Here is a 144,179-nt window from a genome sequence, read left to right as displayed (position 1 = left end):
GTTTAACATGAAATGCAATTTTATGAACTATTATGCATGCATTGATAATTCAATATTTTTGTGTATAACACCATCATAGCATATTCATAAATGTGATACATTCAATTTAAGCATATTTTCATGATACAATTTCACATGGAATGCACAATCAAATCTAAAATAACTTCATGCAAGCATGCATACAGTCACATCAAACATTACAATACATTCAATCATTCATATCATAACAATGTCAAACATGTACCTACAACAAACACACTTTAATATTCTGCTAACTACTACAACGACTAGCATGAAATTCAAACTCCAGCAAAACGGTCCCAGATATCCACAACTAAGTGAGTCTGTGAGCAGGAAAGTGTTGAATCCGAAAAAGTAAATAACTTGTGATGTGCTTGCATTACTTACTCACCACGGATATTTACCCGGTTTGCATGCTTTTGCATTTGCATTTTTCTTCTTTCTTTTCGAATGGTATTTTAAGTTGCATGCGATGATTAGCATTAAGCATCACGCATTTTGTTCTGCTATGCACCTGCATTGACAAAGACTGCCAGCCAAAAACAAAGACATAGGCAATGAGCTTTGCCACACCCTGCCTAATGAAAGGGAAACACGATAGGGGGTAGAGCCCCCTCCCCTTATCGGTAGAAGAACCACTCAGGTAGGGGATTCACCCTCCCTGCCTGACGAGAAAAGACAACAACCGACCAGAGAGACAAAGTGGACAAGGGGCGGAGGGGCTTTACACCATGCCGACTGAAAGAACCAAGGACAAGGGGCTCCGTCCCCTACCGATCGAATGAAAACAAAGAAGGTACGGGAAGGGGCCAAACCCCTCCCTCGTAACTCAAGCAACAGGGAGGGGGTCTCAGCCCCTCCCTTACCAAGAAGGAGAAACAGGAAGGGGCTGAGCCCCTCCCTCAAAACTAAGAAAAATGAGGCAGGGGCCCAAAGCCCCTGTTGAAAATTTTTTCACAGGCGGCAGGGGGTGTCTACCTTGCCGACCTGTTAGAAAAACTGGCCGGGCCTTAAGCCCCTTCAGGCCGGCCATGGTTTGCCGACAAGGAAGAACGACAGGCCCCTACCGATCGACAGAAAAGATACAGATGGAGAAGGAGAAAAAGAAGTAGAAGAAGAAGAAGACAAGAGAAAGAGAGAGAGGGTGAGAGGTTACTTAGAGAGGTGAATGAGAGTTCAACTATGAGAGTTGAGGGAGGGAGAGGGTTCGACAATGTAAGTGAGGGAAGAAATAACACGGTGGTCGGCGGTGGCACACGACGATCAGTGGAAGGAGAGGGGGTTCGGGAAAGGTGAGTGAGGGTTCAGGGTTAGTGGTCGGCGGCGGCGACAGAGATGGACTGAGGGAAGAAGTAACACGGCTGTCGGCAGCAGCACACGACGGTCGGCAGTGGCACACGGCGATCGGCGGAAGGAGAGAGGTTTCTGGGAAGGTGAGTGAGGGTTCACGGTCGAGGTCGGTGGTCGACGGCGACACACGGCGGCAAGAGAGACAGAGTGAGGGAATAAGTTGCTCAGGCGACAGGCAGCGGAAGGAAAGAACTCGGTCGGCGGTCGGCGAAAGGCGACTGCGTACGAAGAATGAAAAAGAAAGGGAAAGAAATGAGCTCACATTAGGGATTTATAGGAAAATTAACGACGAAAAAATTTTGTTGCCAATTAGCAACGAAAATATTCTGGCGCTCATCTGTTGCAAAGTTGTGATGGAGTTTGAGACGGATTTTTTTTGTCGCTAATTAACGACGGATTTGTTGACAATTTTTCTATAGCTAATTCTGCAGCTAATTCTAATTTTAGGAAGGACTAATTTTCTCTAGCTAATCTGTCGCAAATTTGCGACGAAAAAATTGTCGCAAATTTTCGTCGCTAATTAATATTTTTCTTGTAGTGCAAGGTGATCGTAGGGCCCCACCCGTGGTTTTCCCTCGCTTCAGCAAGGGTTCCAGGTCATGAAAAAAAAACTTGGTAGTATTTATGAATAAGCCCTGTCAAATGAACAGAACCCTCATGATTTGTCCACCCTAAGTTTGGTGGTATTGATTCAACAGAGTAAGTGAAGGTCGTCACAAGTACTTGATCATGAAGTCCATGAGACCTCTGCTCTTTCGGTACAGGCTACTCGTGAGCATCACCATCTTAAGGGATGTCGCAAGTTCAAAACCCATAAATGTGCATCCCTTGCCGTAAAGTCAAAACTAAGTGTGTTCTCTGGTGGCCAAGGAGGATCTAAGGTTGTTGCACCAATGAACTCCCGAGTGACTGAGATGGTTTTTTAGGTTATCCAAAAAATAAGTATTTGGTGAATCGATGATGGTACAGTAGAAGATTTTGTCTAGGATAGTATTGGAATGGTTGGGGTCTCTTTGTTTCATTCTTGTGCAAGGAAAATATCTTTTATGAGAAATGACACAGAATTTTAAAAAGTTCTATCAGTCCATCTTTCCCATGAAAGATCTTTTACATGGGGGGGTATGAAGGGATTTACACATGAAAAATGGTGGTGGAAGAAATTGGTGCTCACTTGTGCCAAGATGACATTTTCCCACCATGATGTTTGGATGTTTGTTTTATCCATGGTGAAAAGGGAAGGAAAGAGATGTTTGCTCAACAATTTTCCACCAAAGATGATTAATTCCATAGGTACTTTAGAAAGTGTTTGATTTTAAATATACGGTGTTAAATTCAAATAAGTGTAGGCAGGCAAACATATTGCTCAAGCGTAGAAGGAAATTGGGTAAAACGATGCACATAAGTGGGGTTGAAGAGAAAGTAAAGAAAGTAAAGAAGGATTTTCTTTGTGCAACTATACCTTACAGGCCAAGTTACCTCAACTGACCTATTAAATCTAGTTTTTTCTCTTTGTTTTTATCTCTATATAAAGGTAGAGTTTTCGTGACGAGAAGGTGATCCAGCAGAATTGATATCATGAAGTGAAAAATATTTCTTCTTCCACTGCACTCCAAACCACGTGAACATAGAGATAGTTTCTATTGACTTGGTTACAGATGCAATGTAGTGGCATTACCGGCATGAACCTGTTAGCGGATCATCTCAGTCTGGTCCAAATCCAAGACCCCAATTGTGATCCAAGACAACCAATCTTTACAAATGATGAAAGTTGGGACAATTGTTTCCAAAGATAAGGATTATGAAAATTCTCCTGTCAAGGCTAATGATTGTGGAAAGGCTATCTATGGAGATCAACACCTTATCATCCTAATCTCCAAGAAACATATAGAAATCGATATACACTTTGTTTGAGAAAAGTTAGCAAAAAAAGTTCTGACAATAAAGTATATTTCAAGTAAATATCAAGTGACAAATGTGCTAACTAAACCTTTATGGAGTCAAAGGTTTTAATTTCTTAAGGGTACGTTTGGTTGTGTTTTTGAAAAGTAAAAATATCATTAAAAAGATATTCATTTTCAAAATCTAAGAAAATTTCAAAATCTCATGAGACCTCATAATAAAGTAAATCTCACACAAATAACATTTCCTTTCTAAATCTTATTTTTGGGGTTTTGTGCCAACTCATTTTGAGACTTGTTTTTGAGGTTTTGTACATTTGGTTGTTTTTGGGGTACTGTTGAAATGATATTCACTTTCTAAATCTCAATAGATTTCAAATTACATGAGATGCAACTATACCCTTAGAGATAAGCTCAATGTTCTGCTTGAGGGAGATTGTTAGTGAATCATCTTAATCTGGTCCTGATCCAAGATCTGTTCAAGATCCTAACAGTGATCTAAGACTCAACCAATCTTTCCAAATGATAAAAGCTGCTACAATTGTTACCAAAGTTAAGGATTATAAAAACTCTCCTACTGCCATCAAATGGAGATCGACACCTTGTCATTCTAATAGAAGCTTTAGATTCTTAAAAATTTTAAACCTTTTTTTTTATCAGACCCTGTAGATATCAAGTTTTGGATCCCGTGATTATCGCATATATGTATGTTTTTTAAGACCTTTAAAAAATCAATAACTTATAATGTATCAAACTTTCATGACAAAAGATCTTATTTTTATGTCAAAAAGCATGATCCAAAACATGATTCTGAACAAATAAACTATGTTGAGTAAATTCATAAAGTTTAAGAGAAGATACAACCTATAACCATTGATTTCTAGTATTTGAGAGTAGGTACTCCCGGAGCACTTTAGCATTACTCTTTAAGGAGAGACAAATTCAGCTAATAACTCTATCATAGTGACAAATGTTTTTATCGACAATTTCTCATTTTTCAAAAACTTGAGTGAAATTGAAAATTTTTCATAAATCTCATATTTTTTGGCAAAATCTTGACAATAAAAAATTAATTAAAAAATATAAATTTTATTTTTTATAAGAAAATATTAATAAAAATTATTTAAAAATAAAAATACATGATTTTCAAGATAAATAGGTGTTTAAAACGTAAATATCGTGTTTAAATCATGGTATTTATGGTTTTTTCATAAATCTCATGATATTTTAAAAATCTCTCCAGAAATTGTCGTTTTAAACTTTCAAGCAATTTCTCACGATATTATCGCGGGATTTTCATAAATCTCGCGATATTTGTCACTATGGACTCTACCTTCCATTGTAAAAACATCCTTGATTTAGCACTCATATGTCTTGAGTGACTGTTCTCTCGCGTAATTCTATTTATCATTATTTTGTGTGTGTTTTTATTGGAACCTAGCTATGTCACAATGATATTTGTGTACGTATATGTGACTCGTGTACGACAAAAATTCAAGAATTTCTTTTTTTTTAAGAAATCCACTTAAATAAAAGTAAAAGCATGTTTCTTTTTTATAAAATGTGTTTGAATTTATAATTTTGTAAGCAATAAATAAAATAGATTCAAACAAGGCCTAAAAGGTGATTTTCCTAATAGACTTCCGAGAATTCATGAAATGACATGCTCACTCAAGCAATATACTTGGTCAAATTAATCATTTAGAAAATTGAGTATTGAGATCAGTTTTGTTATGTCTAGCAAAGGAGACGAGCAGCTTGTGAGGCTGTGAGCTTGGCACCTTCAGCTCACCCATAACCCTTTGACTTGTAAAGTGAGCTCAGTGAGCGTGGTGGTAATGGCAGTTGTGATGGTGATGGTGATGTCCCTGCAAGGATGCAAGTCAATAACGATGACATATCTTGCCACTAATGCCCTATTTCTTGTTGTTATAGGCCAATAACAATGATAATTTTGCTGATAAGTCATAAAAAAATTACCCTTTATTGAGTAATAACAATGACATTTATAGTTCACCATTAAAAGATGAACCAACACGAGCGAAGAATGTGGCAAGCACTGAGAACACCAATAATGGTGTGACAATCTTTAATGGTGAGGTTATTTTAATGGCAAGATAAAATATAACAACAAGATTCGTTATAAGCTACCTATAAGCTATAACAAGGAGTTACTTTTACCGTTATAGGGTATAACGATGAGATCCCTATCTTGCCATTGTAGGCTACAACAGCATGGATACCTCATTATTATAGGCTATAATAGGGAGACATGGATCTTGCCTATAATGGCGAGACAAGAATCTCGTCGTTATAGGCTATAAACCTGCAAATGAAAAGCCAAAAATCAGTTTTTAGTTTTTTTTTTACATTCTAATATTCATATAAACAAGTAAACAAAGAGAGTTTAAAAATTGTATACACCCATCACAGGATAATCAAAACAATTAAATCATAAACAAGCAAACAACGAGAGTTTCAATATGGATACACATGCATGCACAAGAAAGACCAAGAAAACAAAAAAGAAATACAAATAGAAGAAATGATTTGAAAATACAACAAATTTAGATGATAACTTATATTAGTTTATTATCTTTTAGAACTCATATCAATTTACTATTCCCAACTACCTCTCCTCGGGGTTTCTATTTTTTTTAGTTTTAACTTAAAAGCTTGGATCACAATGCAAATAAAAGGCAAATAGGCAACTGAATAATTTAAACACAATTAAAGCCTTAACAATATTCAATTCACATCCAAGTCATACTAAAATATCATAAGTCATAAATAACCTACTAAGAGTTCATGATAACTAAAAAATTATATTTAACCATCTCTAAACTTTAAAGACCCTAAAACTAAACTTTCTTCTAAAGTCTATTGGCCAAATATTAGGAGCATATTTTCTCAGTGTTACATTCAATCGTTGCACGCTAATCTCTTCATCTTGGGTCATTTTTTTGCCAAGTGAGTAATCATTATCATCTTCAAAATCTTAAACAATGATTGAAAGTTTTTCTTTTTGCAATATTCATCCTCTTTCAAGTGCTTTTAATTCAACAATACCAACATTACGAAAAGTGGTAGGAATGGATGGAAAAAGACATGAACATATATCTTGACAAAGACCTGCAATATATTCTTTAAATTTGTGAAGTTCACCTCGAAGAATATGACCACATAACACACATCTTAATTATCAACCCTTGTGTAGTATTGTCATGCATGATCATCTCATGAAGGTGACATCAAAAAATAAAAAATAAAACATAACATAAAATGTCATTTGAAAATATATCAGAGTCATCTATCACAACATAAACATCATCTACATCATTGGTATGTTGAACACATTAAAACCCTAAACCCTAATTACATACTTATGTCATTTGAAAAAACAAAACAAAATAAATAACCTAAATCTGGAAAAATTATAGATTTATGCATATAAAATAAAATAAAATATGCATATGCAAATGGACCATGACAAATACATTTGCAAGGTTGAATTTTGAAAAAAAGGTAGCGGAATGTTCCAGTTAACATATTCTAGTGGCTATATATATATATATATATATATATATATATATATATATATATATATATATATATATATATATATATATATATAGAGAGAGAGAGAGAGAGAGAGAGAGTCCAAGCCAAAGGAGATCCACACTCTCCAACCTTAGTTATCAAATAAGTTGCTTATCCTCATTTTCAGTTTCAGCAACAACTTTTACTATTTAGCTAGAGTTTCTTAATTTATATGTCCTTTCTCAATTACATATGGTAAATGAGCATATATCTGAATACTTTGAAAAAAAATATAAAACTTCTAAAATTTTAACCAACATCAAACATGCATTCATGGAATCATGTTTAATATTGATTTAAAAAAATATAAAAATACCTAATTATAAATTCATGGCATTTAAGAAACCAAACAAAAAACTTAAATTCTAGCAAAAATCAATGATTTAGGGGTTTGATAATAACCAAAATCATGCATCTATTAATAGAATAATGCATTCATTAACAAAAATCAAAGATTTAGGAAAAAAACATTAATATTCTAGCTAAAATCAAGCACGCATTACATGCCTAATGATAATTAAAAAACATACAAAAAAATAAAAACTCTATTTAAACATTTATGCTATTAAAAATAAACAAAAACAAAAGCCCTATCATACATTATGCTAGAAAAAGCAAATAAAATGCGATTTAGTTTGGGTTTTGAATAACCATGTTGAAGGGCAAGGGCATCTAGGTACCATTGATGAAACACTCCTCCTGTCTTTGTATCGGTTTAGATATTTGAAAATCTCTATTCCCCAAACAATACAACTCTTTGCATTCCGAGACTTTTATGGCGGGTGGTTGTTATTTAACATGATTGATATTGGAAAGACAAACCTCCTAATTGGTCTTCCTCCTTTCATGACTTTTAATATTTTCTCTTATCATCAATGAATGGGTAGTGGTCTACCTAACCCCAACTTTACTATAAAAAAATAGCTTCAAAATGAAATTGGTTGATTCACCTGAATAGTTTTAAAAAATGATTGAAAGCCGGATAAGACATTGACAACATTGGGCTGATTCACGTGAATATTAATATTCTAAGTAAAATCAAGCATGGATTATTCATGAATTCATGTTTAATAGTAATTAAAAACACAAAAAAAATTATAGCTCAACATTTATGTCATTAAAAAAAAAACAAAGCAAAGTTTTAAATCCTAACACACATCACTCATAGATATAATAATTAAAAAACAATAAAACCCTAAAATTATAACTAAAATCAAGCATGAAATCATGTTTAATGTCTATTGAGAAAGAAACACAAAAATACTTATAAGGTGGTTCAGAGGGTGGAGGGTTAGAGAGAGAGGAAATCGGGTGAGGAAGGGAGGAGACCAGAGGGAGGGGATGGTCCTACCGGTGAAGGGTTAGAGAGAGAGATATATATTAGAGATAAAAGAGAGAGAAAAAATATGAAAAGAGCCCATCAAGCCCCTTTTATAAACTCTATAATAATGCCATAATTGTTGCCATGATATATTAAAAGCCTATAACGATGACATGATTGTTGTCATTATTGATCTATAATAACAAGATCTTTTGTCCGTTAAATATAGTCGTAAAGTGTTTTAATGGAAAAGTAAGCACGCCGTTATTTATAAACTATATAATGATGACATATTTATCATTGAAACCCTATAACGACGATATAACTATCGCGTTATAGTATATAATGATGACATATTTATCATTGAAACCCTATAACGATGATATAACTATCACGTTATAGAGTAAAATCTATAATGGCGAGACATGTGCAGGGGCAAAGCATTACAGGAGATATTAGCTCATTGTTATTGATAAACTAATAGCGACAAAATTCATGATCGTAGTAAAGCAATAACGATGAGATGTTTATGTTCTTACTATTACTTATTAATTAGCGAGGACAAAAATCTTGCCGTTATTGCTTTATCAATAGCAGCGAGATTTTGTCTCATTGAAAAAGAATCACTGCTATTGACCCTCATCCTTGTAGTGTGGTGGTGGTAGAGTTGATGATGCTGATAGTAATGGTGGTAACGACGAAGGTGGTGATGGTGGTGGTGGTAATTGTGGTGAAGTGATGGTAGTGATGGTGTGGTGATGGTGGAGAAATGATGGAAGTGGTGATGGGGATGATGAAAATGAGATGAAAGAAAATAAGAAATTCTAATTTACATATACCTAAGCTCTAAAAGCAAAATCTAACTATTGGATCATATTCATCAATAGGTTGAAGTTCTAATTACTATCTTCTTGCCTTAAAGTTGACTCAAATGTGTTGATATATATATATATATATATATATATATATATATATATATATATATAATGTTTGCTACAGTCGTGCATAAGGAACCCCTTAATGAAAAAAAATGTAATATTTTTGTTTTTTCCATTTTTTTTACACATCTGACACTCCAACATATTAAGTTTATTATAAACTTACCTTCGGATCATGTTTTTTCTGACTTATATATTAGATTTTATGATGGTTGAAAAAATCAATGGCCTATAATATACCAAATTTTCAAAACATTGAAAAACCATGACCACTGTGAACATATGCATGAGGTGAGATTTTGTCAAAACAACCTCTCCTTATAAGCTCTAACTTGTAGCTTTGAACAAGAAGAATGCACAACTCTTCATGGATTCGACGAGGGTTGGCGGATGGTTGGGGATCACGTGAACCAGTTCTGTGGTCGAGAATATTAGAAGGCCTAATGTAGCCTGTGGAACCCGAAGGGTATCCATATCTTTATCACGGTTGGGGCACGTAAGGCTATGTGGTTGTGTCCTAGACCCAGAGCCGGACCTGTAAAGAGGCCAATGAGGCTTGGGCCTCAGGGCCCCTGGGCCCAAAAAAAATTTAGGGGCCCATTGTTTAGGTAGTTTATATAAATATTTTATACATTTTTATTTAATATAATATAAATATTTGGAATATTATATTTGTTTAATGTGAATGCAAATTTTATTGTTATTTTGATTCTTTAAAAAAAAAATTGGAGGCGCTGCCCCCGAACTCCTATTAATAGGGGGCCCATTTTTTCCTCCGCCTCAGGCCCCATAAAACACAGGTACGGCTCTGCCTAGACCCAAAGTTTTATCTCGTAGGGAGGCGGGTTAAGTGACCCGGTTCTTGGTAAAGATTTCCTCGTTATTAAAAAAAAATTAATGACGATCATTTCACTTCATGGAGATGTGGAAAGGGTCCACTCTTACCGTTAGGAGTGTCTACAGGTCGGGTTTGGTTCGGACTCAGGTTGGACCAAGCCCATATCTGACTTAAGATGCAGATATTAGGTCTGGATCAGAGTCTAATCGGACCCAACCACCATAAGAATAACCATACCCAGATCCTATATGGATTACATGAACAAGACCCATACCATACCCAGTAAAATAATACCTTTTTAGCTTTTTTACATTGAAAATTTGCAGATATTAGTTAAAACTCCGGTCAGGCCCAGGTCTAGTACGAAATTTCTCAAACCATACCCAGCTCCATATGATAATGGGACCCTTTGAGTGGGATTGAAGCAACTTAACTTGACCAAGCACATCATAACATTACCGCGTATTTTTCAAACTTGATTGAGAGTTCAAGGCATTAATTGACAATTTTCAATGTCAGATATATTTTTTTATACAGTCAACTATACACACTATAAAGCTGTAAACACCATTTAGCACCATTTCGAATCTTTACATGGATTTAATCTTTCTAACATGATCTACATCCTTCTATAAAGTCAGAAGTGATCAAAACAGCTTGCATCATAAGATTTAAAGGTATATAAAGATGGAGGATGACATAGTGAAACCGAAACTCCCGTTTTCCTCGTATCTTAGGACAGTGGAAAAGTAAAAGAAGGAAGAAAAACGAAAATTGATGAAATACTTGAAAAAAACTATGCAATATAACAGGTGGCCACAAAAAAATGCAATAAACTTTTGCTAAGATGGGCAGGGAAATAGTCATCTGATTCTTTCTAGAGTTGGCTTCTGTCTTTGACCAGATAATTGGTGGGATTGAGTGAGTCCCTGCCACAAAATCACCGGTATTCAAGCTTGAGTTTGAAGGAGTCCTTGGGCATCATCCCCTTTGACCAAGAAACCCAGCTTTCTTCCCATCGCATAGTCTCCCATCTGTGGATATAAACCAACCAGACATTATATTCCACACCATTACAAGATTCAAGCTAGAAATCCCGCTCTATTTTTCTTCTTCTTCATCACCAACATCATTCACCAGCACCATTAAGTGACCCAGTTCTCGGCGAGGATTTCTTGTCATAAAAAAAAAAATTTCTGGGGCGCCCATTTGCATCCATGCCGATACGCAACATCTTTTCTTGCTTTCACAAGGCTTCCATAGCTTCATTTTCCAGCCGGCCTTTCGGTCTTGAGGGAGAGAAATGCAAGGAAACTCAAAGCAAGCTCAAACACGACGCAGCAAACACGATAATCTTCGCAAGTCCAGCGGCGAAAACTAGAGTTTCTTGGATGGGAAAGATCAAGATCAACATAAAAGCGGAGAAGAAGTTGGTGGAGGCCAATAGTGCCAAGGACCAGGCAACGAGGCCTTTTCGGGAGAGAAAGATGGCTTTTCAGATGCCGGACATCTTCGGCAGCAGCCGGAAAGTGCAGGCTTCACCTGAAACTGAATTCAAGGCGGCCGCAAGGTCGCAGATCGATGATGATGGAACCAAGATTACACAAGTGCAGCAAAAGAAGGAGGTGAACCTGTGGATGAGGAGGACCATGGTCCAACCTCCGCAGTTGCAGATCAAGAGACGCTGAACATTGATGACTAGGGACCTCAGGATAATGCAAGAAAGATTTCAGACTATCAATTCTTTCATTCCTTTTCTTTTGTTGGTTTTAACAAGGATTTGTTAAATGTGGTTTAATTTGAAAATCTAAAATGTGTTTTGTTATATTGTTATTGAAACAAAGGTAGAAGTTTTTCCAAGCTTGGATTGTTGGTGTGGATTTGCTTAAAGAGAAGGGATTGAAAACAAGATGAGCAGCTCATGGTTCAGCTTGTGTTCAGTGCTTGTAAAGAGCTCGTTCAAACTCATTAAATAGGCTTAGCAAGCCCAAACAACAGGTCTTATCTTGATTAGTATATGCACATTAACTGATAATGAATATATTTGACATATACTTTGCATTATGGAATGCAAATGCCTAAAGAAGCAAATAAATGAAGCATCATGAAACTTTTGATAAAAGACACAATTGTCATTTGCTGCTTCATTGGCAATAGCTAAAACTAAAAATAAATGAGTCAAACTTCTTATATTACTGTCTGGGTGACTGCTTTAAGTAAACATGATCTTCTTTATCCTCAACCTCATCATCAATTTTAAAATCATGTTTTTTAATTTAATAATAATATAAATAAACTCAGAAATTATGTTTTAAAAAACAATGCCTTCTTCAAATCTGTCTAAATCAAAACATCAAGCATCTTGGCTTACCATAAGATAATTAAGCTCATGACGCCATCAAACTTCACAATACTATACCTTGTTATCAACATTGTGAAATCCACAATCGGTGAAACCACTCTGGGACCAATTTGTTATGCAAACCAAAATAAAAACAAAACAAACCAGAAGATAAAGGAAAGAAAATAACAAGAGAAGACGCAAGATTTATCTTAATTCAACACTCAAGCTTACGTCCACGTGCAAAGGAGGAGCAATAAATCATACAGAACTCTCAAACCATAATCCTTAATTGATAACAGCCCAGCTAATGACTTATGTGTAACAGTCTGGAGATTGTGATCAAATGGGCTACATCGTGTAATGTTGCCGAAGAATCGACCTGACATCTAGATGAGTTCTGATGTCAGAACATCGGCGCAACAGTACATGGCACATCACTGAACGACGTCAAAAAAATGTTGTGTCGCAACGTTTCTCCGATGGTCGAAATCCTCAGCGAAAACCAAAAATTTAGATCTGCAGCAAAGTGCAGCAGATCCTTGTTCAATAGTGCCAAATCGCACTCAGATCATCGGTAAATAGATAGGGATCAATCAAATCTAGAGATCTATATTAGATCTGAGATATAAAGGGGCAAAACACACGAGAAATCAACTAATAGACTCACTGGTCAATGTGTTTGAACCTCCACGGATTGATACAGTCATGTAACTGCCGTGAAATACCATCGTACCATGATCACACCCGAACTTGTACCAATTTTCTCCCAATCCAATGAAGGAAAGGGCCTCCAAATCCCTATCACTAAAACCAATTCCCAAAAGGAACAAGAAAAGAGAATTTATTATTAGATGGATACCAAATTACAACAGACTCGGCTTATATAGCCTTATAAGAGAAGTTGGTCATTGGACTTAAAATAAAAGTTTCCATAATCAAACTCACTATGAACCCAAGTCCCACTATGAACCCATGTTATTTACATATATGATTCACTCGTTCCCATAGCTATATGTATTCTTCTTTCGATGTCAACCCTAGGTGAGGTTGGTATCACCAATACACGAGAGGGTGTTGTGTGTTCTCCCCATAACACAAATTGACGTGTTCTGGTGTGTACGGAGGAATATCTTGGGACCCGTGATATTCATATGTCAATGTTGTCCAGGATGGCTTTCTAATAAAATAATATATAAAAAAGGTAGGTATGCTTTTGATTGAAATGTCCTCTCGTAAGATAGATATGCGTTGGACGAAAATATCTGCCCGCTTCTCGTAAATAGATTTGCACGTTTCACCTTTATTTTTAGCTTGTGTTACAACACATGACCGCCTTGTCGTTCCTGCCTTGTGTTGGATAGAAAACATTTTCGGGTTCGTTCCTACCCCATCGAGATAACTATAAATCAAACGACTGGTTCGATCATTGGTGGAAGTCATAGAAGGATTTGTCGGCCATCTCTTTTTACAGTCATCTATTCTTCTTCATTTTCGTTAGGCAATATGGAAAAAAGCAATGACACACAAACATTTCAACAAGTGTCATTAAAGCGTGGTGAGTACCTTTTCATGTCATCATGCTATTGTTGAAGAACATATGTCGTCGTGAGTGTCATTAAGGCGTTGTTTTGTTATTGCAGGTAGATTTTATCATTTCGACGGTTGGAAACTTGAAGATATTTGTAAGACAATGAGACCTGTTGACAAGAATGCTTGGTTACAGATGCGAGCAAGAGCCTCTACCCCATCCGATATCGTCTATTCACTCAATATATGCAATGTAACACAAATCGTGATTGTAGTAACACGTATAGCGATTTGTGAGATTTTTTTCTTAGTTAATATCGATTTGTAATATATTATGTTGAATTGACGTATATCGATTTGTAAGATATTATGTATTTTCTAGATTCGATTTATGAGATTGTTTCTGTTGAAAATCTTGACTTGTAATATATTATGTTAAATTTTCGTATATTGATTTGTAAGATGTTATGTGTTTTCCAGTGTCGATTTGTGAGATATTGTTTTGTTTTTTAATATCGATTTGTAATATATTATGCTGAATTGTCGTATATCGATTTTTAAGATGTTATGTGTTTTCCAGTGTCGATTTGGGAGATATTGTTTTATTTTTTAATATCGATTTGTAATATATTATGCTGAATTGTCGTATATCGATTTGTAAGATGTTATGTGTTTTCCAGTGTCGATTTTGTGAGATATTGTTTTGTTTGTTAATATCGATTTGTAATATATTATGCTGAATTGTCATATATCGATTTGTAAGATATTTTGTGTTTTCCAGTGTCGATTTGTGAGATATTGTTTTGTTTGTTAATATCGATTTGTAATATATTATATTGAATTGTCGTATATCGATTTGTAAGATATTATGTGTTTTCCAGTGTCGATTTCTGAGATATTATTTTGTTTGTCAATATCGATTTGTAATATATTATATTGAATTGTTGTATATCGATTTGTAAGATATTATGTGTTTTCTAGTATTGATTTGAGAGATATTGCTTTGTTTGTTAGTATCGATTTGTATGTCGTATATCGATCTGCAAGATCTTATGTATTTTCTGGTGTTGATTTGTGAAATATTGTTTTGTTTGTTAATCTCGATTTACAATATATTATGTTGAATTTTCGTATATCAATTTGTAAGATGTTATTTATTTTTCAGTGTTGATTTGTGAGATATTGTTTTGTTTGTTAATATTGATTTGTAATATATTATACTGAATTGTTGTAAACGTATGCACTGGCTAATGCAAATTGATATTTTGTTCATGACAGTGTTGAGCATATCAATTAGTTGCAGTGAAGATGATGTGTCTCAATCACTGGAAAGTCATGAAGCAACGATCATCCCTACTATCGACACACCTCAAGAAGTGAATATGTGCTCTAATGATGCACATGATAAGAAGAGTGCAGTGATTGGGTTCACTCTAGACTTGAATATTTCAACAGATGAAATGCAATTCGCTAAGGAGGTAGACGATCATGACAGTGCACTTGACAAAGGTCCAGACACCTCAAATCTACATGATATTACACTTGACTATGTTCCCGTAGAGAGGATGCAATTTAATAATGAGAAAGTTGCATACAAATTTTATTATGCTTATGCCTTAAAACTTGGCTTCAGTGTTAAAAGGTATTCAAGAATGATGTAAACTAATGTTTAAATTCATGTTTCATGTTAGATTTGATGTTTGCAACATGTTAGATATGTCCATGTCTATATTTAATATGGTTTTGATAGATGAAAAATTTAATTGGAGGTTTTCATAAACCTGAAATCTTTTTTGAAAATCATTGGATCTTGTGTTTAATTAATGATAGTATGTTGTTTGTATTTACAACATGTTTAAATGTTTATATGCATGTATTTGATCTGCTTATGATTAATTCAAACTGTTGGATGCATATTCTTGGTGTTTCCTTATGAAAATCATGATTTTTTTGATGTGTTTCTTGAAAACTATGTTTTGTCCTATCTTTTTATTCAATTGTTAAATATGCTTTAATATTTTCTAAACTATATGGTTGGTTGACTTATGCTTTATCTTTTATTGTTGGATAATGTGAGATTTTGTACAAAAAAAAAAACTGAGTTCTTATCCGCATATATATTTTCAAATGGTGGGGCTGAGACTTAGCTCTTGCGTGATGGCGAGGACTAACTGGCTAGGGTGGGGGTTTTATGGGCCGAGATGTATAACCGTGTGGATGGCGTTAGACTTTATATACTTAACATTTAAAGTTTGTAAAGTTTGATTATTTGGATTTGTGATTCAAACTATTTATTTTACATTAGGGTTTAAAATAGTTGGTTTGAATTATGAAATTAATTTTGTGATGGACCCCAGATCCTCAGGTTATATTCTGTATTTGAAAAAATAAAATAATAATTTAATTTTTGACAAAAGGCCTTATTTTTTGTAGTTTCATATTGAAACTGGTACTAAGACGCTAAGACACGCTCGCAATTGCGCTTAGGCAGACCGTCTAGTGCTTGGTGCGGTTGGAACATGTTCACGGATTAGTCCTATAGTCAATTCACTTCCTTTAAAAAAAATCTATGTATTTTCGCGGAGGTGAATTTGAGGTCGTTATATTGAGTCTAAAAGAGCTTGGGTATGAATCAATTGTGGCTGGTTTGGAGATTGGGTAATGGTTTCTAAAGTAGTTTTGGATGGATCCAATCAATCATATTTGGACTCATCAAGAGATTTTGGATCCAAATCTAAAATAATTGGACATGGGCATTTTGAAGGGTTTGGAGTGGGTTTTGGAGATGGTTCATTTGGGTTAAGTTCTAATGGGGTCTTATGTAACTATGTTTTGTAGTTTTTTTGGTCAATGGTATAAAGTGGATCCTCTAAAAATATGCATGTATCATATTCTTTAACTAAATCTAGGTTGGCATTCCTTCTAGTCCTTTGCATTAATGATTGCATTTCACACCCATCCATTGCAGCATGTTGCATCCTGAAATACAGTAGTTGTTAAGCAAACTTTCTGGTATTGTTTTTTAAACTAAAATTGTCAAAAGGTACCGCTCAATTGCATAAATGCAATAAAAAATATACTTGGACAATCTTGGACACTGAACTTAGGAGCATCAAACTCATCACCATACTCACCATGAAACTGATATTCAACCCATTGTTCTACAATTCTTGGTAGATGTTTGCTTATTAGACTTGTGCATTTTTTTTGCTTGGCATGGATTGGATAGGGTGAAAGTCTGGGTAAAGTTTGGCTTCATAGTCAAGTTTGGGTTTAAAATTTGTTGGGATGGATATGGGTGTATAATCTATAATATCATGTGTTTTTATACTTTGTTAAATTTAGAGAGTTATGAAATTTGGCTAAGTATTATAAAAATATAGGTAGAACCTTCGAAGTTAGGGTGTGATATTTGAGTTTGGGCTTGGCCCAGGTTTCATCGGCAAGACTTAAATGAGCCAAACAAGGCATAATAAAAGGTTTTAATTTCAACCTTTAAAATCAAGCAAAATTTAGGTTAAATTTAGGCAAATTTTGGACGCAAAATTTGAAGTATATACCATTACATGTGCCTTGAACTTCTGAGTTCAACGATATTTTACTTTTCTGAATTTGAGCTACGGTTGGCCCAAAGATTGCATTTTTTCAAAAATGACTTGTCTAGATGAGACTGGGTCTAGATTGAACCGAACTAAATCTGATCCATATGATTCAAATTAATATGGATCTGGACTCACTCCAAGGCCATATTAATTAGGATATAGTCCAATTTAGGATTCAAAGGGATTTTGGATATGAATTTGGATCTGAAATCTAAATTCTAGATCCAACAAAAACAAAGCTTCAAATTTAAAATATAGGATTAAATAAAGGAAATATAAGGTTTAAAAGACTTCCAGAGGGATAAGGTACCCTCTAGATTTTTTTGAAAATTTAATAAATAATAAAACATTATTATTTAATTATTTTAATATTTAAATAAGTAAATTCAAAAAAAAATAGATGAGATAGTGAGGTGATTAGGGTTTCTAGAAAGACCCTATACCTATTTAGAAATAAGCAAAATAAATAAATGAAGAAGTATAGAAAAAAAAAGAAGAAAGTGTTTGTAAAAGTAAAAAAAAAAATCAAACGGGATTAGGAAATGAGGTTGCAGATAGAGTCCAATATGAGAAAGCTCTATCTCCAGCTCACATGGGGATTTCAAAAGGGGGCATCACCCTCTAGAGGGCCTCCCTATTATATAAACTAAAAAAAAGAGAAGAGAACGGTAGAAAGAAAGAAAGAAAGAGTGGAAGAGAAAGATGATTAGAAAAGGAGGAGATCCACCTTCTTCTCTGGGCATTCGATAACTTTTTTGGTCTCTCTTGATTTCTAAACAAGATAAAAAAAATTTTTTGAATTCAAATGGGGAAAAAGAACCTAAATCGAGTTTAGGTAACATTTTCATAAGAAACCATGAATCTGGCTCGTTTTACCATGTTCAAATTAAAGAAAATCAATATATTCATAGTTGTGGAAATATATTTCAGATTTAGGATTTTATTTCTTAATGAATGCATATTTTATTAAAGATTTATACATATATGTATGAGACGTATACCAGGTCAGATCTAGACAGAGCTGTCCCACAAAGTCTACGGTCAGATCTGGATGGACCCTTCCATGTGGTGTATGGTCAAATTTGGCCCATGAGATGTGTGGTCCTATCTGAACAGATTTGGATAGATCTATCCCATCATATATGCTACAAGATATGGATAGATTTGTCAAATGCAAAGGTGGACAGATCTCATGAGGCAATTGATGCAAGGGATATGAATATATGTATATACCTATATACATACATATATACATATATATATATATAGTGTTGTAAATATGCATTTTTGGTTAGTTTAGATCCTTTGAAAATTCTGTTTTTGAATATGTGGTTTTTATTTATTATTCACACATTTTATAGATTTGGTTTGCACTAAACAAATATATATATGACCAGTCGACTGTGAGTTGGCATTCTCCTTGACTGTAAAAAAAAAAACAATATATGGACAGTCCCCTTGTCCGTCAAGAAAAATTTAATATATGGGCAAATTCAAATTTTTTGAGTAAGAAGTTTTCTTGCCAGATATACAGTCTATCAAGCCCAACCGAACTCAGTTCGGTTGAGCAGACTTTAGAAAAAAAATAATATCAATAGAAAAAAAGAATAAAAAAAATAAATTGCATATATTTTAGAGCCAGTGCGACCGACTGTCGGTTGGGCAGCCACTTGGCTAGCAAGCCCAGTCGATTGTCGGCTGGGCAACCATTGGCCTTACAAAGTCGAGTCGACTGTCGGCTGGGTAGTGTATTAAAATAAAACAACAACAGAAAAAAAAAAGGGACTACTGGGCCCAGCCGACTGTCAGTTGGGCAGCCACTTGTCTGGCAAGCCCAATCGACTATTGATTGGGCATAACAGTAAAAAAAAATCTACTTTTTCATGGGTATGAGTTGAGGTCGTTACAACTTTGGTATCAGAGCACACCAGGAAATCTTACATTTTCACCATTTTTGTTTACCAAAATTTCCTTTTTGGTAGTTGAGCCCTGTTCAAAAATGTCAGTAAGTCATGACTCATGCTCTAGAGCAGTATTCATCACGGGTAAGGCTATTAGATACTTTTTATGAAAGTGTTTAAATTTCTTATAATGAAATGCTTGAGTAGTTTAATTTAATTCATTTCTGTTGTAAATTAGGAAATTTGATGTGATTATATTATTGTAATTATAGTGGGATCAATCCTACAGGGTTAGGTTGATCAGGATGTAGAAATCTAATAACTTTTCTTGTTTTAGATATATATCAACACTTATTTGGTATATTATAATTTTGTGAACAAAATTATTTTAACGGGGTAGGGATGTAATACCATGTGTTTTAATACTTAGTTAAATTTAGACACTTATGAAATTTGGCTAAGTGTTGTAGGAATATAGGTAGAACCCTTGAAGTTAGGTTGTGATATTTGAGTCTGGGCATGGCCGAGTTTCATCGACAATACTTAAAAGAGCCAAACAGGATATGATTAAAAGTTTTAATTTCAACCTTTAAAATCAAGCATAATTTGGGTTAAATTCAGGCAAATTTTGAATTATATATCGTTAGATGTGCTTTGAAGTTTTGAGTTCAACGATATTTTACTTTTTTGAATTCGAGCAATGGTTGGCCCGAAAGTGCATTTTTTCAAAAAGGTCTGTCTTTATGGGACATGGTCTGTATTGGACCATACTGGATCTGATCCATATGATCTAAATTAATATGGATCTGGACTCAGTCCAAGACCTATATTAGTTAGGATCTGGTCTAGTTGAGGGTCCAAATGGATTTGAATCTTTGATCTGAGTCCAGATACAAAATTTAGATCCAACGAAAACAAAGCTTTAAATTTAAAATCTAGGTTTAAATAAAGAAAACATAAGGTTTAAAAGACTCCGAGAGGGAGCTGATTAAGGTTTTTAGAAGGACCCTATATCTAATTAGAAAAAAGCAAAAAAAATAAAGGAAGAAGTAAGTATTGAAAAAAAGAGGAAAGAGTTTGAAGAAGTCAAAAGAAAATCTAATGGGAAAGCTATATCTCTAGCCCATATGGGGAATCAAAATGAGGGTGTAAGACTACAGAGGGCCTCCCCATTATATAAACTCAAAAAAGAAAAAGAGAAGGGGAGAAAGAAAGAAAAAGGAGAGAGAGAGGAAACCGTGGGAGAGGAGGAGAAAAGAAGAAGAATGAGGAGATCTACCTTCTTTTTTCAGGCATCCGACAACTTTTTTCGGTCTCTCCCAATTTTTGAACAAGGTACGAAATTTTGTTTTGGATTCGGATGGGAAAAAAGAACCTAAATTGGGTTTAGGTGATATTTTTATAGAAAACCATGAATCTGGTTCATTTTTTCATGTTAAAATTCAGAAAAATCGAGATATTCTTGGTTGTGGATGTTTATTTCAGATTTAGGTTTTTATTTCTTAATAAATGTATATTTTTTAAAATATTTATACATACACACACACACACATATATATATATATATATATATATATATATATATATATATATATATGAGACGCATACCAAATCAAATCTGGACAAATCTATAGCACAAAGTGTGTGGTCAGATCTAGACAGATTCATCCCATATGGCGTACGGTCAGATCTGATCATTGTAATGATAGACAGATCTGGATAGATCTGTCCCATCATATATGTTGCCAGAGCTGGACAAATTTGTCCACTGCAAAGATGAACAGATCTGATGAGGCAATCAATGCAAGGGATATAAATATATGTATATATATAGTGTTTTAAATACGTGTTTTTGGTTAGTTTAGATCCTTGGAAAATTATGTTTTTTGATCTATTGTTCTAGTTACTATTCACTCATATTTTATAGTTTTGGTTTATATTAAACTATATATATGGGCCCAACCGACTGTCGGTTGGGCAACTATTGGACTGAGCAAGCTCAACCGACTATCGGCTGGGCAGACACCAAATTTGGAACCTGGTCGACTGTCGGTTGAGAGTCTCCTTGTCTGTCAAAAAAAACTTATGGACAGACTCCTTGACTATAAAAAAAAAATATTATGTAGACAGATTCAAAATGTATGAATTAGAAGTTTTATGGGAAATATGTAGTCTATCAAGCCTAGCCGAACTCGGTTCAACTGAGCAGACTTTAGAAAAAAAATATTAGTAGAAAAAAAAGAGTAAAAAAATAAATTATATATATTTTAGGGCTAGCCCTGCTGACTGCCAGAAAAAAAAGAGGAACTAGTGGGCTTAGCCGACTGTCGGTTGGGCAGCCACCTGTCCGACATGCCCAGTCGACTGTCGGTTGGGTAGAATAGTAAAAAAAAATGGACACTAGACGGATTTCTACAAAAATATTTATATATATAGTGAACATGATGGGTATGTTCAGATTTACATGTAATGAATGTTCAATTTACATGTAACATATGTGCATATGTATATCTTTATGCCCAGATTTATACATAGGTTTAGACTTACATGAATATTCAAAATTTGATGTATCAGTGCTTATAATGATTATGCACAAATTTAATATGAAAATTTCATATGGTTCTGTTCAGATTCTTCTATGTAAAGTGCTCATGTTATTTTTAGATTTACATAGGTTAAAGGTTTAGCTTTTATAATGTAAATGTATATATATATGCATGTAATGAAAATGTGAATCATGAAATTTATATTATTGTTGCACTCGCATGATCACATGAATGTTTGCATATTGTGCATGGAATTAATAATGAAAAGAATGATGCATTTGCAAGCATATGATATTATGCATACGTGAAATAACTATATATGTACATTCTCATTATGGTTGCATGATTATGCATTTCCGAGCATAATGAATGATTTTATATGTGCATACTCATTGTGGTTTTGGCATAAGATGCAACACTGGTCTAATGTAAACCACTGTAGGCCATGTGGGCCACGAGTAGGTGTTGCTCTAAGTTTTATTTTATACATTGCAAAATTTATTTAAAACTATTAAATTTTGTAATGAGTAAAGGTCCCGTGTTGTGTTTTGTATGTTGATTTGCAAAACAAAACTCCTTTAAACAACGTGTCTTTTGATAAAAAGATAAAAGAGATAAAACTGTATAATTAATGTTATTTTTGGATGTTTTTTCCATAATGTGAGAGTCATGGATTACGGTTTTGGAGAACTGTGAGGATACTAAAACTCCATGTGTAATTGTGCCCCTGAACCCAACTAAGTGATTCACCTCTCGGCCACGGTTTTAAGGAGATTCTACCACTTTGCCTGAGGGTGGTGTGTAGATACATATGTTGTTATTAGTATACCAAGAAAGTGACATTAGTGAATGCTGATTTTCTTAGTGTCCCAACAATAGATGTTGAATTCTAATATTCCGATAGATGGTGTTGATTCATGATATTGATCGATGACTAAGTGTGAAACCCAGTAATAAAATACAATTGTGTGTTAAGCTACAATTGAGGATCTTACTTGAACTCAAGAATTATTGTATCAGTTTTGGGTATTCACGGATTTTAATAAAAAATAAAATTAAAATTATGTGCATTTAATAGGGATATGCTTACAAAAGAAAACTTTGATAAAAGATAATAAGTTACTCATGCATGTGCATTGATATCATGCATATTTTTGCTTTACATTAGACCATGCATCTTTACCTATTTTTTTTATTATGATATATTGTTATTGTATAATAATTGTTTTCCAATGTATAAATGGTTGCTGAAATTCTGAATTTATTATAGGCGTATTTCTCTAAAAATGATATATGAATTTGATTTGTATTCTTTTTACTTATTTGATTCATTATAGAAATACGTACACAAAATCTATGAAATCTGACGCCGTATATTTTATGTTTTTTACAATCTTTGATGCCCAGTTTGCTATAGAGAGTTACGAGAACGGCGTGACTACTTGACATTTTAATATAAGACACAATGACTCTATATTTTACTTTACTTATAATTTATTTACTTATTATTCTTAAACTTTATTGATTGATGAATGAAGTTATTTTGGCTTCAATAATGGTGGTGTAAGATCTCTTGTGGTCATAGATGTGTTATAACTGTAAGAACTTGAGTCTTTTGGGTTTATTTATGAAATTATTAAAAAAAATCTACTTTTTCACATGTATGAGTTGGGGTCGTTACATAATCAATGTAATTGGGTTGTGTTTGGATGGTCTAGATTCAGACTTGGGTATATTTTTTGGTTGAGAACAAATTTTTATTGGCAAAAATATTTGTTGTAATACAAACAAAGTGTTGATTGAGGTTTAGTTTGGTTTGGTAGGATATGAGCGAATGGGTGATGGGTTGAATGAGATAAACTAGTTCTCTCAACCGTGCCACCACCCAAGATGGATTGGGGTTGAGAAAGGTAGTTAGGAATAGGGTAGTGAAACCATAATCATAGTCTTTAGCATGGCTCAAGCGGGTTCGCTGGACGACGACCTGGGTTGCCATCAATAATAAGTGCTTCTGACCAGCCGAATTCCTACCGGTATGATCATAGCTGGAGATGGTCGTGGGTAGGGGTGGCAATTTCTGACACGACCCGCCAACCCGCCTCTTAGGCGGGTTCGGGTTGGGCTTAAGCCAACCCGTTTAATAAACGGGTCGACCCGTGTAACCCGTTTATTAAACAGGTCGGGTTCGGGTTGGGGGTATGCCAACCCGGCTGACCCGTTTAATAAACGGGTTAGGCGGGTGGGTCAACCCGCCAACCCGTCTGCCCGACCCGCCAACCTGCCTACCTGCCAACCCGATCCGTCAACCCGCCAACCCGACCCGCGAATCTGAAAACCCGTTTACCCGACCCAACCCATTTATTAAATGGGTTGGCGGGTCGTGTCGGGTTACCCGTTTATTAAACGGGTCGGGTTCGTGTTTGCCACAGCTGACCCGTTTAATAAATGGGTCGGGTTCGGGTTGAGGTATGCTGACCCGCCAACCCGCCAACCCGACCCGATTGCCACCCCTAGTCGTGGGAGATGGGAAAGAGACGAAGGATGGTGAAAAGAACCAAGAAGAAGAAGAGGGAAAATGAGGGGGATTGGCAAAAATCTTGACCAATCGATGTAAATCCGGCTTCGATTTTACAAGATTATCCAACCAACTACAAAAATATCTAAGGAACAAAACAAGAAATTGAAGAAAGGAAATGAAGAAAGCTGAAAATTAAAAGAAAGAAATAACATATTTCATATTCCATTCAATTGCATGTAATCCAAAATCTCCCTATTACTTATAGATTAAGGTTTACTAAAATAAAACAAATATACTACCAATCGGGATAACTTCCTAAATAGATAAAACCTATCTTAATGATAAATATCAAATATATAGAAACAAATAAAAAATCACAAAAGATCAAAATGAAAATCCAAAATATAAACGAGTCCAAATGAATATATACCTGTTTTTTAGCTATCCCAAAATCAATGGTAAAGGCTATGAATACATTGACTTTCCCCGACTCATAAAAACAATTTTTTTGGGTCTAAAAACATGATCCAAGGGTCAATTCCCACTAAATCGAGCTTGCTGAACACATCTGTGATGTTGGATTGAGTCAAAACAATTCAAATCATGAGATTCTAACTAGATCATAGCACATATATATATATTTAACATATATATAAAATACTTTGTTAGTTTTTTAGTGAACAAAAGTTTGTAATTTACCCCAAATTTTTCTGGAAGAAAAGATTTATGACATGGTATGGACCATAGTCACAAAGCTCGTTCATGGGAAAATATGAGCGAGGAAAAAATCTTGCGATAATTCAAAAAACATGTTTTTGTTGAGAAAACCTTGGCAAAATATCGTCATATATAAATATAAAATTTTATAAATAAACAAATAAAATAAAAAACAATATAAACACTAGGCAACAAGTGATTTCATCTTGTTAATATTGGTTTAAAAGCATGTTACCCATATTCGATCCAAACCAAACCCTATAGGGTCCGGGTATGGTGATAAATAAAAAGACCCGATTAAGAACCGGGTTTAGATCCAAAGGTCCGATTAATACATGGACCCGAGTATAGTTTGTGAAATTTTATACCCACAAATTTTCAATGTAAAAAGAAAATGGTTTTAGCCGGTATGGTTCGCGTTTGGTTCATGTAGTTTTCATTCGGTCTGGGTATGTTTTTCTTATAGTGAACCCGATTAGACTCCAATCTCAACTGATACTGTACTCAAAAAAGCTGATCCAAGACTGGTTCCACCTAGATCCGAACCAAACCCAACCCGTTGACACCCCTACCCACAACCAAGCTCCCTATTCAAATTTGTTTTTTTTCTTTTCCCCGTACGTTCTTAGAGTTGGAAAAGCGTGTTATCATTTGGCATATGATGCCGTGCATCATATTACCGATACGAAATCTACATTGCGGGAACTTCATATCCAGCCATTAATTGGACGGCTGGGATCGAGATATGATAGATTCCATCATATGTCGTATGTTTGAAACGAGGCATTCCAAAAGAGATGAAAAAAAGGAAAACCCCAGCGACATTTCAAGCTGTGAAGCTCCCTCCATCCTCCTTTCTTCCTCTCTCCTCTCTCCTTTTTTCCCTCCATATCAGAAAGGAAGAAGAAGAAGAAGAAGAAGAAGAAGAAGAAGAAGAAGAAGAAGAGGAGAAAAGTAGGGTTCCTTCTTGTTTCTGGTTGTTCGATGGGTGAAATCATAGGTATGCATCTCTACTACTCTCTCATAATCAAAGGGTCTTTTTCCCTTATTCCCTCGTTGAACTTTTCTTGGAATTTTAGGGGTTTTCTGTGGATCATTCGATTTTCGGATGTAATCAGTGTGTAATCTGTGCGGTTCGTGGTCACGATGATCTGATACGCTCGGATTTTCGTTGATTGTAGGTACGGATTCCGCCTTTGTGGGTTTTCTTTCTTTTCGATTTTGGATGCTGAGTGAAACAGGAGTGTATACAATTTCGTCGATTTTCCGAAAAAATTCCTTTGTTTTCTTGTTGTTTAGTGCTTCCTGTCTTGAGAATTTTGAGTTGTATTGTTGGTTTCCGTCTCTTTAGAGTTGTAATTCGTTACTGTTGATTTTTCGTTGACGAGAAACCTTCTAATTGATTGGTGTGTGGATCAATGCCTGAACTTCTTGTTTTTTTTTAGTTTTAAGGGTGGATTTCAGGGCTTTGCTTACGCTTTTGGGGAGAAAGGGTGGATTTGTTTCTTGAATTCATGGATTGGGCTCCTGTCGCGGGTTGGTTTCGATGTACTTGGTTGGCTTCTGTTTGTTCTTCTTCTTTCAGGGTCCTGACTCGAAATATCCGAAGAAATTTATTTCTTATATTTCTTATATTTGGGTTATTGCCCATTTCAGAACTCTCCTCAATTTGATGAAATTTTAATACTCTTGACGCCTACTTGGTTTTCCTATTTTTGTTGAGGCTGCAAATGTGTTTGGTTGGACTTATTTGGGTAGAAGGAAACCTGGAATTCTTTGCCCATCAGTTGAATTGGCTGTGGATGAGGATCCATTTAGGTAGAGTAACTAGAATTGAAGATGCCTAAAGTATAATATGGTTGGTTTTGGCCTTACATAACAAGAAGGAATTGGTCATAGCCTAGTTGCTATTCCTGTTTTCCAGCTATGAGTTGATATTTTTCCCTAATTTTTGTTTATGATATATAAACACGAGCTTTAAAGCATAGTTGATCATTCACCACCATCAGGTGATGTTAGATAGTAGATACCAGGTTAAACACATATTTTTCTGATGGGAGTTATTATTTTCTTTTCATTCACCATCTAGCCATTTTGAATTCTTAATAGATGGTTTATGATGTGCATAAGAAAATAAGCATGAAAAATAAACTCAATGTTGGTTTTTTAGTGAGCATATCCTTCCAAAAATTAACTTCTTGATCAAGAATGATGTAGAAGAATACAATTGCACGTGATTATGTGATCTTACTGTATTCCTGATTGATTCATTATCGATCAGATGAATTGTACTGAAGATGAAGTGCTTATATCTAAAAGTTGAAAGTTGTGGGAGGCCATTTTTTCTATGGATGGTCTGGATTATAATAAGAATGATGAGGATGTGGAATAAGATGGGTAGTTAAAGATGAGCTAAACCAAACCAATCTGAGGGTAGGATGCATATGCTCGGCATGATACTTGTGACTGCAGCTGCTGGGTTTCCTTTGGCTTTTTATGAACATTAGTTTCCTTGTAATGCCTTTTCCACTTATTTAAATGGTTTCTTTTCAACATATTGTTGGATGCTGTTGACTAACTGTAATATGTTTGTTAGATCAACTTCCAATTGCTAGTCATTCATTGCCAGCTATAGTTTTCATTGTGATGTGATTGTTAGTCAATCAAAAGTGGTTCATCTAACTTGTTAATATCATGCAATAAACCAATGCAAATGGTGGCAGATATGTTGTGAGGAAGCATGGAGAAAAGAAAGACCCATAAAGATCTTAAGTGAGGTGGCAGAAGTGGCATTGGTTGGCTGTTGAATGAATATGGAATACCACCTGTGCGGTAGACCCCATGGACATGGGCAGGCCTCAATGAGGGCATTGAATAAAAAATGCAGTAGTAGCTAGTTGTGGAAGTGTGAATGTTAGCGCATGTTGAAAGGATTGCTTATCAAATCATGATTGTGTCCACCTATAGCCTGATGACCTTGGTCCAATACCTGCTGTTTACTAAAAAAGCCTGAAAAATAGCCGTGACGACACCCATTATTCCTAAATATATGCTCAACTAAGCTGTATTAGTCTGTTTGTGACCTTACTTAGGAACTACGAAAAATTATTATGAAGGCAAGATAATAGTGGTAGCCCTCCATATGTTGTACTTCGCCCAAACCTGGATGAGTCTATTTCAGGTCCGATATAAATGGTAAGACCAAGAGCATGTCTAGGGATGGATCTGTACGTGTATGAATCAAACCCAATTTCCCCCATGTTTTCCAGAGTTACAATTGTGAAGGGCTAGGCCTTATTCAGTGCTTGGGTTAGATATGAGAGCTTGCTTACATTTGAAACACCCAACCCTGCTGTGTGTCCAAGTGCAACCAAGACTGCTACCAAACTTGATAAGCCCTGGTCCACTTAGAATGCTCTATGAACATGTTTCATATTTGGGTTGGAATTGGTAAAACTTGGCCCATAAGCAGCATAGACTTACGGTTTAGCCGGTCATATCTGATTGAAATTCTGATTTTTGTGTGGATAGGCTACCTTACAATGTAATATTTAAAGGCCGTACAATTATATTTTTCTCAAGTAAACAGTGGTGGGGAACAATATAAAAAGAAAGTGATTTCTTCCTACTAGAGAACAAGATAAAGAAGAAAAGGATGGAAGATAAAGTAAACCATAATCCTTCTCATTGATTCTCCATATTTCTGGTTTACAATGAGGCCCGAGGGAAATCAAAGATATGTGATGTGTACCATGTGATTTTTTGTTTTGATGCCAAATTGGTGTGGTTCTTGGCTCTGCTATCAAGTTGGCAGCAAAAACTAAAACTGAATCAATAAAAATACTAAGGAGGTCCTTGAGTCTTTCGGAGATTAGTCTCTAGGTATCCAAGCTTAAATCTTAGGAATAAACAGAAAAGCACTTTCAAATTCTCATAAACAAAAAGACAGCAAAGGAAAAACCCTCCACTTACCTCATGTTTGCCCTTTTATCATCCCTATTTGTTGAAATAAAGAAAGAGACTAAAACTAAAATATATCTTAAGAACTTTTTCTATCTTTTCTAGTCCCAAAATAAGCTTGTGTCACATAAGTAGGGGTATGGGTACAGGGATACAGATATATATGTTATGTATGTATGTGTGTATATGTTGAAAATTAACTACAACAAGAATTATGTCAAACAAACCATAAATATGTCAAACAATTCAAATGCAAAACAAGAAACCTAACTGGCCAACCCAAAATGAGTCCTAACCTCAGCCAATATAAAGAAAAAAAAGGTTATGGATGTTGGTTCTGATCCGGGTCCGACTCGATCCATTCAGATCCGTAGATCCGTACCCATGTGTATCTGTACCTGTATCCATGTCGACACTCCTATGTACCCATATTACATAGTTTCTAGCATTCTCTAACATAATACACAAAATAATTATCAAAATTACTTGAATCCATGCTGCACTAAATATGCATCTCTCTTCTTTGATCATCATTTTTTTCTCTTCCATTGTGATTTCTTTCCTTCTCTTTTTGATGATCAGTTTAAACATTCAGTTTGTGGAGGTAATCAATGATTTCTGTGTGATTTTTACATGTTCATGATGAATGGCATCAAGATTTTCTTTTTCTAAAAGAGCAGATTCCTTGAATATTGAGACATCGGCATCTATCATTTACTCCTTGATGGTTCAGTGGAAAACATTTTTGTTGTTTAGCCTCTTGATTAGAAATTTGTTTGGAGCTTGTTTTTTGTTGTTGTTGAGCTTTCTTGTGATTCATGAACTAAAAGCTGTTGCAAATGCAATTTATGGTTTTTTGAAGTTTTGGCATGAAATACTCGATGATTTGTTTTCTGTTGGTGATCTAATGATATTCTTATCATTTGGTGTTGCAATTTGGGATTTTGTTATTTTCTTTTATATATATATATATATAGGGTTATATGTGGTTGTGTTACTACCATGAGATGAGGTGCAATTTGTTTTTCATGAATCAAACCTCATAGATGTGATATACATGTTTTATTTAGTGGGAATCGGCTCTTTGATCGTCCGATTATGACATGTAGGCAGGATTTTAGAAGGCTTCGAAAGGCAATGGCCCATGATGTGCAATACTTTCACCCCTTATAAAAAAATGTGTTTTTTGGTCGAAAAAACACTATCCAAGCTGATCCCTAGCATTTGGACCATGCCGAACGCATCTATGAAGTCTGTTTGAGCCAAAACAACACAACCTGCGCCTATGATTTTAAGAAGCATTTGTGCCTTATGGTGCCATGAACAAATATTAACCCATATTATATATATATATTACTATAAAATGTTGGATCCTTTTTTTCCCTGTTGGATATATTTCAAAACTTTTGTTGTTTGTGTCAGATTGATCAGAAGATTTACAACTATGGCTTCAACCAAAAGGTCTAGGTTCGTGAACAAGCGCTTTTCAAAAGTCAATGAGGAACCTCATGATAGGGATGATGTTGGAATGAATAAGAACAAGCTACGGGTGAGACTGTGGATGAGTTTTACATATAAGTGTTTCTTATGAATGTTTATTTTGTAGTGGAGAAATTAGTTTAATGGAGTCAGCCCTTGCTATGAATGAGCATGTACAATATTAGCTTCACGTGGATGTATGATATAGCAAATATATATTTGACAATGAGAATGAATGGCTTTTTACCTAATCATTGCATGTGTAAATGCTTTCTAACTCAAAATGTAAAAAATGAAAAGAAAAAGAATTTTGAAATATGACTGCTCTTGTCAATCTCAGTTATTTATTTAGATGGATTTATGTAGTAAATAAAGCAACCATCAGTAGTCAGCTAGATGATTTTTTTTTCATGGATAACGTAAATTCTTTCCCTTGATTTTCATAATTCTTACTTTTTTTTGTTCTCTACGGATTTATGCAACCTTGTCTTTATCATTAATTATTGTGTTGAATCTGTATAAGTGTTTCTAAATAGATGCTTTGATATTTTTATTTCATAGTTCGTGGTTTTTCTTCTTCTATTACCTGGTTTGAAGAAAGGAAGTTTTAAACTTGGTTTTGAGCAAAAAAGCCAGGTTTGGTGTATAAAAGTCAAAAAGTCAAAAAAAAGGATCCGGGCCGGATCCAGACCCGGATCCGACCCGGGTAAGTAGGTCGGCTGCGTGCTTTTTAAAAGCACGCAGCGATGAAGGGGGGGAGGTTCTGGAAACCTCCTTCCCCCTCTCCTCTCTCAGTCTCTCTTTCCCCCGACCGACCCTCTCGACTCTCAGTATCTGCGAAACCCCCCCTCACCATCTCTCTTCCCTTCTCCCCCCGACTCGTCTCTGCACCCTCTCTCTCGCTGGAGACCCCGGTCAACCTGCCGCCACCTGCGACCTCCTTTCGCCGCCGCCGCTGCCGTCGATGACCACTGGGTACGCCCCTTCTCTTTCTTTCTCCTGTTTTCTCTCCTCTCCCCCTTTCTTCTCCTTTTCAGTCGACAGACCGGCAAGGGGCGACACCCCCCTACCGCCTGTGTCCGACTGGTTGGCAGGGGCTTTTGCCCCTGCCTCTCGCCTTTCGGAGAACTGGCAGGGGGCGACGCCCCCCTTGCCGCCTGTTTTTGCTCGGTCAGCAGGGGTTCCCAATATTAGAATATGTATTGGATATGGATCCGATAAAGGATCCATATCCATTCACGAGTTTTGTTTTGTACTCTAATGTAACATGTGCAACTAATGCAGGGCACTTTAGTCTTTGTAAAATGATTGTAACCCTATTTAGACTAATGAAGTATTACTGCAGCCATTAAGGAGAATAGTGGTTGCCGATTCCAAACAGAGTAAAGAAAATCCGTGCTTTCTCTCTCCCTCTCCTTTTCCTTTCCCGAGTTATGCAGGGGTTTTAACATGGTATCAGAGCAGCGACGACAACCCTGGGCATAAAGGTGTCTTCTTCGAGAACGCGAAAGGATTTGCACCTTTTGGCCACGCCCGCTCCTCTGCAAGTCGACCCTGTGCCTCTCTGTCACGCCTGCTACTCCAGTGACTCTCTGTCACACCTGCTATCTTCTGTAAGTGCAGACAAGTTCACAAAAGCCGAGCCCAAGAGCCGAGTTTCTTCAATCATCTTCAGTCGAGCCCAAAAAGGTGAGTTCAACCCTGTGAATCTCTGTCACGCCTGCTACTATCTGCGCCTCTCTGTCACGCCTGCTGTTTTCTGCTATTTCAGACGAGTTCACAAAAGCCGAACCCAAGAGTCGAGTTCCTTCAGCCGAAACAACTTGTTTTTGCTGAGAAAAGTCTATTTTCAGTCTTCTAAACAGGTCTTTTTCTCTTATCTTATCTCACAACTTGTTTTTGCTGTCTTCCATTTTTGCCCCATCTGTCGAGTTCCTTCAGTCGAAACAACTTGTTTTTGCTGAGAAAAGTCTATTTTCTGTCTTCTAAATAGGTCTTTTTCTCTTCTTATCTTATCTCACAACTTGTTTTTGCTGTCTTCCATTTTTGCCCCATCATCTCCCAACTGTGTCATTGTCGTGACATTGTTTTTCTCTGTGCCGATTTCTGCCAACTGTGTCAGTCCAGTTTAAGCCACTAGTGTCATTTTGTAGGGTCATTCTGTTTAAAAAAAAAGGGACTGTCAACAAGTCTACAAATGGATACTTCATTCAATTCAGGCCTTTCTTCCAGTTTTCTGGGGCAGCTAGTTTCGGAAAAGCTAACTACAAACAACTATCTGACTTGGAAAAGGCAAATTGCTCATTTTATTCGTAGTCAAGATCTTTCAGGTCACTTGGATGGCTCCACCCCAATGCCTCCAGAATTTTTCACAACCGAAGCCAAAGAGGATGGAGGATCACATAATATTATTCGCAACCCTGCATTTGTTACTTGGATGAAGCGTGATCAGGCCCTCGTCGCGTACATCAGTTCCACATTGTCACAAGAAGTATTGATTTCCATTCTTGATGATTGCACATCCAAAGTTTTGTGGGAGGCTTTAGCTCAGACCTACTCTCAGATATCAGAGGCTAAAGTGCTGTTTCTTAAACGTGAATTTCAGATGTTAAAAAAAGGGGCAATGAGCATTATTGAATTCTTAAATCAAGTCAAAAGCATCACAGATCAATTAGCCATGGTTGGGTATCCAGTGTCAGATAAAGAAAAGGTACATCAGACACTGAATGCACTGGGTTCAAAATATCATGTTCTTGTTACATCCTTATTATGCTTGCCTACGTTGCTCAACTTTGAGGAATTACGCGCCAAACTCTTTCAGTATGAGATGATGCTGAAAAATACGTCTGAAGCTCCAACAGGACAATCATCTACGTATGAGGTTCTTGCCACAGGGGTGATAGCTGATCGACCACGAGGAGGACGTGGCAGAGGCAAGGGAAATCCAATCCAGGGTGGACGTGGGTTACTACCTACACCAAATTCCACTGTTAGTTTTTCAAAGAATGTTCCCACATGCTATTAGTGTAACAAACGAGGTCACATCAAAGCTAACTGCTGGTTCAACCCACAAAATCGAAATAGAATGCAAAACACTAGAAATGTTGGTACATCAGGAACTGCAGGTACATTTCGAGTCAGTGATGATGCTAAGGATCTTCTACTATCTGCAATGGCCAGCTTGAATCTGAAGCAAAATGATGATGGAATATGGTATGTTGACTCTGGGGCAGCAACCCATGTGACTGGCAATGCAGGTAAGTTCTCTACTTTGACTCCTTATTTTGGAAAATCTAATATTGTAACCGGAGATGGGATTCACCACTTTATTTCAAACATAGGCAACATTCTCATTGCTTTGTCTAAGTCATCTATTCCTTTATCTGATGTTGTTCATGCACCAAATATAAAGAAAAATATTGTCTCTGTTTCTAAGCTTGTTGATTCTACCAATTCATTTGTGGAATTTACTCCTACTTCTGTCTTTGTCAAGGATCTTCAAACGAAGTAGATGTTCGCTAAAGGAGAGCGACGTGGAGACATGTATGTCTTTAATGAAGATCCTGCCTCCAGTATCATGAAGCCCAAGTCTGATCCCGTCTCTAAAAGCGTCCTAAGTACATCCAAATGCAATAAGTCAGACCTCTGACATTCTCCTCTTGGTCATTGTAGTCAAGTCTTTATTGAAAAGTTAGTGTCAAATGGTTTTCTTTCAGAGTCTGTTTCACCTTCATTAAAGGATAAAATATGTCCCAGTTGTCAGGTTTGCAAAAGTCATGTACTTCCTTTTCATCAAATAAATAAAAGAGCCTCCATGCCCTTTGAGATAATATGTTCAGATGTTTGGGGCCCAGCTCCCAATCCTTCTTCTTCTGGAAGTAAATATTATGTATCTTTTATTGACAGTTTCTCTCGTTTTACCTGGATATTCTTTATGAAACACAAATCAGAGTTTTTTCTCATTTTTCGTCACTTTCATGCCTATGTTAAAAATCAATTCTCCCAAAATATTCAAATTCTCCAATGTGATGGAGGTGGTGAGTATTCCTCCAAAGAATTTTTAGATTTTCTCCAAAATAATAGGATGCATCGTAGAGTTTCTTGCCCGTACACACCACAACAAAATGGAATTGCTGAACGTAAACACAGACATATTGTGGAAAGTGCAATGAGTATGATACATGGGAGTAACTTACCCATTAGTCTTTGGACTGAAGCTTTTCATACTGCCACTCATGTGATAAATCGTCTTTCTATGCCTATTCTTGAAAATCAATCTCCCTATTATGTTCTCTTTGGTGCACATCCCGATTATAATGAGTTACGAGTTTTTGGATGCACATGTTATGTACATATTGACAAATCCATGAGGACTAAGTTCCAGGACAAAGCCTCTATTTGCCAATTTGTAGGTTATGCAGATGAACACAAGGGTTACAGGTGCTATGATCCCGTCAATAAGAAGATTAGAAGTTCCAGAAATGTTGTTTTTGATGAAAATAGTTTTCTGGGAAAAGAAGCAGACGTCAATCGTGAACGTATTGGTGCAGTTGCTGATTGGTATGACCCATGGCTTAGTGCTGAACTTATTTCACAAACTGCCGAACATACTACTTTGACCCCTAAAAGCACATATGGTGAGACGGTTTCGGATGATGCATCACAAACAAAATGTCTGAGATACAAAGGTAATGTGTATACCAGGAGACCCAGAGAGCGAACAAATGTACCTGCTGAAGAACACGTTGCATTGTCTGATAACAGAGAAGCACTAAGAAGATCAAGCAGGATAAGACATCCTATTGAAAAATGGGTTAGTTATGACAACTTTTCTATGGACTTTCAAATTTTCCTATCCAAGATTGAAAAACACGATGGTGGCAACTAGGATTGATGTGGCCGCTTGTCTTATAAGCTGCTTACATATTGTGATATAACTGTTGCCGTATGATTGCTTATGAATAGCTTGTGATGTAATGGTTTATGCCTTACGATTAATTTAATTACTTGTTGATGGACTGAGCCATTTTATGGTAATTATATGTTTTACGAGCATTGTTATGAGTGCTTGTCATATTCAGTTGTTTGTTTGACTGACGGGTAAAGTTAGTTATTCTTCGCCCATAGAATCAACTGAATTGCCATATCTGCGCGTTCTCATGTGTCGTTTACACATGCTTTGAGGGCCTATTTGAGGATTGCAATATTCCTTGTGGCAATAACAGGATGCATATGATTATATGCTTCTATGTGAAGTGATACGATGCATATTGCTGATATGCATGTTTGTGCCCATATTGTGGCTACCGATCCCGAGGCGGTCAATGGTTCAGAGCAGTCAATTATTGATGCATGTATCACTGAGTGGGGTGTCTGTCGAGCACCTGATCTCCAAAGGATTATCTGCGAGGGCGTGTATGATCAAGACCAGGTACCCGGCTAGAGTGGTAGATTCTCTGTGAGGATGTACACTGTCCACGAACGGGTAGCCACAAAGGCGGTGAACTCTTGTGAGGAAGTGTATGGTCCAAGACCAGGTGTACCATCTAGGGCGGAATTCCTTGTGAGGTTATACATTTCCTAGACCAGGTGATCCAGCGTTGATCTTGTTGTTTGTATTAGTGGCTATCGACCCTGAAAGCGGTCATTAGTGTTGATGCGTGTATCACAATGATTTTCATTGGATATGACATTTGTTGGGGATCGACTTTCCAAAGGTTTCGCTGTGGGGGTATGTATGATCAAGATCAGGTACCCGACTAGAGTGGTAGATTCTTTGTGAGGATGTACAGTGTCCACGAACGAGTAGCCGCAAAGGCGGTGAACTCCTGTGAGGAAGTGTATGGTCCAAGACCAAGTATACCCTCTAGGGCGGTAATTTCTTGTCCGGTCGTATATCTCTCGGACCGAACGATCCGACGTGGATCTTGCGTTTTCGCTTACCATAAAAAGTTATGGTGAGCTGTGACGATCTTCTGAGATTGTTTGTGATAGCCAACTATGAATTCATAGTTTCGGCTTTCTGTTTTAGCATGATTTACATGCAGGTTTCAGATGTGAGAATCAGATCGTTAGCGATTTGAGTTAGTGATTACGTTTTGGACCTTCTATGGAAGGGCGAGCTTTTCTGAGGAAGTATGACGCCTTAGTGAGTCATAACCGGTGACAGTTAGCCGCGTAAGACTTTGAGAGATGAGAATAGATTAAGGTTGTACATGACAAAGCGTTTGTTAGAAGTAGTGAGCGATAAACGATGTCCTGATGGTGATTAGATGCAGAGACCTCGTTCTAGGAACGAGAACAAGCTAGTTGCGTGGTGGTTCACAACCTACGATCAATTGAATCGTATGCTGTGTTTGTCAGTTGCATTGCTTACTTGCTTTGAACTGCTTACTGTTTGCACTACTTATTCGCTTGTACTACTTACGCGTTTGCACTATTCACCTGCTTGCATTGCTTACCTGTTTAACTGCATAACTGCTTTAAACTGCGTAGCCTACTGAATTAAATGTACTTAATTTAGTTTCTTGTAGTCTCTCTTGTGCACCTACTAGTTTTTCGCGAAACTAACCAATTCTATGAGTACAGGTGATGATTAGGTATTCTACGAGCGATGGCGCGATTACAAGATGTCTTCAAGACTTCTTCTTCCTGCTCTTAGCTCGCGTCCTAGACGCTATGAGTTTGTATCGGATTTTCCTTGGGATATCCGAATCTTGCGAGTTTTGGTTCTTTTAGCTAACGTGCCCAAAGTTGTCAACTTGCCTTATGATTTATCAAAAGAAAAATCTTCCGCTGATTTCATAAACAAACTCTGAAGGAAAGAAATATTTCTAGTCTCTTGCCTGTTTTTCTGAAAAGGTTCGCAAGTTCGAAATTTGGGGCGTTACATGGTGTGTTTGGGTGACACCAAAACCTGGTTCACTTGGTTTTTTGCCGAACCCAGTTAAGTGAAAAAAGAACCCCCCCTTCCCCTAGTTGAAAGCTTGGTTTATCCTAGGAGGGCTTTTCGACCGCACCCCCTCTCCCCACCTCCCTCCCCACATCACTGTTGTCCAGCCATTTCCATCTGGTGGCAGGCTGGAAATGGCTTTAAAAAATGCCTTTTTTTTCAATATCAAGGCATGGCCAACCATTTGCCGGCCACCCACCAGCTGGGAAATGGCCAGCTGTTTTTTTCCTGTTTTTGTTAGATAAATGGCTGGCCGGCCATTAATTTTTTCCCCTAGATAATGAGGCCAGGCCATTTCTTGGTCGGTGGCTGGCTAGAAAATGGCCTGCAGTGTTTTTGGTAGATTTTTTTTAGAATTTTGGGTGACCAAAAACCTGAAAAACAGTTTTTTGTCACCCAAACAGCTTTTTATGGCTGGTTTTCAGGCAAAACCTGGTTTGCCAAAAACCAGGTTTTTCTCTTGTCATCCAAAGAGGGCCTTAGAGAATTCCAATGACCTTGTAAATGCTGGTTGACCAGTGGTGGCTAAATTGGCTGTTCCATACATTTTCTCTTTGTTCCTTTTGCAAATAGTGATAATTTAGGTTCTGCAACATGGATCTCTCTCTCTCTCTCTCTCTACTGTGCCACTGTAACTTATAGGTTTTGGTTATCCTCTTCATTAATTGGTTTATAGGATCTTTTTATAGTTGCAAATGCAAATTAAAAAATGAACAAAGTTTAACAATTAAAAAATCTAGATAATAAAGTACTGCCAGTAGATGCTTGATAGAAGCTGAGGCTCAAAGTAAACAGATGCAATGGTACGGTGTGGACTCGATACACACGGATCCACGATCCAGGATCCAAACAGATCCAATGCACGTAGAAGCTTATACGTTGCAGAGTCAGAACAGAACTCTGGAAAACATATTTTCGGGATCTGTGCGTTGTGTTTCGACAGATGCGGTCCAAATGAAAGTTGTGCGTGATTTGCACAGTTTTTCAACGAATCCGGAAACGCCAGATTCAGAACAGGAACGTCTGTTCCACAGACTCGACACCGGGACTGCTAAACAAGTCCAACACTGATTATCGAATTTCATTGACAGACTGTTCATAGTAATAGAATACCTGCAGAAATCAAAGACGAGAGAGAGAGAGAGAGAGAGAGAGAGAGAGAGAGAGAGAGAGAGAGAGAGAGAGAGCTCTGATATTGTTGTTGAGAATCGGCAACCTATTTCATTAACCCGTCTGCGCTAATACATCATTAGTTTAATAGGGTTACAATAATTCACACGTGGACAAAAATGCCCTTGTATTAGTAACTCATTACATTAAAATACAAAGCCTGAGAATGGATATGGATCCTTTATTAAATGGATCCATATCCAGCCCATATTCTAATACCTTCCCTCAAGTTGTGCATGGGAGTGAACCATGTGCAACTTGGTCTTCAGATACCAGAAACGTTGACTTGTAAGACCTTTGGTAAACATATCAGCAATTTGGTCTTCTGAAGGCACATAAACTGGTTCAATCTCTTTGTCTGCTATCTTTTGTCTAATGAAATGTTGATCAATCTCAATATGCTTAGTTCGACTGTGATGAATGGGATTGAATGCAATTTGTATAACACTTTTATTATCACACATAAGTGTCGAATTTGAAATATCCTCCCCCATTTCTGTAAGTAGATGCCTAATCCAGGTCACTTCTGCAGTGGTGGCTGTCATAGATCTATACTCTGCCTCTGTGCTAGACCTTGCCACAGCTTTCTGTTTTCTGCTACTCTATGAGACAAGATTTCTTCCAATGAAAACACAGTATCCTGAAACAGACCTCCTCTCATCTGGATCCCCTGCCCAGTCTGCATCTGTATAGGACAATATGTTATGTTTTGGGGACTTCCATGAAGATTGAATATACGTAAGTCCATCGCCTACTGTTCCTTTTAGATAGCGAAGGATGCGTTTGACAACATCCATGTGACCAGTCTTTGGTTCATGCATGAACTGAGATACTTGATTAACAGAATATACAATGTCTGGTCTAGTAAAGGTAAGATATTGCAACATACCCACTAAACTGCGATACTTGACTGCATCAGGATATAACTCACCATCACAAATACTGAGCTTTTGGTTGACAACACTGGGTGTAGGTAGAGGTTTACAATCTGTCATTCCTGCTTTAGCCAGAAGATCAAGAGTGTATTTGTGTTGAGTTAATGACATTTTGTTATCTTGTCTGTCCACCTCTACACCAAGAAAGTATCTCAGTTCCCCAAGGTCTTTCATTTTGAACTGCATACTCAATAAAACTTTAATTCGTTGAATGTGGTCTGGAGCATTACCAGTGATCACAATGTCATCAACATATATGAGTAAGAAAACCAGGGTGGTATCATTTCTGTATATGAACAGAGAATGATCTAGTTGAGAACGAAAGAAACCATGTTTCTGAATTTCTAAGGAGAAGCTTTCGAACCATGACCTAAAAGCTTGCTTCAAACCATACAAGGTTCTGGTTAACTTGCATACATACTCTTTTGGGTCTCCCTCTGTATAACCTTGAGGCTGCTCCATGTAGACCTCTTCCTTTAAATTTCCATGAAGAAATGCATTTTTAACATCAAGTTGACTAAGGGTCCAGCCATGTTCAATGGCCAAGCCAAGTATGATGCGAATAGTTCCCATTTTCACCACTGGGCTGAATGTCTCATCGTAATCCTGACCATATTCTTGAGTGAAACCCTTGGCTACGAGATGTGCCTTGTACCGTTCAATGCTACCATCCGGTTTATATTTAATTTTATATACCCATTTGGAACCAACAACATTCTTATCTGGAGGACGCCCAACTATCTCCCATGTTTGACACTCATGAAGTGCCTCGATCTCCTCATTCATCGCTTCAATCCATTTGTTGGATTGGACAGCTTCATGAAAACCAAGTGGTTCATCATGTTTCTCAATCTTGGATAGAAAAATTTGAAAGTCCATAGAAAAGTTGTCATAACTGACCCATTTTTCAATAAGATGTCTTATCCTACCTGATCTTCTTGGTGCTTCTTTGTTATCAGGCAAAGCAACATGTTCTTCAGCAGGTACATTTGTTTGCTCTTTGGGTCTCCTGGTATACACATTACCTTTGTATCTCAGACATGCTGTTTGTGATGCATCATATGAAACTGTCTCACCATGTATGTCTTCAGGGATCAAAATAGTATCTTCGGCAGTATGTGAAATAAGTTCAACACTAAGCCATGGATCATACCAATTACCAGCTGCGTCACCGTGTTCTCGATTGTGATTTGCTTTGTCCTAGAACTTAGTCCTCATGGATTTGTCAATATGTACATAACATGTGCATCCAAAAACTCGTAACTCATTATAATCGGGATGTGCACCAAAGAGAACATAATAGGGAGATTGATTTTCAAGAATAGGCATAGGAAGACGATTTATCACATGAGTGGCAGTGTGAAAAGCTTCTGTCCAAAGACTAATGGTCAAGTTACAATCATGCATCATACTCATTGCACTTTCCACAATATGTCTATGTTTACGTTCAACAATTCCATTTTGTTGTAGAGTGTACGGGCAAGAAACTCTACGATGTATCCCATTATCTTGGAGAAAATCTAAAAATTCTTTGGAGGAATACTCATCACCTCCATCACATTGGAGAATTTGAATGTTTTGGGAGAATTGAGTTTTAACATAGGCATGAAAATGACGGAAGATGGAAAAAACCTCTGATTTGTGTTTCATAAAGAATATCCAGGTAAAACGAGAGAAACTGTCAATAAAAGATACATAATATTTGCTTCCAGAAGAAGAAGGATTAGGGGCTGGGCCCCAAACATCAGAACATATTATTTCAAAAGGCATGGCGGCTCTTTTATTTATTTGATGAAAAGGAAGTACATGACTTTTGCAGACCTGACAACTGAGACACATTTTATCCTTCAATGAAGATGAAACATACTCTGAAAGAAAACCCTTGGACACTAACTTTTCAATAAAGACTTGACTACAATGACCAAGACGAGAATGCCAGAGATCTGGCTTATTACATTTGGATATACTTAAGACGCTTTTGGAGACATGATCAGACTTGGGCTTCAGGACACTGGAGGTTAAATCTTCATTGAAGACATACATGTTTCCACGTCGCTCTCCTTTAGCGAACATCTTTTTCGTTTGAAGATCCTTGACAAAGACAGAAGTAGGAGTAAATTCCACAGATGAATTGGTAGAGTCAACAAGCTTAGAAACAGAGATAATATTTTTCTTTATATTTGGCGCATGAACAACATCAGATAAAGAAATAGATGACTCAGATAAAGGAATGAGGACATTGCCAATGTTTGAAATAGGGTGGTGAGTCCCATCTCCAGTTACAATATTAGATTTACCAAGATAAGGAGTCAAGGTAGAGAACTTACCTGCATTGCCAGTGACAGATAAGGAGTCAAGGTAGAGAACTTACCTGCATTGCCAGTGACATACCATATTCCATCATCACTCTGTTTTAGATTCAAGTTGGCCATCACAGATAAGAGAAGATCCTTGGCATCATCACTGACTCGAAATGTACCTGCAGTTCCTGATGTAGCAACATTTCTATTATTTTGTGTTCTGTTCCGATTTTGTGGATTGAACCAGCAGTTGGCTTTGATGTGACCACGTTTGTTACACTGGTAGCATGTGGGAACATTCTTTGAAATACTGACATTAGGATTTGGTGTAGGTAGTAACCCACGTCCACCCTGGATTGGAGTTCCCTTGCTTCTGCCACGTCCTCCTCGTGAACGATCAACTATTATCCCTGTGGCAAGAACTTCATGCGTAGATGATTGTCCTGTTGAAGCATCGGACATGTTTTCAGAGTCATCTCGTACTGAAGGAGTTTAGCACATAATTCTTTAAAACTGAGTAGCGTAGGTAGACACCATAAAGACGTTACAAGAACATGATATTCTGGTCCCAGGGCATTCAGTGTCTGTTGCACTTTTTCTTTATCTGACACTGGATATCCAACCATGGCTAACTGATCTGTGATGCTTTTGACTTGATTTAAGAATTCAATGATGCTCATTGCTTCCTTTTTTAGCATTTGAAATTCGCGTTTGAGAGACAACACTTTGGCCTCCGATATCTGAGAGTAGGTTTGAGCTAAAGCCTCCCACAAAACTTTGGATGTGCAATCATCAGGAATGGAAATCAGTACTTCTTGTGATAACGTGGAAGTGATGTATGCGACAAGTGCCTGATCGCGCTTCATCCAAGAAACAAAGGCAGGATTGCGAACAATATTCGGCAATCTTCTATCCTCTTTGGCTTCGGTTATGATGGATTCTGGGGGCATTGGAATGGAGCCATCCAAGTGACCTGAAAGGTCTTGACTTCGAATAGAAGGAGCAATTTGCCTTTTCCAAGTCAGATAGTTGTTTGTAGTTAGCTTTTTCGAAACGAGCTGCCCCAAGAAATTGGAAGAAAGACCCGAATTGGCTGAAGTATCCATTTGTAGGCTTGTTGACAACCTTTTTTTTTTTAGAGAAATAATACTAGTGACTGAAGCTGAGCTGTTTTATTACAGTTGGCAGAAATCGGCACAATGTCACGACAAGGGAAATGAGAGCTCTAGGATATGGAAAGTTTGATAGAGAAGGAATGAGGATATCAAAAACAGATTCCTGGATGGAAAACGAGGGAACTCGATTTTACTGAAATCAGAATACAAGATGTTAAATATGATGAATCAATCAGGAAACTAAAGAATAAATTTTCACAACTAGAGAATAAAAAGAAGAAATATTAGAGGCTGATGGTGTAAAACAAATGGAAAACTAAAAAACAAACAAACTTCGACCAATAGATTTTCACAGCAAAAGCTAGAAAGATAGGTAATCTTTTTCTGTCAAACTAGAAACTAGAAAGATAGGACTCGGCACAGGGAATAAAACAAATGGAAAACTAAAAAAAAACAAACTTCGACCAATAGATTTTCACAACAGAAGCTAGAAAGATAGGTAATTTTTTTCTGTCAAACTAGAAACTTGAAAGATAGGACCCGACATAGGGAACTCGACCTGAAGAATCGTGCTTTTCACGCACAGGGAACTCGACTTGAAGAAGGTGATCTGCTGCAGAGGATGAAGGGGACTCGGCACAAAGAACTCGACCTGAAGAATCGTGCTTTTCACGCACAGGGAACTCGACTGAAGGATCGTGCTTTTCACGTTACGCTCAATGTCAGGACTCGGCTGAAGGATCGTGCTTTTCACGTTACGCTGGATAAGATGAAGGATCTACTGTTGGGTGTGGCTGAAGAAGATGAAGGAGACTCGGCTGAATGATTTCAGCCTCTGAATGGGAAAGACTCGGCTAACTGGAAGGAGAGATGGAGCCGATGCTGAATGAGAAGGATTCGGCTGACAGAAGAAGCTGAAGAGATTCCTTATGCCCAGACCTGCCGCTGCTCTGATACCATAATAGAATACCTGCAGAAATCAAAGACGAGAGAGAGAGAGAGAGAGAGAGAGAGAGAGAGAGAGAGAGAGAGAGAGAGAGAGAGAGAGAGAGAGAGCGCTCTGATATTGTTGTTGAGAATCGGCAGCCTATTTCATTCACCCGTCTGCGCTAATACATCATTAGTTTAATAGGGTTACAATAATTCACACGTGGACAAAAATGCCCTTGTATTAGTAACTCATTACATTAAAATACAAAGCCTGAGAATGGATATGGATCCTTTATTAAATGGATCCATATCCAGCCCATATTCTAATACATAGGGATTTTTGATCCTTCAAACGTTGGAGTTTGAGAAAACTCACAACTGACGAAATAAAGATCAGATCCAGATCTTTTCAGAACACTAAAGATCGCAATTTTTGGAATTTTCTTTAGTCCTCTACAAATTTTTGAATTTCGAAATGGTATGAGTTATTGTTGTATGGATTAAAAGTCAAAAATTTGATAGTAACAAAGAAGAACAATATTTTCGTAGAACAAAGAAATTGATTTCACGAAATTTCAAAACATGAAATATGTAGATTTAGGTCTCAGCTTTTCACAGAATAAAAAAAATCTAAATTTCATTCAGGGAATCTTCAGATAACATGAAAATACCGAACACATCTATGATGTTTCTTTAGCAGAAATGAGACAATGGACTTCTATCAGTCCGACGTCTTGACAGCAAAAAACAGAGGTCTAAACAAACGATTTTCAGAAAACTTTCAACTACGAAGTTGTAGAAAATCGTTCTAGCTTTTCAGGAAGCTAAAGAACGCGAAAATCCGTTCAGAAATGAGTCGACACGGATGTTTTATCAGGGATATCTCTGTTATCACTTAACAACGTTTTGGTTTTTCTGAAAGAATTTGTGTTCATTCATGCACATCAATAACCTGAAATAACTTAAGATCAAATGCAACAACTTTTAACATAAAACACTTCAAAGCATGTATTCACAACTCTCTAATGATTCAACACAGTTTAACAATGATAAATCAAGAACAATCGCAACACAAATGCGAATAAGAGTAACAAGGGACTAGAACGAAAAACCGATGAAGATATCCAGGCTGAAATCGATAATGGCCGTCGTTGGGAAGCAACCAACGCCACAAGATGAACCACGAACAGTAAGGATGGATTACTAACCACCACGAACAAGTTTGGTACAACCACCACGATTGTAACCTCTCACAAGGTGATACACGGTTTCACCTTCTTCTCCAAGTAACCTTCCACCAAACATCCACACTCAAAAGCTTTTCTCAAGCACCAACCAAACAAAAAACTTGATTTTTTCTCTCTCTAGAACCAGCCATACAACAAAAACGAAAAATGAAGAAGCCCTCCAACCCCTTGGATGACCTCCCCTAATTAAGAGCTTTGCTTGCTTGGGAAGGGCCACATTAAAGAGGCCATGGGCCTTCCCAAGCTTTGCTCCAAAAACGAGTGTGCGAGCCTCGTTCTTGCCAAGAGCCATTAACTCCATCAACAATCCAAATTGACTTTGGACTGGTCAACATAAATTTAAATGGGGTTCAAGATGGACCACACCAAAGTGGAGGCACCTAGGACCCTCCTCATGAAGACGAATCAAGATCCGAATCCAAATAGGGCCAAATAGGCTGAGAACTGGATCCTGCATCAACACAAAAGAGAAGCGAATTTGCGAAAAAATAAAAACTACCCTTGGACCCCATACACCCTCTAGTACTACAAAAAGATTCTACAGAGCACCAGAACTATCCGGATCTGTAGAATCTGGTTCCTAAAAAAATAAAAACAAAAACAAAAACATGTTTAATGCGATTCCTCACATGTCAAAATGGAATCGACATACTAAAAATTCAATCTCTGAGAAAGATGCAAAATATCTCAAAAATTGAAACATAATCAATATGGGTCTGGGTTGACAGAGATCCAATTGGACCCTGATAGTCCTGCACGATTGGATCTGCCTTGGATCAGATTTTTGGAATTGGATTTGGATCCAATTCGTCTTCAAAGCTCGGATCTTCAGGATGCCCACTTTGAGAACATAGATACTTGATAAAATAGTATGTGAGGTGCTCAAAAATTCAGTTTACAACATTGTGGGATACATAAACTTGAGGTGTAACTAAGAAAGGAGAGTTCATTTTTTATTGTCAAACTAAATTTTACAGGCAATACGCAAATATGGAGAATTGGGGACCATTAAATTTAAAATATTCATCTTCCCTAAGTCACATGGGTATGGGTACAGGTGCAGGTAGAGAGGGTACTGTTACAAACCAATGTGATTCTTTAGTGAGCCACTTATGGGCTAAAGCACAACTTGAGAAATGACCACTTATGTGTCTCCAACGCAAAGAAAATATAAAATAAGCCACTTAAGGGCTGATAACACACTTAAAAGAATGCACTTTATTAGGGAACAACCCTTAGAAAATATAATACAAGGAGAGAGGGATTGACCCCTTTATATACATGAGAGGGCTCATAGAGAGCCATTGGGACCTACCCAACATCTAGAATTGGTAGGGTCCAAGGGCTCTTAGATCATTCCCATAATGCCCTTTGTGGCTGGGAATAAATACAAAAATAATATGAAAAAATAAAAAGAAAAAAAAAACATAAAAATACCCTTATTTCTTATGTACATGTGAAGAGACAAAAATGCCCTTAAAATACAAGTGTAATATATATATATATGTTTACATTAACACTCTCCCTCAAACTTATGGTATGATAAGCGAAAGTTTGTCCAACAAGAGATAAAACCTTGGGGAAGACAACTTTTGTGAAGAAGTCTGCAAAATGATAGTCTAAAGTCACATGTGGAGGTGAAATGGTCTTCTTAAAAAAATATTCTCTAACATAATAACAGTCCATCTCAATGGTGCACTCATAAAAAGTATGATTTTCAGTAATGTAGATGACACTCTTATTGTCACAATATAGTCGTGATGGCTCTCTCACGATCACTCTCATATCCTTGAGAAGACACCTCAACCATGCAATTTCTGTCGTAGTAGTTGTCATGGCTTGATACTCGACTTCTATAGAGGATAGAGATACATTTTATTGTTTTTACACTTCCATGATACCAAAGAATCTCCTAAAAAAACACATAAACCAATAGTTGAGTGCTTGTCATTAGGGTCTTCCCCCAATCAGAATCAGAGTATGCAATTAAATTAAGAGGAAAAAAAGAAGATAAAAATAATCCTTTAGAAGTATAATGTTTTAAATATTTGATAATACGCATCACAATACTCATGGCTGTGTGAATTGTATGTGATACGTCTTGTAACGACCCAAACGATTTCAAACCAAAAGTACCAGAAATCTTTTTATAAGGTTGAATCTATTCTTTTTTTTTTTTTTTTTTTTTTCTTCTAAAATGTAATAATGCAACGGTCTCATTAATGGACTCGTTCCAATTGTACCAAGTACTGGACGACCCGCCTGAGCGTAAGTGCGAGCACAAACGTGTCTTAGCCTCCTAGTATCAGATCCAGTACGAAACCATCCATTAATGACTTCGATTGAACTATTACATAAAAAAATTATTAATATTACCAAGTTTTTCATCATTGGCTTCGCCTTAATCAAATCAAGCTCTATGGAGTCAGCCTGCGCATGCACCGACGTTTAGTAGCTCCGTAGAATAAGGTTCGAAGTTAAAGCATCCTAATGATAAAATCCTTATGTTATTATTAGGTGAGTAAATACAAAAAAAAATATTGATTTTTGAAATCAATTTTATAAACTGGTTTCTTGGTTAAATCTCCAGACACGTTACATTAAAAGAATTGTTTCCATAGCATAACCGAATAGACATTGATTATGCTCCTAGTAATTGAAATTCAGAATTTAACTAAGGATCAAATGTTCAATTAAATATTACTTTAGCAATTCAGAAAATATTAAAATTTAAATAAAATAAGAAGCTCTTAGGATCATCGAAAATATCAGTGTGCACACCCCCCTCCAACTTCCTGCACTCGCCTTGGCCATCACATGTTTCCTGAAAAATATTTTATTTTGAAAAAATGAGACTTTGAAAAATCCCAGTAAAATCCACACAGTTAATGAATGTACATCATATAAAGCTTGTGTGATCTAAGTATCTCAGAATTTGCATCAACTATCAATAAGAGAAATATAAAGTTTTTACGAGTTATTGATGAATTCAAAATTTATCGGCAAGTATGAAATGAAAATCTTAAATATGCTGATATCAAACTCCATATGAGAACAAGGCATATATCAATTAACATCTATGTCACATGGGTGCGGGTGTGGGTGTGCGGCACTTTCAAAAACCTTGGGTGCGGGGGTGTGGCAAAAAAAAAGTAAAAAAGAAAAAGAAAAAGAAAAGAAAAGAAAAGAAAAGAAAAGAAAAAAAAAAAATATATATATATATATATATATGGGGAGTCCAAACCAAAATTGGGATCTTTGGACATGGGATGCCCATAATACAACAGGCCAGTCCCAAACCCAACAAAACTGGAGTACGGGTTTGGTGTCAGCGTGCTCAGAAAAATGGATCGGGGCAAGCACTTATGGATAAAATCCAACCCAAACTTGTCACTGCACCATGTCCATTATATTCCCGCGTTTCAAAAAGGCAGCGTTAGATTGCGCCAACACACGTAACAAGATGAGCGATGAAGAATGCACAGATGATGGCCCCACCACCGTCCCTCGTCGAACGCGAGACTGTCACGATCCCCACCACATCGAAAAGATGGATGGTTCTCGTTACACAAGAAAAAGGTGCGGCTCACCCCATCACGAGAAAGCACAACGCTCGAGCAATTATGATCTTACACTGTCCATCTAGGAATCATGTGTTGCAGATCTACTCGTACACGTCGTTTCACAAGCATTCACTATATAGGAACAATGCTCTCCGTGAAAAATTAGCCAATATAAAAGCGCCATGAGAGAGAAACTTTCTCTGTCTCTCTCTGGCTCTATCGCTCGTTCGTTCTGGCGAGAGAGTACATATATTATATTTGTGAAGTTGTTTGGGACTTCACAAATATGGAAGCAAGAAAATGCTCAATATTTCTCTCTTTGTATATCTTGGTTCGTGCATTTCTAGTGATTTTCTTGTATATTACTTCGTTCAACAAATTTATTTGTTTTATTTTTTGAGGTACTTGGTCTGTGTTATCTTTTTTAAATTCCGCAACCCATTTCATAGGGCAATTTAAAAAAAAATACAAAAAATAAACCAAAATGACCTTGGGTGCGTTGACCGCACCCAGGGTCGGGTTGACCGCACCGGGTGCCGCACCCGCAACCACGTCGCATCGACGCAGGTGCGGCACCTGTCTGGCCGAATCCCTGTGACATAGATTAACATGGATTTACCAACTTTCAGGAACAAGAATAATTTGCAGTAATATAAAATAAAGTAAAGCAAAGTGCAGTAAAATAATGTGAGCAAGTAATTTATATTTCATCTTGATTCCCCGATCTACCTGCGTATTACGTAGACTACCCCGAAACAGGCTGACTAGCTCGGGTGTTTATTATGCCCGAATAACCCCCTGAGTCGTATCCCCCAAGGACGATGCCCAAATTTGTGAGAGGAAACAACCGCTTTAAGAGAACTCTACTCTGGCGTGACACCATCGTTACAATGATGATCATGATCACTCACTTCTGCACTTATACATTCAAATCATTGTATCATTTTTATATGCATTCATAATTCTTATAAACAATAGGTCAAATCATATTTGGTCATTCAAGTGTGAAACACATGCATATACTTTTTAAGTAAATCGGTTATATATTCATGATACACATTAATCATGATACATAGGTGTGATATATTCGAATCAAACAATCATAATGCAATCATTTGCAACAAAACTATGTAGGCGTAATGCATCATTCACCTAATAAGTTAACCTAGTCATTTATAGGCGTGATGTGTTATTTACCTAATAAGTCAACCTAGTCATTTATATGCGTGATTTGTCATTCATCTATACGCTAACATAAGCGTCACAATCATAACCTCATATCAAGATCTAAAATCAATAAAGATTTGATTATCACATCTGAGTTCAACATATAATCATGCTACAACAGAAAAGTCAAATCTATAGATTCATAACTAGCCATCTCAATCAACTCAGAATATCATCACCATTTATCACAACATTTCATTTATTCATAACAAAGATTTACAAGATCCACGCCGGATCACCTGGTTTGGGAAATATACTTCACAAGGAGTTACTGTCCTAGACGGATGATCTGTCTGATCTTAGACAATGCACTTCCTCACAAGAATATACCGTCTTCCCGGGCTACCCGCTCTTGGACAATGCACTCTCTTACAAGGACTTACTGCTCTAGTGTATTACCTCATATGGTTACCCAAACCCTTACAATGAATCCTTTGAGAACAGTTCTTCAACGAGTACTATATCAAGTGAAAACTATTGTTATACATGTATCAATACAATTGACCACTCTCTGGGTCTAGAGCCACCAACATGGGCACAATCATGTATACAATCAATAAGCATCACTTCATACATCACTTCATATGGTATTAAAATAATAAAATCACACATTTAACTAAATAGGGTTCCATAAACCATAGTTCAATATTGAACTTAAACATTTATCGCATGTATTCATAATTTCACTTTACGTGGCATTTAAATCATATCATACAAAAGAATATTACCTTACACATCAATTATGGCCATAAGTAACAACAAAAAACGAGTTCTATGCATGCGTACATGAACATACACATTTTATAATACGAAGCAACTAAACCTCAACATACGTAACTCTTACGTAGTTTGAGTTATGTACACAAGATAAAAGTCATATATACATTATTTCACCATATAAATCAATATAGCACCTTAGATATAATTGCATAAGAAAGGTACATCAAAATATTATTGACCATCTTAGCGTACATTATACACACATGTTTCTTAAGCAAACAACACATACAAGTCCAAACAATTTATATCTCATTTAAGTATGCCTTTAGAATCAATTAAGATAATTTATTTGCATGACAATGCAAATCGATTTATATCTTACGCATATAATTTACATAAACCTTTATTCAGATCTTCTCACATGTTAAATACATTATTTTTGATGCAATACGATTAATAAAAATAACAATATGCAATACAATTCAGAAACATATTAAACTCCTAAATTCCTAACATGTTACAAGCACAGGCTTTCAAGAAAAATTCGGATATCTGTTGACCTATTTTTATAAATTCAGTCAAGAATAACTGAGCTCATATAAATTCATGGTATTTTTGTTGTGGTTACCTGTATCTCTCAAGAATACAACCCAATAAACCGTTAACAAAAATAATAAATACATAAATAATTAAAAATCTTTTACGAAACCATGTTCTGACAGAGTTTCGATCCAGAATCTGTAATCTGCAGGATTTTAATCAGATTAAGGTATTTTTTAAAATTTTTGCAGAATGTTTTTGACAAAACCCTTTTTACACAGTCTGATATTAGGTATTAAAATTCACCCAAAATTTTTATAAAATATTTGGAGTCATTTTTTATAGGCATTTATAATGTTTATCAAAGATGGATCAAAATCATCCTCTAAATAGAGCTAGAAATTGGAGCTCTGTTAAATCGGCATATCTGCATCAATACAGATCCAAAACGAGTGAAACAAGATTCTAAATTCAAGATCAAGATGTGCAGATGATCGTAGTGATTTTATTTAAATTTTTCGGATAGATATTCATAGAGTTATCGATTTTGTTCTGAAACTGGTCAGAAAAAATTTATCAGACATTATAGCTTTAGGTTTCTCAGAAAACGGTTTTGTAAAAACCCTTTTTAAGATTATAAAACCTTTAGAATCTGATTATTTTTTATTTGATCTAACTTAATACAGATTCATACATGAATAACATGATAAAGAATCATAATATGATTAGATCTAATACACAATAATAACAAAGCCCTAATTTTGCATGTTTCTCAAAATCGTTTTTGGGAAAAAACACAATATTTATATTTTTCGATTTAAGAAACAATTTCTTCCACTAAGAAAGCATGTAGAACAGATCAAGAACATATTAAAAGTTGCTGAAAATCAAAATACTTCAATCATACGTTCTCGAAGGGTGTAAAAACATCGACTATTTAAATCTTACCTGTCTATGATCAATTTTCACGGTTAGAACAAAGAAAACAGATGATCTAACTCCTATTTCACCACCACTCAACGATTAAGTGCAGGTCTAATGGTTGCACAATGGTTCTTTAAACCTCCTGGACGTTTTGGAGGAGCGAAGAAACAAAAAACAAAAGGAAAAAAAAGAAGATAGAAAGAGAGAGAAAACTAACCTTATTAATCCTTCTGATGAGGGCCTCTATTTATAGATGGGCTTAGAAAAGAGTCCCATCTCTAATATAAGAAGTTAATATTTATTAAAATTTTTTATTAATAAAATAAAAAAACAAATTATGAGACCTAATTCATTAAATTTTGAAATTACTTAAGCTACAAAACAAAAATAGGGACTTCTCACCCTGTCTTGGGCTCTCGTGATATGGTAACCTTTTAGGAGGCCTATAGACCCAAAGATTCATAAGAATTGGACGGTTAAATAGTCGATTTGATAGCCTTCGAAACGTAGATCGTTGTAGTGATCTTAGATTTAATCGTAAGTACATGGATTGGTAAAAAAATCTAGTCGATGTCAAAAAACGTTAATTTTTGACCTATAATTAGGCATGAACTTCGATTGATGATAAAACACTCGAATTAATACCAATTTGGGCGCGTAGATAGTTGATTTTGATACCCTCAAAATGAGAAACGTCAAAGTCAACTCCGATTTAATAGATGAGCCACTGATTGGCCAAAATTTTCATTGAAACAATAATGATGTTCTTAAGAGCATCTTACGCTATGGGTCCAATCCAATGAGACTAGATCCAAATCCAAAATTCATAATTTAAAAATATATAAATAATTTACTTTCTTATTTAGTCAACATATTTTAGCTTTTTCAATTATTCTTGAAATATTCTTCATAACTTAAGACAAAAATTCATAATTAATTGAAATCAAGAAAATCATGAAAATAAAAAATATCAAGAAAATAAAGAATATCAAGAACTCACGATTATAGTCATGAATACACAAACAATTCATCATTTATTCATTTTAATTATCAAGAAAAAATCCCAGGTTTTACACGTTCGGTCTGGTAATAGTCAAATATGTCAAAGCCCTAATCATCTGTCAATATGGAGTGGCATCATCCAGTGGTGCTCCATCATCTATTTTCATCTTTCAGTTTATCACTTTAGATGTATTTTGTCTTTTATCATCAGTGATTCCAGACCTGCCAATAATTTCAGTTGCAAATTTGGATTGAGACAAGTACCCTCTAGGAGAATATGCACCTCAATCCCTAATAAAAATATGAGAAAACCAAGGTTAGTCATTTCAAAATTTTGTTTAAAAATAAATTTAACTCGATCTACTCCCTGTATATCTCTTCCAGTTATGATCATATCATTAACATAAAGTGTTAGAATAACAATACCAGCAATGAAATTCTTAATAAACAAAGCAGTGTGAGTATAACAGGAAATATATTCAAGTTTAATCATAACAGAACTGAAACAATCATACCAAGCCTTTGGAGCTTGCATAAGATCATACAAAGTTTTTCTGAGACGTAGGACTTTTTCTTAGGAATATTATATCCAGGGGGTGGGTCCATATATACTTCTTTTAAGTTTTCATTTTAAAATGCATTTTTAATGTCCATCTGGTAAATTAACCATTTCCTAACGGTTACAGTTATGAGAATTCGAACAATGGTCATCTTTGCTACAAGAGCAAAAGTTTCATCATAATCAATTCCATATTCTTGAGCGTATCATTTGGTGACTAACCTAGATTTATGCCTTTCTAGAGATCTGTCACTTTTACTTTTGACTTTAAAAACTCACCTACAATCTATTGTTTTCTTTTTGGTTGGTATATTGGATAATTCTCATGTTTGAGATTTTTATAAGGCTCTAATTCCTTCGTTCATGGCATCTTTCCATTTAGGATAGTCCTTCACTTGATTATATGTAGAGGGTTCAAAATATGATTCTTTTTTGATAAACAAGCTCTATAATGAGACTCAAATGATTCATATGGTACAAACCTATCTGGAGCTTTATGTGGTATCTCTGAGTACCTAATGGTTGAGGTTTCTTGTTCTTTTATGTTTGAATATTTTTCTAAGGCACTTAGTGATTCATTATTCTTTCTTCTTTAATATTGAATAATTGTTGGGTGATTCGGGGATTCATTATACTCTGTCACATAGGTGCGGGTGCGGGTATAGGTACGTGTACGTGTACGTGTACGTGTACGTGTACGTGTACAGGTACGGGTACGGGTGTGGCACTTTAAAAAAACTTGGGTGCGGGGGTGCGGGGAGGATATATATATATATATATATATATATATATATAATTTTTAACAGTTTTAAGTTAACACTAGGTGTATTTGTGTGCATTTATGTATATATATAATATAGATAAAAATAGACTTGATTAGGGTTAACTGAATCTACTTTTGGATAGAAATGGGCCTCAATGTGGTTGACTTCACCTAACACAAAGGAAGTTGTGTCCAAGTGTCGCACCTGCCTAGGTGCAGGTGCGACACAGGTGCGGTGCCTTGTTAGAAGAGTCCGTGTGACATAGATTATACTGAATGTCAGATTGAGATTCATTGCAAGTTATCTTTTCATTTTCTTTATTTTGTGTGTCATTATTTTCATGCCAAATTTCTAAAAAAATGTATTCATTCTCATTTTTTAATGTGTTAGTATCAAACCCATTTTCCTGTTCTAAAAAGGTGATGTTTCTAGAAATATATAATTTATTGGTTCTAACATTTGAACCGGGCCTAGATACGGCTAACACAGTTTATTTTGACTCTTTAGGCTCTATAGAGGATTTGAACCTTGTTTCTTCCATGCAAACTCCCGCCAATATCTCATATATTGAGAGAGTCTCTCTTCTATGTATGATACCAATACAAACTTGTTCATATTCGGGTCTCAACCCTTTCATGAATTGGAAGAATTGTTCTTCTTCAACACACTTATTCCATTTTTTGGCATCATTGGGTGTGTCCCATGTGGGATCATGCTTAGCCATTTCATCCATAGTCTTTTCAACTTGCTATAATATTCTCTCACGGATTGGTCACTCTACTTGCAAGAATGGATCTTATTTCTAAGTTCCCACAAGTAGGTGACATCCTTCTGATTATACATTTCTTTTAGAAATGTTCATCCCTCATCGACCCTTTCATAGTTCAAGATATTATCACATAGATCTTGGTCCATGCTATTCATGAACCATGAGAGGACCTTGGCATGTCCCACTTCCCAATCTCTCAAGGTTTTCCAATAATCGGACATAGCTTTTTCTTTCTCACTATCTTTTAATACTTCCTCCAGTCCATTTACATTTTTTTGTAAGTACAAGTTGGGGTTCCGGAGTTGACCATCCACAAGTTCCCATAATTCCTTTACTACAAGAACCTCTTCATTGCAGTGATCTATCTATTGCAGTTCCCATTAAACTTGATGAGAATGATGTTTATAACCTCTTTGTAGGCCATAAAGATGATAAGAAAAGAGAGGAGAGAGAAGAAAAAAGATGAGGCACACACGAACAAGGATGACGCCATAATCACATGAGCATCACAAACACTTGATCACGAGCACCACAAACACTTGAAGAGAGAGTAGTGCACATTCAAGGGTGGCACCTACAATCACATGAGCACTGCTAACACTTGATCACAAACACTACAATCCCAATAGCAAAATCCAAAGAGCGAAAGGCTGTGGTACCATGTAATGAATCCTCAAAGATTCAAATATAGAATGCCTACTATGGACAATAGCATAAGAACAACCCACAAAGGGGCACTCACAAGGCCAAGACAAGATAAGCACACACTTAAAAGTATAAGCTTTATTAAGCAAATATGCATTAGTGAATGCATAGTTTACAAAGGGACAAGATGTCCCTTATTTATACACCAAAAGAGGGCTAAAAGAGGGCCCATTATAGCCGTTGGGGAGGCCCCAATGGCTAGACATATAGCCACTGGGACCCCAACGATTATATGGTCCTTTGACCATAATGCCCTCAACAAAATACAAAAATCTAAAAATAATCAAAATAAAGAAAATAAAAAATATCAATTCTAGGTACAACCTATTTCATGTGCAGAATTATCAAAATACCCTAGAGGAGGGTATTTCCTATTACAAGATAGAAAAATACACACACACACACACACACACACATATATATATATATATATATATCAATCACAGATATCGATGATATTTTGAAAATATTGCGATATTATCACGATATGATGGAAAAACAATATTACAGGTAAAATATTATGATATTTTCAAAATATCAGAAATTTATATATATCGTGATATTATTGCACTAATATCACGATATTATCGTGATATTATCAATTAGTTTAACTTTTTTATTTATTTATTTTACATATTTTACTTATTTCTTTTATTATTTATATACTTTTTTGTCTAAACATGATTTTTCTTACTTATTTTTTTTTATTTTTTTATCTTTTAAGTCCCGATATTTTCCCAAGATTTATCACCAAACCGATAATATCGCGAGAAATAGCCTCGTCGAGATATAGCCGATACCGATATTTGTGATTATGATATATATATGTGTACAACAACAACAACAACAACTACGCCTTCATCCCAAAACAATTGGGGTCGGCGATATGAACCAAAAAAGAAAATCATTCTGGGTCTTCCACATGAATCCTTCTCTTCTAATCATTTCTATCCAATGCCATGTCCTCGGTGAGGTTCAAAGCATTCATATCCTTTCCTATCATCTCTATCCAAGTCTTCTTAGGCCTACCCCGACCTCTTTTAACTAATATATTTTCTCATTTCTCCATCCTTCTAACTGGAGCATCATTAGGCCTTCGCCGAATATGTCGAAACCACCGTAAACGATTCTCTCTCATCTTATTTTCAATGGATGCAACACCTACCTTCTTACGTATCTCCTCGTTTCGAATCTTATCTTTTATTGTATTTCCACACGTCCATCTAAGCATACGCATCTCAACTACACTCATTTTTTGAATATGATGTCTCTTGACAACCCAACATTCTCTACCATATAGTAAAGCGGGCCTATTTGTCGTCCTATAAAACTTTCCCTTCAACCACAATGGCATTCTACGATCGCACAACAGTTCAGTTGCACTTTTCCATTTCATCCACTCAACCTTTATCCTATGATTTACATCTCCATCAATTTCTCCATACTTTTGAATGATAGATCCCAAATATTTGAAACAGTCATCCACCAATATTTCTTGCTCACCAAGCTTCATTACACTCCCATCACTACTTCGTTGCTTACTAAACCGACATTCCATATATTCTATCTTACTCTTACTCAACTTAAAACCTCTTGCTTCCAATGTCTGTCTCCATAATTCTAACTTAGCATTAACTCCAGCTCTAGACTCATCAATCAAAACAATATCATCAACAAACAACACGACACTCAGTCTTGAATTGATCTCGTAAGCTTATCCATCACTATAGCAAATAGGGAAGGGCTTAATGCAGATCCTTGATGTAACCCAACCGTTATAGGAAAATTGGATGTCACCCCTCCACAAGTGCGGACATTGGTTACTACTTCTTCTTTCATATCTTTAATTATACTAATGTACTTGAGAGAAACACCTTTCTTCATCATTGTCCACCAGAGAACATCCCTAGGTACTCTATCGTATACTTTCTCCAAATTAATAAAAACCATATGCAAATCTTTGTTCCTCTCTCTATGTCTCTCAATAAGTTGTCTAAGAAGATGTATAGCTTCCATAGTTGATCTTCCAGGCATAAAACCAAATTGATTCCCCGATATCATGACAATCTTCCTCAACCTAGACTCAATCATCCTCTCCCAAAGTTTCATAGTATGACTCATGAGTTTTATACCACGATAGTTTGTGCAATCTTGTATATCACCCTTATTCTTATATAGAGGCACCAAAGTACTCTTCCTCCACTCATTAGGCATCTTATTTGTCCGCTAAATCTTTTTCAAAAGATTTGTCAACCATTCTAAACCTTTCTCACCCAAGCATTTTCAAGCCTCGATAGGTATACCATCTGGGCCAACTGCCCTTCTTGATTTCATTTTCTTCAAAGCCTCTGTAATTTCTTTCTTTTGAATCTTGCGCATGAAGTCACGATTCATCTCATGAAAAGGAATGGAGAAGTCTCTAAGATCCTGAGCATGACTTCCATTAAATAGCTTATCAAAATAATCTTTCCATCTCTCCTTAATGTCCTCATCTTTGACTAAAACCCTTTGCGTTTCAGCTTTGATACATCTAACCATACCCAGATCTTTCGATTTCCTATATCTCATCTTTGTAAGCCTATAAATATCATTCTCGCCCTCTTTGGTATCCAACTTGTCATAAACTTCCTTATATATCTTATCCCTCACATTTCGAACTATTTTTTTAGCTTTCTTTTTTGCTATCATGTACTTCTCTAAATTCTCATTATCACGACTCTTAGATTTTTTAACACTCTCTTTTAACCTTAATAGCTAATTTGACATCCTCGTTTCACCATGATGTATCTTTACCTAGCGGTGCATCGCCTTTAGACTCACCCAATACCTCCTTAGCCACTTTTCTCATGCCACCCGGTATCTTATTCCACATTGATTCTGAATCCTCTTCGAGACACCAATCAACTTCCTTAACTACCTGCTCTACAAACATTCATTGTTTAGCTCCTTTCAGTGCCCACCACTTAATTCTAGGATCTATCCTATGTCTATCCTTTTTGTGGCATTTTCTAATTCTAAGATCTAAAATTAAGACTCTATGTTGTGTAGCTACACTTTCTCCTGGTATAACCTTACAATCGATGCAACAACCCCTATCTCTCTTTTTAAGTAGGAAAAAATCTATCTGACTCGTATTAACCCCACTTTTAAATGTTACTAAGTGGGACTCCCTCTTCTTAAACGAAGTGTTTGCTAAGATCATATCATAGGACTGAAAAGAAGTGTGTTATTACGGGTCACGGGTCTGGAGATAGAAGGTCTTGAACAGTGAAAATCTAACAAGGACAAACCAAAATCTAAAATTCTTTCTCCACTTTCGTTTCTTTCTCCTATACCATAGCCTCCATGGATACTCTCAAATTCATCCCTACTAATGCCTACATATTCATTAAGGTCACCGCCGATGGAAAGCTTTTCTCCATGAGATATCCCTTGTACTACTCCATCTAAATCTTCCCAAAATTAACGCTTAATGGAATCATCTAAACCTACTTGATGTGCATAAACACTAATAATATTAATAATATCCGTACATAATACTAATTTAGTAAGTAAAATCCTATCACCCTTCCTACGGACCTCAACTACATTATCTATAAACTCACGACTAATAACAATCCCTACTCCATTCCTATTCCTATTTATTCCTGTATACCAAATCTTATATCCCCAAGGTTCTTTCACTTTTGCTTTCTCACCTACCCATTTGGTCTCTTGTAAACATAAAATATCCATCTTTCTCCTACACATAACATCTACTAACTCTACCAACTTACCAGTTAAAGACCCTATGTTCCAAGTGGCTAACCTAATTTTATGGTCTTGAATTATCTTCTTTACCCCCACCCGTCCAACAAAGTGAGGGAACCCTTGCCTATTTGACACCACACCCGGGCGCCGGTGTGACGCGTCGCTTCTGAGCGACGACCTACCAACCCTTTTCCATTTATCACTACCTCCAGGCCTATAGAGTACAACGCGTCGCTCAGTAGGGAACGCCCCAACGAAATTCTCATATTGGTTCATATTCATAGGGTATGACTAAGTTTTTATGCTGGCTGTCACTGGCCTACCACAACCCTCCTCCTTTATCCGGGCTTGGGACCGACAGTGTATAACTAAACATTTATACAGAGGCAGAGTTGATATATGTGTGTGTGTGAGTGAAATTATATACAACATACTTTAACAATACCCAATGCCAAAGTCGTTTTCGATGGATGCAGTTGTAGGAAATGATGGAACTGTTAGATAGGGCAGATATTGTGCATTTGTTTTTGTATTTAAGTTTGGATCCAGATCCAAACTACTTTTGTGTAACATGTCCAGCCAATATTGGGGCATACTTGTAAATACTTGTAACCAATTAGGGTTACTTGTAAAGTACCATGTATTAGGTTTTGTTTTATAAATTAAAGGAAGAGATCACGATTTTTCTATAAGGAAAAACGTGATTAGTTGCAGCCCCATTCTCTTTCCTCTACAGTTTCCTGATCATTGATTCTGGAGAAAACTTACATGGTATCAGAGCTTTTCTGATCCAAGGGTTGAGCGTTTTTCCAACAGGTACGTCCCTAAGAGATCTTATTCCCCTCCTTATCTCATTTCTATCTTTTCACTGTTCTGCGTCTTTTCCTTTTCAAATATCCCCTTTTATTCTTCATTTGCTATTTCTTTCTCTCCAGATTACTCCCCTCTGATTTGCGTTAAATTTATCTCCTAATCATCATTTCTCTGAAACTGGATTGGGTCTGTATCAAACCAGTTTCACAGTAACCATTATCTTCCTGAAACTGAGTTGGGCTTGGGTCAAGCCAGTTTCACGATCCCTTTGTTTCCTGAAACTGATTTGGGTTTGCGTCAAATCAGTTTCACTAAAATCTCATTTCTTAAAACTGACCTAAACTGATTTGGGTGTCTTCCAGAAAGAACACGTTAATTATTCCATATCGAGTTTTTTCACCGGATAGGGTTTTGTTTTTGCCAGATCTGTGTATCTGATCTGATGACGAGCTAAAATCAGATCTGCAGTCTAATTTTTTTTAGATTTGCTTTTCTTCCCTAACCCTCGATTTAGCCTGCTGCTTATTTGTATTCGTTACTGTTGTGTGGAATCATAAGTATGAAAATTTTGAAATCAGATTAGATCTGAAACAGACTAAATCTGTACACCAGACCTGTGATCTCTCATTCACGTTAAGCACTCGAGCTTTCTCCTTTAAAAAAAAAGGATACTAGTCTTATTTTATTGCATCGTGACTTGCATTTCTTACCCCAGAGAGTCTCTTTTGTACTGATTGCACACACCAAAAAATTGTATTCATGGATTCTCCTCAGTCATTTCTCTCATCTAATTTTCTTGGTCAACTCATTTATGAAAAACTTACCAATTCGAATTTCCTGATCTGTAAAAGACAAATTCTTCGCTTTATTAAAAGTCAAGGTCTCTTTGGACATCTCCCTGAATCAATCCCAGTCCCTCTAGAATTTATCATACAAGAAACTAAGGATGGAAATGAGGCTGATTTCATACAACAAATTCCAAATCCCCCGTACGAGATTTGGATGAAGCGTGATCAAGCTGCAATTGCATTCATTATCTCTACTATCTCTCAAGAAGTATTGGTGGGAATTCCAGACGAATGCTCAGCAAAAGAATCGTGGGACAGACTAGTGAAGACGTAATCTCAGATATCAGAGGCTAGAATTTCCTTCCTTCAGCGTGAAATTCAACTTCTGACTAAGGGCTCCATGTCTGTCATGGAGTACTTGAACAAGGTTAAGACTATCAGTGACCAACTTGTCGTTGTAGGGTATGAAGTGGCAGATAAAGACAAGGTCAGGCAAACCTTGAATGGATTGGGACCAGAATTTCATGTTCTCTCGATTTCACTGCTGTGCCTACCTGATCTACCATCATTTGAGGACTTGCAAGCAAAATTACTTTAATATGAGATGACTTTGAAGGGAATGTCACATGAAACTGGTGGACAGGTTCTTGCTACTGGTGTTTCCTTTGGTCAGGGACGTGGTGATAATAATTTTGGTGGCGGTAGAGGACAAGGACGAGGTACTTCAGGGGGGCGTGGGCTATTGCTTACCCCAAATGCTTCACCTCTTTATAATGTGAAAAACGTACCCACATGTTATCTTTACAACAAGCGAGGCCACATAAAAGCCAATTGTTGGCATAATCCGCAGAACAAAGGAAAGTTCTAAAAGGGTGCGAGCTCGTCAGGACGAAAGGAGAACTCTTCAAGGTTTGGTGGAGATGTGAAAGAGCTTCTCTTGGCAACGTTGTTTGAACTTGATCTGAAACGCGATGATAAAGGAGTATGATATATTGATTCTAGGGCAGCTACTCATGTCACAGGTAATGCGGGTAAATTCTCTACTTTAACTCCCTATTTTGGAAAAAGTAACATCGTCACTGGAGAAGGGTCACACCATCCCATCACACACATTAGAAATGTTTCTATTCCCTTGTCTAAATCCCCACTTCATCTTTCCAATGTTCTTCATGCTCCCGATATTACGAAAAATATTGTTTCCGTTTCTAAGCTTGTTGATCATACCAATTCTTTCGTTGAATTTACTCTGTCTTCTGTTTATGTCAAGGATCTACAAACGAAGGAGACATTTGCTAAATGGAACGTCGGGGAAATATGTATGTCTTCCAGGAGGATCCTTCTACTTGTGTTCGACCTACCTTGAAGTCCTCTCAGTCTATGTCATCAAAGAATGTTCATGTGTTCAGTTTGTAATCTTCAAATAAATGTAATAAGCCTGATTTTTGGCATTCGTGTCTCATTGTGGTCGAGTCTTTGTTGAGCGACTAGTATCTGATGGTCTTATTCCTGAATCTAGCTTGATTCCTAGTTCAGTTAATAAAATGTGTTTAAGTTGTCAAATGTGTAAGAGTCATGTTCTTCCTTTTAATTCAATAAATGAGAGAGCTTCAAGGCCTTTTGAAATCGTCTGTTCTGATGTGTGGGGACCAACCCCTAATTCCTCTAATTCTGGCAGCAAATATTATGTTATCTTCATCGATAATTTCTCCCGTTTCACTTGGATATATTTCATGAAGAATAAAGCAGAACTTTTCTCTATTTTTCGTTGCTTCCATGCATTTGTCAAAACTCATTTTTCTTGTAATATTTTACATTTCCAATATGATGGGGGGGGCATACTCCAGGGATTTTATCAATTATCTTCAAGATAGTGGGATAAATCGTAGAGTATCTTACCCGCATACGCTCCAACAGAATGAAGTTGTAGAACGAAAACACCGTCACATTGTGGAGAGCACTATGAGCATGATGCACGAAAGTCGTACTCCGATAGGACTCTGGACAGAGGCCTTTCACTCTGCTGTTCACATTATTAATCGCCTGCCCATGAAGTTTTTAGAAAATAAATCTCCTTATTTCGTCCTGTTTGGGAAACATCCTGATTATGATGAACTAAATTTTTTTGGCTGCACGTGTTATGTTCATATTGACTCTTCTCTGCGAAACAAGTTTCAAGCTAAGGCATCAAAGTGTAAATTTGTCGGATATGTAGATCATCACAAAGGGTACATGTGTTATGACCCTGACAGTAGACAAATCAAGATATCTAGGAATATAGTTTTTGATGAAAATGATTTTGGAGATGAAGAATATGTTTCTGCCCAAACCAATATGAGTGCACTCTTTTATTATCCATGGCTCAGTGCAAAGCTTTTTCCTGAAACAAACAATGAGTGCTCTTCCTCCAGTGCTCAAGGAATATCATGTCAAGATGGAAACAATGGTATACATGAACTTGAAATAGAACATCCTCCAGAGATTAACAAGTTTGCTCGGCAAGTTTATAGGAGAAGAGAAAGGGACTCACTCTTGACTCCGGATGATATTGAACAAGAAGCTCCTACGCTTCATTCATCCAATGACGTTACTTCTCCAGTATCTAATACAGTAGCACTTCCGATCAGACGATCTGAAAGAGCTCGGCATCCTATTGAAAGGTGGGTCAGTTATGAGAATTTTACCATGGACTTTCAATTATTTTTATCATAGATTGAGCAAGAGACCGAGCCTAGACATTTTTATCAAGCCATTAACTCCAAAAAATGGATTCAAGCCATGAATGAAGAGATGAAAGCCTTGTACCAGTGTCAAACATGGATAGTTGTTCCTCAACCCTCAGATAAAAATGTTGTTGGGTCATGATGGGTTTACAAAATCAAATACAAACCGGATGGGAGTGTTGAACGATACAAAGCTCGTCTCGTAGCAAAGGGATTCACCCAAGAGTTTGGATAGGACTATGATGAAACTTTTAGTCCAGTTGTGAAAATGGGCACAATCCGCATAGTTCTTTAATTTGCTGTAGATTATTGTTGGAGAATAAGTCAACTAGATGTGAAAAATGTTTTTCTTTATGGGGATTTGAAGGAAGAAGTATACATGGAACAACCGTTAGGATATACTGAAGGACATTCAAAGGAGTATGTATGCAAATTAAATTGAGCACTCTATGGACTGAAACAAGCCTCTCGATCTTAGTTTGAGAGCTTCTCCCTAGAAATTAAAAAACATGGTTATTTTTTATCACAATTAGACCATTCTCTCTTTATTATTCAAGGTAAGGAGTTTACTACCTTGTTGATATATGTTGATGATATAATTATTACAGGAAGCAGTGAGAACCATGTTCAAGAAACTAAAGATCTTCTGAGTCAAAGGTTTAAAATGAAAGACCTTGAAAATCTTCGGTAGTTTCTTGGAGTAGAGGTGGATAATCAAGGAAATAAACTTACTTTGACTCAACATAAATACACCCTGGATCTGTTAGAAAAGTGTGGGATGAAAGATTGCAAGCCTCTTGCTACTCCTAGTGTGATTAACCAGAAACTAAGTGTGCGAGACAGAGACTTGTATCATGATCCCACCAAATATCGGAGCCTAGTGGGAATGCTTCAATATCTCACCTTTACCGGGCTCGATATCACATATTCAGTCAATCAAGTTTCTCAATTCTTGCATGAGCCAAGGACGAGGCACATGGATGCAGTAAAAATGATACTGAGGTACTTGAAGAGTACTGTTGGAGATGGACTTTTGTATACCAAAAGCAAATCCATGAATACTGCTCATGATATCATCGCCTATTCAGATGCAGACTGGGCTGGGGATCCTGATGATCGAAATTTTGTTTAAGGATATGCTGTTTTCATTGGTGCTAATCTTGTTTCCTGGAGTAGCAGAAAACAGAAGGCAGTGGCTAGATCTAGCACGGAAGCCGAATACAGAGTGATGACTGCTGCTACGACAAAAGTAACATGGACTAGACATTTGTTAACAAAATTAAAGGAACTGATTGCTAGTTGCTTTCTCCTTTGTGACAACCAAAGTGCTATTCAAATATCTCTTAATCCTATTTATCACAGCAATACCAAACACATTGAGATTGATCAACATTTTATCAGGCGGAAGTTTGAGGAAAAAATGATTGTGCCTCATTATGTTAGAACAGAAGACCAAGTGGCTGATTTGTTCACTAAGGGACTCACAAAGTATCATTTTTGGTTCCTAAAGAGCAAGTTGTCCATGATTCAAAGTCATGCACAACTTGAGGGGGGACTGTTAGACAGGGCAGATATCGTGCATTTGTTTTTGTATTTAAGTTTGGATCCGGATTCAAACTACTTTTGTGTAACGTGTCCAGCCAACATTGGGGCATAATTGTAAATACTTGTAACCTATCAGGGTTACTTGTAAAGTACCATGTATTAGGTTTTGTTTTATAAATTAAAGGAAGAGATCACAATTTTTCTATAAGGAAAAACGTGATTAGTTGCAGCCCCATTCTCTTTCCTCTCTACAGTTTCCTAATCATTGATTCTGGAGAAAACTTACAGGAACTGGGGTGGTATTTGATGTTAAAATGTAAAACTGTACATATATATAATGATATTATATTATTATATATATAAATATATTTTTCATTTCTTTCTTTTCTGTAATTTTTTCCCTTTATTTTTATTTTTTGTCTTTATGTCATCTAGTTCAGTTTGAACTAGAATGACTGTTGTTAGTCAAGTCCTGTCCAGACTTGACTAACAATAGAGCTGTTGGACTGACACAGTCTAACAACTCTTAATAGAGCTGTTGGACCTATTAAGTCCTCTTTCAGCTGTGTATATAAAGGGGTGCAGCCCCTCTTGTATTTCATTCCAATGCTTAAGCAATTGGTTTTTCATATCAATAAAGAATACATTTTTATTTTTATTTTGTTTTCAGTTATATCCTTTTTAAGGGTTATGTTTTAGTGTCATTCTTTACACTTGCCCCTGTGAATCTAAGCTCGTGTTTCGAAGATCCCCATTTTATTTCATGGTATCAAAGCTGCGAAAGTACTAAATCTTGAGGAAAAGCTGCCTCGATTTTTGTGCCCGCTTGCAAAAGTGTTCGCCACTTGAAGAAAAGTGTTTTATCACTTCATTGGGGAAGATTTCATATCTTGTTGTATTGTTTTTTCTTCTTTCTTTTTCATTTTCCTTCTTGTTTCTCTTCTATCCCTATTCTTTCTCCCCTTGTAATCGATAGATAACAATGATAAAGTCACCATCATGCCTATGAAACTAAGCGATACGAACTACGTAACATGGTCTTCAATCATGAAGCACCATATATGGGGAAAAGGCCTATGGGGGATTGTGGATGGTTCCGATTCGGAACCTAAGCTATCTCTTACTAAAAAAAGAGGGAGATAAAGAGGTCCCTCTATCGGAAGAAGAGAAAATCAAGGCTATTGCCTCATACGAGAAGAAATGGAAAGAATGAAGAATATCTCATGCAAAGATAATGTCATGGCTTATCAATAGCGTTGACATTAAAAAATGCTCAAGTATTGCCAAATTTGATTATGCCGATAAGGCATGGGAATACCTTAAGAATATGTATTCTCTTAAAGATATTGCACACGTGTGCAACCTCCAAGAAAAAGTTTGAATGATGACACAAGGAGACAAAACTATTCGTGAATATTACATTGGGTTGTTCGAACTTTGGGAAGAACTTTCCCTTTTAGAATCAAAGTGACATTGTGCCGAAGACATCGAGCTTTGTCAGAAACAACTCGATGCTGAACATTTTTACCAGTTTATCACTGGATTAAGGCCGAAATTTGAAACCACTAAATCGACCCTACTTCACCGGGGAAAAAATTCTTTTATTGTTGAAACTATTAAACAGTTAACAATGGAAGAAAATAGTCTCCGGAAAAGGTTCTTTAAAAATTGAAGATGATTCCGTTTTAGCCCTGTCTAGACCAGGGAATCATGTTCGATCATATAGGCCTCCTCATTTTAACCGACAAAATGGTGACTGTGATAAGAAGAAAGTTATTTGTCATCACTGTCATGAACCGGGACACTACAGGCCACAATGTCCCAAACTTAAGAAGCTGAGAGAAAAAAGAGCTGCAATTGCTTGATCGGAGACTAAAGATCAGGATGCACCAGTTTTCCTGGCCCAACTAATGGAGATTCTTCAGCCTCTCATCAAAGGTGCCTCTTCCTCATCTGAAGCTTTAACCGGCGTAACAACCTCGTCTTTTTCTGATCCAGGTAAAATTTCTTGGTTCCTTGACTCTGGTGCATCTTTTCATATGACCCCAAATAATCAAAGTCTATCCAAATGTGTTAAAAATAAAACAGGTGTGTCAAAGGTCTTTACTGCTGATGGGACTTCTCTTGAAATAGAAGAAATAGAAAATTTTGAAAAAATTTATAAAACAAAGAAATTTTCTATTCCAGAAATTAGACATGTTCCCAAATTAAATTTAAATCTTTCATCTGTATCTTAAATTTCTGATTATGGGTGTAATATTTCCTTTTCTTCTCATGGTTGTTGGGTACAATATCGCCAGTCAGGCAAGCTGATTGGGGAAGGCCATAAAGAAGGAGGACTCTATTACATGGATTTTTTGGAAATGCCAAAGAAAGTTTTTTGTTATAATATTCAAAAAATAGAGTTGAAACTGTGGCATAAGAGACTTGGTCACCCACATATAGCCAAAATCCAACATTTTCCAAAGCTAGGGAAATTTTGTAACTCTGAATCATTTGATTGTAAAGATTGTATTCTCGGCAAAATGAAAAGATTACCATTTCAGAATAGAACCTTTTTCTCTTCAAGACCACTTGAATTAATGCACTCGGATGTTTGGGGTTCTGCACCAGTAATTTCTAAAGGAGGATTTGTTTACTATGTTATTTTTGTCGATGATTTCTCCCGACATACGTGAATTTACTTTCTTAAACATAAGTCTGAAGTATTTTCATACTTTCAAACTTTTCATAACATGGTTAAAAACAAGTTTCAAAATGATATTACTATTTTTCACACAGATTCAGGAGGAGAGTTTTTATCCACAGATTTTCAAAATTATCTTAAATTGCATGGCATCACACATCAAAGATCTTGTCCTTATACACCTCAACAAAATGGACCGGCAGAACGAAAACATCGTCATATTATAGAAACCACTAGGACTTTATTAATAGCAAATCAAGTCCCGAAAGACTTTTGGGCAGAAACTGCCTTAACTGCGACCTATCTCATTAATAGGATGCCATCTTCGTTACAAAATATCACTCTCATTGAAAAACTTATGAACATTTCTCCAGACTATTCTAGACTAAGAATATTTGGGTGCAAATATTTCATATTTACTGACAAAAATGATAAACTTTTCCCTCGTGTGATTCCTTGTGGCTTTTTAGGATATGCTGAAAAACAGAAAGGTTATAAATGTTTTGACTTCAAAAATAATAAACTATATGTGTCTAGAAATAATTCCTTTCTTGAAAAGGAGAGCTTCTTTGATTTTAGAAAATTAAAAGACGTCACTGAGTACTCCTTTTTGCTAGATCTAACATCAACATCTGATGAATATGACCTTGACTGTAACTTTGATGATGATCAAAAAATTATTGATCTTAATGTTGAAAATGAAGAAGTTCATAGAGATACTAGTATTCAATATTCCAGGCGACAAGAGTCTAATCCTCCATGTGCACTTGAGAAATATTCTAACATTCCAACTAGACAATCATCCCGAATCTCGAGGCCTCCAGGAAAGTTTGTATCATACGAGTCTTTCTCACCCACATATAGGGCAATTATTGCATTAATTCACTCATATGAAGAACCATCCACATATTTTCAAGCAAAAAATGATATCAAATGGATAGAAGCCATGAAAGCTGAATTAGATGCACTTGAAAAGGCTTCTACATGGAATATTCAAGATCTTCCTCCAGGGAAGAAAACTATAGGATGTCGATAGGTTTATAAAATTAAAACCAAGAGTGATGGTACTCTTGAAAGATATAAAGCTCGTTTAGTAGCCAAAGGTTATGGCCAAGAATATGGGATTGATTATGAAGAAACCTTTGATCCGGTGACTCGTATGACAACTGTTCGAACCTTAATTGCCTTAGCTTCTATCAAAAAATGGTCTATTTTTCAAATGAATGTCAAAAATATTTTTTTAAATGGAAAGCTAGTTGAAGAAGTATACATGGAACCCCCTCCTGGTCTAAGTATTCCTAAGGGTAAAGTCCTTCGCTTAGAAAACGCTCTTTATGGACTTAAACAAACACCAAAAGCTTGTTATGACAGGTTTAGTCGTGTTATGATTGATATTGGTTTTCAATTCTGTTTAACTGACACTGCTTTGTTTATTAAGAATTCTGATGCAGGGATCATTGTGCTTCTTCTCTATGTGGATGATATGATCATCACCGGAAGTGATAAACAGGGAGTTGAAACAATCAAAACACTTCTTAAAATCTCATTTTGAAATGATTGATTTGGGCTTGTTGAGATATTTTTTAGGCATTAAAGTTGCTTATTCTCCTAGAGAATATTTATTATCTCCGACTAAATTTGCTTTTGATATTGTTTTCAGGTCTGGTATTACTGATGATAAGAAAGTTGTCACTCGAGAAGTTGTTAATGTTAAAATTAAGATTGATGATGAAGAACTTCTTGCAGACACTACTCCTTAGAGACAACTTGTCGGGGCACTTTCCTATCTATTCATTACCATACCAGATATAACACATGTTGTTCACACAGCAAGTCAATTTTAATATGCTCCTACTTCTGTTCATATGGGAGCAGTCATGCATATTATCAGATACATCAATCACAATGACTTTTTTTATCTTCCTCTTCTCTTGATTTAATTGCATATACTGATGCTGATTGGGGAGGTGATCCCAATAACAGACACTCAACCACTGGCTTTTGTGTCTTTTTAGGAGAATCATTAATCTCGTAGAGGTGTAAAAAGCGGTAGAAGGTATCTCTCTCATCCACCGAAGCTGAATACAGAGCCATGACAACCACGACCATGGAAGTAGTTTGGCTCTGACGACTGTTTGATGACATGGGAGCTGAAGCAACAAAGGCTTCACAAATGTGTTGTGACAACAAAAGTGCGATCTACATTGCCAGTAACAGAACATTCCATGAACGCACCAAACACATCGAAATGGATTGTCACTATGTCAGAGAGGAATATCTACACGGGATAATTGATCTGCCATATGTCACTTCAGAATATCAGTTAACAGACTTCTTTACAAAGCCTCTCGCTGCTCCCCGATTTCACTTTCTCTTAGACAAACTTTCGCTTATTGTACCATAAGTTTGAGGGGGAGTGTTAAAATGTAAAACTGTACATATATATAATAATATTATATTATTATATATATAAATATATTTTTCATTTCTGTATTTTTTTCCCTTTATTTTTATTTTTTGTCTTTATGTCATCTAGTTCAGTTTGAACTAGAATGACTGTTGCTAGTCAAGTCGTGTCCAGACTTGACTAGCAATAGAGCTGTTGGACTGTGTCCAACAGCTCTATTGAGTCCTTTTTCAGCTGTGTATATAAAGGGGTGCAACCTCTCTTGTATTTCATTCCAATGCTTCTTAAGCAATTGGTTTTTCATATCAATAAAGAATACATTTTTATTTTTATTTTGTTTTCAGTTATACCCTTTTTAAGGGATATGCTTTAGTGTCATTCTTGACACTTGCCCCTGTGAATCTGCTCGTGTGCCTACTTTGACGACCTTCCCAATGCTCTTCCTGTATTAATTTCAGCTTTTCAGCTGCATTCCAAACAGCTGCACAAGTGGAAGTGATAAATCCCCAGTTGAACCATTCCACTTATCCCAAACAGCCATGTGGATTTTCTAAAACCACAAATTCTGGGGATTCCGTAACTGCATCTTTAGCTACCACGACCGGAAGTTTCCAAGCAGGGCCTAATATATGTTGCCATTAGTTGAGAGGTGAATCCCATGGTATAATAAGGCAATACAAGTGTGTATTCTACGATACATGACACCGCAATGTTGGATATGCGGAAATTAGGGATTTATATCAAAACAAAAATCAGGCTTCACACTCCAACAAAGATGGCATCGGATGATCCGGCATGGCAATGAACACTCAAGTAATTTGTGAGAATCGAGTGCAACTATTATCATACTATTTTTGTTTATGTAATATAAAAGTATGAGTCTTATAGCATGTTCTTAATTACAAAATATTTAATATTTTGCATTGTTCTTTTGAGAGTTGATGTTTGATGATGTCTTATGCAGCTTATAGAGAAATACATTCTTCATATGTGATTTTATGGTTGTATTTTGTGCAATTTATCATTGTTTCATGTGTTATTATTTTTTTTTTACATTTTTTGCTAAATTTTCTGTTTTTTCATAATTTTTTAGAATTTTTGAAAATTTATGTAGATTAAGACATGAAGCAATACATATCTTATTAAAAGATTAATACTTTTTACGATACAATACATATCTTATTTTGGGCCCGACCGACATGGGTAACGATACAATACTTACAACCTTGGCTGAAAGAGTTGACGTTTACTGAGAACAGTCTGCTGGTTTCCCTTGGTTCTGAAACTAAATATTGTATAATCTTTTTTGAGACATGAATATTTTAGAAGCCTTGTTAGCATCATTAGTATCCATCTTAGTGTCATTTTTCTTGTGTTAATCACTTCGAAGTGCTAACTGCTCTTAAAATATCCATGTAGAAGCGGAAGTTGTCTGACATGTTGGGCCCTCAGTGGAGCAAGGAGGAGCTTGAAGACTTTTATGAATCTTATCGCAAGCATGGGAAAGATTGGAAAAAGGTATGTTGTCTTGTTTTATTCCTTTTTGAAGGTTTCTGGTGAAAATGTCTATTTTTTGCTGCTGTTTTTCATTATGTTGATCAGTTGATATTGTCTCTCTTAAACCCTTAGTTACTGGAAGCTTCTAAAAACCTCAGAAGATTGCTTCCCAGGAAGCTCCCTCCGAAAGTGCAAAACCACACATCTTTCACACTTCCAAAGCTTTATGGGAAGTTTATTTTCCCCAAATGAAATCGAACTAACTGCTGTTGGAATTGCACATTTCATGTTAGGAAAGTAATCTTTTTCTTTTTAAAATGATATTTTATTGTAGAACATATGTATGATGGGCATTTTTAGTGAAAGAAAGCTTATTAGTGCATATAAGTAAAAAAAAGGTTTTATCTATTTTTTATGTTACTTCCTCCTCTCTCTCTTATGCTTCTCAAATTCTTCACGTTTCATGCACTTTTGTTAAACATTCACATCTTGCTTCATGCTTGTCGCATTTCTTCTTTCACCCAGTTCTTGAAACAACTAAACAATTGAGAATGCCAAAATAATCATGTTGGTTTTGTCTTATTGAGAAATGTTCTTTTTGGTTTTCTTTCAACCTCAACGTTTGGGGTGCAAAAAAAAAGTTATGGTCTTGATAATGGTTGACCAAATCTGCATTTGAATTTAAAACTTTAAGCAGTAAGCTTGTGTGAATACTAATCCAAATTAGATCCAATGAAGTAGAGCTGAATCCTAATCTGAATTTTATATGGTGATACTAGATTCAGGAAATAGAAAGGCTAAAAACATACGTTTACTTATAAAAGGCACACATGAATCGGATATGATCTGAGAACAAACACAGATCTGAAAAAGAATGTCCATTGAAATCATCCTGTCCAAAAAAAGTCCAATCAGAGTCCAAATCCTTTCCAGATAAGCGTTGGATTCTCCTTTAAGTTTCATATCAAAAGAGGTGTGTTGGATTCAGATTGGTGTTGCAACTGTGACCCATCCATTTGCTCCCCTCTCGGGTTTTCCTATCATGATTGGCTTGTAGGAATGTTACTGCAGAGCTACTGACCAGTTGAACATTGATGCTTGCTTCCAGGTTGCTAGTGTAATCTGTAACAGATCAGCAGAGATGGTGCATGCTCTTTACAACATGAATAAGGTTGGAAATAGCTCCCCCCTCTCCCCCTTCTTTAGTATGAGCTGTCAGAATCAAGTTTTGTGAACAATAACATGTGGTTATTCATATAGATTTATTTGATGACTGGGAGGTGATAAATGTTTGTTTGTGATCATGTTCAGGGACTTTTTGTGCTTTTGTCTATTCTTCCACATCTATAAGGGATTCTAATTGTGTGTATGCTCGTGTGTACGTGTGTGTTCATTTGCGCGTGCATGTGAGTGTATGTGTTGGGGGGGGGATACCATTATCCATAGATTAGTCAGCTATTGTGTATTCACCATGTGGCATTTATGCATGACATTGAATCTTATCTTCTTGGGTTATGCATTATTTTTTACAAACCCTTGTTCTAAGTTTCCAATCCTGGGCAATATATGTTTCTTTTTCAGGGAATCTCCTAGTAATCTGCTTGAAATATGCAATTTGCTTTTATGCATCTTTTAATGAGGGAGTTGTGGGCCCTTGGTTTTGGAGGACTTTTGGTCGATAGTAATTTTTGCCTGCAATCTTGGTCTATTTCAGGCCTACTTGTCTCTTCCAGAAGGAACTGCATCAGTGGCTGGGCTCATTGCAATGATGACTGATCATTATCATATTCTGGTAAGGTTGAATTAAAATTATTTATTGTATCATTCTTAATTTCTTGTATGTATACCAGGTATGCTGAATACATCCATTTCTTGACCTTGTGACTTGCCATGATTCTCCTACTTGCTTAAATGAACTGGGAGTGTTGTTTCTGGCATTATGTATTTTAGACAAGGGTCCTTTGTGCATTTATGATATCCTCTATGTATTGGCAAGATGGTGGCCATCATAATAATTATCACATAATTATACTTGACAGATTAAAAAAGAATTGCAGGATAGAAGTTGCCATCAGTCAAGGGAACCGATGAATACAAGTCTTTCTTACTAAGATTTTGGTTAGTGGGCCATATCTTTAGAATATAAGTTTTATTTTTTCCAAAAAAAATAATGAATATGGAGACACTGCAACCAAGAAAAATATAACATTTATGAGTTTCTTAGTTGAACAATGAATATATTTTTTTGGCTTCAAATCAGATTTTAAAATGAAACATAAGCCAGACTATCCTAGAGAAGTTCATGGACAGGTTAGTTGATCATGGTGGATCGTGATGAAATTTTTATGCTGGGATTGAAAACAATATATATCATATTTTCTCTTGCCTTGATTGGGTGGATGAAGCCCATCACAGATTAATGCCAAAACTACCTATAGATTGGAGGTTACAGACATATATGTGGAATGGAAACAAGAATGTACTCTTTATCTTTTTCAGTAGTAGTCACCTTGCATATTATTAAGGATTTTGCTAGGCAATTAGAATATGAATTTCTTGCTCTTCATAAATCTTCATTGCCTACCAATTGGAGTTCCTAATATCAATGAATACGAGTAAGCCTTCCGCTGGTCTGTATTAATGATGTCTTTGGAATGCATGACCTTGATGTTACAGAAGGTGCTGGATGCTTAAAGAAATTAGGCAAATACATAGTATCAGAAGAGTTTCTTGATGCCTTCTCAAAATTACAGGGATGGATTTTTGTCAAAAGTTTATTGGACCATGGTGCAATCATCCTACAATGGGCAACAAGCATGAAAATGACTAGCAAATTCTAATTCGAACCATGATGTTTGAGATTGCCGGGATTCAGCGAGATGATTTCGAGCATTCATACACAGGTGCAAGGCAACTGGATGTGTTACAAGATGTGCATGAAACTGCAGTTATTGAGGTGAAGGATTCATGAATGGGTAAAAGTGGGTGACTAAAGATCAATTCAAAGATATTTCTGTTTGGGAACAAGAACTGTTGTAGCTACAGTGCACCCTGCAAACTGATAAATAATTGAAGAATGAAGGCACCCTAAGGAAAATGAAGGACCTGGCAGATTGAAACCAAAATGGAGTGTAAGAGAGGAAACCAAATTGAGGCAGTGGTCATGTCTGGGTTGGCTAAGAAGTGATATCAAAATACGACAATTCTTCCATCAAACGGCATCCAGGAGGAGAATGAATCGTATTGTTTCCTTGAAAAACAGGGACAGGATCACTGAAAAGAATGATCTTATTAGGGAGGTTTCTATGCATGCTGCAAAGAGCCCTAAGGGGAACACGTGCTTATGAAAAAATATCCATGCCTATAAAATTTTGTCACAAATGCAAGTCAGGGTGAAAAGTGAAAACCTGCACCTATATACCATGCATATATACAGTATTTCATGTACACAAATTCTCTTTCCGCATGACTCATCTTTTTGGAGTTGTTTTTGCATGTATGGTTTACTCAACATATTATGGCTTGCAGGAAGGAAGTGATAGCGATCATGAAAGCAATGAGGAATATGGAACTCCAAAGAAGAATCAAAAGCGTGCTCGAAGGAAATTTCAGCTAACTGCCCCCAAAGATGTGGATAGGCACCCTCCTGATTTGTTACAGTGCCAGTCCATTGTCTCGAGCTACGGATGTGCTGCTTTGTTGAAGAAGAGGCGCTCTGGAGGTACCGTCTGTTTTTTATGATAAATTTAATAGTGTCCCATTTTCTGTTTTTGTTTTACAAGATGTGATTGTGAAGTACTTTGTTCCTTAATATAGGTATCTTTGACTTATTGGATGTGATTGTTATGCGTAGATTTGTTTGCTGACTGGTCAAAATATTCAACCTCACCCTACTATTATGTAAATCCAAGTGGGGAAAGGGGATATATCTAACGGTCAGATAAAGTGGTTGGACTTGTTAAAAGTCTCAAGGTGTCCTAACCAAGGACCGTGTCTTGAAATCTCATCAAGGGCTGTCAGGGACAATGGTTATGTATGTATACATTTTAAACATAAAAATAATAATTCATATTTGGTGCTGGAAGTAAGCGATGTTTGTACGATTCTAATGACAACAATCAATGAGATTTGTCATTGAGGGCACCTCTCTCTCTCTCTCAAAAACATGCATGGATTGTTGACTTCATAAACTAAATGTAACGACCCCAAACTGACTCTCGAAAAATGCGGACTTTTTTTTAAACAATTATGAAAAATCTCCCAAAGACCGGGGGCACATTACATATTTAATATTCTCAACCCATCAACCATTTCAGACATAGAATAAATTTAAACCATTAAACTTAATCGAATAGTCTCAATAAAGTTTCGCATTGTTCCTCAAAATAATAAGACAAAACATTCATATTCGTCAGAACCCAAGCCACCAGATCCATAACCTTCACGTCCTCCGGCCAGCCAGTCCCATCATCACGAAGCCTCAGTGCCTGAAAAATATTTTTAGAAAATGGGTAAGAACCGAAGTTCTCGTACGAAACCCTCTAAATTTTCAATAGTAAGGAAATAACATAAAGTAAATCAAACATATATTTAAGAGGATTCACAAATAACATATTATCATAACAGACTTACGATCTATGCAGTTCAAGCAAACATTCAATAATTTCATGTTAAATTAAATATTTAGGGATGCATGAATCAATGCAACTTGCTTGAATAACTTTTTAAGTTAATTTATCAGAATTGGTTTTGTGTGCATATCCTTATTTAATGCACACAAATTTAATTTTCACATTATTACAAACCTGCATATACTTAAAACGGTCAAAGTTTTCGAGGTTCAAGGCAGTTCACAGTCATAGCTTAACACACAATTTGTATTTTAAATATTGGGTTCCACACTTGTTCCCCGATCGATATCAGGAATCTATACCATCTATCAAAACATTATGAATCTACACCTAATGCCGGGACATCAATGAAAATTCACAACCATTTACGCCACTTTATTGGTATACCAATAACTAGAGCTGAGTTAAAAACATCTCTCAGACAAAGTGGCTGAAAGTTCTCTACAACGGTGGTCGAGAATATGAACCATACATCGGGTTCTTGGCGACAATAAATGCACACGGTCTTTAGTATCCTCACGGTGTCCTGTGTCTCCAAGGTTCTTATCTTTTTAGATAGATATCAGAGAAAAAAATTATTACACTGATTGGTCTTTCACCATCTTAATTAGTTAAGAGTTCTTTATACAATAACAATTATGCAAATCCACGTGCAATAACAAATTTAGACCCTTTTCCTATCAATTTCAACAGTGTAATTAATTAAGAAAAATTCAATTTTTGACAAAATCATTTTGCTATGTAAAAATCACAAGTTAATATTTCGCAAGTAACACATGCTCACGACCCGTTAGTTGATCAAACATTACCGCAATAAATTAGCATTACAAGATTTTTCAGTGAACATGAAACACAAATAATAACCATTTTTTTTTGTTCAAATGCAGACAACATATTTTCATATAAACACATATATTGCTGCGAAGCTGTTCCAAAAAGCAAACAACATTTATATATATTTTATGTTGTGTATCCGTTCAAAAGGAATCCACACACACACACACACACACACATATATATAATGCTGCGAATCTGCTCAAGAACACAAACAACACACACACATAAAGCAAACAACATAGCGTAACAACGCAATGCAAACAACATATATAAACAACATAAGATAGACAGCATGTGCAAACAGCACATGTGTGGATCTGTCCACAACACAAACATCATATATGTATATATCTACTGTTGCGAACCTATCCAAAACACAGGCAACACATATATATATATATATATATATATATATATATATATATATATATATGTATATATTTGCTGCTGCGAACCTGTCCAAAACGCAAACACACACACACACACATTTATATATATATATATATATATATATATATATATATATATATATATATATATATATATATATATATGCTGCGAATTTCTTCAATAACACAGCCATCACATGTGTGTACACTACATGTGCTGTAAATCTAATCAAGATCGTAGCAATACATGAAATATACATGCAGAAATTTGTAGACACGTTCAGGGATACAGAAAATTGAATTTAAGTATCAAGAACGATAAAAATATATATGATATGCATGCAGAAATTCTCAGACATGATTATGTATGCATAAACTTGAATTTAAGCATCAAGAACGATAAAGATATTCATGTTATGCATGCAGAAATTTCCAGACATGATTAGGGATGCATAAACTGGATTTAAGCATCAAGAACGATAAAAATATTCATGGTCATGCAAACATTTTCAGACATGATTAGAGATGCAAAAAATCAATGTTAAGCATAAAGAACACCAAAAACACATGGTATATGTATTAAAAAATTTACTGACATGTTTAGAGATGCAAAAAATCAATTTTAAGCATCAAGAACATAAAAAATACATAGTATATACATGTGAAAATTTGATGCAGAAAATCAATTTTAAGCATCAAGAAGATAAAAAATACATAGTATATACATGCCAAAATTTGCAGACATGTTCAGGGATGATGAAAATCAATTTTAAGCATTAAGAATATAAAAAATACATAGTATATACATGCAGAAATTTGTAGACATGTTCAAGGATGCAGAAAATTAATTTTAAACATCAAAAATATAAAAAAATACATAGTATATACATGCAAAAATTTTCAGATATGTTCAGCCCTTAAACCCATATGATTTAAGACATGTTATACCCTCATTCTATTGGAAAATAGAGGAACCCGTTGTTAAAATGTATCTCCAAAAACATGTTGCGATATCTCCAAAAACATGTTGTAAGTATAAATATATATACTTATATACTTAGAGATACATATACATATAACATATTATATATATATATGTATCTCTACATATATAAATATATATATTTATTCATATTTTTATTTTCTTACCCTGAAAGGGTATTCTTGTAATCTTGCGCATATTCCATTTTGGAATATGTTGTAATTTATTTTTGTATTTTACATTTCTTTATTTTTTGTTTTTAAGATTTTTTTCATAAAGTGCATTGGGGGTCCCCCAATAGAGTCGTTGGGGGCCCCCAACGACTCCTTTGGGAGCCCCCCTTTGCACTCCTTTCATTTTGTATAAATAGGGGTGTTCCCCCTTATAAATCCTAAAGCTTGAGAGTCTCAAGCATTTGCTCCTTCTATAAAATACATGCATTATTGCATGTTCATTATTTTTACGCTTTTTGCGTATTTTGTTCAAGTGTTGTGAGAGTGCTTTCGTGCACTTCTTTTATAAAGTATTTATGCTTGTATGCGTATTGTCTCTTCATAGACAATTTCACATGGTATCAGAGCTCGGTTGGTGATTGAGGATCGTGGGATTCTCCTTTTTTTGAGTGCCTCGAAAACCATGCCTTCGGATTCTTAGAAGTTGAAGTAGTGGATCTTGCTTCTCAAATATTTTAGAAAGATCTTGTGCAAGCTAGAAGTTGAAGCATTGTGTTGGTACGCCCTTCTTTCCTTTTCTTAACTCCTTAATGGGTGAAAAGGAGTCTCACTTCGCTCTTGGCTTCAAGTTGAATGCGTCCAACTATCAGATTTGGGTCGGGAACATGGAGGCTCACATAAAAGGTAAAAGATTATGGGGTTATGTGCAAGACACAATTCCGGAACCGAAACCCAAAATAACCATAATGGATGGAAGTGAAATCAAGATTCTTGTGGGAGAAGAAAGGATCAAAGCTCTTGAAGAATACTCCAAAAAGCACGACGAATGGGAAATGAAGAACTTCAAGATTCTTTCATGGTTCTTCGCATCCGTTGAAACAAAGATTAATGCCAATATTGTCAAATTCAAAAGAGCATCGGAAGCTTGGCGTTATCTCGAGAAAATGTATACATCAAGAGATTTATCCCACAAGTATTACCTTCAAAAGAAGGCTCTCTCCCTTCCTTACTCAAGGTGAAATGTCTATTAGGGAATATTTTGTCGACCTCTCCTCCATTTGGGATGAGCTTTCCATGCTTGAACCAAAATGGAGTGACGAGGCAATTGAACTTTGCCACAAGCAACTTGAAGAAGATCGGTTCTTCAATTTTTTGAATGGGTTAAGGCCGGAATTTGAGCAAATAAGGTCATCACTTCTATTCTCATTTACTTTTCCTTCTCTTGAAGATGTTCTCACCAAATTAAGTGGTGAGGAGACTCGTATGAGTCTATGTAAACAAGGCTAAAATGTTCTTGCAGTTCCTTGTAATTATGAAGAAAATAATGAGGTCAATGTCGTATCAAGACCCGGAAATAATGTAAAGACCTATCGTCCTCCTCATTTCAAATCACAAAATCAAGGAAATGATGGTGGACAAAGAGGAAAGATAGACTATAGCAAGATCATTTGTCATTTTTGTAAAGAACCGGGGCATATCAAGCCCATCTGCCCCAAATGGAAGAAACTTCTCGCCATGACTACCACCGGTGTACCACAAAAGGAAGAGGCATCATCAAGTGGGTGCCTTTCTTTAAATCAAATAATGGAAGCCCTTCAACCTCTCCTCAAGGGAGCTACCTCCGGTGCCGCCGTGTCCACTTCTTCCTTTCCAGGTAAAGTCTCTTGGCTTTTGGACTCAGGTGCATCTTTTCATATGTCCCCAAACATGTTTTCACTTTTCGACTATTCAAAAAATGTTTCTCCATCCTTTGTTTCCACTGCGGATGGAACCTCTTTTGAAATTAAAGGAATAGGTAATTTTGAAACTCAAGATTTTTTCATTCCAAAAATTAGATTCATACCTAAACTAAACTTAAACCTTCTCTCTGTTTCTCAACTCTCGGACCATGGTTGCGATATTAAATTTTCGTGTGATAAATGTCTAATACAGGATCACCGGTCCGGGAAATTGATTAGGGAAGGCTTTAGAAAGGAGACTTATACTATATGAAATCTCTTCAAGTTCCAAAATCTTTTTGTAATGTTGCCCGAAACAAAGATATAAATATGTGGCACAAAAGACTTGGTCATCCTAATATCACCAAGTTATCTTATTTACATTTTGCGAAGGACCTATGTAAAAGTTCATTTTCTTGTAATGATTGTATTCTCGGAAAAATGCAAAGTTTACCTTTTGAGCAAAGAACTATGTTCTTATCTAAAACCTTTGAAATTGTTCATTCCGATGTTTGGGGACCCGCACCTGTTGTCTCAAAAGGAGGCTTTTCTTATTATGTCATTTTTGTGGATGATTTCTCTAGATATTTATGGATCTTTTTTCTTAAGTTCAAACATGAAGTTTTTTCATGCTTTAAAACCTTCCATTCAATGATCAAGAATCAATTCAGCAGTAATATAAAGATTTTTAGAAGTGATTTTGGAGGAGAATATCTCTCCAACCAATTTAAAATATATCTTGAAGATCACAGAATCATCCACCAAAGATCTTGTCCTAAAACCCCTCAACAGAATGGGTTGGCCGAAAGAAAACACAGGCATATCATTGAGACCACTAGAACCCTTCTTATTTCCCAAAACATTCCTAAATTTTTTTGGGCTGAAGCAGCTCTTGCTTCTGTTTATCTGATAAATCGCTTACCTTCTAGGATATTAGGGAAAATATCCCCTTTTGAGATTTTATATAAGCTCGAACCTGATTATAATAGGTTACGAGTCTTCGGGTGTAAGTGTTTCATACTTACGGATAAAAATGACAAGCTGTCTCCCAAAGCTATCCCCTGCGCTTTTCTTGGATATTCTGAAACTCAAAAAGGATTTCATTGTTATGATCTTCGAGATGATAAGTTATATGTCTCTAGAAATGTAACTTTTTTGGAAAATGAAAGTGGATTTGAAAAAAATGTTTCTCAACAAGAAAATTTTGATTACTCATTCCTTTTTGACTTATTGTCTAGTAATGATGATATATCTAGTGATGATGAGGTATCATTAAACCATGATGAGGAAATTGATGGTGATATTGAAGAACATAACCCACTCAATGAACAAGAAAACAGAATTTCAAGTGATCCAATAACCTACTCACGCAGAAACCAAGACACCTTTAGAAGTGCTATTGATCAATATAGTGAACTTGTTCCTGCTCTTGATCACCGAAGATTTGAGAGGAATAGGAGACCTCCAACTCGTTTTGTCTCTTTTGACTCATTTTCACCCCGATATAGGGCTTGTCTTAGTGCCATTCATTCTTATTTTGAACTAAGAAATTTTGAAGAAGCTAAAAAATGTATAGAATAGCAAGAAGCTATGCAAAATGAACTTAATGCTCTTAAAAGGGCTGAAACTTGGGATTTCCAAACTCTACCCATAGGAAAGAAAACTATAGGTTGTCGATGGATTTTTAAGGTTAAAACTAAGAGCGACGGATCCCTTGAAAGGTATAAAGCTCGCTTAGTTGCAAAAGGGTATGGGAAAGAGTATGAAATTGATTATGAAGAAACTTTTGCTCCTGTAGCTCGAATGGTTACAGTTAGATGTCTTATCACTATTACATCTATTAAAAATTGGAATATTTTTCAAATGGATTTGAAAAATGCTTTTTTAAATGGTGATCTTAATGAAGAAGTGTATATGGATGCTCCACTAGGCATGAAGATTCCTAAAGATAAAGTTCTTCGTCTTCAAAAGGCCCTCTATGGTTTGAAACAGGCCCCCAAAGCCTGATATGACAGATTTACCAATGTAATGCTGGAAAATGGTTTCTCCTCATATTATACTGACACTGCTCTATTTACTAAAAAATCTAAGGCAGGGATTGTGATATTATTACTATATGTTGATGACATGTTAATTACAGGTGATGATGTTCAAGGAGTCAAGGGTATTAAGTCCGTCTTGACTTCAAAATTTGAGATGTCAGACTTGGGTTTTCTGACATATTTTCTTGGAATTGAGGTTGCCAATTCGCAACGTGGTTATTTTCTATCTCAGTCTAAACTTGCTTGCGAGATTATTGACAGGTCAGGAATTTCTGATGACAAAGTATGCGAAACTTCTGAAGTTGTGGGAGCAAAAATGAAGATTGACGACGGTGTTCCTCTAACCGATCCTACTCCTTACAGGCAGTTGGTAGGTTCTTTAATATATCTTAGCATTACCCGACCTGATTTCTCACATGCTATACACATCGCCAATCAGTTTCAGCAAGCTCCTACAACCGTTCATATGAGTGTTGTCCTTCGCATCATCAGATATTTGAAGGGAACTGTGAATAAGGGAGTATTTCTATCTTCTTCTTCTGAATTGAAATTACTTGCTTATACTGACTCAGATTGGGGAGGTGACCCTAGTAACCGTCACTCCACCACTGGCTTTTGTGTTTTCTTAGGTGAGTCCTTGATCTCATGGCGATGTAAAAAGCAACAGAAAGTCTCTTTGTCATCCACCGAAGCCGAATATAGAGCCATGGCATCCACTACCATGGAAATTGTATGAATTCGATGCCTTTTGGAAGATATGGGAGTACTGATCAGAGAACCAACAAAGCTGTGCTGTGACAATAAAAGCGCAATTTATATTGCCAAGAATCACACCTTTCACGAGCGAACAAAGCATATAGAAATGGACTGCCACTATGTTAGAGAAGAATATTTGAAGAAGATCATTGATCTACCATACGTGACGTCTGAATATCAACTTGCAAACTTCTTCACAAAAGCACTATGTTCGGCCAGATTTCATTTCCTTCTTGACAAACTTGCGGTTATCACACCGTAAGTTTAAGGGGGGGTGTTAAAATGTATCTCCAAAAACATGTTCGATATCTCCAAAAACATGTTGTAAGTATAAATATATATACTTATATACTTAGAGATACATATACATATAACATATTATATGTATATGTATCTCTACATATATAAATATTTATATTTATTCATATTTTTATTTTCTTACCCTAAAAGGGTATTCTTGTAATCTTGCGCATATTCCATTTTGGAATATGTTGTAATTTATTTTTGTATTTTACATTTCTTTATTTTTTGTTTTTAATATTTTTTTCATAAAGTGCATTGGGGGTCCCCCAATATAGTCGTTGGGGGCTCCCCAACGACTCCTTTGGGAGCCCCCCTTTGCACTCCTTTCATTTTGTATAAATTGGGGTGTCCCCCCTTGTAAATCCTAAAGCTTGAGAGTCTCAAGCATTTGCTCCTTCTATAAAATACATGCATTTTTGCATGTTTATTATTTTTACGCTTTTTGCGTATTTTGTTCAAGTGTTGTGAGAGTGCTTTCGTGCACTTCTTTTATAAAGTATTTATGCTTGTATGTGTATTATCTTTTCATAGACAATTTCACACCCGTACCTTACTGCTAAAAATATGTGAAAAGAATAGAAGAAGAAGAAGGTGACACCTATGTCACACGTACTCTTCTAACAAGGCACCGCACCCGCACCTAGGCGGGTGCGACACTTGGACACAACTTCCCTTGTGTTAGGTGAAGTAAACCACACTGAGGTCCATTTCTATCCAAAAGTAGATTCAATTAACCCTAATCAAGTCTATTTTTATCTATATTATATATATAAATACATAACACGCAGTGTTAACTTAAAAATGTTAAAAATTATATATATATATATATATATATATATATATATATATATATATATCCTCCTCGCACACAAGTTTTTTTTAAATCGCCGCACCCGTACCCGCACTCGCACCTATGTGACATAGGGTAACAGACTTCTCTTTTTTTCCCTTTCTCTCCCATTCTCTCTCCTCTTTTCCTCCCTCTCTGTCTCTCTCTACTTGATGTTTTTAGAGAGAGACTTCTCTCTTTATATAAGAAAATCGGCTTCTAGGGGGTGGCGCCCCCTTCTAGTATGTGTTATTTGGGATAGAGTTCTACCTTTGGTAGAACTCTACCCTATCTTAACTACTTTTATTATATATAAAGGTAGAACTCTACCCTATCTTAACTACTTTTAATATATATATATATATATATATATATACATTTTTCTTTTAAATTGAAGTTTTAAATTCCTTTTGTTTTAAAAAGTTATGGATGAATTATGGGTCTGGGTTGGAACCATGACTCAAATCCAAATCCATTTAGATTTCAGCCTATTCATGGGCACTAGTCAATATGGATCTTGGACTAGGTCCAGATCCATATTGATGTCAACCTCTCTCTCTCTCTATATATATATATAGGTCGGTCGACTTTGATCCAAGTGAAAAAGACCCAAAATAGAGGCCAGTCTAATTTGAAAAACGTATTTTCTGGACCAACCCATATCCAAAATCGCCAAATCAGATTTTCTAAGAGATCTATGTTTCATAATGGATCTAACTAAGGTCTTACTTCCATTTAACTCTTGAATTTCACTTGAATTTAACTTGAATTTTGCTCTAATTTAAAAGTTAAAAATAAATAAATTTCGCAGGTATTACATATCATATATGATTCTCTTCAATGGGCCCTGGACCATGTCCAGGCCCATATTGACGTCACTTCAAATTTTTTGACATATTAAATATAATTGTTTAATTAGAAATTGTATTTTCAAACTTGAAACTATCGGGAAAATTTACGAGATATTACACTAAAAGACTTGTACATCTAGAAATGACCAAGAGCTATTGATGTTGGTAGGTGTTTGGGTGGGCAGTTGATTGGATTGTTCAGTTAACATAACTTCTTTTCATTCATTTAGAATGGTCATTTCCATGGAAGTTCTTTTTCTTTAGAGACCCATTTCCATCTTTCACATTAACATGTACTGATACATTACATCTTTAGTTCTTTCCTGTTGATTCTTCCACTGTTACAGACAATTGCTGTAAGCAAAAGTGTGTATAATCCAGGGTTACCGGAAGCGCCTATCTAAAAGGGGAAGCGCGGAACGTCGCGCTTCCGAAGCGTGGGGGGAAGCGTCCCCCTTTTTTGGGAAGCGCATCCCCCTTTAATGGGGGACGCGTTTCCCTTTAATGGGGGACGCACTTCCCTTTAATGGGAAGCACGCTTCCCCCACGCTTCCCCCTCGCTTCCCCCACGCTTCCCCTGTTTTTTTCAAATTTTTTGTATTTTTTATTTTTTATTTTTATTTTTTTCGCTTCCCCCTCGCTTTCGAGACGCTTCCTATGTGGCTTCCGAGACGCTTCCTAGGTCGCTTCCGAGACACTTCCCGAATCGCTCCTAAGTGGTCCCACGCTTCCCCGCTTCCTAAAATTTTGAAAGTGCCTCGCTTCCCGCTCCCGCTTCCCGTATCGCTTCCCGCTCCCGCTTCCTCAACTGGCAACCATGGTATAATCAATAAATATTTTGCACTGACCTTATTGTACACTTGGGGCATGTTCGGTTGCATCTTTTAGAATCACTCTCTCAGGGCCTTGAGAGAGTGATTCTAAAAGAAGCCTGAAATCTCATGTTCAACCAAACATGAGATTTCAGGCAGCCGTGATTTTCGAATCATTTTGATTCGAAATCACTCCCCAAGATTTCAAATCAAAAGATTTGAAATCATTCTGATTCCAAATCAGAGTGCGAGTTGAGGGACCGAACATACCCTTGGTGTTTGGAAGAAGATGCTATTAGTTGCTAAAAAAGGCAGAGGCTTATTCCTTTAGTTTCAGTTTGATGACTTCAATTATTCTGCAGGCAGCCGTCCTCGGATTGTGGGAAGGAGGACACCCAGGTTTCCTGTTATGGATGATGGGAAAAAGTATGGAACATTGAATAAACAAAATTTGAGTTCAGAAGGGGATCCTGATGATGAAGTTGCCCAAGCAGTGGCCCTAACGTTGGCAGAAGCATCACAAAGAGGGGGTTCACCTCAGGTTTCTCAAACACCAAGCAGGAGAACCAATCAAACTCGATCTTCACCTGTCCATAATGGTGAAAAGAAGGTACTTACTATTGTGACTGATAATTTTTCCGTTTCCTTTAAAAGAATATGAAAATCTTGGACAGTTGGGGACCTTTTTCTTTTTGCTTTGCCCTTTATTTTTCATAAAATCAATCATTTCTGCATACTGAATCTAGAATGACTGTTCCCAAGGTCATATATTATGCAATGGATGAAGGCTGCTTGGAGGGTAGCTTAGAAAGCAGGGAAGCTGAGAATATAGATAGTGCAAAGGCAACAAGCTACAGAGCTCTTCTGGATACAGGAAGTACAGGTGCTCTGCCAGTTCTGAGTAAGGCAAAGATGCAAGAGAGAAAACCAAAATTTCAAGCACCTGAAACTAGATTATATGAGGATGTAAGGGAAGAGTGTAGCTGTACCGAAGATGGCCTCAGCTTGAGGGGTGACAAAGATGAGCATGAAGCAGAAGTTGCAGATAGGAGAAGTGAGAAGTCCTCCCCAAAGAGAAGAAGCAGACAAATGTTTACTAGAGGTATGGACCAATTTAATTAGGAGTTACTTTTAGAGGTTTGGACTTCTTGCATTTTATCATCTTGGTCTCATGGAGGTCATGTTAGAAACTTGTTTTCTCTTTGAGTACCTTTTGTGTGGCCATGCAATGTTAGAATGTTGTCTTTAGACAACCCATGGCTTGAAATCTTTTATTTGAAGCCTTTACTTTCTCTCAGACAAAAAAAAGAAAGAAACTTTTATTGGAAGAGTATGGTAGCAAGATACATTGAGCATCTTAAAACTGTTAGATATAGTGGGAAAAAAGGAACCTCTCCAGGAAAGAATTCTAGGCCACCATACCACAAGATCTGCTTCTGTATATTCTAACATACCATTCTGCAGGTTATCTGGTGGAGCAAGCTGTTCTTATTCTGCATTTTTTAAGGGTTGTTTACAAAATCATCCATTTTTGTTTTATAATTCAAATTGGTACTTGGAGAAACTTATAATTCAAATGCATAGTTTTAGCTTCAGTTATACAAATTTATGCATGTGGTAACTATCCTCTCTTTGACTATGGTTAATAAGTAATAAATTCTACGCTAAACTAATTTTACCCTTATTAAATTCTCTTTATTCTAACCAGTTTACTATCATTAATCTGTGTGTGTGTGTGTGTGTGTGTGTGTGTGTGTGTGTGTGTGTGTGTGTGTGTGTGCCCAGTAAAGATGCATGCATGTGCATATGCACTTGCTAGGGCTGTCATTGGACTTAGCCTATAACTGGATCTGACTTGATGGCACTGTAGAAGGTCAATGTCTGAGTCTCCACAGGCTTTAGGCATGTGTTGAGGACAAGATGGGTAGGGTAATACTCCAATTCTTTTACAGAAATGCATAAACTGCTGGATGTTAGCTGGATCTTGAGTTGGATCTAGGACAGGCTAGCAGCAGTAAAACAGGGCTGTGTCCAACTAATGTGCATAGCATACAAGCACAATCATATTAGCTTATCAGATCATTATTAATGATTGAAGCTGATTGGGGTTGGGCTGGGTAAGCCTGATCCATTGGGAGCCCTAGTTAAAGGAACACATGTGAATAGGTGCTATTCATTATCTTGTTTGGATAGCTTCTATTATTTAGGCATACACATTTACTTTTCTGTTTAACAACTTTCAGATGAAACTTCTGCGCTTGATGCCCTTCAGACATTGGCAGATTTATCTCTAAATTGCATGTTTCCATCGGTTATGGAATCTGGTAAGTCATCTATTTTAGAATTTCTATGACATTTTACCACTTGCTATCATGATAACCTAGTATATTTGGACAAATTTTTTTGTGTGCTTTTGGGGGATGTGGTTTTACTTGAATTCTATTTTGTTTTTGACTTGCACTCACTAGTAGCAATACTTGTTACATATGACACAATAGAATATGCCCAGGACATGAACAACTGCGAGCATGTTGTCACGAAATGGTGTGGATTTCAATGCACTCCATGAAGATCTCCAAGACTCAAAACATTATACATTTAAAAACAAACTTAAGAATTAAAAGACACATATCAAAATGTAAATAAATAATTTTATTCATAATGGACATTAAAAGAAATACAAAATAAAATTACATTCAAACCTCACTACAATGCACTCAGAAAAATAATACGCAACCCTAATACTACCCATCACTCTCTCACCTTACACATTCACACTCACTCTTTATTTATAGAGGAAAAAGGGAGGAAGAAGTAAAGGAGAGAAGGAGAGGAATCTTTCTCAAAAGCCAAAGAAAGAGAAGCCTCCCAACGGCTAGAATTTCTAGCCGTCGGGACTAACTCAACTTGTTTGACTTAGTCCCAAAATATATATATATATATATATATATATATATATATATATATATATACACACACATATGCATGTGATACATAAATATGTATATGTATATATAACAATATATATATATATATACATATGTATATACATATGTATACAAAAATGATACATTTAGTCTTAACACGTGTGTGTGTGTAGCACACAAGCTCTCTAAGCTTATGATAAGATGGTGTCTGTCTTTGATGGTTGTCCTATATCTTCAATCATAGTTCAAAAGACTATGCTATGAGGAATAATTGAATTAGATACCTGCTTGATAAAAGTGAAACTATCTATTGATATACTCACAATCTTTCTTCCTGTCTTCTTGTAACGATTTTGCAAGTGGTTTGTTTTGTTCTAATTTCTAAACTATCATTTCTCATGATCAATTTAGAAATATATATTGATGTCCTCTTTGTATTTTCTGAAAGCTAAAACTATTAACATTCTGACGTTTATATTTATTTTAGCAACCACATCTATAATATCTATTACCTCCAGCCACTTTCTTTAGCATATTTACGAACTTTGATTTATATATGTGTTTACTTTCATATATTCTCAGTGCTCTTTGTTATTGCTTCTTGAATATAATTAAATATTATCTTCTTGATCTTATTTGTAGCATAATTACATAGAAATGAATTGCATCTAACAACCAGAGACGCTTCTTGCATCTAAATGTTTTTAATTAGTTGGCTTTTTATGCAGCCCCTTTGTTCATGCTATGTTTCCTCCTTTTTTTTTGTTCTTCCTTGTGTTCCTTTACTTTTCCCATGCAAAATAAGAATTAATAAACAAAGTATGATAGTATAATTAAAAGGATGTTATGTGTGTGTGTGTTTTTTTTTTTTGGGGGGGGGGGGTTCTTCCCTTTTTGGATTAATTTTTTCTGAGAGAATTCTGTTTCATTACTAGAATCATCTGTGCAAGTCAAAGAAGAAAAAGGAAACATTGATGTTGTTGACAAGCCCAATAGACATGAATTTGTTTCCTTAAGCATTCAAAAACATCGATCTAGAAGCTCATCAAACAAGGAGAAGGGCACGACACGTGGGGCTGAAGGTGTGTCACCAAGGAATACCAAATCAGTGAAACCTGTGTCTCCTAGTGTTGATCCAAATCCTGCAGCAAAGCGACTAAATAAATCTGCTAGTACGTTGTCGAAAGCAAAACGCAAGTCATTAACTGGAAAGGTAAGTCTTAAATCAATTTGGTGTTATCTCATTCATTTTTCTCATATCTCTTCACGGGTGTTTTTAATGGTGGTTCAATGGTTGGATGTTATCTGACATCCGAACCTAATTCGACTCCAATTAGTTGGATTCGGTTTGAGACTTCTTAACTGAATCCGACAGATGTCCCTAATCCATATATATATATATATATATATATATAACATGTATTTAATCTGGATTCGGTATTATCTTTTCCCCATTCAAATCTAAATCCAAGTCTGACTCCAATTAGCCAATCTCCAATTAATCGGATCTGGTATGTCACATTCAACCTAAATTCGAACAATTTATATCGCTAACTTCTAGCCAGTTAAAAATATTCTTGTGAATTTCTGATGATTTTCTTGTGTTCAACTTGTAGCCTGCTGAATCTCTTGTCGGTGCACAAGTGGCAGAGTCTCAGGAAACAGAGGTAAATTGGCTTACTTGTCCCTTGCCTTTTTTTTTCTGGTGAATTTTGCTCAGTTTACTTTGCTCAACTGATTGGTATGACAAGGTTCAGTGTGATGTTTTATTAAAAATGCTGCATTGATAATTTGTTTTTCCTTGTGCTTATTCCTAAAATATAACATGGTAATTTGTGGTTATGTTGATATTATAAATGAACAAACTGATAATACCTTCTACATTTTCATTTCCTGTATGCAAAATTTCCGTAACATCTTCCTAAATTTTGTAGGTTCTTGTGCAGTTCAATTGTTTTTTTGGCTATTTGAATCTCTTCTTGACTGTTGTATTCATAGGAATATCTAAAAGTAAACAGCTTGTTCAGGATTCAACACCACATTTTGTTTGAATAGGACAGTTGTTATGTGTTGTCCTGCAGTTAAGTGAGAAATATAATCTTAATGAATGTGAGAGAAATTGGAAATGGATCATGTTTGCCTTAATTATCTGTAGCACCACTATAAAGCATCCATGTCATTCGGTTCTGTTGGGTGGGTAAAAAGCAAATGTGGGAAGGAATATTGGCACAACTGATCAATTTGTATCTAGCACATTAGAGTTATTTAATCATATGCTTTCAAGCTTGACCATCTTTAAATAGTATTAAGAGATGACAATATTGGATCTAGGTTTGGATCCAGATCCAAACCCAGATCCAATACAGCAGACGTTACACTTGGTTTCTTTATTGTGTTGGGTTCCTTATTGTATTGTGTTTCCTTATTGTATTGGTTTTCCTTGTTGTGCTGGGTTTTCAAACCCACTTGTATTATTCTCTATATAATGCCATGGACAGGCTCACGTTCCCTCATTGGGAATCATGGAATAGGAGCAGCAGCCCCTAATCCTCTCGTCTTCTCTTCTTCTTTGCATCATAGTGAGATACCAATTCTATTATGGTATCAAAGCAGGAGTGGTCTGATCGTGTCCAGTAAGGTCCGTCTTAAGTGATCTTGGGCTTTCTTTTCTCGGTTTGCCTCTCTTCAAGTTTTCTCCTCTTTCTGTCCATCTTTCTTCTTCTCCTTGTCCTTTCTCTTCTTCTCTAAATTCTTCTTTCTTCTTTTAAAGCTATTCCAAATATGTTTTGACTGCTGCTACCCCTCTTTACCTAAAGAAAAGAATCTAAAATTGTTGATTCTAATATGATTTCCTGAACTGCTTTGACGTCAATCTCAATTCTCCTCTTTTCTTTATCTTGACGTCATAGAGATTCCAGTAATCTGTTATTCTTTGCACCTTATTTGGATTCAAAACCCAACATATTCAGATTTACATACCCTGTTTATTACCTGCATACTTTGATTTGCAGGTTTCTTTATTTGAGTTTGATGTATCACGTCCCATACATTGAAGGTTATTAATTTTTTTTTTGGTTCAGAAACATCAAGTTTCTGATCAAATCAATTCTGGTACGTGACTGCTGTGATATTCTGACCTAAAAAATGCTCGGTAGTTTTCTTTTTGACATGATAGTCTGAATATTCTCATTCTTTTCATTCTCTCTAATTGTCCTTATGGAGCCAAATCCACACTTGTCTTCATCCTCCACCTTTTTACTCCAATTAGTCTCTGGAAAAATAAATAATTTTAATTTCCCAACTTGAAAGAGACAAATAACTCCTTTCATTAGGAGTCGAGATCTCCGTAGACACCTTGATGGCCCCATCGTCCCTCCACCGTAGTATATTATCAAAGAGGAAGAAGATGACAAGGGGGTTGTGATTTCTTCACTTTATGTCAGAAATCCGGATTTTATCTCATGGATGAAGCGAGATCAGACATTGGTTGCCTATATCATCTCTACATTATCATAGGAGGTGATGATGAGGTCGGCGCTAAAGCCGATCCACGATCCGAGATCCAAATGGATCTCAATGCGCGAAGGCAGATGTGCGTCGTGCGAGTCTAACTTGCAGGATTCAAATAGGATGACCTGGTTATGTTGGGAGCTAAGCGGGTTTTCAGTTCCCCAAGTTGGAGACAATATCCAACAGATCCCAAATGAACAAAACACACTGGACAGTTGGTCGGGTGCAGGGATTTTGCCCATAACTGCACGGACAAGACAAACAGTCACTACAGTCCAGCCACTGGCCTGATAGTCAACTTCGGAGGGGATTTCAGATCCTCAAACGACTGAGTTTGGGAAAACTCAGAACAAAAAAAATTGTTTTCTTTTTAACTTTTTAATGAACTATTATTTGTGAATTTTGAACAAAACCACAGTGAGTTATGTCCAAAATACGTGAAGATATTTTTTGCTTCAGTCTAATCGAACTAACAGTTTGAAAATTTAACAGGTTGGTAACATGCGCAAATTCGATGGCTTAGAGTTTCGAATCTCAGAATGTTGAAAACATGAAAGTTGTAGTTGTGGATGTCTACTTTTCGGAACATCAAAGAAATTGGAAATTAGAGCAGTATTGACTAAGATACGAAACATATACTACACTATGTCAGGAAAAGAAATAGCAGACAGTCATGTTCAGACAACCGAAATTTGCCAGAAATTTTAGTTGTAATATGCTAAGGATTTGGGCAAAGTGGTAAACGGCAAAGTTGTAGAGGCAGTTCTTAGCTTTTCAACGAGCCAAAGAACACCCAAATCAGACCTGTATTTAGTGAGATACAGTCCAAACACCGAGAAGGGGTCAATCAATCCCGAATGCAAAAACACACAACTAGTGCTCACCCAAGTTTTTAGTTTCAGTTTTATTTAAGGTGTTTAAAAGTTCAACCTGCATGGAAACACACTTCTAAAGGTTGATTCTCCAATTTTAGTAGCCCTTTCTCCAAGACCCAACTCCGATTAGAAAATATGCCACTCACACATAGAGAATATTCAATCACACAAGTTCTCAAGGAATAACCTCACAAATCCAGATTCTTTGAAAGACAAATAAGTTTCAAGCAAGGAGCCAAGCCAACCCAACCTCTAGCTTTGATGTGGCAGATTCAAGAAAAACACTAACAACAAGCACAACACAAGTTAACAAAGCAATGGGGTTTTTAGCCAAACCAACGGAGATGAAAATCGTCTGGTTCAAGTCACACGCACTCCCTTCAACTTCAATGGTCGCAAGACAAGGTGTACAGTTTCAAGCTGCTACCACGGAACATATGCAACACTTAGGATCACGAACACAACTCGAGCAACAATGGTGGACGTCCTTCACGTCCAGCACGATACCACGAGGTTGGAGGGCGTTCTACTCGGCTCCTCCAAGCTAAAATCCTCCAAACTCAGCTCAAATACCCTAACCGTCCATTCTTCTTCCAACACTTTTCCAGAACATTTCTTTTCAAAAGAGGCAAAAGACCCCTCACTAATTTTTCTGCTGAGATTTAAGGGACTAAAAAAAAGAGCAAGACTCCTCATTGGACACGTGAGAGGCAACCTCCATTGAGGCCAATGATGGAGCTCTTTTCAAATAAGCCTCAACTCTCATTGCACCTCAAGTTGACCCAATGACACAACAACCTTTTGAATTAATTGGACCAGCTGGGCGACACCTCAATCCCGCCCAATGAGGATGGGCTGATGTGGCTGGTCAAGGAAAGCTTGAATATCATTAACCCAAGTCCATATTGGTCCAACTCTAGGGCACCAATATGGATCCAGGTGTTGGTATTGGATCTTGTTACAAGATCCAATACTCAAACTGGATCCTTACACAAATATTACTTTGGATTCAACATCAAAATTATAAAAAATAAAAATAAAACTACCAAATTACCCCATACACCCAGTGCCACAAAAAGATCTTACCGGGCACTAGAACTATCCGGATCCGGAGAATCTGGCACCTAAAAAAAGCAACATTTATAATGTGATTCCACACTTGTCAAAATGGAATCGAAATAGCAAAATGCAAATATTGATGGACACAAGTTACTCTGAGGATCCAATTGGACCAGAGATATCCTGAATGGGTTTGGATCGTCTCGGGTAACGATGCTCTGATCAGGTCTGGAGAGTTGGATTAGGATCCAATTCGTATTCAAAGCTCTGATCCACTGGATCTGCCGGATGCTTTGCATCAGGAGGTACTCATTAGAGTACCCGATGATTGCACTGCACTGCAACTTTGGACTAGATTAGTGTAGACATATTCACAAATTTTTGAATCCAGGATAACGTTTTTAAAGAAAAATTTTCTGAATTTTAAGAAATGTTCCATGTCAATCATGGAGTATCTGAACAAGATGAACATCACTGACCAACTTGCTATGGTTGGATATGAAGTATCGGATAAGGATATGGTTGAACAGGCTCTTAATGATCTTGACTCCGAATATCACGTCCTATCCACCACCATGCAATATTCAGACTTGATCCCTACATTTGAGAATTTAAGGGCTAGATTATTACATTATGAGATGAGTCTTTTTGCTGATGTCGATGCCTCTAGTGAAACCCAGGAAATTCTTGTTACTAATGTTTTGCGAGGTTGTGAAAGAGGTTTATACTTTAGAGGAGGCAGGGGACGTGGTCGTGGAGGTAATTAGGAAGACCGATGTATACTGTACATGACAAATATTGCTCCTAACACTACTGCCCAAGCGAGATGACCTATTTCTACTTGCTTTATATGCAAGAAGTTAGGCGACAAATTGTTGGTTTAAGAATGATCCCAAATATAATCAATGGGCAACACAAAACAAGAATCATGGTAAGGGCTAATTTGGAGGTAAGGATAATGCACATAGCAATAGAGAAGGTCAAGTCTCAATAGATATGCAATTACTACTTACTGCCCTCGTTAGACTCAATTTAAAGCAGAATGAGCAAGAAGTTTGGTACCTTGATTCTGGAGCTGCCAACCACATTACAAGTGATGATGGTAAGTTCTCAACTTTGGTTCCTTATTATGGTAGAGAGCATAGTATTGTTATTGGAGATGAGACTCGTCACCCATCACATACACTGAAAATATGTGTATTCCTTTATCTAAGTCTAGCTCTCTAAATCTCTCAATTGTCTTTTTTGTTCTCAACATCAAGAAAAATCTTATTTATGTCTCTAAACTTATAGATAATACCAATTTGTGTGTAGTATTCACTTTGCCCTTTGTATGCGAAAATACAAAGAATGCTTAAAGCATTCACAATGTCCTACAATGGACAAATATAAGAGAGATATAAGAGAGAAGTCCACTATGGGACAATACAACAAGCCTTTAAAAGGCAATACACTAAAAACAATACATGGTTTGATTAGAGAAGAGCTCTAAAGCTTAAAGAATACAAGGGGTAGTCACCCTTATTTATACACCAAAAGAAAGCACAAAAGGAGAGCCATTGGGGGGCCCCTTTTGCGTGAAATAAAAAGATTTAAAAAAAAAGAAAAATACAAAAAATATAATTAATAAACTAACCTAATTAATAAATAGTTGTTTCTAGAAACAACTATGTAAAAGGACTAAAATACCCCTATCAGGTATTTTACACACACACACACACATATATATATATATATATATTTTAATACCCTCCCTCAAACTTTACGGGGAGATAACTGAAAGTTTGCTAAGTAGAAAAATAAAATGGGGAGCAAGGAGAGCTTTAATGAAGTCCGCCAAGTGATACTCTGATGTGACATATGGTAGGGTAATTGTGCCTCTCAGATATTCATCACGAACATAGTGACAGTCTATCTCGATATGCTTGGTGCGCTCATGGAAGGTGTGATTGCTGACAATATAAATCACACTTTTGTTATCGCAGCACAACTTCGAAGGACAAGAGATGTCTACATCTATATCTTTGAGAAGACTTCGTATCCAAACGAGTTCCATTATAGTAGTTGTCATAGCCCTATATTCGGCTTCAGTAGAGGACAATGAGACTTTTTGTTGCTTCTTGCATCTCCATGCAATTAAAAAATCTCCTAAAAAGATACAAAAACCAATAGTTGAGATTCTATCATTAGAGTTACCTCCACAATCAGTATCAGTATAAACAAGTAAATTTAATGAGGATAATGATAAAAATAGCCTTTTAATGATGGTCTTTTTGATGTATTTGACGATCCGTAGCACGACACTCATATGCACAGTTGTAGGAGCATGCTAAAACTGGCTTAGCAGAGTGAACAACATGCGTGATATCTGGTCTGGTAATGAACAAATAAGTGAGAGAACCAATAAGTTGTCTGTAGGGTGTGGGATCTTCTAGAAGAACCCCATCCTCCAGTCTTAATTTTGCATTGATCACTTCAATAGTCTCCACCTTCTTGTCGTCTAAAATTTCAGATTTAGTATATATATCTACAACAAGCTTCATTTGCAAAAGTATATATCCTCGAGGACAATATGCAACTTCAATTCCTAGGAAGTATCTTAGGAATCCTAAATCAGACATATCAAGGCTATCTTTTAACATATGTTTAACATTACAAATACCAACTTGATTATTTTCTATAATAATCATATCATCGACATAAAGTAAAAGAACAACAATACTAGTTCCTGCACTTTTTACAAAGAGAGCAGTGTCAGTATAGTATGAATGAAAACCCCAGTTTAATCATGACATCACTAAATCTATCATACCAAGCCTTTGGGTCTTGCTTAAAACCATATAATGCTTTTAAAAGTTTAAGAGTTTGACCTTGTCTAATGTTAAACCCCGGCGGATGATCCATATATACTTCTTCATTTAGTTTTCCATTAAGAAAAATATTTTTAACATCTAATTAATATATTGACCATCTTTTAGTTGATGCTACAACTATTAAGATTCTAACACTAGTCATTGTAGCTACAGGAGCTAAAGTTTTCTCATAATCAATACTGTATTCTTGTGAATATCCTTTAGCTACTAATCTGGCTTTATATCATTCTAAAGAACCATCACTTTTAGTCTTAACTTTAAAAATCCACCGGCGTCTAATATGTTTTTTGTTTAGAGGAAGTTTGACTATTTCTCAAGTGTTAGCTTTCTTGAGAGCATCTAGTTCAATTTTTATTGCTTCAATCCAATGTAGTATATTTTTTGTTTGATTATAATGTGTTGGCTCATGATATTCCTATAGATGCATTATTTTGATTTTTTTTTCTAAAGCACTAATAGGTCTATCTTGTTCTCGTTGGGTATAAACTTGGAGATTTTTATCAACGATGTCATCACTACTTGGTGATGTTTCAATATTAGACACTTCATGATGTGTATCATTCATTACTTCAAAATTATTCAAGGAATTAACATACGTATCTTCCGTTGGGGAAAGATCATACAAAAACATATAGTCAATTTTATTTTTTTTTGCCAAGATTTTCAAATCCATTTTCATCTTCTAAGGTCACATCTTTTAAAAGATAGAGTTTATTATTTTTGTAATCAAAGCATCTATATCCTTTTTTATTTTCACCATATCCAAAGAAAACACATTCAATCGCTTTTGGAGACAACTTATCTCTTTTATGTAAGAGGACAAAGCACTTGCAACAAACAATAAGAAGGTGATTGAAATCGGGTGTAAATTTAAAAAGTTCTTCATAAGGAGAGATGTTTTTCAAATTTGATGATGGCATACGATTTATTATATAGGTGGAAGTTAAAATGGCTTCGGCCCAAAAATTCTGAGGAATATTTTTGGAAATAAGCAATGTTCTAGCGGTTCTATAATATGCCTATGTTTTCCTTCCGCTAGCCCGTTTTGTTGTGGACTTCTAGGACATGATCTTTGATGATAAATTTCGTTTTGCTTAAGTAATCTTGAAAATCATTGGATAGATATTCTTTACCCGAATCAGATCTAAGAATGGATATGCTACTCTGAAATTTATTTTGAACTTTCATGCAAAATTTTTTAAAGAAAAGACTTTCGATTTAAGATTAAGGAAATAAATCCATATATATAGTAAAGTTATCAACTATGTCACACGGACTCGGCTCCAAGGTCGCCGCACCCGCGTCGACACGCACGGACACGGGTGCGGCTCGGACTCGGTCAACCCGACCCTGGGTGTGGTCAACGCACCCATGGTCATTTTGGTCTATTTTTTGGAATTTTTTTTTTTGATTTTTTTTTTAATTTTCTGGGCTACAGCTATAAGGAAAAAAACCCATCACAACTAAAAAACCTGTACACTTTCAAGTTTTAAGTACAGAATGGGCACAACTCAAGTTTTTGTGGTTTTTTCCTGTATGAATAAAGTGAATTATTACAGTGTATGAAGAAAGTGCCCAAAAGTGAATTATTCCTGTATGAAGAAAGTGTACAGAATGCCTTCACAACTCATCACCTGTCCCCTAATGGGCACAACTTTGACCGAGTCTTATATATATATATATTTTTTAATTTTTTTAATATATATATAGCCGAGTCCCCGTGTCCAAAATTTTTGAAATTGCGCCGCACCCGTGTTGCACCCGCACCCGCACCCGCACCCATGTGACATAGGTTATCAATGAATGTTATGTAATATGTGAAAGAATGAAACCCTAATCTACGATGAGAGAAGAGAAGAGAGGGAGAGAGAAATTTCCAGCTGAAAGGAGGGTTCTGTCCATCGTGACTGCCCTCTCATTCTATTTAACATAAAGTGTAAACATTAGGGTACGAAAATACCCTTTTACAAAATAATAATTTACAATACATGAACTGGATCTGGACCTGATCCATTATACAAATGGATCGGGTCAGACATACAATGAAGATAATAATGTCTTCTTTTCAGCCTCCCTCAAGTTGTGCATGGTGTTGGACCATGAACAACTTGTTCTTCAAAAACCAAAATCTATCCTTTGTTAACCCTTTAGTGAGGATATCAGCAACTTGTTCTTTTGTTGACACATACATGGGCTCAATCTCTTTGTCTTCAACCTTTTTCCTGATAAAATGTTGATCTATTTCAATGTGCTTTGCTCGACTATGGTGAATGGGATTGAATGACATGTTGATGGCACTTTAATTGTCACACAGCAACAGTGATCGAACAATCGGCTCTCCCATTTCAGTCAGAAGATGTCTTATCCATGTACCCTCGGCCGTGGCAGTGGCCATTGATCTGTATTCGGCCTCAGTGCTCGATCTAGCAATCGCCTTTTGTTTTCTACTGCTCCAGGATACCAAGTTTGGCCCAATGAAGCTGCAATAACCAGATACTGATCGTCGTTCGTCTGGATCCCCCGCCCAATCAGCATCAACATAAGTAATAATCTCATGGCCCCCACCTGGATCTAATTCTTCCTTGCCTTTGTATACCAGCCCATCACCCACTGTACCCTTTAGGTAGCGAAGTATACGTTTGACTGCCTCCATATGTGACACACGAGGTTCATGCATAAACTGGGATACCTGATTAACTGAATATACTATGTCGGGTCTAGTAAAAGTCAGGTATTGCAACATGCCAACTAAACTGCGATACTTAGTGGGATCTCCATATATATCCCCTTCTTGTGAACTCAATTTCTGATGAATGACACTTGGAGTTGTTAACGGCTTACAATCTGTCATGCCTGCTCTGCCGAGAATGTCCAGCGTATATTTGTGTTGAGTAAGGGTAAGTGTATCATTCTTGTTATCAACTTCTACCCCAAGAAAATATCGCAGCTCTCCCAAATCTTTCATCTTAAATCTCTGATTTAATAACTTCTTCACCTGCTCAATGTGGCTTTTACAATTCCCTGTGATGATGATATCATCAACATATATCAACAGAAGGGTAGTAACTCCTTGTTCATTGTGAATGAATAATGAGTGATCCAGAAGAGACCTAGAAAAACCATGCCGTTGTATTTCTAGGGAAAAACTGTCGAACCAGGAACGAGAAGCTTGTTTCAAACCATAGAGTGCTCTCTTTAATTTGCATACATATTTTTTGGCGTCTCGTTCTCCATATCCAGTGGGTTGTTCCATGTAGACCTCTTCTTTTAAATCCCCGTGCAGAAAAGCATTTTTCACATCCAGCTGGCTCAATGTCCATCCATGTTTAATGGCTAGACTCAACACAATACGAATAGTCCCCATCTTGACAACAGGACTAAAAGTTTCATCAAAGTCTTGGCCTTCCTCTTGTGTGAATCCCTTGGCTACCAGTCGAGCCTTGTACCTTTCGATGCTCCCATCTGGTTTATATTTTATCTTGTACACCCATTTTGACCCAACGACATTTCTGTTCAGTGGTCTAGGCACAATCTCCCATGTGCCACATTCATGTAAGGCCTCCATTTCTTCATTCATTGCTTCTACCCATCTTCTAGAGCTCGCAGCTTGATAGAACATAAGAGGCTCATCCTCTTTACTTATGGATGTCAAGAATAACTGAAAATCCATTGAAAAATTTTTATAACTTACCCACCTGTCAAGTGGATGTCGAATCCGTGAAGATCTTCTGATATCCATTTGCTGCGAAACGGATGATCCAGATGGATCCGTGTTCGAACAAGAAGTGAATGAGGGCTCTTTCTCTCGCCGAGTGTACACAATTCCCTTATACCTTGTTGGCTCCAAGTCATATGTGACAGTTTCCTCCGTTTGAGTCTCATTGGCTGAATCCTCATGTGGCTCATTCTGACTACAATTTTCTGGACATTCTACTGTACCATTGGAGAAGAGTTCTGAATTTAACCATGGGTAGTATACCTCAATGCTGGAGCTTGAGTTATCAGTATCCACCATAGTTGAATTATTATCCTGATCAGCAAAGTTCATTTCATCGAAAATAACATTCCTTGATATTTTGACACGCTTACTCAGGGGATCATAACACCTGTACCCTTTGTAATCTTCGGCATATCCTATAAACCTGCATTTCAAAGCTTTATCTTGGAACTTGTGCCTGAGTGAGCTATCAATGTGCACGTAACAAACAGACCCAAACACACGTAATTCATGATAATCAGGTTGTATGCCAAAAAGAGAGAAGTATGGTGACTTATTTTCTAAGATATTCATGGGCAAGCGATTTATCACATGAACTGTGGAGTGGAAGGCCTCAGTCCATAATGATGTAGGGAGATTGCTCCCGTGCATCATGCTCATTGCAGTCTCAACAATATGTCGATGCTTCCTCTCAGCAATCCCATTTTGTTGAGGTGTATGAGGGCAAGACACTCTTCTCTTTATCCCATTATGTTGAAGAAAATTAACAAAGTCACTCGAGGAGAATTCACCTCCTCCATCACACTGGAAATTAAGAATGTTGGTAGAGAAATGATTTTGAACGAAAGAGTGGAATTTCTGGAACAATCCAAAAACTTCTGATTTGTGCTTCATAAAGAATATCCAAGTATAACGTGAATAACTATCAACGAAAATAAGATAGTATTTACTGCCAGAAAAAGAAGTAATTGGAGCAGGACCCCAGACATCTGAACAAATGACCTCAAATGGCCTTGAAGCTCTTTTATTAATGGAAGCAAACGGTAAGACATGACTCTTACATAGATGATAGCTAGAACATTTTGTATCAACGACTTCTGAACTCAGACTGGACTTAGGAATAAGATTATTCATGATAAGTTTTTCAATAAAATGGCGACCACAATGGCCAAGACGACTATGCCAAAGTCTTGGCTTATTACTTTCAGAAACATTAAATAAAAAATCAGAATCAAAGACTTGGTGAGGCTTCAAGGATGAATAGTTGGGATGAATGAAGGAAGGATCTTCTTGGAAGATGTACATGTTGCCCCATCGTTTTCCTTCAGCGAATGTCCTCCTCGTGCGAAGATCCTTGACATAAACAGAAGAGGGAGTAAATTCAACTGAAGCATTTGCATCATCAACAAGCTTTGAGACAAAAACACTGTTCTTTTGAATATTAGGAGCATGGATGACACTTGGAAGTTTAAGAGAGGACTTTGACATGTGTATAATGGCATTTCCAGTATGTGAGATGGCATGATGTGATCCATCTCATGTGACAATGCTATTCTTTCCAACATAAGGTGTAACAGTCAAGAGTTTACCTACATCACCTGTAACATGAGTAGCTGCTCCAGAGTCGACATACCAAGTTCCTTTGTCATTTTGTTTCATATTCAATCCTGCCAAGGCTGCCAACAACAACTCTTTTACTTCTCCATCCTTTCTAGCCTCTGCTTGTGGAGCTTTCCCTTTGTTTTGAGGATTAAACCAACAGTTCGCTTTAATGTGCCCTTTCTTGTTGCATAGGAAACAAGTGGGAATAGGTCTTTGTCCCTGAACATTGGGTGTTGGAAGTATGCCACGACCTCCATAGTTATTTCTCCCTTGTCCTCCTTTTCCTCGAAAAGAACTTCCTCTACCTTGACCATAACTCATTCCCATAGCCAACACATCTTGTGTTCCGGAATTCCCATGAAAAGCTTCAGAGGAACCTTTCAGATTCATCTCATATTGCAACAGTTTTGCACGAAGATCTTCAAACTTTGGAAGTTCTGGTAAACATAGTAAGGTTGTCGTCATAACATGATAATCTGGCCCCAATCCACTCAAGGTTTGTTGTACTTTATCTTTTTCACTGACGAGACACCCAACAACCGCCAACTGATCTGTGATGCCTTTCATTTTATTCAGGTATTCCATAATAGACATGGAATCTTTCTTCAGCATTTGAAATTCTCGCTTAAGAAGCATAATTCTTGCCTCAGAAATTTGTGAATATGTTTGAACTAACATATCCCACAGTTCCTTTGCCGAACAATCATCAGGAAGAGCAATAAGGACCTCCTGTGAAAGAGTTGAAGTGATATATGCCACTAGCGATTGATCTCTCTTCATCCAAGCAACATATTCTGGATTCTTGTGAAAAACAACAGATTGTTCGCCTTTATCATCCACCTTTTCTTGCGAAAGAAATTCTGGAGGCGGTGGGACCGATCCATCCAGATGACCAGAAAGGTCCTGACTTTTTATAAACGGAATAATCTGTCTTTTCCAGGTCAAGAAATTACAGTTATTCAATTTTTCAGAGACTAGTTGACCAAGAAAACTTGAGGACAGGCATGATTGCCCGTGAGTAAATTCTATTTGATGAATATGCTTGAACTGACACTTAGGTATGAAGAACAAAAAACTCGGCTAACAGAAAAAGACAGATAAGATATGACAGATGGCTAACAATGATTAGCAGTGATTAGCAGGAAAAACAGCAGAAAGGAAAAGGAAATCACAGATCAAGAGATTAACAATGATTAGCAGGGATTAAATCACAGATCAAGAGATTAAATGTAGGAAAAACAGCAGGAAAACAACAGGGATTAAACCTGATGAACCTGATTTCACAAAGAAGCAATCACGGCTGAAAAGAAAACACAGATTGATGCTGTAATACACGGCTGAAAGAAATCACAGATTTTCTTCACAAAGATTTTCTTCACACAGATTCACGCTAGGTATTTGAGGGCCACAATACCACACAGATTCACAAAGATTTACCACACAGATTCAAATCACGACACACAGATTCACGCTGGGATTCACGGCTGATAAGTTCACTCTGCTGACGCTGGTGGATTCACGCTGGGATTTGCTCACGCAGACTCAGGCTGGGTTTTCTTCACGCAGACGCAGATTCACGCAGATGGGCTTTCTTCACGCAGGCTGGGCTTTCTTTCTTCACGCAGGCTGAAATCACGCTGATTCACGACCATACATTCTTCACTGGGTATTTACGCTGGGTATTCACACCCAGATTCACGCAGATAGCTGATGCAGATCCACGTTGATGCAGATCCACGCTGATGCACACGCTGTGCTTTCTTCACGCAGATTCACGCAGATCCACGCCTTGCTTTCTTCACGCAGATTCACGCAGATCCACGCCCTGCTCTGATACCATGAAAGAATGAAACCCTAATCTACGATGAGAGAAGAGAAGAGAAGAGAGGGAGAGAGAAATTTCCAGCTGAAAGGAGGGTTCAGTCCATCGTGACTGCCCTCTCATTCTATTTAACATAAAGTGTAAACATTAGGGTACGAAAATACCCTTTTACAAAATAATAATTTACAATACATGAACTGGATCTGGACCTGATCCATTATACAAATGGATCGGGTCAGACATACAATGAAGATAATAATGTCTTCTTTTCAATATGAACAACCATCTTCAGATATAACTAGAGATGAACCCCAAACATCCGAGTGCACCAATTCAAAAGGTCTTGTTGAGATAAATGTTCTAGTTGGAGATGAAATAAACTTCATTTTTTCAAAAATGCAATCTTTGTAATTTATATCTTTTTCTTTACAAAATTTGTTTCCAAAAGGAAAAAATACATTTTAGAGTAACTTGGATATCCAAGTCTTTTATGCCAAGTTTCAATACTTTTATCTTAGACATAATTACAAAAAGAGTTTGTAAGAAGAGTCAAATCATCTATATAGTAGAGGTCTTCTTTCCTATGGCCTTGCTCAATCTGCTTCTTCGGACTGGAGATCCTGCACAAAGCAACCATTAGATAAGAAAGATATTTTACATTCATGGTCGACAATTTGGGAAATCGAAAAAAGATTTAAGTTTAATTTTGGAACCACTCTTTTAGAATGAAAAAGTTTTGAGAATTTTTAGAATCTAGTGTTCATATACCGTTTATTTTTAAAAAAGTTTCATTGGCCGTAGAGACACAAGATATTTTTGAATTGGTGCATACATCGGTTAATGCATTTTCATGAGTCATGTAAAAAGATCCTCCTGAATATAGAATCCAAGAATACGTACCGGGTGGTGATGTAGAGGCAATGGCGGCACCCGGTGTAGAGGAGGTAGCCTTGAGTATTTGTTGAAGAACCATGGATATTTGTCCAAGAGTTTCTTTGAGATCCCTGCTCTTGCCTTCATCTTCTTTTTTTGTGGTGAATTCTTCAACGAAAGCCACCTTAGCCTTGAAAGCTTCACTTAATTTTGGGCAAGTGGGTTTAATATCACCCGGCTCATAGCAATGATGACACACAATCATCTTTCTACCTCCATTATAGTTTCCTTGTTTTCCAAAATATGGTGGTTTGTATGTTTTGACATTGTTGTCGGGTTGAGACACGACAAGGACTTCATCTACATTTTTACTCATGCCAAACCGAGTTTCTTGTTGAGTAATTTCGGCAATGACATCTTACAAAGGAGGAAGAGTGGATCTATGAAGGAGTGATGATCTTGTTCAAATTCGGGACGAAGCCCAAATAAAAATTGATTTTTTTTTTCTTATTCCATTTGTTTTTGTTTAAGCTCTACATCTTCCATAGCCACCCATTTAGGCTTCAAAAGAGCCAACTCATCCTATAGAAGATTTAGAGCACTATAATAGTCTTGAATGCTCAAATCCCCTTGCTTAGTAGTTCTTAGTTTTTCTTGTAAGAAGTATGACCTTGCAAGATCTTTTTTGGTATACATACCCTTCATAAAAAACCAAGTCTCATTGACTCTACGAAATTTAGCAATATTTGCACATACCTTGAGCTCTACATTATTCATGAACTATGCAAGAATCTTTGCATGGTTGCTCTCCCAATCCTCTGCATTTCTTTGGTATTCTTTAATGGGCTTCAGGCGAGCATCCCCCTCAAGAGCCTTCTCTTGACTTCCTTCCATTTTGGTGAGCTTTAATTGAGATTCCGTAATAGAACCCATTACATAACCCCAAAGTTTTTTTCTTTTGAGGTTATTCTCTATTGCGGATGCCCACATCTATTAAAATATATGTATATATATATATATATATATATATATATATATATATATATATATATATATATATATATATATATATATATATATATATATATATATATATATATATATATGTGTGTGTGTGTGTGTGTGTGTGTGTGTGTGTGTGTGTGTGTGTATTTTTTCAAATACACCATAATACTCAATAAGGGTATTATGGTCATTTCACACAAGTACCCGATAGGGGTACTTGTTTTTTTTTTCTTTTTTTTTCTGTATTTTTTTTCTTTTTCTTTTTTATTTTCTTTCTTCTTTAGCCATTTAAGGGGCCCCACCATTGAGTCGTTGGGGACTCCCAACGACTCCATGGGAGCCCCCTTTTTTGGCTCTCCTTTTGAGGCCATGAGGCCTCCCTTCCTCTCATTTCTCATTATATAAATAAGGGTGAACCCTATTGTATTTTTCGTGTGCTTGAGAGCTCTCTCTCTCCGTTTCAATAGAGGCTTTTATTTTTTTGCCTTTCTCAAGGCTTGTGTGTGTTGTCCCTTAGTAGACTTGGCTATTGTCTCTTTTGGTTGTCCATTGTAGGACATTACAAGTGCTTAAGGCACTTTTTATATTTTCGCATACCTCATTACAACATCATGTAGTTCTTTCCATTGAGCTTGAAGGATAGGTCAATCTTTGATTCCATTGCAGATGAGATATGGGTGAGAGGTGGAAGAGTGATGTCACGACTTTAGCTCAAAGAACCGTATGGTTCTGATACCATGTAATGAAATATGCAAAAATACAAAGAATGCTTAAAGCATTCACAATGTCCTACAATGAACAAATACAAGAGAGAAGTCCACTATGAGACAATACAATAAGCCTTTAATAGGCAATACACTAAAAACAATAAATGGATTTATTAGAGAAGAGCTGTAAAGCTTAAAGAATACATGGGGTAGTCATCCCTATTTATACACCAAAATAAAGCACAAAAGGAGAGCCATTGGGGGCTCCCCATAGAGACGTTGGGGGTCCCAACTGCTCTATGTGGGGCCCCCTTTTGCGTGAAATAAAAAGATTTAAAAAAAAGGAAAATACAAAAAAATATAATTAATAAACTAACCTAATTAATAAATAGTTGTTTCTAGAAACAATCTAGAAACAACTATGTAAAAGAACTAAATACCCCTATTGGGTATTTGACACACACACACACACACACATATATATATATATATATATATATATTTTAACATTATTTACTTTGTCCTCTGTTTGTGTTATATATATTTTAACATTATTTACTTTGTCCTCTGTTTGTGTTATATATATATTAACATTATTTACTTTGTCCTCTGTTTGTGTCAAGGATTTTCACACGAAGAGGATATTCCCTAAAGGAAAATGGTCAGGAAATATGTACATCTTCAAAGAAGATCCTGCGATCAAGTCAACTAGGTTCTGTTTCAAAGCCTAGTCTAGAGCAGAGTTGCCAGTCGAGGAAGCGGGAGCGGGAAGTGATACGGAAAGCGGGAAGCGAGGCACTTCTAAAATTTTAGGAAGCGGGAAGCACGGGACGACTTAGGAGCGAACCGGGAAGCATCTCGGAAGCGATATAGGAAGCAAACCAGAAGCGACCTAAGAAGTGAAAAAGGAAGCGACATAGGATTCAAATGAGAAGCGAAAGGGAAGCGATTTTGGGATATGATTCCCAATTTTTTTTGTTTTTTTTTTATTTTATGTTGATTGCCAGATCGTATACTTGAATTTAGTGTTCATCATTGTAAAATTGGTTGAGCATTGGAGATTCGAGATATTGTATTTATTGTTAATGTCCTTGCACACAAATAGAACACCAAGAAAAAATATGCAGAATATATCTAAAACTCGGCACGATAACACAAATAAAATATCATACAACTAGCTTCATATGAATATGAATACTCAACTATAGGCACCAAAACTGAGTATATCACATCCATACTACCACAAATATCATACATGATATCCAAGTCATCAATACAATGAGATGAACTTACCTCACAATGCCGATAAGCACATCAAGCCAAATCCAGGTTACCGCCTCTAGTACCACTTTATAAGCATCACGAGAACTCAGCCAAACATGAATAATATCAACCCAAATCACATTTGTCTGATGGTATACATCAAAACGACCAAAATACAATCCACCTGAGACCCAAACACTCACCGATTGGATTACATTAAACAAAAAACTAAAAACTAAATCTGGACATAAGAAACCTCAATATCCAAAAATCACCAAAAAATCGATAGAAAATCAACCACTCAACTGATTGTTGGACGTTGCCAGAGAAGGTCGTCGGAGAATGTCGCCGGAAAAGGTTGCTAAATCGACTGAGCGAGAGAGGGAGGAGGAGAGGCTCGAAAGAGGCGTGAAAAAAACCCTAAGCCTCTCTTTCGAGTTTTTATTTCACGATTTTTTGAAATTTCTCATTTTACCCTTAATGACAAAAAACTTTCTTTAAAAAAAAGGGTAAATGGTAAAATGCGTACCCCTTTAATGGGGTACGCGTACCCCATTAAAGGGGGACACGCTTCTAGTCATAAGCGTGCACTTCCCCACGCATTTCGAAAGCGTCGCGTTTCGCGCTTCCGAAGCGCGTATCGGGGAAGCGCGTTTCCCCTATAGTCGGGGCGCTTCCAGTAACTCTGGTCTAGAGTAATTCAGTCTATTCGTTTTGTTTAGTACTTCTGAGTCAAATAAAGCTAATGTCTGGAACAATTGTCTTGCTCATTGTAGTCGTAGTTTCATTGAAAGATTGGTTTCTAATAAACTCATTCTCGAGTCTAGTATAGAATGTGAGTCTGCTAGTGTCCTTTGTCCAAGTTGTCAAATTGCAAAAAGTCATGTACTTTTTAATTTGTTGAATGAAAGCGCTTCGAAACCTTTTGAAATTGTGTACTCTAATGTATGGGGACCAACAACCATTGTTTTTTCTTCCATTAGTCGTTATTATATTTCCTTTGTTGATAACTTTTCTTGTTATACATAGATATATTTTATGAAACATATACATGAAGTATTCAATATATTCACAAAATTCCATGTGTTGGTTAAAAATCTATTCTCTATGTCTATTCCGAATTTTCAATGTGATGTGTAATGGAGCAAGCGAAAATGCAAAATACAATGTGCTTAAGCACAAATACAAGTCCACTAAGGAACAATACAAAAGACAAAGTCAATACACAAGCACAAAAGTGCATACAAAGGCTACAAAGAGCCAAACAAGAGAGCAATGTAAAAAATAAATATTTATTTCACTTAACAAATGCTCAGAAAATCATTAAACAAAGTAGGTGCAAAGACCCCTATACATACAAAGGTATGACCTTTGGGGAGCTCCAAAACAATTGTTGGGAGCTCCCAACAGCTATAAATATAGCCTTTGGGATTGCTCCCAATGACTATCTTTTGACCATAGATCCCTTACACCATTTAAGAAAGAAAAATAATAAAATAAAGAAAAAAAAGACAAGTCTGTCCCTAGTGGACAAAATGATCAAAATGCCCTTGATGGGCATTTCCTATATATATATATATATATATATATATATATATATATATATATATATATATATTAGCATGATGATGGAGGCAAGTACTCTTCGAAGTTCATTACTTGAAAATAATGGAATAAATATGAGAGTATCTTGCCCTTACACCCCTCAGCAAAGTGGGCTATCTGAGAGAAAGCATTGTCATATTGTTGAAACTTGAAAGTGCCCTAGGAATGTTGCATGCCAAAAAAAATCCTTTATATATTTGGACAAAAGCTTTTCATTTAATTGTACACATTATAAATATGTTGCCTATAAAGATTCTAAATTACAAGTTTCTCTATTATGCACTCTTTGAAAAATTTTATGAGTATGATTCTCTACGAGCCAATGGGTGTATTTGCTATGTTCATATAGATAAATCTCAGAGAAATAAGTTTGAACCCAGTGTAAATTTGTTGGTTATGCTGATAGTTATAAAGGCTTCAGGTGCTATGATATCAAAAATAGATGTATTCACATTTTCAGAAATGTAGTATTTGATGAAAGCTCTTTTGAGTATGATTCTTTTGTAGAGCAAGTTCAAAAAATAAACTAGGGTAGCATTGGATATTACCAGCCATGGTTAAGTGAAGAACTATTTTCAGGACCCAATGAAAGTTCCATATCACAAGTAGGAGTTCTAAAAGGCGACAAGAAGAAAAGGAAAGTTCCTATCTTCTCTGAAGAAAATGCAGTTTTGAATGGGAGATATAAAGAATATGTATATACCGAAAGAAATACAGGGACTAGTCTTAAAGTTAGGGCACAAAGGGCAACTAATAATTAAATGGGACAAGAACCAGGAAATGTGGGCAATCATGAAGACACCATTAGTCCATGTAAACTGAGTTTAGAGGATCAAACAGGGTTAGACATCCTGTTGATAGATAGGTAAGATATGAAAATTTTAGTTCCTTATGCAAATAGAAAAACAAGAAGAACCAATTTTCTATTCTCAAGCTATCCGAAATAGGAAATGGGTTGAAGCCATAAACGATGAAATGAAAGTATTGCATGAATGGCAAACTTAAGAAGTTGTTAAAAGGTCTTCAAATAAGAATGTGACAAGATCTAAGTGGATCTATAAGATTAAATATAAACCAGATGGGGTTATTGAAAGATATAAGGCTCAACTTGTTGCAAAGGGTTTCACGCAAGAATACAACATGGATTATAATGAAACATTTAACTTTGTGGTTAAAATGGGGATAATACATATCATCTTGTCTCTAATAGTGAATTAATGTTGGATGCTGAACCAAATTAATGTTAAGAATGCCTTCTTACACAGAGACTTGAAATAAGAGGTTTATATGGAAAAACCACCCAGTTGAATTCATGTGTAAACTTAAGAGGACTATATATGGCCTAAAACAAGCCTTTCTTTTTTGGTTTGAGAGTTTTTTCTTTGAAAATACAAAGACATGAATTTTGCAGATCTTCACTTGATCACTTCTTTTTATTCACAAAAGTAAGGGATATATGACTGTTTTGCTAATATACACGAATGACATTATTGTTACCGGAAGCTTAAATAAACATATTCAGGAAATAAAATAAGTGCTGAATAAATGTTTTAAAATTAAGTATCTTGGTTAGTTGAAATACTTCTTGAGAGTTTATGTTGATAAAAGGAAAGATGCTCTGTTCTTAACTCAGCATAAGTACACTATGGATCTTTTACACAAAACATGTATGATTGATTGTAAGCCTCTGTTAACTTCTGTCCTAGTACACCAGTAATTGAGTGTTAATGATGGAGAGTTGTATAGTGATTCTACTGAATACAAGAGTATTGTTGACATGTTGTAATATCTTACCTTTACAAGGCCAGATGTTGTACATGCAATGAACCAAGTATCTCAATTCATGTATCAACCAAGAACTACCCATACGGAAGCAGTGAAGCGAATTCTCTGGTATTTAAAAGGCACCTTAGGGGATGATTTGTTCTATAAGAAAAGAGGTCATAGGAAAGATGTTCTCATAGTTATGGCCTATTCAGATATTGACTGGTTAGGGGATCCAGACGAGAGAAAATCAATTTCAGGTTATTGCATATTTGTTGGAGGTAATCTTGTTTCTTAGTCAAGTCATAAACAATGAGCTATAGCACAACAAAGTACAAAAGTTGAATATTGAGCCATGGCGGCAAGAGCCTCAGAGTTGATGTGGATAAGAAGTTTGTTACATGAGCTAGATGAGACAATCCTTAGATCATTTTTATTTTATGACAATTAAAGTACCATCAAAATCCCATTTAACCCTGTTTATCATGAAAAGACTAGGCATATAGAAATTAATCAACACTTCATCAAAAGTAAAATTGAAGATGGTGAGCTTGAAGCCAGATTCATCGGATTGCAGTTCTCTTCACCAAGGGTTTGACGAAGCCCATGTAACAAACTTCTTATGTAATAGATTGTGCCCATAGGGGTATTTTAGTCACTTCATCCTATGTAATAGATTGTGCCCATTAGGGGCACAACAGTAAACTGTTTAGGTATTTTAGGTATTTCTAGGCTTTTGTATACAAATGTCCTTTAGCATTTAAGCCTTTATGATAGAGTCATTGGGACCTCCCCCAACAGCTCTATTTCCAGCTGTTGGGGAGGGTCCCAACTCCCAAGGCTCTCTCTCATGTCTTTGTGTATATAAAGGGGCAGAACCCCTCTTGTATTTTAAGCTTGTTCTCAAGCATTCTTCCAATAAGATCCTTATATTTTTTATGTTGTTTCTCATGCCCACAAGTGGCATTTTGTTTATGATTGTATCTTGACCCATAAGTGGTCTCCATTTGTGTATGTTGTTCTTGCCCATAAGAGGCACTTGTTTGTGTCGATCCCATTTCATTACACTACATATCAACAGAATCCAGATCATGATAAATCAACATGGAGCCACCTAGAGGAAGCTATTGAGACTTATCCAAAACATTTCGGCACTATGGGCACATCTGCAAATGGAAAAGAAATGCGAGAGTTGTGTATGAAATGGGAACAACAGAATCTTCCTATGCCTTTCCAAACGAGAGAAAAATTTCATATAGAAAATTGTCATATTTTTGTATGATTTTACCAGCCATACATATGAAAATTTTCTCCATCTAAGGAGGCAAATAAATGTTAGTGAAAACTTTCATATGCCTATGTCTCATGCTTTCAATTCATATGAATATTCAATTTTTCTAAGAAAGATTTTACCACTTTCAAGCATGGCTTGTAAGTCCATCTGACAGTATTGGAAGCAGGCAACTCCATATTGCAACTGAACAATGCCAAACTATTTAATAGAATTGGTACCTCACTATGATCCAAAGTATACTCAAAGAAGAAGACAAGACAAGACAAGAGGATTAGGGGCTGCTGCTCCAATTCCACAATTCCCAATGAGGGAACATGAGCCTGCCCATGGCATTATATAGAGAATAATACAAGCGGGTTTGAAAACCCAGCACAACAAGGAAACCTAATACAATAAGAAAATCCAATACAACAAGGAATCCAACACAATACAATAAAGAACCCAACACAATAAGGAAACTAGGTGTAACACCTGCTGTATTGAATCTGGTTTTGGATCCGGATCCAAACCCAGATCCAATATCATCATCTTTTAACAGCTTCCCTCAAGTTGTACATGGTAATTACCATGGACAACTTGGACTTCAAATACCAAAACCTTTGCTTCGTCAAACCCTTGGTGAAGAGAACTGCAATCCGATGAATCTGGCTCAGAGTTACCGGAAGCGCCCATATAGTAGGGGAAGCGCGCTTCCCCGATACGCGCTTCCGAAACGCGTGGGGAAGCGTCCCCCTTTTATGGGAAGCGCGTTTGGGAAGCGCACTTCCCCCACGCTTCCCTCTTTTTTCCATTTTATTTTTTATTTTTAATTTTTTTTTCTTTTTTCGCTTCCCCTTCACTTCCGGTTCGCTTCCGAGACGGTTTGTGACTCGCTTCTAAGTAGTCCCATGCTTCCCGCTTCCTAAATTTTTGAAAGTGCCTCGCTTCCCGCTTCCCGCACTGACACTTTTACCTATTACATCAAGAAATATATATTATATATACTTTAACATTGTAGATCTTGAACTTGTGTGATAGTACAAATCATATTTGTCCTATGTCAGCCCATTAAATGTCCTTTAACATGAAAACTAAGTGGTAGTGACTAGTGTGTTAAAAGCTATCTTATATGTGGATTGTATTGTTGCCTGTAGGGCTCTTTCCCTTTTTACATGGGATACAGTCAAGTTGATGATTCTCTTGTTGTGAACTGTCCGAGATGTAGTTTTGTTCTCCAAAATGTTTGCTTGCCTCTTTTTTACTACATTTGTTTTTCTTCCATCTTGTCTTCCTATATGTCATGGCTTTTTTTTTTTTGTCTTTTAGAATCAGGAAGGAAAACGGTCCATTAGTAAAGCTAAGCGGGTTAGCCAAGTTGCTCCATCAGCTAAACAAGGGAAGCCTGCAAAAACACTTGAGCGAACTTCCTCTAACACTGATTTAGGAAGAAGTGGCGCAGATTTGACTGAATCAGCTGGTCAGGTTTCCACTGTTAACCAAGTTGTGCTGCCAACGAAACACAGGAGTAGGCGTAAAGTGGATCTTCAAAAAACAGCAGTTTTAAAGGATTTTTGGCCTCCTGACCATGCTGGAGATATAGCTTCTGTTGACCATGGGTTGGTTAACAATAAACTTGATAAAAGTTCACGTTTGATATATGACAGAGTAGCTGATTTGAAGGTGAGTGATATTGCCTTTTGGATTTTCCGGGAGCTTACTCAATTAAAGTGCATAATTAGAAGTTTTTTCCTGCAGGACAAGTTCACACATTGCCTTTCATCTCCAAAACTTCGTAGATGGTGCATTTTTGAGTGGTTCTATAGTGCAATAGACTACCCATGGTTTGCTCGAAGCGAATTTGTGGAGTACTTGAACCATGTGGGACTTGGGCATGTACCAAGGTTAACTCGTGTTGAATGGGGTGTCATAAGAAGGTATTAGGACTTATTCCTGATTTACCTATGAATCCTACCACTGCTCTTTTACTTTTACTAAGATGAGCTCTTTCTTTTGGCCATTGGTTTCTTTGTGATCCGTGGTCTGAATGTATGTGAATACCTATTGAATTACTCATGTTCATATTTTTTTTCTTAGCGGCTTCTATTTCTAATGTTATGCTTATATTGCTTTGATTCAGTTCTCTTGGTAAGCCTCGCCGATTATCTCAACAATTTCTACAGGAAGAACGGGAAAAATTGGAACAGTACCGGGAATCAGTTAGAAAGCACTATGCTGAAGTGAGAACTGGTGTTCGTGAAGTGGCGACTGATTTGGCCCAACCTCTGACAGTTGGCCAGCGTGTTATTGCTTGTCATCCCAAGACATGGGAGATTCATAATGGGAGTATACTAACTGTTGATCGGAATAGATGCAGAGTTCAGTTTGACAGGCATGAATTAGGGGTTGAATTTGTGCTGGTACTGTTTTGTTTTTATGAAATTATCTTCTCACAGTCGTAATCAGCATTTCTCTTCATCCTTCAAAAAAAACTCTGTTTATTTCTTGTGTGTATGTAAAGTGGTGTCACCTAGCATTTAGATTACATGCCTAAGGCTGAATGCTTGTCTCTTTGGAGTTGCACCTAATCTGATCTTGCTGCTTTGTCCAACTGTCACTGCAAACTATTGAACATGTCTATTATAAAGTAGTGATTCATTGATTGCAAAAAGGTTATTGGTGTCAGGGGAGAAATGTGCACCTTGCATATATGCAGTAGATACCTATGCACAAATTTACTTTGCACAAACATCTAAACGATATTGTGATTTCACTTATGTGAAGATTGAATGGAATAAATGCTCCATGTAACAAAGGTGCAAAATAATTTCATTAGTTGCATAATGATCCCCAAAGGAGCTGACATTAATGGGTGGAGAGAACGGCAATACCCTAATACTGGTTGCATAGGAAAGTACACGAAAACAGAAAAGAAGAAAGGATCCTGCATGTATATGGGAGGCATAAAACTGAAATCCTCTTCAAACTCTTGTTCTTATCCTTAAGAGTTTGCTAATGAGGAATCTGAATCAATGAATGAGAAGAAATTTGTGAAGATTCAACAGTCCCAAGAATCTATGAGAACATAGGCTGGTGCAAATTGTGCCTTCTGAGAACTTCATTCCATTGCTGAAAACTTAAAAATTCATTTCAATATGATTCTTTTGTTCATGAACATGGTGTTTGTGGTTTAATACATGAATATGTGATTTAGGACTTTATAGCAATATTTTTTCAAGGATACAGTTAAGAGGGTGCTAAGTACATGACACCAACATTTGGAAGAGTTGATGATGCCCAGTAGTTTTAATGGTGATAACAATCATGGGCATCAGAAGAAAAACAGACATGTGTTGATATTTTTTGCATCTTAATGATGACTTCTGGGAATAAAATGGATCCACTGTCCACATGTTGGTGTTTCTTGTTGAGAATAGATAATTTTATGCATATTATCTTTGTAGTTCTGTGTTTTGTATCAATAACTTGCATTCTTTGTATTACTGAGGTTATTGCCATTCAAGTTAAAACAGGTTATAATGTATTATGTGTGCACATGCAGCGGCTTTTTTTGTCTTTGAACATACTCCTAATTCCTTTCAGTTTTCCTCCTCTCTTCTTTCCTTTCCTCTTCTAACCTTTCTCCCCTCATTTACGTTTTGGGCATGGATCCGAAGGCACACACCAACATCAAGGGTCAAGATTAACATTTCTTACATCTATTTTCTGAGCCCATGGAAACCTATACTCTAGTAGTGTTGTCTCTATCCATTGCGTCTCCCCATTCAACCTAAGATCCACACTATAGAAAAGAGGAAGATGAGAATAAGAGGTGATGAGAGATTATGTTGAACACATGTCTAAAAATTGGTAAGATACGAATTGTAATAGCAGTATACTGAAATTGGCTGATAGTATTTCTGTTATGAGAGTGATTTCAAGATGAGTAGTATATAACCATATGAAAGTCAGATCTGAACCTGTTCTGGGAAAGAGGGATTTGCAAGGAGTGGGAAGGACCTCGATAGTAATCAGTGTTGTAATTAGCGTATCGGATCCCATATCGCATGAGCTTGAGATACAAATGTATCGTACCATATCGTGAGATACGGGGCAAAAACATTTGAATTATGCAAAAAAATGTAAAAATCACAAAAAATAAGAAAATTATCTAAAAATTTAAAAACAGAAATGTGAAACTTAGAACACAAGAACAAATAAATAAACTAGAGTTCAGTAAGATATGGAAAATAAATTTAAAAATAAAAATATAATTATATAAAAATAAACATAGTAGACTATTTACATGTCATTCACATGAAATAGAGTTCAGTAATTCATTAGATAAAGTCAATAACATTGTTGATAGTGATACTCAATACTTGATAGAATATAGAAGTATAATTGGCTACATGACTACAAAAGTTAGAACGCTCAAAAGTTCACTACATAAACTCAATAATATAGAAGTTCACTACAACTACATACTTGACTACATGACTAAAAAAGTGAAAAGACTCAAAAGTTTACTACAACTGCATAATTCATTACAACAAGACTCATCAATCGTCTTTATTGTTGAACATTTCTCGTTCATAATCAGAAATAACATCTTGTTGTGGGGCAGCTGGCGCTTGTGGGGCTTGTGTCTCTTCGTGCTCTTCATTTGAATCAGATTTTGCGTTGCATTGTGCCAGTGCATGAAGGCCCTGCGCACGTGCCAAATCTTGAAATATTGTTTCTTGCCTTCTATATATCTCATCAAGATATAGCACGTGCACCATCTGGAGCACGCATGCATGGTCGCACTTGAGCACTAGGTTCTTGAACAATGTGTTGTTCAATACAATGCACACCTCAATTAATCAATACAAGATAGAATTTTCATCTCAATACATTACGTCGTTTGAAATCTTCGGCAATCTCACAAAACCGTCACAATGGGTCAATACGTCTGGCCATTGTTAAATCTAATTATCACAAATGCAAATAATTAAAACTTAAAATAAAATATCACTGCATACCAAAGTCAAAAGCTTTACAATGAGAAGGGGAGAAGAATGAGAGGATTCTGGAATAGTCCCAAAGTTTCACTGTAGATCTTCCCCTTTCATTATTTAATATATGTATGTTTTAGTGTTGCCAAAAATGACCAAATTACCCTATATATAATGTACAAGTTACAGTTTCAATATTGGATACATCATAATATTTCAAACAGGATGGTGAATATCGCATTCATGCCCAGGTTTGCCAACCATTCTTATTTCTGAAAATTCTCTAAGCTTTTACAGTGAACTTCACTTTAAATTTTGTTATTATTATTTTTTTATTATGTATCATGCATCCCAAGTGCATCAGGAATTGTACCATCATGTGCAGATGCATGATCAACTTTAACTAAGAAGGGCCTACAGCCTTTAGTTCCTGTGTCCTCGCCAATATTATCCTCTTTTTAGAAGTCATACAGATATGATCTTTTAGCTCATAGTGTCCTCTCCTTTAACAGATTTTGAATTGATGTCATGCATATGTGAGGGAAGCAAAAGGATTGTATATAATTACCAAATTTTCTCTTTTCCCGTCATTGCGATTCTTTTATTGAATAACTTATCTGCTAGAGTTCATTTCTTCTCAATAAGCTGCGATAACTGTCCTTTTCTTATCTCAGGATATTGATTGCATGCCCCTAAATCTGTTGGATAACATGTCTGAAGCTCTTAGAAGAAAGGCTGTTGTTGAGGACAGTTTCAAAGAGGACTTCCACGAGCCTAAACCAAATATTAAGGTGAAAGATTGGAAAACAGCAGGGCCCATGAAATTTGCTGGAAGTGAAAATTTGGAGAACAATGTTGATGGGCCAAACCATTCTATGGATACATTGTTAAAACAGGCAAAGGTTTGTATATTGTTGCCTATAAGCCTTCCGCTTTGAGGATTTGAGGTCAAAGATTCAGCTTTAATAAAATCCTAAAGTATATCATCTGATGCAGGCAGACAACATTGATGGAATTATGCAGGCAAAAGCTGCTGCAAATGAAGTTTCTTTTGCTGCACAGCAAGCAATGTATAATCAACCTTGCACTCTGGCACAGATCCAAGCAACAGAAGCTGATATAAGAGCGCTTACCGATCTAACACGTGCTCTTGATAAAAAGGTCAGGACATGCAACATGTTTTAATCATATCCCTTATTATTTACCTATAATTCCTCTATGTACTTTTCATCTTGATTTCAGTGAGGTCCTTCATGATAACTTCTTTCTGCATTTTATGTTTTTGGCAACCTGCCTTGCCTTCTATTTTTCCACTTAATTTATGTTGGATGTAGATGACATTTTTTGTTTCCCTTCTCTCTAGGAAAACATTTATTCAGATATTGTGACACATTATTGGTTATAAATAAGTTGTCTTTGTCTAAATTTCTGCTTTTGTCTAAACATTCTACTGAGATTCCTATAAATCCACTTGCACAATGACATCACCCATTTATGATGAGTCTCTGCAAAGCATCCATGGCTGAACGGTTAGAGCAGCCAACTGATATAATAAAATAGATAGGCTCCTGCTTATAGCTAACACCATCTCCATTATTTTCATGCCCAAGAAAAAAATTTGGTTCTTGGACATCTCCACATTGTTAAGATTGCTGAAATATATCAAACCCTTTATTATCCTTCGATTCATACCTGAATATTGGAGAAACAATTTAACCTTATTTTGGTAATGATCATGTTGTCATAATTAGGTAAATGGTTTTTCTTAATAGAAATGTTAAAATACCTATAACATCAGTGATCAAGGTATCCTAACTCAATATGGAATAAAATAAATTTAGGATAGAAAAATTTCATGAACTATTTTATAAGCATGTCCAAGAACTGGTGTATTTCGGTGTATCAGGATCATTGTAACTGACTTCATTGAGTTTACCACCACAGAACTCGACAATCACGCCCACTTGTTCGGCACTATACTTTTTTTACTTTTTCTCTTGCTTCGGAAAATTTGATCTATTCATATTTGAAAGTGATGCCTTTTTTGCAATGCTTTGTGTTCCTCTCATGCATTTGAAGTTCTCCATTAATCTGGTAGACACTCGTACTAGTCTTTGCAGTGCTGTCTACGTAATTTCCCCCCCTTTTATGTTGCTATTCTTTATGTTTTTTCTTCAGGAATTCATTGGAGAAGTGAATACCTTTTCTGCATTTTTTTATTTGTGTTAAGCACTTGAAGTTCTTGTGCAGTGCTGGTAGGCAGTCATCTTCATGCTGCCGTCATTATCTTTTCCTTGTCCTCCAAAGGCTCTGTTTTGCAACCCTAGTTATAGACCTTTTAAAGATTTAGAGTTGCTTATCTGACATATTTTAGCAGTTTCTTTTAATGTTAACTTCTACAATGCTAATTCGATATTGTTACCTGATACAAACTATTGCTGTATCCTTTTTGCCAATTTATTGGAAAATTCCAAGCAATCTTTTTGAGTGAATGTAGATTTGAATATCTGTGGAACCAAAGAATTTTACAATGTATGGGCTCTGAAATAATCATTAGATTAGAGATTTTGGAAAGTAGCTGTCATTTCATCTATTGTTCTTCTATAGCTCCCACCTAGGACTTCTATCTGGCAGGTCCTGATTCAACTCTAACGGATATGAGCCACACCTGACATAGGTCAGATATAAATTGTGACACATATGACCCAACCACAGTGCATATTGGAGCAAACATATGGATCTACTGGTCAAGAATAAGAGGTCACTCATATCATTCATTTATTTAGAATGATGAAATGCTGGGAAATTTTCTTCGGTAACCACTCCTCTTTTAACAATACTATTAACATAAAGCAGTTGGGCTTTAATTATGTAGGCAAGCATGCTCCAACTAGAAAACTTACAGTGCAAATGGCCTATGCATAACGCAGGCAACTCAAAGAGGATGCTCTACTCGTTCCAACAGTGGACTGATCAATTATAGCCTTCTCTATTTTCTAAGATCTCGTTTTTCCTTTTCTGCCCTTGATCTATTCCTTTCAAAAGTATAATTTGCCTGCCCTAATTCTATTAGGAAGCCTTGTTGATAGAGCTGAAGATCATGAATGAGGAAGTTAGTGGAAACCAAAAAAATGAGTCCATCAAGGATTCAGAGCATTTTCGGAAGCAGTATGCTATGGTGCTGTTACAATTAAGGGATGCAAATGAACAAGTAAGTTTCTGAGACGAAGCAAATTGCCGTGGTTGGTAGTTTGTATATTTGCTACTAAAATGATGTCACATGGATACGGATGCGGACACAGGGATAATGCCATTTTATGATTTTTTTTAATATGACTAGTATATAAGGGGGCACGGTACGGGGACTAAAATGGAGTATCCATGTGACACTTGAATTTTCAGAACTTGGTTTACCAGAATTTTACACTTTTGTCTTGAAACTTTGCACTTCTTACAGGTAGCGGCTGCACTTCGTTATTTGAGGCAACGGAACACTTACCAGGATAACTCAAATGTGTGGGTCAAGTCGGTGAACAACCTGGGAGTGATGTCTAGCTCATTGAGCTCCGATCAACCTGCTTTTCATGCACAAGATTCAGGACCTCATGTGTCAGAAATCATTGATGGTGCAAGAAGGAAAGCAAGGATGATGGTGGATGCTGCCATGAAGGTATTGGAAGATACAACATTGAATCAGCCGTATTCGCTGTCACAGTTACTGTTATTTGCATAACTGTCAACTTGATTATGCTGTAGAAAAGGAGAAAAATATGCAAATTTAAATAAAGAAAAATTTTACTTTCAAATGATGGAAACATATTTTTTCATAATGTGAGCTGGTTTTCATTTGATTTCCACGAGTCAATTAATGGAAATAAATCCATCATCTGAGTTATATAGTGATGAAAGCATCATGACTTTCTAATCACTACCAGTTGGCATTCTGGTTCAACATTTAGAAATTTAGATTTGAGCTAATCTGATTGTGCTTGTATCTAAAAAATTCAGGCAATGTCTTCTATCAAGGAAGGGGGAGATGCTTTCATCAGGGTTGGTGAAGCACTAGAGTTGGTCAACAATAACCATTCAGGGCACGAAACTGGTGCAATATCAGGAAGATCTTCCTACCTGGTAGCAGATAATCTCCACGGCAGTTCTACTCATCATGGTCAAATGACTTCAAGTGGGATAGCCACAGCAAATGCAACAGATCCAGCAAGAAGCAATTCTTCTGATGGGACCGACACACAACTCCTTTCAGAGCTTATTTCTTCATGTGTTGCGACCCTTCTCATGGTCCAGGTTAGTGTAGAATCTAATTTAACCAAAATCCTTGTACCTTAAACAAAGCAGTTGCTGACTTTTGAACAGAAAAGCTGCATTCTTTAGTAGCTAAAAACATCCATATTTTTTATTTCATAAAACCTTTCATCAATTTCAGAATGTGAAAATCAAAAGGAAAATTTGAATTGAAATGTTTTCTTTTGGAAAGAAATTGAAATGATTAGAAAAGAAAGTTGATTGTGGTTAGTCTTACTTTGAACTAGAATATTGAATTGTTTAATTAGTTCTATTTCTATTTCTTTACGTGGACTTGATTAATGTTCTATGTAAATTCTTCTCTTTTAGAGCTAGTTTAGCCTATTAATTTATTTTCTGTTTGTACCTTAAATATGTCTGCCATGAATATTCACCAAATATCGTCCTGTTTTTTTTTACCCATTTGAATGTGCAGACATGTACAGAGAGGCAGTATCCACCAGCTGAGGTTGCCCAGATATTGGACACTGCTGTGACGAGCCTACAGCCATGTTGCTCTGAGAACCTTGCCACTTACCGAGAGATTCAGCAGTGCATGGGCATAGTTAAGAACCAGATATTGGCACTTATACCAACTCAGAATGTGATTCCTCTTCCTACGGAGCTGTCAACCATGTAAATAAAGTAATGTTGATTTGCTCCATTTACATTTTTCTGTTTTACTCTTGCCCCCGGAATATGTATTTTGACACTTCCAACCGGTAATATATAAAGTTTTAAGATTGTTCTTGGAAACAGCTTTTCAGATGTGTCATGTTTGTGCATATGCCAGTGTTACAGGGCAGAAGCCCATGAGGGCTCCGGTCATCTGGTAGGGGCGACTCGAAAATGTCATCAAGTTGACGGTATGTCACACATTTAAAATCTACAGATGTGCACCAGGCCGTAGCTGGGTGAGGGAGACCTGGGGTTTTACACCAATGAACTCGGTGAGTAGGGCTGTTTTCCCTGGTTATCCCAAAAAACATTACAGGGCAGAAATCCTGAAGCAATAATCCTTTTACCAATCTATTTTTTGAGACTTTTGCAGAACCCTTTTGTTGTTCTGCCCTACATGGGGTCTTTGGCTTATCCAGTGTGGCATAAGATACGATCTATGATGCGGTTGGTTTTTGGCTTTTTAGTTTCGGGACCGGTCTGCTTAAGATCCGTATAACGATTTTTGTAGTTTTTCATGTAATAGGAGTTTTTCCCCCCATTCTCTTGACTGGTACAGAAGATGGGTTTCAAGAGAAAACACAGGATTGTACTTGCCCTAAAATCAGTTCCCAGTTAAAACCGCCTTTCAAGCAATGTTATTAAAATCGGCCCGAATCGACCGAAACAGATTGAATCAGACCAACAGCGATTCTAAAAGGGCTGATTCAATTAGGTTTTTTAATATTCTTTTAAGGTGGTTAGAAAAATTATTTATTTATTTATATTTTTCAATGACATGTCATTTGATGGTGGATGTTTACTGATTCAGATTTGATTTTATTCAATTTTTTCATTTTAAGAAACCCGTTTATATAACATTGCTTTCAGGACAATTGTTCTTTTGGTTAGGGTTGCAAACAAGTCAGATTCAAGAAGCCAAATCTGCAAAATTTGGCTGTCCTAAATCCGAACCAATCCGGCTTTCTAATGTATTTTGGGATCCGAGATCCGTTCGGTTTGCAACCTTACTTTTGTTGTTAATTGAGTACTCCCCACAGAGTGGTGATAGGATCCCTTTCGTCTATTGATAAGATGCCAAAGAAAAATGAGCCGATTGGGTAAATGTTGTCATGGGGCTTGAGGTTTTTTTTTTTTTTTCGACAGAGAGATCCTTAATCTCATGTTGCCGCTTGATCTGAGATCCAATGGAAATGGAGATGTCCTTGTTCTTAAAGGGCTCGAGTTTGAAGAGAAGCCCATGACCTAGCCCATTGGCCCAATGTTTAGCGGGTCAGTCCAGCCTGACCCAAACTCATTTGTAGGTTATTTTTTAATGTGAGCAACACTGATTCTTAAATAAACCAATAGTCTCATGCATTCATCCAATTATCTTTTTATTTTCCATAAAATTAGTGCAACTAATTTGGTAAATAATAATAATCAACAACTTCTCAGGTACCCAATTAATTATGTTTCTAGTTTTCATAAAATTAATATAACCAATTAGGTAAATGATAATGGTTACTATGCAACCAGCTATTTTTTTTTCATATTATTAAGAAATTAATTAGGTAGCTTAGGCCCATCAGGTCAGCCCGGTAGCTCGTGGGCTGACTCAGGCTGGGCCCATGTATATAATGGGTTGGATTTTGGCCCGATGGCTAACGGGTCACGGCCTAAAACCTAGCCTATGGTGGGTCGAGTTGGCTTGGCCCATTGCCCACCCCTACTCTCACATTGATTTTTAGGGGACGCGCCAGTCGCACGCTTTCTGAACAAATGCTGCCTTGCTTGTCCGGGCGGCATTTGTTCAGCGCTTCAAACACGCAGAGTCTCAATTTTGTCTAATATTTGGACAAAGTTCCATGTTTTGGGGGAGGACATGAGGACCCAACTTTTCAATAAAACTGTTAAATCGAGTCATCCATTGGTGTAACTCAAGTTAACCATCAGTTACGTGTGATACAATTATTAAACAAGATCCATCGCCTAACAAAACAAGCAAAACACACTGTTCCAAATCAAAAGTTGAAAATGATATTTTCATGCCCTTCAATCCCAAACTGAAGATCGTTCCACCTTTCTTCTTGCTTACCAATGAGTATACTTAGCTTCAACCTTATGGTAAGGACACCTCCATTAGTTTTGAACTCGTAACATCCTGTGCCAACGGTGATGTTCACAAGTCAACCTTGACACTGCAGGATACTCAGAAAACTCATACCACAGTGAGCAATTCACAAAAAAAGGAATAGAGTGAGGGAGGAAAGAATAAAAATTTCAAGAGATTTGCATGAAACCCTAAACATTCGCTAAAATATCATGCGAATAACCAACACTCGCAGTTATTTTGCACGACATAATAACATTTTACAGTAAAACCTTGTGAAAAAAGAGGTTTGCCAGTACTAAAATATTATTTGCACATCTAATATTTACTGAAACAAACTGTGAATCTCATGCCCCAAGGGGGGTTGGCATAGTGGGGTGGGGCCTTGGCTGATAGACAGGCAGTCAAGGTTCGATTCTCATCAGTGTCACCCCTTTCTGCAAGCCAATGCATAGCATAGGCCCTGGAGGAAGGGGTCCTAGCATCGGAGTTTTACGCAGCTTGCATGACAATCATAGGTATGGCAGACTGAGTCTTTGGAGAGATGCACACTAAATATACATTGACTGACAAAATCTAATTACAGAATGAGATTCACCAAAAAAGAAAATTCACAATTATTTTGCGTGTAACTAAAACCTTACAAAGAAGAGCCCCGAAAGTACTAAAACATTATTTGCGCAACATCTAACATAAGCCAAAACAAGTTGTGAATCTCACAAGAGAGATTTATTGATATTCCTCGTAAAATTGTGAATCCACTTTGGGTAAGAGATTCGCATCATCTTAGTGTGAATGTCATAAGTCCGTGCAAAACACATGCAAAGGGTAAAATGACCTAAGAAAAGCAGGAATCGATGTTTTTGGATTGGCGAATTAATAGGTACTTGTGTGAATGCACCAATTTCGTGGATAGTAGTCATTTTCTGTAATTTTACAAGAATCTTAAGTTTCGAAACTTCGAGTTTTTACTTGATAGTTTTAATGAAAATCTGGGTTTTAAATGCTTTTTCATAAAAAATGATGCATGTATTGAAATATCAAGCAAAAAAAGGATTCTAATTACACTTGTTCAAGTCGCCCAAGTGGCAGCGGACCCGGGGAGAAGGTGTTGAGTTAGGGCACTAGGGATGCCAATAAATTCGATATTCGACTGAATTTGATTTCATTTAGTTGCATTTGGTTGCCAAATCCATATCTATTTGTAATGGAATGTGGATATGGTTTTGATTTTTTGCTATCAAATCTGTTTACATATAAAGTAGATCTGACTTAGCTTTTCACCACTTCAAGCTTTTCACCACTTCAATAACCAACAACCTATTAATCAAATATGTTATTGGCTACATCGGGTTAGAACCCGAACCATTTACATCCACATGCTGGCTCCTTCATCCCAGCCACATGTTCTCACTGGATGTGCAGGCACCTTTAGCTGGTGGGTTCAGTAAGAAAATACTAAGAAAAGTGGTAGGAAGAAACAAAAATGTACCAGAGAAAATTTTTGAAAAAAACAAAAATAGTATAATTTTTTATATTGAAAAAATTCCTTCACTTGAAAGTGTGGAGGAATTTTTCCTATCAAAATTAATTTTTTTTTTAGCATTAGGGCAACAACTATATCTCTATCGGGTCTGGTTGAATCACCCCTCTCTCTATCTCATTTTTCTTACATTTTCATAAGCAATTTTTTTTTTATAAGAATTTTGTTGCTTCTAAATGTGATCCGGATCCTAGTGAGGGTTTCACGTTATAAAAAAAAATATCTAATTGAATTTTTTTTGAAAAAGTAAAACACCGACAGTGGTCACAGGTGAAGCATCGGTCAATATTGGCGTACGGCGTCACATCCCAACCGTCCATCATTGAGGCATTGCTTTCGTAGCATTGGTTGGAAGACTTTGCCTCATCCAAACTCTTCTTCTTCACACGCTTCCCGTCTCATCCCTCGCACGTACAGACAAGATGAAGAATCATCCCGAAGGGCACGAGCGCCGCGTGGCGATCTCTTATTGGATCGGATGCATCATGAACGCCGGTTTCTTGCCTTACATGTGTACGGTTGCGGTGAGTTCCCGGGTTTTGTTTTTTTCAATTATTTCGCCTTTCCGCCTTCCGAAATCTTGTCGAAATGACCAATCTAACCTGAATAATTGCCATGTAGTTAATTTTGCCCTCACCAGGACGAGGTCAAGCCCAATGTTGCTAAAATCGGTCTGAATTGGCCGATTCATATCCGAGTCGGTCCAAAGACGATTCGAAAGAAGCGATTCAAGGCCTTAATTCTCATATCTAATATGATACTAATGTATCTCTAGTAGGGGTGTCAACAGTTTGGGTTTGGTTCGGACCCAAGTGAAACCAGACCTCGCCCCAATTTTTGGATATGGTATCGAATCTGGACTAAGGTGTAATAAGACCCATCATAAGAGAATCCATACCCGAACCTGATAAGAACAACGTGAACCAGACCCAGTAAAATACTATACTTTTATCATTTTTTACATTAAAAATTTGTGGGTCTTATAGGAACTTGGGTCGGGTATAAAATTTCACAATTTATATCTGGATTCATGTATTAATCGGACTTTCGGGTCTGGACCCTAATCTTAATCAGGTTTTCTTATTTATCACCATGCTCGGATCTTATAGGGTTTGGTACGGATCGGGTCTAGGTAAACCCGACACATTGACCCCCTTAATCTCTAGTACAACCCCACTTCTTAGATCATAGATTCGTGAATTAGGCTCTGTTTGGGATATGATCGTTGGGGTCACCGAGGTGCACGGTGTTTGGAAGCATGAAGAAAAAAGGGGAGCAAATTTGTCTTTATTGTAATAGTTAAGAATGAAAAGGTCATTTAGTTCAGTAATTTTTATTCAAAACAATTGTATGGTTAAGAAACTAAATTGGTCCGTGCATCGCTCTCTCTCTCTCTCTCTTCCTGCATCTCGAGATCGGGGGAGGAGGCAGGCGGGCGGGCGGGCGGGCAAGGAGGGTTTCCCCTTGGAAGAACGCCAGGGCCGCGGCCCCTTCCCTCCACCCGCACCGCGTGGAGAGACAGAGAGAGAGAGAGGAGGAGGTGAAAGGGGACCGCTCCGGCGGAGTCGAGGGAGGAGCGATAGGAATTCCTCCGGCCGGCGACGCCATGGACACCCCGCCCGAATTGTCTCTAGCTCAGGAGGCATACCCTGACGTCGATCCTTTCCTCAGCGAGGCTCTCCAAAACCCTAGGCATCGACTCACAGGTCAATCCCTTCTTCTTCTTCTTCTTCTTTTCCTTTCGATCTTTGCCATCCCCGAGAGGCGGGGATTTATGCGTTATCCGGTCTGATCTTGTGTTTTTTTTTTCATTGTTTTTAGGTGATTATTCTTTCAATCTGTTCGGTTTTGGTTTTTGCGCGATTAGGCCTATCGGATTAGGTTATTTCGTTCTTTTCTTTTGTTTCTCGTGCGATGTTACCGTTTGTAGGGTGGAGGAGTCCTGATTTATTGGGTTTGTGATTGTGTTTATAGCGGTTGTTGCTTCTTTTGGATGCCTAGGGGTTTGTTTTCACACCTCGTCTCTTGGCGCTCGTGCGTGGATGTGATTAGGATTTTGTCTGGTTTGTTTAGGTTTTTCTTTGGTGATTTTGTTGTGATATCAATGGGCATTGGGATTATATCCGGTCGAATTATGACACGCGCTGGTAATTGATGGATTTTTGAGAGTTTTTTGTGGAAAAAAAGTGGTTCTGCAGAGATTGCCTACATAAACATGTTCAGGTGCAATTTCGCTCATTTGAGCTGCTTCTTTCTTGATAGCAATTTTTAGAGGATTTGAGATGGTGTCAGTGAGAATAAAGTTCTGGAATGCTTAGATCTGGCATGGTTAGGGTTATAAATTCGAATAAGCGATATAACCTTTGTAATTATAAATGATGCAGAGTGCGTTGATAAGAATGCTTCTTGTTTTCTTTGGACAGATCAATATCTTTGCTAATATGATGTGGAGAGGACCATTTTCACCTCGTGCTTTCTTTAATTATATGTTTTTTTATATGATGAGGAACCCTCACCGAGAATTGGACTGCTTAATGGGCCCGCCCCCCTGCGAGGTAAATCCCAGGTGGGGTTAGTTACACCCAAGCCCTTACGGTGCCCACCATTTGTCATCCGTAGATGGAGCGTAGATTAAGTATATGTTGTCATCTGTAGATGGAGCATAGATTAACGATCTTTTTTCTCTTTCTTTTTCAATTTTATCCTCCCTTTTGAGAAATTAAAAGAGATTCGGATATGGTTTGATTTGTTTGTATTTTTATAGTTCTAGTATCTCATCGTATGAAGTGCAGCTGTAGGTACTTCATACTTCGAGTAGAAAGTGCATGCATCAGCTATAGCGTGAATCGTTTATACTTTTATAATAGATAAAAAGCTTGAAGTGAAGGATTTGAACATAGTATGATTGTTGTTGCATCTATCCTTTCCAAATAAATCATGTTGTTCCATTTGTGGGAATAAGCTCAATATGTCAAAATATTAAGGTTGTGAACCTGAGGAGATGATTAGCTAAAGCTTCTGTGGCATAAAAGAAGCCAAATGATTGGTGAAGAATGAATGTTAGTCTGTAACTCCCACAATATAAGTATCTGAATAATGCGACAGGAAATAATCAAGGAAACAAGGAAGAAGTAACCCCATATGATATCTACAAAAACTAAAATTAGAGTAGAAAAAGGCATCATGTCATGATTGGCGATTTGAATTACAAATACAGTTGCATGTACTACCACAAGTCATAAATCACATCACTGTGTGTAAGGCTTGGTTCCCTACAAACATAAAATGGAAATGCTTTTACAACCTTTCACCTGTACATATCAAACCACAATCGAGCCTCTCATCTTCATCATTGCCTCTTCGGTTTTTTGTCTACTCAACTTAGGGCCCATAATATCTTATTCTTTATCAATATTATTTTCTACCTAATAACTACTTTTTCAAGAATGATAAAGAATCATGATGATATAGACAAGCTATTAATAATTTACGCATACTAGGAGGTAGAGATGGGCAATGGGTCGGGCAGCCCGTGGGCTGGCCCGGCCTGGGCCCTTAAATTTGCCCCCGTCTCAGATTGATTTGGCCCACAGGCCAGTCGGCCCGTGTGTCGGGGGTTTCCCAATGGGCCGTCCCGAACCAGGAGTTTGTTCCAGCCTGTCAATTGACCGGGCGGTCCATTGCCCACCCCTTAGTAGGATCAAACATTCTCAAAGTTGGCATCAATATTTTCAAGTATTCAATCTAGGAAGCTTAAGTAGAATCTCCTATGTATCATACATCATCATCGACATGATATCAGTGTGGTAAAAAATCATGTCATATAATGTGTGTACAATTCCCCCTCCCCAACCCCTCAAATGTCAGAAACTTTTCCTTCTAATTAATAGCAAAACACAGATTATTGGACATTTTTTGTGCAAATCGGGCTTATTAAGATTCCATTCACTCTTTATAAGACATAAGGGAAAAAGAAATCTTTTCTCCCAAGTTATTAAAGTGAATATGCAGGACCAAACTAGAGGGAGAAGAAAGGGAGGATTGGAATGATTATGCAGAAGATGATCCGTCATCTTATTTCATTTTTTCATCATTGATGAACTTGTCCAATAAGATATTCTCTTTTTCTTTTTTGTTATTTGATGTGGATATTACTTAATACTGGTTGCAATTTATTGTGTCTTTCAGCTTAATCCTTGATGGTTAATGTTTTGTTATTTTGTCTTGAATTTTGCTTTATCTTTATGAATGCACTAGTTCTTATTGCATCATTTTTATAAATTATGAGCATCTTTATCATTTGATTTCGCATGCTAATTACTAGTTGTAACACATTTATTTATCTTCTCTTTGTTATTGATATCTTGAATTCAGTTAAACTATAACACACACACACACACACACACACACACACACATATATATATATATATATATATATATATATATATATATATATATATATATATATATACAGAGAGAGAGAGAAAGCAACTTCAAAAAGGTCAGCTTGAGTTTAATCCCTGACTCTTTTTTTTCTCCCTTGCCTCCCTTCTTCCACTGTTCAATTTTTTTGTCCTACTGTCCACCCAATGCAGTACACAAGTGGGCAAGCCAGTATTTGGGGAAGTAGATAGATAATACATGAAGGGGTATCAAGGATATTGAGTCCCAGGTATCTCACCACTAGGGCATTTCCAACACAAGAATGCATTCTTGCTATGGAGGAAGGTATCACCTAACAAGCTTGGAAGGACTTGGGTTTGTTGGTGTAACCTTAGATGCATGAATTTTGCTTAGTTGATTGCTTTTAAAAAAATCTCGTGATTGACAACTTTACGCAAAGTGGATATTACTAATTAGGAGATGTGTTTATGTCTATGAAATGAGATTTGGATCCTCTCTTTTTTTCACATCACCCTTGTCTACCAAAATCACTCAATCCACATTGGCTGGGAGGGGACAGCCACCTATATTGTTTTGATATACCTGCAATCAGGATATTGATAATTAGAAGTGTCTCTACGTCTATGAAATGAAGAGTTGGTTCCTCATTGTTTTGCATCGCCCATGTCTACCAAAAATTTCAATCAGCATTGGCTAAGAGAGGACAATCATCTATATTACCTAGATATGCCTGAAAATAGGATATTGATAATTAGAAGATGTTTGTACGTCTAGCAAATGATCAGTTGGTTCCTCATTTTTTCACATATTCCTTGTCTACCAAAATCATTCAATCAGCATTGGCTGGGAGAGGATGATCACCTGTATCAGCAAGATATATCTGCAAACAGGATCTTGATAGATGTCTGAAGTTGGTTCCTCTTTCTTTTCATATCACCTTTGTCTGCCAAACTCATTTGACCAGCATGACTGCGAGAGGTGGATCACTTATATTTTCAGGTATACCTAAAAAGGGGATACTGCTTATTAGAAGATGTCTCTGTGTCTATGGAATAAGGAGTTGCTTCCTCAGTTTTTTCACATCTCCTTTGTCTACCAAAATGATTCGTTCATCATGGCAAGGAGGGGTTTATACTATTTCACATGGGTGCGGGTGCGGGGATGCGGCACCTCCAAAAAACCCGGGTGCGGGGGTGCGGCAAGGGCAAAAATGTAAATATATATATATATATATATATATAAATTTGAAGTTTTAACAATTTAACATTTAACAGTTAACATTGTCATAATATGATCATCATGCATGCAGTATATCAACCTAAATATCAAATTATCAATCAAATAAGTAAAGCAATTACATAAATCGACCTAAATATCAATCAAATAAGTAAAGTATAAAAGAACTAAATTATATACCAAAGTATATCCTGATGAAGTAATGGATGTTAATAATTTTCTTCTTCATCTTCAAATGCATCATTAGAAGGAGTACTGGGCTCAGCTAAATCCATGTTTGTTATGTTGAAATCATGTGAACTCTTCTGGGTTTACATCCCAAAATTTGGATGTTCTTTGTCTGCGTTATAAACCCAATTTGAAAATGATAAATACAATACAAGTATATTTAAATTAAAATTAAGAAATAATCAAATAACTAAGAGAGCAAATTAGTATCTGTATTTATCATTGCTTCGCGAAAGTAATCGAAGATTTGAATAAACATATACTAAATCCTCTGCACGCTTGCTGGTGAGTTTGTTTCTCTTTATGTTGTGTATTTGAGAATATGTGCTCTAATTTCTTTCACAACAAAATGAACTAGCAGGCTGCGATAACAATCTTAATGCAAGACATTGGAAAAGAGGTGTTTCTGATCCAAATGTTGACCACCATGTGATAGGATCTATATTATCTTCTTCTCTCGCGAATAATGTCGGTCCATATAATCTCGAAGATGAAAATTTTTCAAACTCTTGTGTGACTTGATGTAGAAGATATGCTTCTGAAAAAAGTCTTGTCATACACATATTTCTATGTCTTGATAGCTCCGGGTCTAAATTTGGAGGGACACGACCAATACCACTAGCCCGCCACTTATTTGCATAATATTTTGGATTAAGAGAATGTGTCATGCAATGCAAATGAATGTTGCTCTTATCCCATCTTCTGACTAAAATTGAATGAATATGATTAAAAAAATTTGAATCATCCAATGCAGGATTTTTTTCTTCATGCTTGAAAATTATAACTTGTATTCTTTCAATCATATTATCCCACATTTCATAAACTCTGTGAAGCATTGGCTCATCCTTATCAACTTCTCTTAACATTTCCCAAATAGGTTGCGTAAATTGAAGGAAGTATACCACTCTGTCCCAAAACTCATCATCAAGAATAAATTTTTTAATTTCTTGAGCCTTGATATCATCATCAGCACTATAGAATGTCCAATTTTCATCAGTCACCATGTTAATCAAAACATTCTTCACTCTTTTAATCTTCTTCATCATCACAATGATGGACGCAAAACATGTTTCAACGACCTTCAACAATTTCAAATCAGAATGCCTATTAAATATAGCATTAGCACGATGATGGTTAACAACAAAATTCCTAATGCTTTTGACATTTCTTTCTAAATCTTCAAAATATGAACATAAAGCATATGCTTGTGAATTTTCTTCTTCTTTGGGGTTGCAGATGCTTTCTAGGGCTAGATTTAAGCTGTGTGCTACACAGAGAGTTCAAAAAATATGAGGGTACTCACTCTCCAAACTCAACGTTGCACTTTTACAAACTAGAGCGTTGTCTGTAATGATTTGTACCACTTTCTGATCACCCACTTCTTTTATCACTTCTATAAACAATCCCTTCAAATACTCTGCATTTTTATATTTCCCAGATGCATCAACTGCTTTCAAGAATATTGGGCCACTAAGCGAACAAGCAATGAAATTGATTAATGGACGCCTTTGAATATCTGTCCATCCATCAGACACAATAGAAACTCCATTTTGCTCCCATGAATATTTTTTAATCTCTAACAACCTCTCCACATTTTCCCTCTCTTCTTCAAGAAGTGTGGTTCGTATTTTTTCTGAACTTGGAGGTACATAACCACTCAAATTACAATTTGCCAAGGATGTTACTAAATCCTTCCAATAAGGATTTCTAACCGCATTAAATGGGAGTGAACCAGAATAAAAATACCTCCCAACTTTGCTATCCAATTTTTCTCTTCCATATGTATTGAATGTTGCTTGTATCGTTCCTCTACCTCCTATATTGACTTTTTTTTAGCATCTTCTTGGTGGCTTGCAAATAGCACACTGACTGCAGAAGAATCGGCCATTGCCTTTCTCTTCTCATATTCTTGTATTTTCTTCGCATTGCTTCATCAACTTTTCTGCAAGCTGAAATGCCATGTCCTGGTATCTTCAACAAATGAGCCTTCACTCTTATGTAAGACCCAACAAAATCTTTTTCGCAGAGCTTGCATCAAAATCTCTTGTTTTCACCACCTCCTTTTCCAATTTTTTGCAAGTTTATCTACATGTACCCATAGTGGCCCCACATCATCAATTCCACTGCAACTATCAGCAAAACTAGCAGCAGAACTCACATGTTGGGATGAGGATGACGCAAGTCCTTTCCCTTTATCCGTCATTTTTATCCTGAAAACACAAAAAAAATATATATTAAAATTTTCAAATCAATTATACTCGACCTCCTCCCCCTATCGAAAACACAGGGAGAAGGGGGGGCTCAGCCCCTCCCCTGTCGAAAACAGAGGGAGCAAGGGGGGTGGGGGGGCTCAGCCCCTTCTCTACCGAAAACAGAGGGAGCAGGGGGTGCTCAACCCCTCCCTTGCCGAAAAAAGAGGGAGCAGGGGGGGGGGGGGCTCAACCCCTCCCCTGTCGACCCAAAAAGAGAGCCAAAGGGGGGAGGGGCTCGCCCCCTCTCCTGCCAACCCAAAAAGAGAGCCAGAGGGGGGAGGGGCTCGGCCCCTCCTGTGCCGAAAACAGAAGGAGCAGGGGGTGCTCGGCCTCTCCCCTGCCGACCCAACAAGAGAGTGAGAGGGGGGGGTCGGCCCCTCACCTGTTGAAAACAGAGGGAGCGAGAGGGGGGGGGGGGGGGGGGGCTCGGCCCCTCCCCTGCTGACCCAACAAGAGGGTGCAAGGGGGGCTCGGCTCCTTCTCTGCCGACACAAGAAGACAGTGAGAGAGGGTACATACCTGCGAAAAGAGAGGAGGAGGTGGAGCTGGGGCATCGATAGGAGAGAGCTCGAGTTCAGGGGGAGAGGAGAGGAGAGATTAGGGAAAAAAAATTTGCCCTAATCCTCATTTTCATCGAGGATTTTTTTTAATGCCAAAACAGTGGACAACTGCGAAAAGAGAGGAGGAGCTGGGAGGTGGAGTTGGGGCATCGATAGGAGAGAGCTCGAGTTCAGGGGGAGAGGAGAGGAGAGATTAGGGAAAAAATTTTTGCCCTAATCCTCCTTTTCATCGAGGAATTTTTTTTAATGCCAAAACAGTGGACAAAAATGACCCTGGGTGCGTTGACCGCACCCGGTGCTGCACGCGCACCCGCATCGCGTCGCGTCGACACGGGTGCGGCACATGTTTTGCCGAGTCCCTGTGACTTAGGGTTTATGTGTGTGTGTGTGTGTGTGTGTGTGTGTGTGTGTGTGTGTGTGTGTGTGTGTATGTGTGTGTGTGTACGTGGGTTTGGAACAGTCTTAATACCTGAACTATGCTAGCAAAACTTCCTTTAAACCAAGTTCCTTTCAATAAAACTTTGAAAACAAAAAACAAAAAACAAAAAACAATTGCAACTGTCTTTTTCAAAAAATAAAATAAACGGGTTCGTTTGAGAAAAGCATTTGAAACATGAAAATTTATATTTAAACAAACCTGTTTTTAACAAAATTCAATTATGGATCCAATTGGATCAGATCGTGGGTTCAAATCATAATGATTCTTGAATCTGAATCTCATTGTTCCTACATCTTCATGCGCATTACCTTGGACTGAACACAGGTCAGAATGTCCCTAATTGCACGAGCAAACAACCTGATTCAGACAGATTCGTACAACAGATTATTTTATTATTTCCTATGGATTTTAGTACATTTTAATCTCACTGCAATAAAAAAAACTTTAATGATCTTTGATGTATATCATGACTAAAATGTTAGTAAGATATTTAAATCCAAATAAGGGAAGCCAAAATTTAGGAAGTTTAAAATTTAAAACCTAAATAAACTAAATGCTGGAGTATCCAGAAGAGTTGACATTGACAAGTGTTGGAAACAGACATGAATGGCTGGTAGAAGTGTGCAGTTAACGTAGAGTATCCATTTTTCATGGATTATTGATTTTAAAGACCTTTGCCTTGGGCCTACATGACCAAGTGGGAAAGTTTTATATGTTTTGGCCACGGTGGATGTGACCAAGTGGAAAAGTTTTATATGTTTTGGCCACGTCATGCGCTAAAAAAAACTATATCTTAAAGGATGTTTATGTGAACTATGCAATCATGCCTGTAGTCAACTTAAATTTTTTACCTGGGATGGTATCAGGTAGCTGAAAGGGGATTTTGCCCATACTAAAAATCATGCCCTTTGGTGTTATAATTTTATGATCTTGCTGTTATTTTAATTTTATACTGTGTTATTCTATGTTTTTTGGAACATCATGTAGGGGTTTAATGGTCACTTAAGTTGACTGCAATTTTGCAGTTTGACCGGCTAATGAGTGGCATGGTTGATTTCTTGTTCTTGCTTGATCACGACGTTTCATATTTTGCTTCGTTGTCTTTCTCTTAATTTTACTAAGGTGTGGTTTTGGTTTATTGGCATTGTCTTTTGAAAGGTTCTTTATGCTTCGGTACAAGTGGACTCAGAGCCTTTTCTAGTTAATGCTATTATAAATATCTTTTCTTTATAATTCTGAAAGTACAGATGGATTTGTGCAATTGCATGAAAAATGTGTGCATCTATATTGTTTCTTGTGCTGTTTATTTTCATCGATGCAATGCACAGTGTAATTCTTTTTCTATTTCTTCTAATATGGAATTTGTGAAATGTTACAAGGACTAAATTGGGTGGAGTAACACTACTCTTGTTTAATGTGTATGTTTTTCTAAATTATTTTCCCCTCGTTCTTTGCACTGCATAGGATTACTACAATGTTCATTATGCTGATAAAAAAACCCTCTCTGGCAGTAGTTTTTTAGTTCTTCAAATAGTTCTACTTCTAAGCGGTCCACTATAGTTCGTATTGTGGTCTTAACATCACGTTTCTAGTCTAAATTGATTTTATTTATGTCTTCATTTATTTTGTATTAATTTTTTGTTGGTTTTTCAACTAAAATTTGAACAGCTTAGTGGACTATTCTGAAGATATCATTGTGGAATTTAGTTTAGTCCACTCTTATCAGTTGATTGAGTTTGCATGTTCATATCTCTCTGTACAATATTTATGGCAAGGAGTTCAGCAACTTATGTTATTCTCTACTTGATTGAATCATCTTTTCTTTATTCAGTTTTACGAATGGAGCTCGACATCCAGCGATTTATACAAAATAGTGAACAGCATCAATTTGAGTTTCAGCATTTTCCAACATCTTATCTTCGTCTTGCTGCTCACCGTGTTGCTCAGTACTATGACCTTCAGTCTATGGTTCTTGATGCAGATGGTTATGGGGGGAAAATAGTAGTAAGAAAGACCCCTGAAAGCAAATTTCCATCTGTCTGTCTTTCTCAAATTCCTGCAAAGTTGCCAGAGAATGACAAGGCTGAACATGTAAAGATTGCTATAAAACCAAGACCTCAGAAATCTTCTCCTAGTGATGTGTCTGAGTCGGGCGTCAATAAGAGTCCCGTTAGAAGTGTGGAAGAGAGGAAAGAAGAGTATGATAAAGCTCGGGCTCGTATATTTAGTAGCTCCAGCGGGTTTGACTTGGAAAATTCATCATCTCAGGCAGCATTTGATGGAAGGACTTCATGTTCAAGTGGGGATGAAAATGAGAGTTGTAGAAGCTTCACAGATGACCTAGAGAAGTCTATCAATAATAAAGATGCTGGTAGCAGAATTGCCATTTTCAGAGATCGAGAAAAAGATAGGTTTGACCCTGATTATGACCGTAGTTATCACAGGTATGCTTTGGTTCTTATTCAAAATTCAGATCCCTGGACCAGGCTTATAATCTAGGTATTGATTCAGTTGTGTTGGCTCCTTTTAGAGAACCCATCCAAGTTGTTCATCGAGCTTGCTCAGTTCTGAGTTCAAACAGCCACGTGGTTGTTGGCTGGAACTCCAGTCTGAGGTTTGTGATGATGGACTAACATTGTCATTTCTTGTTATTTTGTTTCTGATCCCTGCAATTGACTGGAATATGTACTTAGCCTACTTTTATCTATACAATTGATGTGATTATTGTGGTGGTGCATGACATAATTTAACCATGGCAGGTACTCTAAGAGCCTTGTATGTGCTCAGACGTTTAGCGTTGATCCATTTAATATGCAGAACTTTCAACCTGCATTTGTGTACGACAATGTGCTTCCACAATTGAGTCAGGTGCCAAGAGCCCAAAATCCTGTCAACTACATGGCTTCCAATCCTATTATGAACCAATTTGACAGAGCATCTTGTGATGCTGTCTATATGCATTGGCCAAGTCCTGCAATGATGTATGCTCACTCATATGAACATTTCAGGCAATCTGTTCAGGTAAGTGCCTCATTTACTGCAATCTTCGGGTTTTATTTGTAACCACGTTTGAGCATTCTATGACCTGGCTTTACTTTACCTGCTGTATCTCGAGGCCGGTGGTAGGTTCCAAACAGGACTTGAGAGGCAGCAGGTACTAATCCCAGCTCTCTGACCTCTGTTATAATTGGTTCTCTGTATCTGCAGACACCTTTCTACCAGCAGCCTTTGAGCTTTGACCATGGATACCATCACTAAAGCGCAGGAAGGCTTGTATTATCTAAACCTTTACTATTGGGCACAATAGTTAATTACATTTCGGGTCGCCGAAATATTTTGTGTTGGTCCTTGGCTTTGGTAGAATTACATGAACAAGGGTAAGACGTTTGATAAATTCTCATGATTTTTTTTCCTATTTGCTGTCGCATGTTGTGTTTGATTACCTCTAGCACTGTGAAAGCTTTCACGAGTGTAACTAGAGTAGACATGGTAGTAGAATATTTCCGTTCTTTGCAATGTTTGTGTGTGTGTACGCTTGCATGCCTATGCATCCACAGGAAGGCAGAGGCATTCATGGCAGAGATCAGCGATGTCACTATTCCCAAAGTAAACTGGTTCTTAAATTTAGGACTGTCTTTTTAATCATGTTTAATTTGTCCTCTTCTTTTAACTCCTTATTTTTCTTATTCTTCCCTTTACTTCTCTTTGATCAATGTTACACTGCCAACACTTAAGCAGTCACTGGAGAAAAGAACAGATATATCAAACAGAAACAAGGCTCTTAAATAGTGATGCAAAGAGAATAAGATTACTTAACCAGAATGGTCGTTTAGTGAGTGCTAATGTGCTCTAAACGTGTGGATTCTGTTTAACAAAATATACATGTGATTTCATGAAAATAGCTGATGTGATCACGCAGAATCATGGGCAGCTGCCAGGATATGTATCCTTCAGTGAAAAAGGGAAAACGAGAGAGAGAGAGAGAGAGAGAGAGAGAGAGAGAGAGAGAGAGAGAGAGAGAGAGAGAGAGGATGTTTTGTAGAACTTCAAACTCAAAAGCAAGTTAAAACAAATTTGGGCTTGAACTGAGAAAAGAAAAAGGGTGTGTTAAACAAATATAAAAATCATCTGGTTGACATGAAATCTGAACCAACTTGAAATACCATGTCTAATTCTCTTGCGGTCTGCCCACATCATATGTGGATATATTCATGAACCAGCATGAGCATGAATGAGTAAGCGTAGGAGCTGTCAGTGAATGTCTCTTTGTGGGATGTTTCTGGTTCAAACCCCAGTGGTATGTTTAATGATAACTGGTGGGGGTCTGCCTCTCCCCAGCTTGCCTTTCAAAAAAGTTTAATAAGTGTGCTTTTTATTCTCTGTTTTGATTGTTTTCTTTGTGTAATGGAGGTCTCGTACGCTTCCGGGTCATTAATCAGATTTGTAGCTGCTGAACCGCATCTAAACAATTCTAATAGCATGACTTCGGTGACTCAGTTGCCTGGCACAAACCGAAAAATGAGAAATTGGATTTCCAACGATAGTGCTTAAGAACTATCCAAACTGTAAACCTGCTTTTTTAGCTATTAGTAGTAAGAGAATGACATACTCTCATGAAGGGGTTTACCTCACAGGTAGTGGGCCTAGTGGGCCCGTTAAGTGGCCCGGTTCTTGGTGAGGGTTCCTCGTCATAGAAAAAAAGACTAACTCTCATCTAGCACGTATGACGTAAAATATAGGCAACTCAAAAAGTTACAGAGTGCATATACCATGAAAGGTTGAATATAACCATGGGGCCGTGGACAATTTAAGAAAATGAACACTGCGCGATAATCACTTGATATTTTGGTAATGACATGTTTTTAGAGGTTTATCTGAAAAACTAAAAAATGAAAAATTCATTGCAATAGGTTTAAACCCACGTGGGCTCTGCTTGTCTGGTAGGAGCAGCTAGTGCACGTCACCTTGTGTTGGTGTTTGTATAACTGGTTGGGGTCTGCCTAATTCCAGCTTGTCTTTAAAAAAAGACTTTCAAGAAATTTAAGTTCAAAATGTTTCCAAAGTATCATAATCTTGTGATTTTTTTCAGAAAATAATCCGTTTATTTTTTGTTTTTAAACTTTGTTGACTCAATTTTTAAGAAACTTGTAGATGTTTATGTGAGATTTATTTATTTTTAATTCTTTTAAGAAAAAAAATTCTTTGTTCGAATGTCAATGTGGTCAAGTACAATATACAAGCGGGTGCCTTGCATTGTGATGGAAACACCATTTTCATGTGTTGCCAAAATATAGTGTTGAAGATGCAGTTGCTAAAAACATGTTTTTGTGCATGGTGTGGAAATATGGTTTTGGGGCTGCCAACTCCAATTCCTTGTGCAGTGTTTTGGTAACATTGCTGCTCCCAAACAGCTAAGGGGAATTGCAACACACCCGATTTTCAAGGCTCTTGAACAGACCTTTGTGTCATTTTTTATTTCCTTGAATCTTATATCTGAGGTGATTTGAGATCCTACCATCTCAGATGATATGAGATCCCAATGGAGATCTTGCTTCCAGTGCTTATGGAAAAATAGGGAAAAGGGGAATGCGGAACAAGTCTCATATTCATCTTATCTATGGCCCCACTCCCCCCTCAACGTAAGATATACGTACCTGAGGTGTTTTTGAGGATGTTTGATTCAAAGATATGAAGTTATGTGTTTGTGAAAAATTGAGATCTAGTATGGGTCACACCCCCAATGGAGGTCTTAGTATATGGGATTTGAGGTATTTAAGTGTCCCCTTCAAATGTATGAGATAATACGTCTCTTAGAATTTAAAAAATGCAAGGAAATTCAGAAATAAATATCAATTTGAAAACTTTCTAAAATATAAGCATAATTTTAAGGTGAAGAATATTAAATCTGTGGAACATGAAAAAAAAAAGGCCTTCTATTACATGTCCCTGGATAGTGCAAGGCATCTCCCATCGATCAGGTAACTGGGCAATAGATAGTTGGGGCGACAACAATTTTTTTTTTCGACAGAGGGCTGGGGTTAGTCGGATCCCTACCAGTTATACAATGATACCATTTGGGGTTCGAACTTGCAACGTCCCAACACAAGGTGACGTGCACTAACTGTTCTTGCCAGACAAGCGGAGACCCTGTTGGTAGGGGCAACGACAATTTTATTTATAAAATCTTGTCCAACCCATTAAGGTAAATGAGATTTTTTAGGTGGATGCGAAAAAAAATATAGAAAAAAACATTTTTTTTGGATAATCCAAGGGAAAACCCCATCAGCAACAACACATTCGCTGGCCTCCGGTTCTTAACATAATAAATGAATAAAAGCAAACATGATAAACATTTTTTTTGAAAAGGCAAGCTGGGGTTAGGCAGACCCTTACCAGTTATACAAGTATACCATTGGGTTTTGAACCTGCAATGCCCCAACACAAGGTGAAGTGCATTAGCTGCTCCTATCAGCAAGCGGAGCCCGCATTGGTCAAACATGACAAACATGTTTCTTACAAGTAGGGAAATGAGTTCCCCCCGAAAAAAGGAAACTCGTTCTTAATAGTATGAGAAATGTGTTTTTGACAGGGTTGAAAATGTGCTTTTTATAAAGTTCTTGCCGTTTCTCAAATGTTTTAGAAACAGTGTATTTTTTAGTTTCTGAAACTGTTTTCTAAGAAACACATTTCTCGCCCCAAAGAGGGTTGGCATAGTGGGGGTGGTGGGGCCTTGGCTGCTGGACGGGCAGTCAAGGTTCGATTCTCATGGTTTCTTCAACAGGCACGCGGTCAGAGATCAAATTATCCTCCCACTGCTTGGGAGCTCACGGTTTCATGTTCTATTTCACTCCCCGATGGGGTTTTTTTCACCTTTCCCTCACGGTACTACTTCACTATCGGTCACCCTTCTGCACGGGTCCTAGTCTCAGAGTTTTATGCTGCTGCCGGCACAACCTACTTATGTATAAGCAGGCTGAGCCAGTGCGATTAGGTCTTCATACCGGGTGTAGTTTCTGCGGGTTATAAATAAAAAAAATACATTTCTCATTGTTTTATAGTGTTTTTCGATAACCCTGCTTCCATGGTTGGTAGCACGGTATCCTACCTCGTCCTCAACAATTCTAGGAGACTTGTATCATCGGCAAATCGTGATTAATTAGAGAAAGATTGTTCAACATGACGCAGCCATTACTCATAAGAACCATATTATTCGGCTATCACAAAAACTGCAGCTCAAACGTTTTATTTGAATTTTTTTATCACTCAAATCAAATAATCGGCAAGCTAAGATGATTTTTCATGATTAGATTAAAACCAATACTTATATAGCTTCAAATAACTGAACATAATTTCATATTAGCCAAATTAAACGAGCTGAAATAATCTGACGAGGCAGGTAATTCTGATTAGGGGTTCGCCATTTTGGGCCAAAAACAATATAAAGGCTAAGAAATGAGAAAGACCCTAACAGCCACCGGAGCCACATTGAGGCCAGGGTGGGCAAGTGCCGACCCAATGAAAGTCGGGACAATGCCCACCGTGATGAGAGATCGAGTCAGGGTGGGCACCACCCACCCCAACCTTTTTTTTGGGCCCTGCTTGACCCTGATTTCTCTCTCTCTCTCTCTCTCAACTTTGGAGTTTGTGGGGCCTCTTCGGTGCATGCCCCCAAGTGGCTGACTATTGGGTCATCTTCTTCTTCTTTCTCATCATCATCTTCTTCTTCTTTTCTTTTGTTTTTTTCAAATTATTTCATAAATCATGAATGAATGTTTTATATGGTTTCTATTTTAGGGCTTTTATTTATTTTTTCAATAATCATAATGCATGATTTTTGTTAGGGTTTAGGTCTTTATTTAGTTTTTTTTGTAAATAACATAGAATGTTTAATAAGGATTTTAGGTTTTTTTGTGTTTTTAAATTAAGGTCAAGCATGCAATAAATGCTTTATTTTGATTAAAATATTAAAGGTTTTGCTTTTCTTTTTCAATTAGCATAAATCTATGAATGTTTAGGATTTTGGATATTGATTTTGAATTTTTTTTCAAATGACGTGAAAGTTTTA

At 36.8% G+C, this 144,179-nt stretch overlaps 2 protein-coding genes across 3 annotated transcripts; both read left to right on the top strand.

The window, feature by feature from the left end:
* The first annotated feature begins 25,956 nt into the window (after positions 1-25,956).
* On the top strand, positions 25,957-123,438 carry LOC149832638 (protein ALWAYS EARLY 3-like). 2 transcript variants are annotated; one of them, XM_090014623.1, is made up of 21 exons: positions 25,957-26,121; positions 26,201-26,302; positions 30,504-30,630; positions 72,111-72,209; positions 73,297-73,359; positions 73,903-73,980; positions 75,717-75,909; positions 86,874-87,121; positions 87,274-87,613; positions 88,755-88,835; positions 90,374-90,651; positions 91,055-91,105; positions 114,714-115,067; positions 115,143-115,321; positions 115,525-115,804; positions 119,056-119,283; positions 119,378-119,542; positions 121,455-121,592; positions 121,839-122,051; positions 122,390-122,683; positions 123,117-123,438. In XM_090014623.1, the coding sequence occupies exons 3-21, from the start codon at positions 30,526-30,528 to the stop codon at positions 123,318-123,320; spliced, it is 3,591 nt and encodes a 1,196-aa protein (XP_089870749.1). In that variant the 5' UTR covers positions 25,957-26,121; positions 26,201-26,302; positions 30,504-30,525; the 3' UTR covers positions 123,321-123,438. The 2 variants fall into 2 exon arrangements, with proteins under 2 accessions (XP_089870749.1, XP_089870750.1); XM_090014624.1 differs by lacking the exon at positions 88,755-88,835.
* A 4,947-nt stretch (positions 123,439-128,385) lies between these two features.
* LOC149832637 (uncharacterized) lies at positions 128,386-139,525 on the top strand. The gene is made up of 4 exons (XM_090014618.1): positions 128,386-128,699; positions 137,946-138,558; positions 138,874-139,135; positions 139,322-139,525. The coding sequence occupies exons 1-4, from the start codon at positions 128,600-128,602 to the stop codon at positions 139,370-139,372; spliced, it is 1,026 nt and encodes a 341-aa protein (XP_089870744.1). The 5' UTR covers positions 128,386-128,599; the 3' UTR covers positions 139,373-139,525.
* The last annotated feature ends 4,654 nt before the right edge of the window (positions 139,526-144,179 follow it).

The sequence above is a fragment of the Nuphar pumila genome, chromosome 7 (assembly GCF_984573655.1).
Source record: "Nuphar pumila chromosome 7, dmNupPumi1.hap1.1, whole genome shotgun sequence".
Taxonomy (NCBI): domain Eukaryota; kingdom Viridiplantae; phylum Streptophyta; class Magnoliopsida; order Nymphaeales; family Nymphaeaceae; genus Nuphar; species Nuphar pumila.
This window is presented reverse-complemented; position numbering and strand designations above follow the sequence as displayed.

What these genes read in the sequence shown, in the direction of transcription:
- LOC149832637 (XM_090014618.1), top strand. Translation starts at nt 128,600, where the DNA reads ATGGACACCCCGCCCGAATTGTCTCTAGCTCAGGAGGCATACCCTGAC. An exon ending in CCCTAGGCATCGACTCACAG is followed by an intron (nt 128,700 to 137,945) that starts GTCAATCCCTTC and finishes TTCTTTATTCAG; the next exon opens with TTTTACGAATGGAGCTCGAC. An exon ending in TATGACCGTAGTTATCACAG is followed by an intron (nt 138,559 to 138,873) that starts GTATGCTTTGGT and finishes TAACCATGGCAG; the next exon opens with GTACTCTAAGAGCCTTGTAT.
- LOC149832638 (XM_090014623.1), top strand. Translation starts at nt 30,526, where the DNA reads ATGGCTTCAACCAAAAGGTCTAGGTTCGTGAACAAGCGCTTTTCAAAA. An exon ending in TGAATAAGAACAAGCTACGG is followed by an intron (nt 30,631 to 72,110) that starts GTGAGACTGTGG and finishes ATATCCATGTAG; the next exon opens with AAGCGGAAGTTGTCTGACAT. An exon ending in CTCTTTACAACATGAATAAG is followed by an intron (nt 73,360 to 73,902) that starts GTTGGAAATAGC and finishes GGTCTATTTCAG; the next exon opens with GCCTACTTGTCTCTTCCAGA.